General features: G+C 43.9%; 2 protein-coding genes and 1 long non-coding RNA gene across 7 annotated transcripts; 1 reads left to right on the forward strand and 2 right to left on the reverse strand.

Moving 5' to 3' along the window:
- The first annotated feature begins 375 nt into the window (after nucleotides 1–375).
- SPOP (speckle type BTB/POZ protein) lies at nucleotides 376–82,902 on the forward strand. 2 transcript variants are annotated; one of them, XM_027516889.1, is made up of 11 exons: nucleotides 376–569; nucleotides 46,254–46,299; nucleotides 61,389–61,532; nucleotides 62,165–62,286; nucleotides 64,185–64,336; nucleotides 64,460–64,587; nucleotides 72,119–72,296; nucleotides 75,856–75,911; nucleotides 76,406–76,528; nucleotides 80,226–80,368; nucleotides 81,637–82,902. In XM_027516889.1, exons 3-11 carry the CDS (start codon nucleotides 61,455–61,457, stop codon nucleotides 81,779–81,781), a joined length of 1,125 nt encoding a protein of 374 aa, XP_027372690.1. In that variant the 5' UTR covers nucleotides 376–569; nucleotides 46,254–46,299; nucleotides 61,389–61,454; the 3' UTR covers nucleotides 81,782–82,902. The 2 variants fall into 2 exon arrangements, with proteins under 2 accessions (XP_027372690.1, XP_027372692.1); XM_027516891.1 differs by lacking the exon at nucleotides 46,254–46,299 and having other exon boundaries at nucleotides 81,637–81,965.
- A 17,010-nt stretch (nucleotides 82,903–99,912) lies between these two features.
- On the reverse strand, nucleotides 99,913–105,596 carry NXPH3 (neurexophilin 3). Of its 3 annotated transcripts, none has more exons than XM_027518746.1 (2): nucleotides 104,113–104,568; nucleotides 99,913–101,661 (listed from the first exon to the last, which is right to left on the reverse strand). In XM_027518746.1, exons 1-2 carry the CDS (start codon nucleotides 104,164–104,166, stop codon nucleotides 100,957–100,959), a joined length of 759 nt encoding a protein of 252 aa, XP_027374547.1. In that variant the 5' UTR covers nucleotides 104,167–104,568; the 3' UTR covers nucleotides 99,913–100,956. The 3 variants fall into 3 exon arrangements, with proteins under 3 accessions (XP_027374547.1, XP_027374549.1, XP_027374548.1); XM_027518748.1 differs by lacking the exon at nucleotides 104,113–104,568 and adding an exon at nucleotides 105,194–105,596 and having other exon boundaries at nucleotides 99,925–101,661; XM_027518747.1 differs by lacking the exon at nucleotides 104,113–104,568 and adding an exon at nucleotides 101,817–103,088 and having other exon boundaries at nucleotides 99,925–101,661.
- Nucleotides 105,597–116,219: 10,623 nt separating this feature from the next.
- Nucleotides 116,220–124,707, reverse strand: LOC113878292. 2 transcript variants are annotated; one of them, XR_003506968.1, is made up of 4 exons: nucleotides 124,620–124,707; nucleotides 118,785–118,862; nucleotides 117,656–117,758; nucleotides 116,220–116,263 (listed from the first exon to the last, which is right to left on the reverse strand). It is a non-coding gene; the product is annotated as an uncharacterized LOC113878292 (long non-coding RNA). The 2 variants fall into 2 exon arrangements; XR_003506967.1 differs by having other exon boundaries at nucleotides 117,656–118,862.
- Between the last annotated feature and the right edge of the window lie 18,851 nt (nucleotides 124,708–143,558).

Here is a 143,558-nt window from a genome sequence, read left to right on the forward strand (position 1 = left end):
AGAAAAATGAGGTAATATATGTAAACGTCTTTAGTAATCCACAAGCTGCTAGTGAATATAAGGTGCTGTTGTTAAATGTCTTTATTGTTACGCTCACCCGACTCCCAATCTTGGTGAGCCGCTGTTTCGTCCTCGCACCTCCGCGCAGACTGCCGCGCCCTACACGCGACCCTCTGCGAGTTCCCGCCTCTTTTTTCTCAAGCCCCTCCTTCCCTTCAAATCTTCGGGCCCTGGCGACACAAGGGACGCATGCGCAGTAGGGAAGGTAGGCGGAGTCTTGAGGCAGAGGGAGGAGGAGCTGGAGAACCTAAAAAGGGGAGGGGAGTCGGAGTAGAGGATGCGGAGGCCGCGCGGGGTGGGGCCCCGGCGGGTACGCGCTCGCTGCGTCGACGTGCTGACGCCATGACGCCCCGACCGGTGTGTTTCGGTATGTGTGTGTGTGTGTGAGTGTGCGCGCTCCTTGTGTGTGTGTATTTGTGTATCGGCGGTCTCGCAGGTCCCGGATGTTGCGGACAGTATGAGGCGAGCGCAGGGGGACGGGGACCAGCAGCTGTCGCCGCCGCTCTCAGGTGAGTGGGGGGAGGAGAGTCGAGGGAAAGGGTTGTCCTGTCTGAGTGGGGGGGGGGGTGTCTCCCTTAAGAGGTGACTGACCCCCCACTCTCCGCCCCCCCACCACCCCGCGCCGCACATAGACTGTTTTCTGCCCCATTTCCCACATCCCGGATTACATGGCCCGCGAATGCCAGCAGTCGTGCCTTCTCCTAATCCCAAGCATTCAGGAGACACAAACGCGCCCCCTGCCTTCGGCCCCCCCCATGATTTTCCCAGTCCCATCCCCCTTGCCAAATAGTGAGCTGTCGCCTGCGGCGAGATGGGTGACTGCGCATGCTCGAGTGTGAACAAGCTAGGGGTGCTTGGTCGCTGCCCTCGGGGCGCATGCGCATCGCTGTGTTGCAGGGACCTGCGGGATAAAGAGCCACTTGACCGCGCGCCCGCCTTCTTCCTAGGCAGTGGGCTAGACTTGGTGCCAGATAGTGGGCCTGTTGCTTCTCTCCAAAAGGGAGGGTTTAAATTACTTGAGGGAATTTATGACAAAGCACCTTTCGCGTCTTGTGTTGTCATAGGGATTCCCAGGCTCCAAACGCCTCCGAGAGCAAGCATTCCCTACGCTGACCCTTCTTTGGAAACTGCCATTGGAACTTATAGTTCTAGTATTCCTTTTCTTTCCTCGGATTCTTCCATCGTCATGTTGTATCGCTAATGCAAACCTCCTCTAAATTTAGGAGTAGGTGGCAATTGTTCTGGCAAGGGATTTTGGTAGCCTTTCTAAGGAGGACTAGGGCCATAAAAAAGAAAGTAAGGGGGGTTTCCTTTACTTATTCTCACAGAACCAGATGAAGTAAAGAGTATAAGGCTTAGAGTAGTAACTGTACATCAAGACATCTATGTACTCTGATCTCTAGCCCTCCTCGGTGTGACCTATTTGCCTCTTTTTTGGTAAAAGATCTTCTTTAGTGCTTTCGTTTTTAGCTGTACATTATTGGTGTTTTGAATAGCACATGAAAAAAGCAATCTGAAACTACTGGTGAGCGATAACCTAGCCAGTGGAAGTTTTAAGTAACAAGAATGGTGTTTCTTTCACATTTGCAAATAACAAAGAGCAATTTTTAAAATGAACTTTAAGGTGCAGTAATATCTCAGTGATCTAGAACCTGTGTTTTCAGTTGGAAGATTATACATGGTCCCTTGATTTGCTCCTATGTTGCCACTCTTGAATACTCGCTGCCATCAGAACAGGGTGAAGAGATGATAAACTCTTACAAGCAAAAGGTTTGCTGAATAGCATTGAAATGAATAGTTAAATTGTTGGCGGGGGTGGTGGTGCACATTTTCTGTGTTCTTTTAGTTGTCTTTGCCAACGTTGCTTCCTGTCTGGATAACTTAGGAATGGGACATACTATTCAGTTCAGTTCAGTTCAGTGGCTCAGTCGTATCCGACTCTTTGCGACCCCATGAATTGCAGCATGCCAGGCCTCCCTGTCCATCACCAACTCCAGGAGTTCACTGAAACTCATGTCCATTGAGTTGGACATATTATTAGGAAGCCTTATTTTCTCTTTTCTTTCCTTTGTGTTCTTTCTTTGATACTCATCTCTCAAGGCTTTTTGGGGGAGAAGGGGTTGTCATTCTTAACTCTAGGGCCTTAAGTTCTTGGGCTTTAAAGTATATATATATATTTTACTTCCTCATTTTACTGTGGCCTTGGCATGGTTCAGCTGTCTTTCATGCTGTTTTCTGTTGTAATGGTTACAGCTGGAGCCAAGCAATGACATAGGAAGCACAAGAATTTGGGGGGCATATATCTTCTTGTCAGAGAAGGCAATGGCACCCTACTCCAGTACTCTTGCCTGGAAAATCCCATGGATGGAGGAACCTGGTAGGCTGCAGTCCACGGGGTCGCTAAGAGTCGGACACGACTGAGCGACTTCACTTTCTCTTTCCACTTTCATGCTTTGGAGAAGGAAATGGCAACCCATTCCAGTGTTCTTGCCTGGAGAATCCCAGGGATGGGGGAGCCTGGTAGGCTACCATCTGTGGGGTCACACAGAGTCGGACACGACTGAAGTGACTTAGCATGTATCTTCTTGTATCCTTTGAAAGAGCTGGACATTCATCTTTTTTCTTGTGTGAAGACTGAGAAGTATAAGTTATTGTGACCACCTCATGCTTAGGCTGGGGGTGGTTGATGTCCATTTGATACTTTGGGACTTATCCTTTTAGAGCTCTTCATAGTGGTTAGTTTAGTGCTTGGAGATGTTCAATGTTGCCTATGTCCAGACTTCTGTCAGGTAGTTTGGTAAAATCTTTTTTATTTCTTTAATTTTTTAAAATTTTTGGCCATGCATGCAGCATGCAGGATCTTAGTTCCCTGAGCAGGGATTGAACCCGGGCCACCTGCAGTGGAAGCACAGCCTTAACCACTGGACCACCAGGGAAGTCCCCTAGTCTGGTAAAATTTGGAAGTAAAATGGAGGTAAATAAATGTCCTTTTTTCTTCTCAGTAGACTTCTGTCATATAGGGTGCTTTCTTTTTATCTGGTTGAATTTACTGAAGTCTCATAAAAAAGTTGTATGGTGTGAAGACATGAAATGCTTTTAGGTTAAGATAAGTATTAATTAAATAATTCAGATGGGTGCAATGTGTTCAGTTGCTCAGTTCTGTCTAACTCTTTGCTGCCCCATAAACTGTAGCTCCTCTGTCCTTGGAATTTTCCAGGTAAGAACACTGGAGCATGTTGCAGTTTCCTACTCCAGGGGATCTTCCTGACCCAGGGATTGAACCAGCATCTGTTATGTCTTCTGCGTTGGCAGATGAATTCTTTACACTAGCGCCACCTGCTGCTGCTGCTAAGTAGCTTCAGTCGTGTCCAACTCTGCGCGACCCCATAGACGGCAGCCCACTAGGCTCCTCTGTCCCTGGGATTCTCCAGGCAAGAATACTAGAGTGGGTTGCCATGGGAAGCCTTAAATTGGTGTAGAGCCTTGTTTAAAAAAATAACTCTTTAAAATGGGTAACACATGTACACACATACGATACAAAAATCAGAAACTACATAGAGTATGTCCTCCTTTCATCCTTCTAGATACCTCCCTTGAAGGAAATTGTTTCCTGTATCTTGTTTACCTTGCATAGATAAGGCTTTTACATGCATATGCAACTATATATTCTTTGGTGTTTTTGTTTTTATTTGTTGTTTACATAAATGGTAAGATTCTATACCTACTATTCTGCACTTTGCTTTTTTCACTTAGTATATCTTGGCTGTCATTTCATACAGTACATAGAGTACCTCTTCCTTTTTTTTTTTTTTTTAACCTCTTCCGTTTTGAAAGCTGGCAGATATTCCGCTGTATAGATGTGCCATTATCCAGCCAGCGTTTATTGGATAGTTAGGTTGTTTCCAGTGCTACAGTTAATTCCTCATGTGTCCTTTTTATGTACATCGATGTCTGTTGGATTAATTCCAGGTGGAAAGCTATATGGATTTTTAATGTTGTTAAATATTGCTAAATTGCTTTTCATAAAAGTTGTATTAATTTATATTCCTGCCAGCAGTGTGAGTCTGGCTCTTTCCCCACCAGCACTGTACTATCTGATTTTTTAAGTCTTCCTGCAGGAGACTTCCCTGGCAGTCCAATGTGGAAAATCCGTGCTTCCAGTAAGTGGGCATGGGTTTGATCCCTGGTCAGGGAACTAAGATCCTGCGTGCCTCACAATTCAGCCAAAAAAAACAAAACAGTAACAAAAACAATAAAACTTCGTGCACTCTTTTGTGTGAGATTTTAAAGTTCATTATGTACCTTGTTAAGCTTCATTATCCCCAGGAGTTGTGGATAAATATTGTCACTGTTTTGCAGACCAGAGGTAGTGGTGAAAGATATTGTTGGACTGAAGAATAATCTCATGAGAATAAAGTCATATGCCTGGATAATGTGGCTTTTTAAAAGCAATGCTAGGAAGACACGTACAACTTGTATTCTAATTTCTCCCTATCACACTTGCTGATTGTTTCTCCATGGGAAATTCTGTAACCCCATAAGTGATGTTTGATGATCTCCATTTGAGAGCTGTGACTCAAGATTGTTTATACAAGTGAACTGCTACTCTGTTGAGAAATTAAAAGACTAACTCAGTTATTTGAGATGCTTTTCTGAGTGCCTGCACAGAATATTGCTGCTAGTACTCTGAAAGATAGTTGCAGAATGTGTGCTTCACTATGAATTGTGAGCAAATAGAGGAGAGTTCATTTGGGAGGCCTTCCTGGAGGAAAGGAAGTGCATTTTGAGCTGTCTAGGTAAAAAATTGTAAACATACAGAAAAATGGAAAGAATAGTACAGTTGTCATCTTTATACCAATTACTCCCTAGATTCCAACAGTTTTTCATGTTTTACTGTATTTGTTTTATCTGTATATGTGCATGCGTGCATACTCAGTCTCTTCGGTTGTGCCTGACTCTTTGTGGCCCTATGTGTAGCCCACCAGACTTCTCTGTCCGTGGGATTCTCCAGGCAAGAATAATGGAGTGGGTTGCTGTGCCCTCCTTCAGGGGATCTTCCCAACTCAGGGATTGAACCTGGGTCTCCTGCATTGCAGGCAGATTCTTTACTGCTGAGCCACTGGGGGAGCCACTTTATATGTGCATATGTGTTTGCATATAATATATAAATCTTTACATTGTAGACATCATGACACTTTAATACTTTAAATACTTTAGTGCATCTTTTTAAAACAGACATTGTTTTAGTTCATTGATCTTACAATACATTGTCACAGCGGAGGCAATTAACAATACTTTCCCAGTACCATCTAATATCTAGTTCATGTTCAGGTTTTCCCAGTTGTCTCCAACACAACACTTGTTAGCTATTGGTATTTTTTTCTCCAAAAATGTTTCCTTAGTCTCTTTTTAAATCTAAAACACTTTATTTAGGATCGATGCAGTCTTTCCTTTTGAAGAGACCAGGCCATTTGTCTTGTATAATATATCACTTCTAGAGTTTTCTGAGAAACTGGAGATTCCTCTCAGTTTCATGTAATTTGTTCCTTTATCCCTGTATTTCCTTACAAACTGGCAGTGAAGTCTTGGCTAGATTCAGTTAAACATTTTTGGTAATAATACTTCATAGGTGATGCTGTGTACCTCATGTCACATCACAATAAGAGAAACATCATGTCATAATGTCTGACTGTTAATGGTGATGGATTTGTTTGTTCAAGATGATAAATACCGGATCTCTCCATTGTAAAGACTTTGTAATTAGCAGGTAGAGTAGTGACACTTTGACACAATACTCTTATGCTTCTTCAGCAGCCTTTATCACCTACTGATAACAGTCTTTGCCTGAATCAACTATTTCTTTGGCTATTACAAAGTGCTAATTTTCTAATTCTAACATTCCTTTTATATTGATTAGCCTTCCATCATCTGTAAAGGTATCTCTCATCAGTTAGGAATAGATTATAATTTCTTCCCAAAAGTTCAGATAAATTCTTAATTTACTCAGAATCCTTTAGCAATTTTCTGAGTAAGAAGTTGGTATACCTCTAGTGAAATGAATTTTCTTTTTTTTTTTTTTTTTGCTCTGTTTTGGTATCTTTATAAACTCATGGATTTTAATTTTCTCTGTGTTTTACCAATAATCACAGACTTTTTTTTTGGATGCTCAAAATGTCCCATGTTTGACCTTTGGGAGCCTTTTACACTTGGTGTATAAGCTTCTAGCAGAGGAAGTCGCTGAATGACTTTCTTTTTTCTTGTCTCAGATGTCCCCTCACCTTACCTCTGTATGCTTATATATCTATACTACACTTCCTTCCATTTTAATAAACTGTGTTGTTAATCTCCGTATGGAGCTTCTGTCCCCAAATTCTAACAACTAAAGGTGTCTTTTTTTTTAACACAGTGCACCTAGTGTTTGATTCATTTCTGTGTCACTGGCATTGTTGGATTCTGAATCTTAGACCTCACAGCTTTCTTATCTTGAGTACTCTTTGTGAAAAACAGCTAGTATCTCTCAAGAGAGCATTGTTTCCCAACCCCACATCACAAATACAAGGTTAGCTATAGAAGAGACTGGATTTCCCTGTCGGCTCAGACAGTAAAAGAATCCACCTGCAATGCCGGGAAACCCGGGTTTGATCCCTGGGTTAGGAAGATCCCCTGGAGGAGGGCATGGCTACCCACTCCAGTATTCTTGCCTGGAGAATTCCCATGGATAGAGGTGCCTGGCGGGCTACAGTCCATAGGGTGGCAAAGGGTCAGACATGACTAAGTGACTAAGCATAGCACAGCATAGAAGAGACTGTGGAATTTCTTTTCTCATGAGCAAACTTGCTTTTTTTTCCTGAGATGAAAGGTATACAAGATGAAATTTATAAACTGATAATTTGTATATAATATTTTCGAGATGTGGGGTTTTGAGCATTATATACCTTTGTGTGTACATGTATAAGTGTGTGTGTGTCTTTCCTCCCTTTTCCTTATTCACACACATTTCTCCAACACAGTTGGAGTGTTATGTAAGATTATGCTGTAATAACATATATTTTTCATTATCACAAGATTTCATCATGAAAAAGTGACAAATTGTTCATAATTAAGGAAAATTTTCAGATAGGCCATGAGCTCTAATATCTAGCTGTCTTAACACAGGGTCTGGAACAGTACTAAATCCTGTGGATTTCTGTTGTGTGCTGTGGACTCAGAAATGTTGATGCATCCTCAGTGTTCCCTGAAAACCCATCACACTAATAAAAGTTAATACAAGGGAAAGATACAATGGAGCTATATTCTAAACCTGTTTAGGGTCTAAACTAATTCCTCAGTCAGTCAGTTCAGTCACTCAGTCGTGTCCAACTCTTTGCGACCCTATGGACTGCAGCACGCCAGGCCTCTCCCTGTCCATCACCAACTTCCGGAGTTTACTCAAACTCACGTGCATAGAGTCGGTGATGCCATTCCACCATCTCATCCTCTGTCGTCCCCTTCTCCTCCTGCCTTCAATCTTTCCCAGCATCAGGGTCTTTTCCAGTGATTCGGTTCTTCACATCGGGTGGCCAAAGTATTGGAGTTTCAGCTTCAGCATCAGTCCTTCCAGTGAATATTCAGGACTGATTTCCTTTAGGATGGACTGGTTGGATCTCCTTGCAGTCCAAGGGACTCTCAAGAGTCTTCTCCAACACCACAGTTCAAAAGCATCAATTCTTCGGTGCTCAGCTTTCCTTATATTCCAACTCTCACATCCATACTTGACTACTGGAAAAACCATAGCTTTGACTAGACAGACCTTTGTTGACAAAGTCACGTTTCTGCTTTTTAATATGCTTTCTATGTTGGTCATAACTTTTCTTCCAGGGAGCAAGCATCTTTTAATTTCATGGCTGCAGTCACCATCTGTGGTGATTTTGGAGCCCAAAAAATAAAGTTTTCACTGTCACTGTTTGCCCTGTTTCCCCATCTATCTGCCATGAAGTAATGGGACCGGATGCCATGATCTTAGTTTTCTGAATGTTGAGCTTTAAGCCAACTTTTTCACTCTCTTCTTTCACTTTCATCAAGAGGCCCTTTAGTTCTTCACTTTCTGCCATAAGGGTGGTGTCATCTGCATATCTGAGGTTATTGATATTTCTCCCGGCAGTCCTGATTCCAGCTTGTGCTTCATCCAGCCCAGCATTTCTCATGATGTGCTCTGCATTTAAGTTAAATAAGCAGGGTGACAATATACAGCCTTGACATAGTCCTTTCCCTATTTGAAACCAGTCTGTTGTTCCATGTCCAGTTCTAACTGTTGCTTCCTCACCCGCATACAGATTTCTCAAGAGGCAGGTCAGGTGGTCTGGCATGCCCATCTCTTGAAGAATTTTCCACAGTTTACTGTGATCCACACAGTCAAAGGCTTTGGCATAGTCAATAAAGCAGAAGTAGATATTTTTCTGGAACTCTCTTGCTTTTTCACTGATCCAGCGGATGTTGGCAATTTGATCTCTGGTTCCTCTGCCTTTTCTAAATCCAGCTTGAACATCTGGAAGTTCACGGTTCACATATTGCTGAAGCCTGGCTTGGAGAATTTTGAGCATTACTTTACTAGCGTATGAGATGAGTGCAATTGTGCAGTAGTTTGAGCATTCTTTGGCATTGCCTTTCTTTGGGATTGGAATGAAACTGACCTTTTCTAGTCCTGTGGCCACTGCTGAGTTTTCCAAATTTGCTGGCATATTGAGTGCAGCACTTTCACAGCATCCTCGTTCAGGATTTTAAATAGCTCAACTGGAATTCCATCACCTCCACTAGCTTTGTTTGCAGTGATATTTCCTAAGACCCACTTGACTTTGCATTCCAGAATGTCTGGCTCTAGGTTGGTGATCACACCATCACGATTATCTGGGTCGTGAAGATCTTCTTTGTATAGTTCTGTGTATTCTTGCCACCTCTTCTTAATATCTTCTGCTTCTGTTAGGTCCATACCATTTCTGTCCTTTATTGTTCCCATCTTTGCATGAAATGTTCCTGCCTTAGCAGAAAATGATTTATAAGACTCTTAACCATTTAGTGATGTTTTGAGTAACTTACGGATTTCAGGTTACTCAAAGCCTGACAATAACAGTATTCTGATATTTATCTGAAATTCAGTTTTCTTTTTGCCATCTTGTCATATTTACTTTCAGATTTTATAAGCTTATTCTCAACCTGGTTTCATAACAGTACTGGCTCCTTACTAAATTTTGGTTGTGTATTCAGGGAAGCACACCTGTTTCTTGTGTTTGTTTTCAGTTATGGTGAATCATTCCAGTAGCTTCCTTTACTTTTGTTTTTGACAAGCTCCTGTTATAGTAAAAAATGATTTTGAAGCTTAGCCTCTTTAGGAAACACTTGGCCCTTCATTCTTGCAACTATGGTCATGTTTTAATAGAATTGGCAGGAGTTGTACAGTTGCTGTGTGTGGCAAAGTTGGTCATGCAGCTTTGGGAATGCTGGATGCAGACCTCAAAATGGGAGTTATACAGTTGGACAGTAACCCTTACTTGACCGTGAAGACCTTTATTCTTTTTTTTTTTTTAACAATTCAAAAAATTAAAAAAATTTTTTTACTGTGCCGTATGGCGTATGGGATCTTAGTTCCCCAACCAGGGATCAGACCTGCACTCCTTATAGTGGAATCATGAAGACTTAACCACTGGACCACCAGGGCAGTTCCCGAAGAGCTTTATTCTTTAGTGTTGCTTTCTAAGAAGCTGTTGGCGTAAATCTTTGGGCTGAGGCACCAGCTATATCAAAGAAGAGCTTGCAGTAGTTCTCTGAAGGCCTCTAATTCCTCCTAGCAATCTGTTTATTTGTAAGGAAAAAGATATATGTGTAATCATTCACTGTGATTTGAGGTCTACACAGTCCTTTTCTTGGTATTTAAAACAGGTACTACTTTCAATTTCTATGATTTTGACTACTTTAGATACTTCATATGAGTGGAATCATGTAGTACTTGTCCTTTTATATCTGGCTTATTTCACTTAGCATGATATCCATGAGGTTCATCCATGCTGTCAGAATTTCCTTCCTTTTGGAGACTGCATAATACTCCCTTGTTTGTATATAATTACATTTTGTTTATCCATTCATCCACCAGTGGATACTTGGGTAGCCGCCACCTTTTGCTCTTGTGAATAATGCTGCTCTGAACATAGGTGGACAAATATCTCTTTGAGACTCTGGTTTCAATTCTTTTGGGTTTATACCCAGAAGTGGAATTGCTGAATCATATGTTAATTCTATTTTTACATTTTTTGAGGAACCACCACACAGTTTAATGTAGTGGCTGCACCGTCTTACATTCTTACCAGCAATGTACAAGGGTTCCAGTTTTTCTAAGTCTTTGGCAGTACTTGTTATCCTATGCTTTTTTTTAAAAAAATAGCCATCCTAATGGGTATGTTTTAATGTGTTTTTTAGCCTTATCTTTTTTTGAAACTAAGTTTAAACTTTAAAGATTTTTTTTTTCTTTTATGGTGTACGTTTTTTGTGAGGTAATAGTTATATACTGTGTTTTCTTCTACAAGTTTTAAAGTTACACTTTTCACATTTAGGTTTTTAATCCATCTAGAATTTATTTTGATGCTTGGTGTTACATAGAGATCTAATTTTTTTCATTAGGAAAACCCAAAATAGGGTTAATTTTCTTTCCATAAAGATCACCTGGTGGCCACCACCGTGTGTTGAATATTGATGTTTGCCCACTGCAACTTTATGATAACATTTCAGTTCAGTTTAGTTCAGTCATGTCTGACTCTTTGCAACTCCGTGGACTGCAGCATGCCAGGCTTTCCTGTCCATCACCATCACTCCTGGAGCTTGCTCAGACTCATGTCCATTGAGTCCGTGGTGGCATCCTACCATCTCATCCTCTGTCATCTCCTTCTCCTGCCTTCAGTCTTTCCCAGCATCCGGGTCTTTTCCAATGAGTCAGTTCTGAAGCTCAGTCCTTCCAATGAATATTCAGGACTGATTTCCTTTAGGATTGACTGGTTTGATCTCCTTGCAGTCCAAGGGACTCTCAAGAGTCTTCTCCAACACCACAGTTCAAAAGCATCAATTCTTTGGCACTCAGCTTTTTTTATAGTCCAACTCTCACATCCATACATAACTGCTGAGAAAACCATAGCTTTGACTAGACTTACCTTTGTCGTCAAAATAATGTCTGCTTTTTAATATGCTGTCTAGGTTGGTCATAGCTTTTCTTCCAAGGAGCAAGTGTCTTTTAATTTCATGGCTGCAGTCACCATCTGCAGTGATTTTGGAGCCCAAGAAAATAAAGTCTGTCTCTGTTTCCATTGTTTCCCTATCTATTTACCATGAAGTGATGGGATCTGATGCCATGATCTTAGTGATGGCATGAAGTGATGGGACCAGATGCCATGATACCACTTAACGTGTTTCCAAATATATGAGGGTTTGTGTTTGTGTTCTCTGTATTCTGCACCATTGGTCTATTTGCATATTTTGCGCTGATACTACACTGTCTTAATTGTCATAGCTTTATAATAGTTGTTCTGTCTGGTAGGGCAGGTCTCACTACCTTGTTCTTTTTCGGTTCATCAGCCTCTGTGACAAACCCTGTCAGATTGGTGTGGTTTAATGATACCATGCTGCTGCTAAGTCGCTTCAGTCGTGTCCGACTCTGTGCGACCCCATAGACGGCAGCCCACCAGGCTTCCCCGTCCCTGGGATTCTCCAGGCAAGAATACTGGAGTGGGTTGCCATTTCCTTCTCCAGTGCGTGAAAGTGAAAAGTGAAAGGGAAGTCACTCAGTCGTGTCCAACGCTCAGCGACTCCATGGACTGCAGCCTACCAGGCTCCTCCATCCATGGGATTTTCCAGGCAAGAGTACTGGAGTGCGGTGCAATTGCCTTTTCCGAATGACACCATAGGCTGTCTAAATTATATTGACATGATATATAAGGGCCTTCTCCAAGAGAAAGAAAATTATCAAGCCTCTCTTTATATAACAGCTGGTTATTAAGTTTGTCTCTTAGTCTGAATGAACCAATAATTTCCATTCAGTTTTTAATTTTGTTGGAGTGATATTTACTTTGATATAAGAATATTGTCTTCAAATGGAGGGGAGCCTTGTTATAATTTGTTGTCTCATATAAGGACCCAAATTAAATGGTTTTTGTAATGACATTGAGGTTCTGTGGTATTAAGACTCTCTTGATCATAAGAAAAATAAGCCTATTTAAACTAGCTCATATAAAAGATTTATCAAAAGGAAATAGCTGTTATAGAATCCAAGGAAAAGCTGACCAGGGCTTCAGAAAGGGCTGGCACTGAAACAGTTCAGGTATTTTAAGCAGTTAGACTTAATAGATTCTAGTGTTCCACCACATACAGACCTTAAGATCCATGAAGCTTAATTCAGATTCCCGAGCAATATTTGATTTCATCAGTCTAAGGCTTGACTTCCCCCAGACCAGATATCTGCCTCAGGTTCAACTCTGGTTGAGGATACACAAAGCAATTTTGAGGGTGGCTGGAATCAGAGGCAAGTTCTCTTAAGCAGTGGTTCTCAAAACTTTTTGGTCTCAGACTCTTTACACTCCTAAAAATTGAGTTTTGAGTTTTTCTTTGTGTAGTTTATATCTGTTCATAGTTACTAAATTAGAAATTAAACATAAAGCATTTAAAAATATCAACTACTTTAAATATATTAATACAAATAATATATTTTTATGAAAAACAACTAAAAAGTTAGAAGTGGCAGTTTTGGATTTTTGTGAATCTCTTAAATATCCAGCTTAATAGAAGACAGCTAAACTATCATGTCTGCTTCTGTATTTAACCTGATGTGATAGATTGTTTTGATTGAAATATATGAAGAAAATATGTCCAGAGTACTTGTAGTTGGAAAAGGGAGGAGCGTTTTCAGACAGCTGTGCATATTCTCTGATACTACACCAAAACTTGATAATCAGTAGTTTCTTCATAAGTTACATTGCAGTGTGGAATCTGAAGTCATGTTGTATATTAAAATTCATTGGTCTTTCTTGTACTTTAAATAGATCTTTAACTGATACTTGATTTTATGATATCATACATTGGTTGTTTGGAAATGCTGGTTCATTGAGTTAAACATCTTCCAAATGACACATGTCATAATATGATACCAAAAAAACCACATTAGCTAATATTCTCCTTCTTATCAGAAAAAATTTTAAGTATTGGGAATCTATGCAGCTACAATATTTCCAAGATTTTAATTTTTGATTAAAAGCTTTGGTTTTGCCATTAGTTACAAATACTGTCAGTTGTATTTGTATCTTGTATTTGTATTTGTATCTTGAAGTGACAGAATCAATTCATTTTCAAGAAAACATCTGCTAAATATTCATGTCTGAATAACCACAGTTTGCCCTTTGTTCCAAGTAAAAGTAGTATTCCATGAAAAAAGCAGTTAGGTTAGCTCACAAATCAAGAGTCACAAGAGGTTTTCCTGGAGACTGCCAATGTACTTGAGTATCCTATAGAAGTGCTATCTACACACTTCCCATTTCATCATGCAGAATATTTAAAAGACCCATACAAGGGCTCAGATTTAATAAAAGTAATACTGCTTCCTCAGGAATATTTTCAAGTGAAACTGACTTTTTAAGAAGAATAGTCCCTGATGGTAAAAGACACGCATGACTCTAGTACAGTTTGATGCCGTTACCTTTCTTTATACTAAGGCACTGATTTTGTATACCAGTGCAAATGCCAACACAATGAAAAAGGCAAAAATTTCTTAATACTGTGAAAATAGTTTCAACAAACTCACTGAAAGGGACTTTCAGGGATTTATGAACTACACTTTGGGAACCACAGTGGGTAGGATAAAAAAGGTCTATTATTTGAGGTACAGCAAGTGTTTCATGGTAGAATTTTACTGGATTGCTAATACTGTTACTTAACAATATTTAATGTGATGGAGAAATGAAGGGATACTTCAGTTCAGTTCAGTCGCTCAGTTGTTTCCGACTCTGCAGCCCCATGGATTGCAACACGCCAGGCCTCCCTGTCCATCACCAACTCCCGGAGTTTGCTCACTCGTGTCCGTTGAGTCAGTGATGCCATCCAACCATCTCATCCTCTGTCGTCCCCTTCTCCTCCTACATTCAATCTTTCCCAGCATCAGGGTCTTTGCAAATGAGTCAGTTCTTCACATCAGGTGGCCAAAGCATTGGAGTTTCAGCTTCAGCATCAGTCCTTCCAGTGAATATTCAGAACTGATTTCCTTTAGGATGGACTGGTTGGATCTCCTTGCAGTCCAGGGGACTCTCAAGAGTCTTCTCCACACCACAGTTCAAAAGGATCGATTCTTCGGTGCTTAGCTTTCTTTATAGTCCAACTCTCACATCCACACATGACTACTGGAAAAACCATAGCCTTGACTAGATGGACCTTTGTTGCAAAGTAATGGGATACTTGAAAGATTCTAAAAAGTTTCAGATTTTTTGTTGAACAGAAATAGTTTCCTAGTAATTATTGTTTTCAAACAGCAGAATTTAAGGCATTCAGATTTTCAGCTAGTCCTTCAAACATGTCATAATCGTAGCGTAACCAATTTTAATATGGCTTACGGAGTTTCCCTTGTGGCTCAGCTGGTGAGGAATCCACCTGCAATTCGGGAGACCTGGGTTCTATCCCTGGGTTGGGAAGATCCCCTGGAGAAGGGAAAGGCTACCCACTCCAGTATTCTGGCCTGGGGAATTCCGTGGACTACAGCCCATGGGGTGGCAGAGAGTAAGACACAACTGAGTGACTTTCACTTTCAGTTTTTCACTATGGGAGTTTAGTCACATAGTAGCACGTGTAGCTTAACACTTTTTTTTCAAGCAGTTGAATACATTAAAAAATCTGAGCTGCCAAATCTGGTGCTCTGTGACAACCTAGAGTGGTAGGGTGGGATGGGAGGGAAGTTTAAGAAGGAGGGGGCATCCGTATACCCTGTTGCTGATTCGTGTTGATATATGACAGAAACCAACACAATATTGTAAACCAATTATCCTTCAATTAAAAATAAATAAATTTTTAAAAAAATTCTGAGCTGCAAAAATTGCTTTTGGGAAGATCTTGCCTTTCCAGAAAAGGCATAGAAGGGAAGGTTAAGGCTGGGAATCTGTTATTGCAGCTTTAAATCTTTTGGTCATTTAAGAGTCTTGTGAAAGAAAACACCCTTCCCCCCAAATTTAAATATGTTTTATGACAGAGACAGGACTGGTGGTGTTAACTGACTTCAACAGATACCTATTGAGTGACTATAAACAAAAGGTTTGGTAAAAGGTATGTTCTGAAAGGAGTGGGGAATTAAACCAGTATTATATATTCTGTTGTGGTATTATATAAAGTACTGTATAAAGTCGTTCAAGTTTTTCTGTAAGATGTTATGGAAAAACCCGAATGACCTTTTAGGCCAACCCAGTATTTTGGTGTTTAGAAAAGAAAGAGGGACTTCCCTGGCTGCCCAGTGGTTAAGACTTAGTGTTTCCACTACAGGGGGCACGGTCCCCCATGCTGTGTGGTGCAGCCAAAAAAACAAAAGGAAGACACCATTCAGTTGGGAAAGTTAGGGTGGAAAGACTGTCTTTGTAAAGGGTGCATTTGAACTGGGCTTTGAAGGGTAGGTATTTTAAAGGCAGGAATTTTGATAGGCAGAAATAAAAAGTTAGTTCAGGCAGAAGGAATGTCAAGAGCAAAAATGTGGAGGTGGGGAAATGCATTGTTAGTATAGGGTGTGTACTGGAAATAATGAGCAGTGTAGTGTAGCTGAAGGAAAAGACACATGGGAAAATAGGAGATAAGAAAGGAAAGTCAATTGGCTCAGAATATGGGAGGTCTTCCCTGGTGGCTCAGAAGGTAAAGCGTCTGCCTACAATGCGGGAGACCTGGGTTCAATCCCTGGGGCGATAAGATCTCCTGGAGAAGGAAATGGCAACCCACTCCAGTATTCTTGCCTGGAAAATCCCATGGATAGAGAAGCCTGGCAGGCTACAGTCCATGGGGTCGCAAAGAGTCGGATACGACTGAGCGACTTTTGCTTTCTACCAAGACCAGGAAGTTAGGGTTTAATGTGGTAAGTGATGGAGAGACTTTGAAATTTTTTGAAAAAATAATATGATCAGAGTGTGCTTTCAGAAAATTTATTTGGCCTCAATCATTTATTAGTTCATTCATCAAAAAAATTTTAATAGTTGCTCTGTGCCACTTAAGCATGAGAAATGCTATATATAATGGTGAACCAAACAGAAAATCCATATTTGAGAATTTCCACTCTAGGAAAGGAACTTCAATAAATAAAATATAATTACAAATTACTGTAAATGTTATGAAGGAAGGGAGTAAATTACCATGGGGGGTAAATGGGGAAATTAAGTTTAATTGAGGAATCTGGGAAGGCCTTGCTGAGGAGTTAAATTTTTAATCGAGTACTTGCCTTGTGCAAGATGATGTTCTAGGTGCTGGGGATATAGTGAAGGAACAAAACAGATAAAAATCTCTGCTCTCATGAAGTGCATATTCAGGCAGTAAATAAGATAAATAGAATATATGGTTATGTTAGAAGGTGGTAGGTCCCAAGGAGAAAAATAAAGATGGAGAAAGAGATACTGAGTGTTTGGTTGGAGTTGGGTATTGCAAGTTTAGATAGAATGGCCAGGGAATGTCTCATTAAATCACTACAAAGGTAATATTTGAGTAATATCTGTAGAAGTAGAAAGTGGAGGAGTAAATCAGAAACTCCAGGCAGAGGGAGTAGCAAGGGCAAAAGCCAGGAGGAATATATGTGTCCAACATGTGCAAGAAACAAGCAGGGAGGCCAGGGTGACTGGAGTTAGGTGAACAAGGGAGAAAGTGGTCGAAATAAGCTTGGAGAGGGTAGTAGGAGTCTGGGATCTGTAGTCCTTAACTGCATGTTAGAATCACTTGGGGAGCTTTTGAAGTTCTAAAGCCTGGGCTGCACCTTAAAATACCTAAATAAGAATCTTTGCAGGTGGAACTCAGTGGCAGAAGTGATGGAGAGAAGTATTTGAGAAGTATGTCAGAGAATCTATCAAATTTTAGAGTGAATGTGGGGGTTTGGGAGAAGAAAGTGTCAAGGATGATTTCCAGGTTTCTGTCTCAAGTACATAGGTGATTAGAGGTATCACTTACTGAGATGGAAGCAGGGGATAGAAATGGGAGGAGCAGGTGAGGGTTTGGAGGGAAGATCAGAAGTCAGGATCTTCAATTTTAGACCTGTTAAAATTTGAGATGTGAATGAGGCTGAGTATAAATATATTAAATAGGCAGAAATGTGAGTGGAGCTTGAAGTAAAGTCAGGATTTCAGTTAATTATATATAACCTGCTTGCTGATGGTCTTCAAAGTATCTAAACGCATCATAGAGGATACATTTGATGTGGAAGGAACTGCAAGTCTGGAAAGTGGTTACTGTTCCCGCAATCTGAACAAGAAATGGTGCTGATGTGAACTAGGATGGTGGCATTGGGACTAGAAAAGAAGGAGTAGGTTGGAGATTTGGAAACCTCTGAAGCCCCTAGGTAGTGGGGATGGACAGTAGACAAGGAATGAGAGAGCTTTAAGATGTCAAGCCTGGGTAATGGTCTGTTGTTGCCTAGTCACTAAGTTGTGTAGCCCACCAGGGTCCTCTGTCCATGGGATTTTTTAGGCAAGAATACTGGAGCGTGTTGCTGTTTCCTTCTCCAGGGGATCTTCCTGACCCAGGGATTGAACCCATGGCTCTTTTGGCAGACAGATTCTTTACCACTGAGCCACATGGGAAGCCCAGTCTGTTAGCAGATGTAAATAAAGTGTTTGGCTTTGCATGTATTGACATTTAAGAGAGGCTGCTTAGCAGGCAGGCAGTTTAATCTGTTGGAAGGAGCAGGTGAGCTTTGCAACATAGACTTGTGTTTTATTTACATAAAATTAGTTCACCATGGGAGTGTAAAAAATTTTGAAAATACAACATCCACAGTCTTTATCATGACCTGTCAGGCCTTCTGTGATAGGGTCCCTGTCTATTTTTTGTGACGTTTTCCTTTGTGTGCCATGTTCAAGCTGCACAGGCTTTCCTTCTGTTCCTCCAGTATGCTCAGCTAGGTCCTCCTTCAGGGCTTTCGTACTTGTTTTCTCATCGTGAGTCTTCCCTTCCTCTTGGTAAACGTAATAGAAGTTCAGAGAGAAAAATTCAGAAGTTAGCATCTGGAAATTAGAAACAATTCCAAGAGATCCTTGGATGAGAGTGTGAATGACGGCCTGAAATGGAATGGCTGTAAGAGCCATTGAAGTTGAAGTCCAGTCAGCAAAAGACAGCCGACTACCGTCTTGGTCTTCGTGTACTTCAATATTCAAATCTGTTGATCAGAGGTGCTAAATAAGTGGATTTCCCCTCTGCCTCCTTGGTCTGATGATGGGATGATAGTGGTGGTCGTTGTTGACTTGACTTGATGACTCATTGCTGTCCTGTCACCACTTACAGAGATGTCCTCTGAATAGGTGAACACTTCCTTCAGAGAAAGTTGTGGGTAATTATTTCAGAAACTTCTGGCATGAATAAACAACGTGTTATGAAAATAATTATATGTTGACTTCAGTACATTGTTAGGGACTATTTTTCTTCCTAAGCTAGTGTTTTACTTCTTAAGTGATAAAGTGAAGTCACTCAGTCATGTCCAACTCTTTGTGACCCCATGGACTGTAGCCTACGAGGCTCCTCCCTCCATGGGATTCTCCAGGCAAGAGTACTGGAGTGGGTTGCCATTTCCTTCTCCAGGGGATCTTCCCAACTCAGGGATCAAACCCAGGTCTCCTGCATTCCAGGCAGACGCTTTAACCTCTGAGCCACCAGGGAAGCCCTGAGTGATAAAGAGTTGTATGTTATTTCAAATCTACCATCTATTATTTTTCAGAGTGAGAAGATTTGCTTTTTTGATTATTAAATTGTGGAGAGAAAAAGAGAAAAAACTTTAAAATTTTCATGTCATTAAAAATAATCTTTTAAAGTAACTACACAAAAATAGTGTTATATGGGTGCATCATATTTTATGTGGCGAATTCCCTACTAATGAACTTCTTTTTTCTCCAATTTTTGCTTATAAATTATGCTGTGATTATTTATTTATTTTTTTTTTTGGTGATGAATCTTTATACACTGATCAGATTGATTCCTTAGGATGGACTCTTAAAGTGGAAGTGGAATTAACTGTGTTGAAGGTTATATAATATTCCATTTCCCATAATTATTCTTTTAGTATCTTTATGGTTGAAAAGATAAACAGCATTAAAGGACATTTTAGTAAAGGGGAAAAAAATCAATTTTATCTTTTTGCCAACTGTTTTTGTTTTGGTTTTTATGTGCCTGTTTCAAGTTCTCACTACACCTACCAAAAGATAATTGAGGGTAGGGAAAAACACATATAGTTCTGGGCATCCTATATTAATGATCAGGTAAGGAATTCTAAGTAACATTTGTTAACTGCCAAGAAAGTGACAATAAATATGATGGGAATTCAGAGTGAACGGAGGTGATTAGGAAACACTTCAAGGCAAGGTGAAGTCTGACCTGGATCCAGAAGAGTGGTATTCACATACGAGGTAGGAGCGTTCCTAGCCTTCAGAATGGAATCACAAATTTGAGGAACGTGTGTATGAGCTGACAAATAGGCTAGAGAGTAGGTGGTTAGACTAATCGGAAAGGAGGGTTCCTGCTGTGCTGTAGTGAGAGGCTTTATGGGAGTAACGTTCTTTTCCAGAGGACTGCTTTTATTTTTGGTACATCTGAAGTTGTACAGTAGGGAACTTTAAGATAAAGCAGATAATGTGGTCCAATTTAAGCAAAATAAAGTCTCTTTTTACAAGAAATATAGGTTATTTATTTATATAAGTGAATTATTTGAGTAATGAACTTCCTGTAGATCTTAAAAGTTATTATCACACGCAAATTTTTTTGTGACTCTGTGATGATGGATATTAACTAAACTTATTGTGGTGATAATTTCACTATATATGTGTATATCAAATCATTATGTTGTGCAGCTAAAACTAACACAGTGTTAAATGTTATATCAATAAAAAAGTGATACTTAAATATTCACTTTATTATATAGCTTGACAGACATGTTGCAGCTTTTGTGTAGCTCAGTTTCTTCTGTAAAATGAAAGGGTTTAAACAGGGTGATTGCTGAAGTCCTTTCTGGCACTTGAAATTGTTACATAAACTTTCAAGAATACCTTGATTTTATGAAATAAATTGACCTGCAGTTAGATTGATACTCACTTCCACCTCCGTAGGCACAATAATGCACCTACATATCTGTGGGAGCAAAACCCATCAGTTGCACGATTGTCTCATGGCTCCCCAGGTCTAGATTCATTGACTTTTGGAAACTCAGTTGTTCTCACCTTGTATTTCTAAATGACAATTACAGATTTTCATTTGAAAGAATCTGTGGCCTAAGATTGTGCCTCAAGAGGATGCTGTGAGATTGAGAGGAACTATTACATAATAATAGTTTTAAATGATCCTCATGTAAATTATCTATAGGAATTTATCTCATGCTGGCTTTCTTTTATTCTGAATTCACTTCCATGATGTCTTTAATATATGGCCAAGCTGTGTAAATACACTTTATTATTAGTTCAGCCCATATGCAATTTTGGTTATACATCTATAGGAAAAATTACATAATACATTCCAAAGTGAAATGTTTAGGATTTCTGCTTTTTCTGTTTTGACTTATTTACACCACTTTTCACCTCCTTTAGTATAGATACTTGAAAACTTACTAGTAGTTATAAAAAAAATTGTATTTAACTTTTTGGCTGCACTGGGTGTTTGTTGCTCTGCGCAGACTTTCTGTCGTTTCAAAGAGCCGGGGCTACCCTTTGTATGGGCTTCTCATTGTGGCGGAGTACAGGCTCTAGGGTGCTCAGGGCTTCAGTAGTTGCTGCATATGGGCTCCAGAGCACAGGCTCAGTCATTGTGACATAGGGGCCTAGTTGCCCCACAGCATGTGGGATCTTCCTGGACCAGGAATCAAACTGATGTCCCAATGTTGCAAGCCGGATTCTTAACCACTAGACCACCAGTAAAGCCCCTGACTAGTGCTTCTTAAAGCTAAGATTTTCTCTTTAAAGTATACAATCATGTTAAAACTAATCTGTGGTATACTTTAAGTATCTCCTGCATAGCATCACATTCTTTTTACCGAATCATTTTCGACCAGTGTTGCCTTTTAGATGGAACCAAGGTTGTAAGTTTGGCTGTCTAGCTCTTTTGACAAGCCTTATCAGGATGCTATTAACTTGGTGGGGTTTTCAGGATTTAGGATCCAATTCTTAGTTTTTCAAGTGCACTTGTTTTTTTTGGTGCACCAAAGTTGATTGGTCTCAGCGAAAAGTGGCTAGCCAAGCTCACATTGGCTGAGGGATAAACCAGGATGCCTTTTTTAAAATTATGTATTTAGAGTTCCAAAGAATATCAAGGAGAAATAAGAAAGCCTTCCTCAGTGATCAAGGCAAAGAAATAGAGGAAGACAATAGAATGGGAAAGACTGGAGATCTCTTCAAGAAAATTAGAGATACCAAGGGAACATTTCATGCAAAGATGGGCTCAATAAAGGACAGAAATGGTAAGACCTAACAGAAGCAGAAGATACTAAGAAGAAGTGGCAAGAATATACAGAAGAACTATACACAAAAGATCTTCATGACCCAGATAATCACAGTGATGTGATCACTCACCTAGAGCCAGACATCCTGGAATGTGAAGTCAAGTCGGCCTTAGGAAGCATCACTACGAAAAAAGCTAGTGGAAGTGACGGAATTCCAGCTGAGCTATTTCAAATCCTAAAAGGTGATGCTGTGAAAGAGCTGCACTCAATATGCCAGCAAATTTGGAAAACTCAGCAGTGGCCACAGGACTGGAAAAGGTCAGTTTCATTCCAATAGCAAAGAAAGACAATGCCAAAGAATGTTCAAAGTCATCTCACAGCTAGTAAAGTAATGCTCAAACTTCTCCAAGCCAGGCTTCAACAATACATGAACCATGAATTTCCAGATGTTCAAGCTGGATTTAGAAAAGGCACAGGAACCAGAGATCAAATTGCCAACATCCGTTGGGTCATTGAAAAAATAAGAGCGTTCCAGAAAAATATCTACTTCTGCTTTACTAACTATGCCAAAGCCTTTGACTGTGTGGATCAAAACAAACTGTGGAAAATTCTTCAAGAGATGGGAATACCAGACCACCTGACCTGCCTCTTGAGAAACCTGTATGCAGGTCCGGAAGCAACAGTTAGAACCGGCCGTGAAACTACAGACTGGTTCCAAATAGGGAAAGGACTACATCAAGGCTGTATATTGTCACCCTGCTTATTTAACTTATATGCAGAGTACATCATGAGAAACGCTGGGCTGGATGAAGCACAAGCTGGAATCAAGATTGCTGGGAGAAATAGCAATAACCTCAGATATGCAGATGACACCACCCTTATGGCAGAAAGTGAGGAAGAACTAAAGAGCCTCTTGATGAAAGTGAAAGAGGAGAGTGAAAAAGTTGGCTTAAAGCTCAACATTCAGAAAACTAAGACCATGGCATCCTGTCCCATCACTTCATGGCAAATAGATGGGGAAACAGTGTCAGACTTTATTTTCTTGGCCTCCAAAATCACTGCAGATGGTGACTGCAGCCATGAAATTAAAAGACACTTGCTACTTGGAAGAAAAGCTATGATCAACCTAGACAGCATACTAAAAAGCAGAGACATTACTTTGCCAACAAAGGTCCATCTAGTCAAAGCTATGGTTTTTCCAGTAGTCATGTATGGATGTGAGAGTTGGACTACCAAAGAATTGATACTTTTGAACTGTGCAGCCCCTTGGACTGCAAGGAGATGCAATTGGTCCATCCTAAAGGAGATCTGTCCTGAATGTTCATTGGAAGGACTGATGTTGAAGCTGAAACTCCAGTCCTTTGGCCACTTGATGCGAAGAGCTGACTCATTTGAAAAGACCCTGATGCTGGGAAAGATTGAAGGCGGGAGAAAGGGATGACAGATGATGAGATGGTTCGATGCCATCACTGACTTAATGGACATGAATTTGAGTAAACTCCAGGAGTTGGTGATAGACAGGGAAGCCTGGCGTGCTGCAGTCCATGGGGTCGCAAAGAGTCGGTCACGACTGAGCGACTGAACTGAACTGAAGGGTTACTTTCTAGTTGTGGTGTGCAGGTTTCTTACTGCAGTGGCTGCTTGGTTGCAGATCACGGGCTCTAGGCGCTAGGCTTCAGTATTGAGGTACATGGTCTTATTTGCCCTACGGCATGTAGAATCTTCCCAAATCAGGGATTGAACCTATGTCCCCTGCACTCGCAGGCAGATTCTTAACTGCTGGACCACCTGGGAAGGCCCCAGAATGCCATTTTATTAAGGTACATGGTGAAGGTTTTCTTTGGGTACATTGAGGGGAAGTCCTTTCCATCACCTAGAAAACTTGTGTCTGCTCAGTCCTTTCCCCTCCTAGTGTCACAGTATTTTTAAAAATAATAATAATAGCTAACGTTTACTGAGTGCTTAGTATGTGTCAGCTTCTGTTCTAAGCATTTTACTCATTTAGTTGCTGTTGTTTAGTTGCTAAGTTGTGTCCGATTCTTTTGCGACCCCATGAACTGTATGTAGCCCGTTGGGTTCCTCTGTCCATGGGATTTCCCAGACAATACTGGAGAGGGTTGCCATTTCTTTATCCAGGGGATCTTCCCAACCCAGGGATCAAAACCAAGTCATCTGCTTTACAGGTGGATTCTTTACTGTTAAGCCATTGAGGAAGCCTATTTTACTTGTATTTAGCTCATTTAATTTTCACAGTAACCTTATGAGGGAGGTATTCATCTGTATTTTACAGGTGAGGAGTCTGAGGTATTCAGTTCAGTTCCGTCTCTCAGTCGTGTCTGACTCTTTGCGACGCCATGAACCGCAGCATGCCAGGCCTCCCCGTCCATCACCAACTCCCGGAGTCCACCCAAACTCATGTCCATCGAGTCGGTGATGCCATCCCACCATCACATCCACCGTCATCCCCTTCTCCTCCTGCCCTCAGTCTTTCCCAGCATCAGGGTCTTTTCCAGTGAGTCAGCTCTTCACATCAGGTGGCCAAAGTATTGGAGTTTCAGCTTCAGCATCAGTCCTTCCGGTGGACACCCAGGACTGATCACCTTTAGGATGGACTGGTTGGATCTCCTCGCAGTCCAAGGGACTCTCAAGAGTCTTCTCCAACACCATAGTTCAAAAGCATCAATTCTTTGGCGCTCAGCTTTCTTCACAGTCCAACTCTCACATCCATACGTGACCACAGGAAAAACCATAGCCTTGACTAGATGGACCTTTGTTGGCAAAGTAATGTCTCTGCTTTTTAGTATGCTGTCTAGGTTGGTCATAACTTTCCTTCCAAGGAGTAAGCGTCTTTCAATTTCATGGCTACAGTTAGCATCTGCAGTGATTTTGGAGCCCCCGAAAAATAAAGTCTGCCACTGTTTCCGCTGTTCCCCGTCTATCTGCCATGAAGTGATGGGACCGGATGCCATGATCTTAGTTTTCTGAATGTTGAGCTTTAAGCCAACTTTTTCACTCTCCTCTTTCACGTTCATCAAGAGGCTCTCTAGTTCTTCTTCACTTTCTACCATAAGGGTGGTATCATCTACATATCTGAGGTTATTGATATTTCTCCCAGCAATCTTGATTCCAGCTTGTGCTTCCTCCAGCCCAGCGTTTCTCGTGATGTACTCTGCATATAAGTTAAATAAGCAGGATAACAATATACAGCCTTGACATACTCCTTTTCCTTTTTGGAACCAGTCTGTTGTTCCATGTCCAGTTCCAACTGTTGCTTCCTGACCTGCATACAAGTTTCTCAAGAGGCAGGTCAGGTGGTCTGGTATGCCAGTCTCTTTCAGAATTTTCCACAATTTATTGTGATCCACACAGTCAAAGGCTTTGGCATAGTCAATAAAGCAGAAATAGATGTTTTTCTGGAACTCTCTTGCTTTTTCCATGATCCAGTGGATGTTGGCAATTTGATCTCTGGTTCCTCTGTCTTTTCTAAAACCAACTTGAACATCTTGAAGTTCATGGTTCACGTATTACTGAAGCCTGGCTTGGAGAATTTTGAGCATTACTTTACTAGCGTGTGAGATGAGTGCAATTGTGCAGTAGTTTGAGCATTCTTTGGCATTGCCTTTCTTTGGGATTGGAATGAAACTGACCTTTTCCAGTCCTGTGGCCACTGCTGAGTTTTCCAAATTTGCTGGCATATTGAGTGCAGCACTTTCACAGCATCATCTTTCAGGATTTGAAATAGCTCAACTGGAATTCCATCACCTCCACTAGCTTTGTTTGTAGTGATGCTTCCTAAGGCCCACTTGACTTCACATTCCAGGGTGTCTGGCTCTAGGTGAGTGATCACACCATCGTGATTAATCTGGGTCGTGAAGATCTTTTTTCTACAGTTCTGTGTATTCTTGCCACCTCTTCTTAATATCTTCTGCTTCTGTTAGGTCCATATCATTTCTGTCCTTTATCGAGCCCATCTTTGCATGAAATGTTCCCTTGGTATCTCTAATTTTCTTGAAGAGATCTCTAGTCTTTCCCATTCTGTTGTTTTCCTCTATTTCTTTGCATTGACCACTGAGGAAGGCTTTCTTATCTCTCCTTGCTATTCTTTGGAACTCTGCATTCAAATGGGTATATCTTTCCTTTTCTCCTTTGCTTTTCACTTCCCTTCTTTTCACAGCTATTTGTAAGACCTCCTCAGACAGCCATTTTGCTTTTTTGCGTTTCTTTTTCTTGGGGATGGTCTTGATTCCTGTCTCCTGTACAATGTCATGAACCTCCATCCACAGTTCATCAGGCACTGTCTATCAGATCTAGTCCCTTAAATCTATTTCTCACTTCCACTGTGTAGTCATAAGGGATTTGATTTAGGTCATACCTGAATGGTCTGTTGGTTTTCTCCACTTTCTTCCATTTCAGTCTGAATTTGGCAATAAGGAGTTCATGAACGAAGCCATAGTCAGCTCCTGGTCTTGTTTTTGCTGACTGTATAGAGCTTCTCCATCTTTGGCTGCAAAGAATATAATCAGTCTGATTTTGGTGTCAACCATCTGGTGATGTCCATGTGTAGAGTCTTCTCTTGTGTTGTTGGAAGAGGGTGTTTGCCAAGACCAGTGCGTTCTCTTGGCAGAACTCTATTAGCCTTTGCCCTGCTTCATTCTGTACTCCAAGGCCAAATTTGCCTGTTACTCCAGGTGTTTCTTGACTTCTTACTTTTGTATTCCAGTCCCCTATAATGAAAAGGACATCTTTTTTGGGTGTTAGTTCTAGAAGGTCTTGTAGGTCTTCATAGAACTGTTCAACTTCAGCGTCTTCAGAGTTACTGGTCTGGGCATAGACTTGGATTACCGTGATATTGAATGGTTTGCCTTGGAAACGAACAAAGATCATTCTGTCATTTTTGCAATTGCATCCAAGTACTGCATTTCAGACTGTTTTATTGACTATGATGGCTACTCCATTTCTTCTAAGGGATTCTTGCCCACAGTAGTAGATATAATGGTCATCTGAGTTAAATTCACCCATTCCAGTCCATCTTAGTTCACTGATTCCTAGAATGTTGATGTTCACTCTTGTCACCTCCTGTTTGACCACTTCCAATTTGCCTTGATTCATGGACCTAACATTCCAGGTTCCTATGAAATATTGCTCTTTACAGCATCGGACCTTGCTTCTATCACCAGTCCCATTCACAACTGGGTGGTGTTTTTGCTTTGGCTCCATCCCTTCATTCTTTCTGGAGTTATTTCTACACTGATCTCCAGTAGCATATTGGGTACCTACAGACCTGGGGAGTTCCTCTTTCAGTATCCTGTCTTTTTGCCTTTTCATACTGTTCATGGGATTCTCAAGGCAAGAATACTCAAGTGGTTTGCCATTCCCTTCTCCAGTGGACCACATTCTGTCAGACCTGTCCACCATGACCAGTCCGTCTTAGGTGGCCCCATATGGCATGGCTTAGTTTCATTGAGTTAGACAAGGCTGTGGTCCATGTGATCAGATTGGCTAGTTGTCTGTGATTGTAGTTTTAGTCTGTCTTCCCTCTGATCCCCTCTCTCAGTGCCTACCGTCTTACTTGGGTTTCACTTACCTTGGATGTGGGGTCTGTCTTCACTGCTGCTGCAGCAAAGCACAGCCGCCGCCCCTTACCTTGGACGCGGGGTCGCTCCTCTCGACCGCCGCCCCTGAGGTATAGAGAGGCTTTTTTTTAGTAACCTGCCTGAGATCACTAGTAACTACTGTGTTCTAAGCAAAAGATCACTTGGCAAGCATGAAACTTAGCAAAGAGAAGTAAAAATCCTTGAAGCTATTCTATCTGGATCATGATCTATTCACTCATTCCTTTTTCAACATTTACTGAGCACCTATTATTAGCTGGGCACTGCCTAGATACTTGGCCTACTAAGGTGAATGTAACACAGTTAAGTGCCCTCCTGGGACACTTAGTCTAGTGGGAAAGACATATAATAGCAAGAGAGCTACACTTTGAGAGTGAATAGGAAGGAAGCATTTAATTCTACTTGGAAAGATTAGAGTAGCTGTTTACCTCTCCAAAGAAGAAAGAAAGGCATTCTAGGTGAATGCCTACAGGAAACCTTAATGCAGAGATGGTATGGTCAAAACAGCTTACTCAGCAGGAATGAAATAAGAAAATCTTACAATTAAGATAGTATTGCAGTATACTAATGTTCTGAATTAATTAAAATGGTGCTTGTTCCTGGAGATCAAGAGAAACAGACAAGTTTGGGATGTATATCTGAGGTAAAATTGATAAGACATGATGATTAACTAAATTGAAGGGGAGGTGGGGAAGTGAGGGAGAGTAGGAAGCTGAAGCTAGTCTAATGTTTATAGCTTGAGGACTTAGATGAATGGTGGGATCACTGGAAGACAGTCAGATTTTTTGAGGAAGGATGGACCTCTATTTTGGATTTACTTAGTTTGAGATGCCAACCAGATAGCCATGTGATGTCTCATGGCAGGAAGTTGGTTTGGATTGCAGAAGAGCTAGGCAAGAGAGTCTGTGGTAACTATTAAAGCCATAGAAATTAATGAAATGGGGGTGATTGTAGTGATTTTGATTGTCTAGAAGGCAGGGGCAAAAAAAAAGACGGGCCATTATTCTTCTGTTTTCAGTAAATCCTTGTTAAATTTTTAGGTCCTTTTTTGTCTGCTTAAGTAAGTGCTTTAGTAACTCTTATTTGTGGTTATGTTAAAATGCACTCAAAAACTGTTGTTTTTTTATTGTGGTTGTGGTTACACGTCAATTTTGTCAAAAATTTTGTACACAGAAAGGTACATTTTATTGTATTAAAAATTGCTAAATAGGTAAGTGCATCCAGAGTTTATTCCAGAGTTCTGTGGGTACTTTTCTCTTGTGTCCTTTTAATGGAATCTGTTGAGAACTTTTCATAATGCCAGAATCTCATATTAACAGATGTCTCTAATCTTTCTCTCCAATTCTTTGACCTAGCTGACAAATATGAAAATGAGTATATTTAAATGTACCCATCCTTCTCCTACATTGTTTATTGCTCCTTGAACACAGAAGGCAAGAAAGGCTCTAAAGAGTCTACAGATTGTACTTACCCAGCCATTTTCCCCACCAAAAAATTGTGAATGATTTTTCACTATAGATATCTATAGTATTTTTTTAAATTTCTTTTTGGATATTTTCCTCTCCTTTCAGGTATGTGTGGTAGGAATTGAAATAAGGTTATAATTTCATTCTAGAATAAAGAATGAGGATTTGTTGTTGTTGTTGTGTAGTCACTAAGTTGTGTCCGACTCTTTGTGACCCTGTGGATCCCGACTCTTTGCCAGGCCCCTCTCATAAAAATAGTTTGAATTAGCTAAAGTAATGTCAGTTGGGAAACTCAAAGTTTATAGACATGAGATATTTATAGGAGTAATTGGGTTGATTATCAATTATATGGAAGTCCTAAAGACACTGAACGTGTAGTTTCAATTTTTAATAACTTGTTGTGCAGCAATGGAAAACTCAGACACCTCCCTTTCTCCGTTGGACTGTGCCTTGACAATGTTGCCTTGTAGGAAGTACATGCTCGTTAAAAACTTACACAGTGGGGCAAAGAAATAAATTACTACTTACTTTTGGAAGTAATTTGCATTACACTATCTGATTGGATAAACTTTTCTGGCAAGTATGGACAGTAACCAATAAATATGCACTTTGGTTGTCAGATTGTCTACAGCCAATTTTGAGCCATTTTCTTTTACATCACAGTAGTTTGCCATTTAACATAGCAACCCAACTAATGATTGCTTTAGTTTGTTCTCGACAGTATGTGCAAGCTCAGTGTTAAATTGAGTGTCTTTGGGTTTGATTTTTGGTTTCGTTTCAAGTAGTCATTTTTCTCTTCTTGATCCATTGCCACTTAATACCAATCTCAAGTCCAAGAAACAGATTCTTAAGTGTCTTGGAAACAGTAGACTGTATTGAAGGGTGTAATTTCATCTCCACCTGAGACCTGCCTCTTTGATTATGTGATTGTAATATTTGTTTTTTCTGTGGTTTATCATTTTTATTTGAAAACTGTTAAACCTAAAATTTGTATCTACTAATTCGTGGAGTTCATTCTGTTAAATGGGACATTGAACTCCAATAGGTAGACTTTGCTAGCACCTGGAAGACTAATCTTTTTTCAGTTGCAGCCAATCTTAAAGGGCCTATAGGTAAGGGTTTTTTCTTTTTTTGATTGTCGTTGTTAGTGATAGAATTTTGGGACTTCCCACATGATTTTTTTGATAATATCATGGGCAGGATCCTTGCCAAGTAACCCTTATATTTGACTTCATGTCCCATTTAGTTCAACTGCTCCTTCCTTTCCCAGTTGATGCCTTGTTGGATACCTAGATTATCTGCTCTGAACCCAGAGTCTGGAGTTGGGCCCCACTGATAATTTGTGGTGTAGTCAGAGCAAGCGCGAGAAGACTTCTCTCATTTTGAAAGATGCTTCTGGCCCTAGCGTGAGACTTGCTATGTTTGGTGAGTTTTACGTGTAGGTATATGTAAGGTTGGCTTTGATTTGAGTGCTTCCTGTTGATGCTTAAAACTGTGATGCTTTTTTATATTTTAGAGATCCCCTGGTAAAAGAAGAAACTGGTGGCAGTTTTCTTAAGAGATTTAATATTGGGTGTGGTTGATTTACTTGGGTGAGGAAAGGAAAAAATTTGTTAGGAGTAATCTCATAGTGGGTGTTCCTAAATTGTTTTCCCACTTTTCTTATAAAATTAGAGGGAGCTTCTGTTGAAAACAGACATACTGCATTAGATATACCTCATTTTCCTGGTTCTAAAATTAAAAAAAATTTTTTTTCCACATTTCAGCGAAAGACCCAAGTTGTTCCTCCCCCTATGGGATAGCATACTACAACTGCAGATGTAATAAGTATTTAAAATAGCACATTATAGAAAAGTAAACTTTTATATATATCTGTTTTTAGAAACTCATGTGTTCCCCCTGGAGTTCCCTGATGTTTACTTCAGTTCAGTTTCTCAGTTGTATCGGACTCTTTGCAACCCCATGGACTGCAGCACTCCAGGCTTCCCTGTCCATTACCAACTCCCAGAACTTGCTCAAACTCATGTCCATTGAGTTGGTGATACCATCCAACCATCTCATCCTCTGTCATCCCCTTTTCCTGCCTTCAGTCTTCCTTAGCATCAGGGTCTTTTCCAGTTAGTCAGTTCTTCTCATCAGGTGGCCAAACTATTGGAGCTTCAGCTTCAGCATCATTCCTTCCAGTGAACATTTAGGACTGATTTCCTTTAGGATTGACTGGTCTGATCTCCTTGCAGTCCAAGGGACCCTCAAGAGTCTTCTTCAATACCACAGTTCAAAAGGATCATTTCTTCCGCACTCAGCCTTCTCTATAGTTCAACTCTCACATCCATACATGACTGGTGGAAAAACCATAGCCTTGACTAGACGGACCTTTGTTGGCAAAGTCAAATCTCTGCTTTTTAATTTCATGGCTGCAGTCACCATCTGCAGTGATTTTGGAGCCCAGGAAAATAAAGTCTGTTGTTTGCATTGCTTCCCCATCTATATGTCATGAAGTGATGGGACCGGATGCCTTGATCTTAGTTTTTTAAATGTTGAACTTTAAGCCAACTTTTTCACTCTCCTCTTTCACTTTCATCAAGAGTTTCTTTAGTTCTTCTTCTCTTTCTGCCATAAGGGTAGTGTCATCTGCATATCTGAGGTTATTGATATTTCTCCAGACAATCTTGATTCCAGTTTGTTCTTCATCCAGCCCGGCATTTCTCATGATGTACTCTATAAGTTAAATAAGCAGGGTGACAATATACAGCCTTGACATAGTCCTTTCCCTATTTGAAACCAGTCTGTTGTTCCATGGCCAGTTCTAACTGTTCCTTCTTGCCCTGCATACAGATTTCTCAGGAGCCAGGTAAGGTGGTCTGGTATTCCCATTTCTTGAAGGAATGTTCCACAGTTTGTTGTGACCAACATGGTCAAAGGCTTTGGTGTAGTCAATAAAGCAGAAGTAGATGTTTTTCTGAAACTCTCTTGCTTTTTCAGTGATCTAGCAGATGTTGGCAATTTGATAACTGGTTCCTCTGCCTTTTCTAAAACCAACTTGAACATCTGGAAGTTCACGATTCACGTACTGTTGAAGCCTGACTTGGAGAATTTTGAGCATTACTTTGCTAGCATGTGAGAAGAGTGCAATTGTGCAGTAGTTTGAGCATTCTTTGGCATTGCCTTTCTTTGGGATTGGAATGAAACTGACCTTTTCCAGTCCTGTGGCCACTGCTGAGTTTTCCAAATTTGCTGGCGTATTGAGTGCAGCACTTTCACAGCATCATCCTTTAGGATTTAAAATAGCTCAGCTGGAATTCTGTCACTTCCACTAGTTTTGTTCGTAGTGATGCTTCCTAAGGCCCACTTGATTTTGGACTCCAGGATGTCTGACTCTAGGTGAGTGATCACACCATCGTGGTTATCTGGGTCATGAAGATCTTTTTTGTATAGTTCTTCTGTGTGTTCTTGCCACCTCTTCTTAATATCTTCTGCTTCTGTTAGGTCCATACCATTTCTGTCCTTTATTGTGCTCATCTTTGCATGAAATGTTCCCTTGGTATCTCTAATTTTCTTGAAGAGATCTCTAGTCTTTCATATTGTATTATTTTCCTCTATTTCTTTGCACTGATCACTGAGGAAGGCTTTCTTCTCTCTCCTTGCTATTCTCTGGAACTCTGCATTCAAATGGCTATATCTTTCCTTTTCTCCTTTGCCTTTAGCTTCTCTTCTTTTCTCAGCTATTTGTTAAGGCCTCCTCAAATGACCATTTTGCCTTTTTGCATTTCTTTTTCTTGCGGATGGTCTTGATCACAAAACAGATTTCCCAACCTGGGGATCTGGCAAAGGGACTGAGAATCCCCAGGGAATTTTTGACTTTGGAGGCAGTGGGATTTGATTACAGAACTTATACAGGACTGGAGAAACAGACTCTTGGAGGGCACAAACAAAACCTTGTGCGCACCAGGACCCAGGAGAAAGGAGCAGTGACCCCACAAGAGACTGACCCAGACTTTCCTGTGAGTGTGCAGGCATCTCTGGCTGAGGCGTGGGTCGGCAGCAGCCTGCTGCAGGGTCAGGGGCACTGAGTGCAGCAGTGTGTGCTCGGGACCTTTAGAAGGAGGTCGCCATTTTTCTTCATTACCTCCACCATAGGTTGGTCTCAGGTCAAACAATAGGGAACACAGCCCTGCCCATCAACAGAAAATTGGATGTTTACATGGTACTTTGTAAATACTTCTTAGTGAACTAAGATGATAATTTCAAAGTGAATGACACTCATTAACTTAATTAACAGATACTTTATTGAGTATCTACTCCATGCTAGACATTGTACCAATTATTTAATAATTAAAAAAAAAACAGTTAAAAAATACACTAAGAGTTATTTCTGTGTGTTCTGTTAACACTTTTATCAACTCTGAGATCATGTACTATCCCATTTAATTGAGGGATAAACAACTGAGTTAATAGGGATTCTTTGCCAGTGCAAAATAAGGAGCTAAATTGATTCTCAGTGTACTGATAACAATTTTTGGGTGAAAGTAGCTAGATCATATGTGGCGGAATTTAACCATACATGCTGTTAAATCCACTTTTGATCTAAGATAGAACTTAGGTCTCCTTGTGATTCATAGATCTGCAGTCCCAGTTGCTCACCTACTCTTTGTGCTTCCTTGTACTCAAAGATGTGGGAGAATTGAGCAGTCAGTCATGGGGGGTATATACTGGTACAATATTTCGTTGAGCAATTTGGCATTATCTCTCAAAAGAAACAATGCTTAGACTTGAGGTTGCTTGCATTTATATTCAGATACACCTGTGTGCTACATTGCAGTAGCAAAAACCCAGAAACCACACATCAGGGTACGGTGGAATTCTTTGCAACCTTCGGAAAGTTAAGGTACATGTGTGCTTCCAAGGAGAGAGGGAGAAGGAGAAAGAGTGTGTGTGTGTGTTTGCTGGCACATGCTTTCTTTTTTGGTTTTGTGTGTTTTTTACTTGTTTCTGAGGATCCAAAAGAAAACATTGGTGTCTTTAGGCTTAGGAAGAGGATTTGGGTGTCTGGAAGGTAACTTTTACTGTTCAGTTTTAGCTTCCTATAACTTTCAAATTATTTATACTGAATACGTGTTGCTTTTAGTTTTTAAAAAGCATATATGAAGAGAGGCAGATGTAATTTTAAGTTTTTCCAAAGGGTCATAGAACTTTAACTCTGGCAGGGACCTTAGAGAACCTTGGATAATTGCCCTCAATTTAAATATAAGAAAACTTAGATTTAGGAAAGTATCAGCAACACCTACGCTAGAATTCAGATCTCAAGGACTTCAAGAGCTTATGACTATAGTGATGTGTTCTGTTCTTATTCTGACAGTTTATTTAACTGATGTCCATTTCTCATTGTGAAGAATTGATTTTGAAAGACACAGTAAAATGTTGACCTTTGTAAGACAGATCTTAATGTAACTACCTCTGGCAATAAAGGTAAAGTGGTAGTGTTAACTCTTACCTACATTTGTAACTTATCCTTAAAAGAGAATTTATTTATGAGTTCTGTAAGTTTTTAATATTTGAAATGAGTTCAAACCTTCTCTTTTTTATTTGAGTACTAGCTGACTATCTAGATTTTTTAAACGATTTTACTGGGTTTTTGTTCCACCTAATTTTCAGGAGTGAATAGATGGAGAAATACTTTTTGTGTCTTCTAAGTGCCTTGCTGTTTAAAGATCAAGTATACTGAAAAAGATGATAGGGAAATTGTTTAATGGAGGAATTTCATATATTGAAGATGAATTCTCAGTTCTTTAAAATATGAGTTCTTCTTTTAACTATGCTGCTGCTAAGTCGCATCAGTCGTGTCTGACTCTGTGCGACCCCATAGATGGAAGCCCACCAGGCTCCTCCGTCCCTGGGATTCCCCAGGCAAGAACACTGAAGTGAGTTGCCATTTCCTTCTCCAATGCATGAAAGTGAAAAGTGAAAGTGAAGTCGCTCAGTCGTGTCCCACTCTTAGCGACCCCATGGACTGCAGCCTACTGATGCTAAGTCGCATCAGTCGTGTCTGACTCTGTGCAACCCCATAGATGGAAGCCCACCAGGCTCCTCCGTCCATGGGATTTCCCAGGCAAGAGTACTGGAGTGGGGTGCCATTGCCTTCTCCATCTTTTAACTATAAATTGAGTCTTTTAATTTTCTCTTAATTCAGACCAAGCGAAGAAATTGATAGTGCTGAGACTGGTGGTTTAGCTTGAGACTGGACATCCAAACTGCAGTCAATGAATATTTTTTATGGTTGATTGACTTTAGGGTCCAAGCAATGATTTTTTGTTTTGTCACTAAGTTCAAACAATGTTTTGTTACTAAGTCGTGTCCCACCAGGCTCTTCTCTCCATGGGATTCCCTAGGCAAGAATGGTGAAGTGGGTTGTAGCCACTTTAATTGTGTTGTAAGCGCAGACTGACCTGTGGAATTGGTCAGACTGACCTGACAGTTGACTTAAACAGTTGAATTAGGTATGACTGGAAAACAGTCATTTTACTGGATATTCATTACATCCTTTTCTATCTCTAGAATATTTTCCCTAATTCCTTTATTCAGCAGATGTCTATGAAGCACCTTCTATGTGCCAGGCACAATATAGGATTCTCTGGGTGCATGAGTATTCAGGCTGATAGCAAAGAGTATTCAGGCTCCCTTGAATCAAGTAGTATTACAACTTTTCTTGGTTTTTTAGTATCACCCAAAAGGGATTTGTTACAGTTTTTGTTATTATTTATTTCTGCATCTCCAAAAATGCTTTTATGTGTACCTTTTCTTTTATTACTTGTAAGCCAGTTTCTCATCTCAGGAAAAACAGATCTCAGCTCCCAGTCAGTCCCGTTATGATCAGCTGTTTTCCTTAACTGGTAGAAAATAAACTGTGTACTATGATGCCTTCTTAGTGGTCAGAAAAACTAGTAATTTATTTTAGGCAAGATAGAATCCAGGCTTGATATTATAATTTTTAAAAAGAGAAGCCTGCTGCTGCTGTTGCTAAGTCGCTTCAGTCGTGTCCAACTCTGTGCAACCCCATAGGTGGCAGCCCACCAGGCTTTGCCGTCCCTGGGATTCTCCAGGCAAGAACACTGGAGTGGGTTGCCATTTCCTTCTCCAATGCAGGAAAGTGAAAAGTGAAAGTGAAGTCATTCATTCGTGTCCGACTCTTTGTGACCCCATGGACTGCAGCCTCCCAGGCTCCTCTGTCCATGGGATTTTCCAGGCAAGAGTACTGGAGTGGGGTGCCATTGCCTTCTCCAAAGAGAAGCCTGCTGCTGCTAAGTCGCTTCAGTCGTGTCCGACTCTGTGCGACCCCATAGACTGCAGCCCACCAGGCTCCCCTGTCCCTGGGATTCTCCAGGCAAGAACACTGGAGTGGGTTGCCATTTCCTTCTCCAATGCATGAGAGTGAAAAGTGAAAGTGAAGTCGCTCAGTCGTGTCCGACTCCCAGCAACCCCATGGACTGCAGCCTACCAGGCTCCTCTGTCCGTGGGATTTTCCAGGCAAGAGTACTGGAGTGGGGTGCCATTGCCTTCTCCAAGAGAAGCCTAAGTGGATGCAACAAGATGATTTTCAAAGATCAAGGATGGTTTTGTTAAACATTTTTGCAGCCAGAAGAAAAAGAAGGTTTAATTGTTTCTTTTGGACATAAACAAGAGAAAGACAAGGGGACTGCTTCTGACTTTGAACTGGGTGTTATCTTCCCAGAGCTCCCATTGTTTAGGTTCTGGTTTCAGATTTGCAGGACCAGAATGTCAGTATTATAAGTGCATTCAGAAGATGATCAGGCTATATAAACTGTAGACAGTGTAGAGAATTAATTCACAGAAAACAAATCCATGGACAAATAAGGATGGGGCTGTTACTTTGATTGTGGTCACTGAACACCTTTTTTAAAAAGAGATGACTGTTGAGCTAAATGTAAATAACAAGCAAGCAATATGAATATCTAGAAGTGTCTTCCAAGCTGAGGGAAAATAGTGCTAAGGTCTTGAGATGGAAAACAGGCTTGGCTTATTTATAGAAAGAAGGCCAGTGTGTTTGGAGTAAGGGGTAGGTGATGAATTTGGCATAATGGGCCAGTTTCTGTTAGGATCCTATAGGGCTCCAAAATCACTGCAGATGGTGACTGCAGCCATGAAATTAAAAGATGTTTGCTCCTTGGAAGAAAAGCTGTGACCAACCTAGACAGCATATTAAAAAGGAGAGATGTTACTTTGCCAACAAAGGTCCGTCTAGTCAAAGCTGTGGTTTTTCCAGCAGTCATGTATGGATGTGAGAGTTGGACTATAAAGAAAGCTGAGCACCGAAGAATTGATGCTTTTGAACTGTGATGTTGGAGAAGACTCTTCAGAGTCCCTTGGACTGCAAGGAGATCCAGCCAGTCCATGCTAAAGGAAATCAGTCCTGAATATTCATTAGAAGGACTGATGCTCAAGCTGAAACTCCAATACTTTGGCCGCCTGATGTGAAGAACCAACTCATTGGAAAAGACCCTGATGCTGGGAAAGATTGAAGGCAGGAGGAGAAGGGGATGATGGAGGATGAGATGGCTGAATGGCATCACTGACTCAATGGACATGAGTTTGAATAAACTCCAGGAGTTGGTGATGGACAGGGAGGCCTGGCGTGCTGCGGTCCATGGGGTCGCAAAGAGTCAGACATGACTGAGTGATTGAACTGAACTGAACTCAGGGTCAGGTAAATGAGACAGAATTTTATTTTAAGTGTGGATAAATGGAAGTGTGACATGATTTGATTTACTTTAAAAAATGCATGTATTTATTTATATGGCTGTGTCAGGTCTTAGTTGCGGCATGTGGGATCCTCGTTGGATCATTCAGGATTTTCTTTGCTGTGGAAGGACTCTTTAGTTGTAGCGCATGAGCTTAGCTGCTCCACAGCATGTGAGATCTTAGTTCCCCAACCAGGGATCGAACCTATGTCCCCTGCACTGTTAACACTGGTTTACTTTTTTAAAGTTCATTGTGGCTGCTCTGTGGCGAATAGATTGTCCCACAGAAAAAGCTGGAAGATCAATTAGAAACCAGGTAACACTGGTTCCGGTGAGACAAAACTGCACAAAAGTGGATGAACTTTGAAATGGATTAATGTGGAATACATTAGGGAAGCAGTACAGCTGACGAGACTTGTTGATAGATGGGATATGGAAAGACGGGGGTTTTGGCTTGAGCAACCGGACGGAAGATGGTGCCATTTAGTATTGTAGTCACGTTACACTTCTCAAATGAATATAATTAAGGAATGTTAGAAATCGTGCTTTTTAATTCTGTAAGCTTCTGGCAAAGGAGAGAGATCTCCTCTGGAAAAGACAGTGTTTGTTTGTTTTTGGTAAACTCGGAAAACTCTGACATATTAGAACAGTAGAGATTTCATTTAAAAAATTAACGATGATTAGGTGCTAAAATATAGAAAGTTATTTTAAAAGTATTAGGACATAGGATTTTTTTCCCAGGTTCTAGTCTTGAAAGTAGGCCTGAGCCTATCAACGGTTTGCCCAGGTGTTAATAATAATGGTGCTCAGAATTTGTTATAAGAAAAGAACACAATTTTCAACAGAGTTACTGCTTGAAAATGAAATCAGAATTGAAAGGTAGGATATATAGTTAGGTATCTTTTATTGGGGTGTTTATCCAATTCTTCCATGTTGAATAATCCTTGATCTAAGAATCATCTGGTCACAGGAATTAAAGTATTGGATTAGAAGCTGAAAGACTTGGAGTTCTGAACTCAGTCCACTTTCTTAATAGTCATGTAACCATGATAGCTATTTCAAATCCTGAAAGATGATGCTGTGAAAGTGCTGCACTCAATATGCCAGCAAATTGGGAAAACTCAGCAGTGGCCACAGGACTGGAAAAGGTCAGTTTTCATTCCAGTCCCAAAGAATGCTCAAACTACCGCACAATTGCACTCATCTCACACGCTAGTAAAGTAATGCTCAAAATTCTCCAAGCCAGGCTTCAGCAATACATGAACTGTGAACTTCAGGATGTTCAAGCTGGTTTTAGAAAAGGCAGAGGAACCAGGGATCAAATTGCCAACATCCGCTGGATCATCGAAAAAGCAAGAGAGTTCCAGAAAAACATCTATTTCTGCTTTATTGACTATGCCAAAGCCTTTGACTGTGTGGATCACAATAAATTGTGGAAAATTCTGAAAGAGATGGGCATACCAGACCACCTGACTTGCCTCTTGAGAAACCTGTATGCAGGTCAGGAAGCAACATTTAGAACTGGACATGGAACAACAGACTGGTTCCAAATAGGAAAAGGAGTACGTCTAGGCTGTATATTGTCACCCTGCTTATTTAACTTATATGCAGAGTACATCATGAGAAACGCTGGGCTGGAGGAAGCACAAGCTAGAATTAAGATTGCTGGGAGAAATAGCAATAACCTCAGATATGCAGATGACACCACCCTTATGGCAGAAAGTGAAGAAGAACTAAAGGGCCTCTTGATGAAAGTGAAAGAGGAGAGTGAAAAAGTTGGCTTAAAGCTCAACATTCAGAAAACTAAGATCATGGCATCCGGTCCCATCACTTCATGGCAGATAGATGGGGAAATAGTGGAAACAGTGGCTGACTTTATTTTGGGGAGCTCCAAAATCACTGCAGATGGTGATTGCAGCCATGAAATTGAAAGACGCTTACTCCTTAAAAGGAAAAGTTATGACCAACCTAGACAGCATATTCAAAAGCAGAGACATTACTTTGCCAACAAAGGTCCATCTACTCAAAGCTATGGTTTTTCCAGTAGTCATGTATGGATGTGAGAGTTGGACTATAAAGAAAGCTGAGCGCCGAAGAATTGATGCTTTTGAACTGTGGTGTTGGAGAAGACTCTTGAGAGTCCCTTGGTCTGCAGGTAGATCCAGCTAGTCCATCCTAGAGGAGATCAGTCCTGGGTGTTCATTGGAAGGACTGATGTTGAAGCTGAAACTCCAGTACTTTGGCCACCTGATGTGAAGAGCTGACTCACTGGAAAAGACCCTGATGCTAGGAAAGATTGAGGGCGGGAGGAGAAGGGGATGACAGAGGATGAGATGGTTGGATGCCATCATCGACTCGATGGACATGGATTTGGGTGGACTCCAGGAGTTGGTGATGGACAGGGAGGCCTGGCATGCTGCAGTCCATGGGGTCGCAAAGGGTGGAACACGACTGAGCGACTGAACCGAACTGAACCATGATAGATTGTAACCTCTTAACTTCTGTTTCCTTATTTGTATTGTCTTTGTTTGTTTGTTTGTTTGTTTCCTTATTTATAAAATACTTGCCCTGCATGCCTCACAGTTCTGTTAAAAAAATCCCAAAGAAAATCATGAATGTGAAAGTATTTTGAAGACAGTGAAGCACTGACTACTGCTTGTAAGGGAACGGTTATATAGTTTAAAGCACTTAACCACAAAAGGACCTTAGAAGTCCTTTTAAAGACGACAAAAAAGTGCTTGCTTTGGCAGCACAAATACTAAAATTTGAACAATACAGCGATACAGAGAAGAGTAGCATACCCCTCCCCCACAAAAAAGACAAGGAAGGTAGTGGTGGGAGGGTTCAGGTTATATGTTGACTGTGAATCTTGAGGTTATGATTTCCATTAAACTGTAGTAGTACTCAGCTCTATAAACCTATTGTATGTGGCCTTGTCATTCTTAACCAAAATGACTTGTGAAACAGAGAACCACAGATTAATGCGATGAGGATGATATAATGAAAGTTTGGTTTTGCTCTCTTATTTGGTAGTTAGAATTTTATTCCTTGCCATAATGAAAATGAAAGGCAGCAGAATGTGGTTAGTATTTTTTACTTAAAATTTTCCCCCTTTATTTGCTCTTTGGGCTATGGAGTGGGCTTTTGTTTGGTTTACTTGGAGTATCGTTTTCTTAAGAAAGGAGAAGTGTACACCTGCCAGAGGCTTGCTGGCAGCTGAAAGCAGCTGTTGGTCAGCAGGAGAAAAGCTGGGGGAAAAGCAGGTTGGGGAATGGAAAACGTAAAGCAAGAGGGAGGAAAAACAGATTTGAAGGCGTGCTCAAGAAAAAGCATTTAAATCATTTTCCAAAAGGCTCAAGTTTTCTTTTTAAAAATCTGTCTTTGAGTTCAGGTACTATTCTTTGAGGTGATTGAAGAAGGGGTTGGTCTTAGAGGAGAGTGAATGAAAGGGAAAGATGGAGGACAGGTTTTCAGGAGGTTAGAGGTAGATGATGAAGAGGAAGGAGAAGGTGCTCTGTGGAAACGTGAGAACTGACTGAGCATGTCCTGGGTTACTGTATGTTATTCTTACTGAAGTATAAAGTCAGTCCCTTTACTCCCTCTGCTTAAGTAACACTAGTGCTATGTTCCCATTAACTGGGGGCAGTATTTAACCAAGAGCTAAGTTTTTTATTGTTGAGAAGATCTGGACTGAATTCATTGGCTTTTTTGGTTTGGTTCAGACTATGTTATTGTGTATTTAATATATTGCTCTGATGTTGATTTTTTTTTTAAAGCTTTTCTAACCTACTGTTCCCTCTGAATTTATTGTTTTTGAGGGGACGGAAAAAAAGAGGCCTAACAAGAAGTAGAGAGATTGTGACACCTTCAGTTGAAGTCCTCCTGATTGACTTTCTCAGTTTCTTTTTCCCACATCACTCCCAAGAGACAATCTCTAATCTCTGACCATGAATTTCGTGTCCATCCAGTACAGGGTGTGTACGTGAATGTGTAAATTCTATCACAGTCACTTTTTTCATTTATTCTATTTTTTTCAAGATCCACGTGGATCCACATAGATCTAGGTACCTCGTTTTAGCTTTTTACCCTTCTGTATGAATATTTCAGTTTACCAAATCCCCAAACCTCCATGATGGATATTTAAATCGTTTCCATTTTTCTTTTTGCCATTACAGACAAAACTTCACTGAACAACCACCTCATACAGTTTTTTCCTCCTCCTTCCTTGTTATTGCTTTTTTGGTTTGAGTTTTGTCCAAAATATCTTACTTTAATTCTCCCATTTTGCCAGTTTTCTTTTACTAAGACCAGAGGCTCTGAAATGTTCTTTTCCTATGGATTCTCTCTGGACTCGGATAAATATGGCAACCTTTACATTAATGTTTTGCATTTTTATTGTTTCATATCCAGTAGCTGATTTTCGTATACATCAGTGACTACTCACCTTTTCCCTTTCTCCATTATATGTTTTATTACTGTTTAACTTCTAGAATATGTCTCACGCATTAAATGTAGGACTAGTAAAATATGTCTCACCCATTAAATGTAGGACTAGTAGTGAGTGATCTCCAATCCAGTTCATGCAATTCTTGTATTGTCTTATAAATTCAGCATGATCCAAATGTAGCTGATACTTACAAAAGAGTTTTTTGTAGCATTCTTAGCCAAAGTAAACATTTTAAAAGTGTCAGCCTTTACCTTAGAACTATTACAGGTAAATTTTGTTTAGGGATCATATAATTCAGTGACCAGTGTCTTACTTGTATCTTTTTCTGGAATCTTTAATCTACTGTGTGGGTGCGTGCTCAGTCGTGTCCACATGGCCTGTAGCCCGCAGGACTCCTCTGTCCGTGGAATTTCCCAGGCAAGGATACTGGAGTGGGTTGCCAGTTCCTTCTCCATTATCCACTATACTTTAGTCATTATTGTGAGGTTGGGTGTATTTTTAATTTTTATGTTGCATGTTTTTTTACCCCTTTTAAAAGCTGGGTTCCCATTCAGAGCTTTGAGCACTTGGAATGCTAAAGTGTTATAAAGGAAAACTGGTTCTCTTCTCTAATAATACACCCCCCTACCCCTACCACCTGCTGAAGTGTTTTAGTAGGACTTCCTTTCTTGAATATATCAACTTTGTCTTTAAGACACAATATATGTCTTTAAGAATTTATGTGCTAAGTATGTTTAAAAGCAGTTGATAAGACCTTAAAATGGAAATGTTAGTAATAAATATAACTAGAATATCAGGTGCCTGTGTATTTTCTTACAGATTTGTTTATGTCCTTAAGAAATAGTTCAAGTCACAAGTTATTGTGGTTGGAAAGTAACCTTTGGATCTGGGCTTGTTCTGACTTTATTGTAGGTGAAGTGTTCCACGGAAAATATAACCTCTGTATGTTCAGAAGTATCTGTCTGATCACCCAGTAGGCAGTTTTCAGTGAATTATACCTTCCTTATCTTGTAATCACCAAGTTTGAATGGAGTTCTTTACCTGCTCTTTATCACATTAGTCCTATGTTTTATGCTGCAGAGAAATGCTTCTATTTTGAATCTTTCTTTAGAATAAAAATATGTTCTTATGTGGAACACCAGCACCATGAAGTTTTGTTTTTCCTTCCACTCTAGAAACTCTGCTATAAAAAGTTTTAGTTCCTAAGTCAAAAATAATTTTTTCTTTGAACCGTAGTTACCGTCTTGGGATATTTCATCTGGATCCATAATAGAAGACTTTAGTGTTTCTGTAGGCATCAAAATATGATAAAAAGAATCTTCTTCTTGAATTATATTTTGTTTGCATAATTCTTATTTAAAACACCTTTTTCCTTGATTTTATGAAAATATGCTCACTAAAAAAAAAACTTTAAAATAATAGAAAGTATAACTAAAGGAAGCAATCCCTCAGTCTTTATGCCACATCTGGTTGAGTAGTTCCCTTAGTGGTTACGGCGACTTAGTTCTGCACCAGCAGTACAGGAGAGCACTTGTCTCTCTGGGCTTTCCCAGCATTGTCATCATTAAAACATGCCATGCACATTTGTTTTAGGGGAAGATACAATTTAGTTCATATTGACTTTTTATTTACCTATAAGTCAGTAGTGATAAGAGTGGAAATCTGAATCTTTTTAGTAAAACTTTGTTAATCAAATTTGATTTATAGAGAGGGGAAACCTTTTTTTCAAATGTATAACTTACTGTCTAATCTTTCAAGGATAGAAATCTAAAGCGCAGATTAATTCAATCATTTATTAAATAAGTATTTATTTCTGATTTTCCATGTGCCAGACACTGTCTGGGTATAGCAACAAAACAGACATCTGCCTTCTTTTACATCTCAGGTAAAGTATGGTAGATGACTTTATGTGCTGTAGAAAAAAAATGAAGGAAAAATAAGACTGTGGCTGTAGGGGCTGGGGATGACATGTTTAAAGGTGTCAGGGAAGGCCTCACAGAGCTGGTGATTATTAGGGAAAGCCCCACAGTGGTGAGGTTGTGTGCCAAGAGAATATCTGGGGAAGGAGTTATCCAGGTAGGATAAAGGGCAGGTACAAAGCCCTAAGGCAGGAACGAGCGTATTCTGTCTGAGAAACAGCAGCAGAGAAGAGCAATGTGGCTGGAACACAGAGAGCTCCAGAGAACATAATTGGAGATGAGGCGAGAGAGGTAATGAGGTCCAGATTGTGCAGGGCCTTTTCAGTTATTTTAAGGACTTTGGCTTTTACTCAGAGAGAGATGGAAATCATTGGAGGTTTCATCCATGATTAAACTAAAAAGGTAATGGCAAAAAATACTTATGTTCAGAAGTTTTTGTTTTTTCTTATAATTTGGGTATTAACTAGTGGCTCCTCGTGAGCCACAAAGATTTAAACATTTGTGTCAGTACTGAAAATTTCCCAGAAATACAGATCTTAAGTATTACATTTAAATTCAGAGAAAGGAAGTATAATAGGAAAGCCTGTCTATAGATATTCATTCCTGGGTGGCCCTGCTTTATTACTGAGTTCTTATCCTGAATTGTCTTGCAAAAAAAGTCAAGGATGTATTCTGTGGAAGACACTGTATTCACCCTTAGACATTGGAGGAGATATACGCGTACCGTATATACTCTATTTTATGTTAATGCCTTGTATAACCACCGTTTATACCTATAAATACCATTGCTAGCACCCAGAAGAAGCTTGCTGTGTTCTAGATCATAGCCCCTTGTAGATCATAGTCCCTGCCACTGCTCAGAGGTGTCACTGACCTGACATTTGTGGTAGTAGATGATTGTGATTTCACCACGTAGGATTCATTGCAGACCAATATAACTTAGTTTTGTCTGTTTTTGAACTTTATGTAATTAAATGGAATAATACTACATGTCATCTTTTATGTCTTCTTTCATAACCCAACTATATGTTTGTAAAGTTCATCTGTGTTGTTACGTAGAACTGTAATTTAATTGCCATGTATATATATTCCTGTCATGAATATATCACAATTTGTGTATCTGTTCTGTTGATATTTTTGTTAGTAACATTGCTGCTGTGAATGTTCTCATTTATATGTGCTGATGGACATGTGCAGGACTTTCTCCAGGCCATATTTGGGGGTGCAATTGTTGGATCTTTAGTTAGGGGCTTCCCAGGTGGCGCAAGAATAAACTGATTTCCAAAATGGTTGTACTGATTTGTCTTTCTACCCACAGAACAGGGTGAAAGTGTTCCTGTTCCTTCTAGTCCTTATCATTATTGTCGGACTCAAATTTTGCTTGTCCACTAGGCCTAAAAGTGTGCATTCTAATTAACTGAGAAACCAAAACATTAAACACAGTTGGTGTTCAGTAAATATCTGCTAGATAAATTTGACCTGACTCTTGCTATTTTAAATCTTCTAATCACGACTTGTCCTCTTGTAGATTCAGTAGTTTAGTATGGTTTTTGGTGAGGGCTCAAATCCACTGCTGATAGTAACTAGACTTGGTTAACCAAAATAAGAGGAGCTTATTTGTACCAGGGTAGCAGTTAAAGATAACATTTACATTTTCAGGAAAAGATTCTGTTTTTTAGGAATCACCAATGTAGGCAGTATTTCCTTTTCTCATAAAAAGGAAGATAGCACCAGAATTTTCTGCCTAGCTTATGTTCCTAGAAGCCTAGAAACCATTTTTATCCCTATTTTTGTTTTGAATGACTTTGTAGGATATGGTAGATTATTTAGGGTGGTAGTGGTTAGCTAAGATATCTCACCAGTCTTCAACAGCAACCTCAGTGTGGCAGCTGTTTATTAAAACCATAGGATACATAGCTTTGTTTAAATGCATCTTGCTTCAGTGTAATTGACCCACAGAGCACTTTTTATAAAGGGTATGTTACATGAAAACTTGATAGTAATTCTTTAAGCATTTTGTGAAGTTGCTGGCAAAAATGATTGCTCTCCTATTATAAATGTTGACATGGGGCAAGTCACTTATTTCATTATTGCTGTATTCATAGGCCAGTTCATTAGAATAATTAACTTGAATTTTTCTGACTTTAATTTCTAAGTATAAACTTTTTGAGAAATGACTAGAAACTAGAGCACTCAGAACTAGTGATGAGATAACAAGAATGGTAATTTTGACTAGTAAATCCTAGCTAATGTATTACTTGCTTTTGTAAAATTTTCTCTTTTCAGAATAGCCTAAGTAAAGACTTGTATGAGATTCAGAATCTTAAGTCTGATTCATCATCTCTATTTCCCACAGAGATTTCCTGTTAGACAAGACAAATAAGAGTCTTCCTACTGACTTGGTGAGTTTTTACATAGTTTTATTTTAAACATAGTTTATAGTTTTATTTTAAACATAGTTTAAGATAGATCATGAGCACAGAAGTGGAATGAAATGCATAGAAGTATTTATCATGACTTAAAAAAAATACACATCTTGAGTGTAATAAACTCTCTCATTTCAGTGCAAATAGTGTGTAAAGTTGGAAGTCATACAAGGTGAGAATGTAAGTTTTTTGTTTTTTTTAATAATGACCATTACAACCAGTGTTAAACATTTTTCATAACTGGTTTCAAAAGAGGTTTTATTCTAAATATTCTTTCCTGGAGTAAACCAGAGTTATTTATTCAGGTCTTCTCTGGTGACTGCTATATATAGGATAAGGCTTTACACTAATGATGGAGACGAGAAAAGGTGTTTGGATTTAAAATTTTAATTAATGGTTGATAATACATGATCTGGACATTTTTAGAGTAAGATTATTTTTCTCCCTAGAAAAGATCTTCAGAGAAATTTATATTCTAGCTTATAAAAAGAGATACCTTAAAGCAATTCATGGGCTTCATTTTACTCTATATAAAAGGAGTTTGATTTTGAGCAAATTATCTTTGTGTATGTACCTTAGAATTCATCTTTCTATGTGTAACTTAGATATTTCTGCCATTCTAGCTACCATCTTGAAAGTTTTGCTTGTGGCATGAGGTTCTTACCTTAAATGCTTATGTATGTTTTTACACAGTTTTATTGGGTAAAATAGGTGTTATTGCATTTTAATCTTTTAAATTCTGCCAAATCATCAGGAGCCAGGAAATTGTGTTAAGACAGACATTTTAACTTTGACCTGTTTTGTCTGCCTGTGTGGTTTTACTTTTTCCTTGCGTCATGAATTTTGGAATGAACACTTAAAACCGAGAACTTGCTGCTCATCGTTTGTCCCATTTAGTTTAGTTAGAACCTTACCGTTACCATAGAAATTGGCTTATTTTTAAGAACTTTGGAAAGGAGAATTTATTTTTTGCAGGTGGTTTTAGGTAGGGAACATGGATCCAATGTAAACAGTCATCAGATTTCTCTACTTAAGACCACACTTGAAGGAAACGAAAGCATACATATACCTCAGTATCTCCTTTGTAGTTAGAGAGAGGTCTAGATGTCTCTCACTGAAAGTTTCCAGAGAATACTGAATTCCATACTACTAGGTAGTGGTTGTTGTTCAGTCGCTGAGTCGTGTCCACCTCTTTGCAAACTCAGGGACTGTAGCACGCCAGGCGTCCTTGTCCTTCATTAGATCCCGGAGTTTGTTCAAATTCATGTCCATTGAGTTGGTGATGGCTATTTAACCATCATATCCTCTGCCATTCCTTTCTCCTTTTTCTTTCAATCTTCTCAACATCAGAATCTTTTCCAGTGAGTTGGCTCTTTGCATCAGGTGGCCAAAGTATTAGAGTGTCAGCATCAGTCATTCCAATGAATATCCAGAGTTGATTTCCTTTAGTATTGGCTGGTTTGATGTCCTTGCAGTCCAAAGGACTCTCAAGAGTCTTCTCTGGCACCACAGTTCCAAAACATCAGTTCTTTGGTGTTCAGCCTTCTTTATGACCCAGCTCTCACATCTGTACGTGACTAATTAGCTTTGCTTATGTGGACGTTTGTTGGCAAAGTGATGTCTCTGTTTTTTAATACACTATCTGGGTTTGTCATAACTTGCCTCCCAAAGAGCAAGTATCCTTTAATTTCATGACTGCGGTCACCGTCTGCAGTGCTAGATAGTATGTAGTCGTAAATGCTGAAGAGGATTGGTTGCCCTTGTAGTAGACCAAATCCTCTGGAGCAGGTGGGTCTTTTCAGCTTCTGAGTTAATGAAGTTATCCCAAATTGTATACCTCAAGGCCAGTTTAGAATTTCTTCTTTGGTATGCATTGTTTGGCCCCTTCTCTAGCCAGATTGTGTTAACAAGAAATATTTTTAAAAGGTTTGACTAAAACATTGGTGGGCAAAGAGAACTGCTTGTTGAATATGGCTTCTCTAAAGGCCAGAGGACCCTGTGAGGTTATGCAGCCTCTGCCTATTTGTTTCATAAAATGACTCCTTAGTTTTTGAATTCATTACAGATTGGACATGCTTAAATTGTATTAAGGCCAAGCCACTCATCTGTTTGCTGTTTGATTTTATAAGGTTCTTCATAATTGTAGTTGAGAGGAGAAGGTGAAAAACTGTAACTTCTCAAATCTCAAAAAAGCTTTATATAATTATATAATAGTCTCTTAACCAGAAGGTTTTGTCCCTCTTCTTCTTCCTCTTCCTTCTTCTTCTTTTTTTAAAATTCTGTTCCAGCTCTTGTTTTAGAATAAATTTTCTCAACCTAGAGCAGAAGTCTTTGATAACATGTGGGATGTGTTAAAATCTTCATTTTCCCTAAGTTTGCTCTTTGTGGCCCTAGAGATTTTTGCCCAAGCCATTCAGTGGAATCAACACATTATTATTAGTGAAGAGAGAGAAGTTGCTGATTGTTTGGTTCTGCCTATCTAACTTCTTTTCTAAAGGTGTTTTCCTTTGGAACAGAGATCTGCTTTGAAGTGAAATAGCCCCTTTATAGTCAGATTTGTTTGCTGATTTGAATTCATGTCTTTCTATTTTAGCCATCTCCCAAATAATGGATTTTGAAAGTGATGTGTGGAGAAGCTTAATCTGATGAACACTATCTGCCTTTTTTTTTTTTTTTAAAGCAGTTGGAGGAAGTTGGCTTTTTGTTTGTTTGTTTTGTATTTTATCCTAGCAGGGGTTTAGTAGTTAACACCAGCACATCACCTGATGAAAGAACCCAGACTTTGTGAAACTGTGCTTGTTGCACTCATGGTTTATTCTGCAGGATCCTCCATTCAAGTGGAGACAGGAATTGTTTTTTCTTTTACGTTATTATGTAAATGTATTGGGCCTGAATTAAAAAGCAAAACAAAAACCCAAGAAGTCTTTTTAAGTTCTAAGGAGATATAGTCCTACAAGACTGTTGAGTGGCACCTCCCTCTTTCCAGGGCAGACCTCTGCATTTGGAGCAGAGCATGCCCTCCCTGGGGGTCTTCCCAGGTGACGCTAGTGGTAAAGAACCCACTTACCAATTCAGGAGACATTAGAGATGTGAGTTCGATCCCTGGATAGGGAAGATCTCCTGCAGGGCATGGCAACCCACTCCAGTATTCTTACCTGGAGAATCCTGTGGACAGGGGAACCTGATGGGTCCATAGGGTTGAAAAGAGCCTGACATGACTGAAGCAGCTTAGCATGTACCCACGCACATGCTCTCCCTGGACATATATTTCGGGTAGGGGATTATGCTAATAGGTCTATATTAACTTCTCTTATATAATGGATAGTTTTTGGGGAGAGGGAATGATTCCCTAGCCCTTAACTTAAATTGGCAATGAATTTTTCTGCTCTTTAATTTTTTTTTCCTAACCGGAAAAGTTGCATCCAGATTGAGAATTATTCCATATTTTAACCTTTGAGCTGGCTGCTGAGGTCTCCTTGGGGACAAGGACACTTTGTAGTTATTTATAACCTATAGAGAAGGGCAGTAAGACTGTAAAGTCAGTGGGGCAGTCTGTTGTTTATTCCTTTGCTTTCACTGACTTGAGATTCTTTCATATATCTTCTTGTTCATCTTCATTTTGACTTTGGATGAGCCTTACTAGCCAGGCTATTTCTATAAAACTCTTATCTCATAACACATTGAGAAGAAGAAAAAAAATAGCCTTTTTATGTTGAAAATCATACCTAATCCTCACAGTCATTTCAGAGTCCATGCTTGCCTAAGAGATCTGTAAACTGGGAAAACCTAAATGGTACTGACATGCATATGTAATACTATACTTGTTTCTGAGTTTTCCTTATGTATAGTAGTTTCTTCTAAGTTTTCCTTATATGCAACAAATATAAGAACAGTTGAACTCTTAGATAAATATTTGACTATGGTGGAAAATATGTTCTGCATCATAGCCTGGTATAGAAAAAACTTAGCAATGTGTCTGGACATGTTTTAAAGGTGGATGTGTCTATCTCTGTGTCTCTCTCTGTATATTTGTTTCTATACACATGTTTGCACATGCATATATTTAATGTTAATTATCATTTCTCTACATGTCAGTTTTAAGGGAATCAAACCCTGTGTCAGACATGAAAATATAGATCAGTTCTAAGTAAATGCTAATAATCTACCTCATTTTTATCCATATATGGGAATTTTACCATATAGAATTTAACTTGGAATAACTGAGAGTTTTAGCATGAGTTTCTGACAGCTGCTATAATGATACTTGCAGGATTGACTTACACTGGAAGATGTTTGTCTTAACCGTTGTGGGTTCAGGAACTTCCCATTTAGCCCTGCACATTTCTCTTTTTTCTCAACTTTTCTTGGATTTTTTTTTTTTTTAATCAAAGAAGAATGTAGTTTTGGAATGTATTAAATTAGTTCTTTAAAACTGAAGATGAACCGTTAAGTTTTTTTTTGGTAGTGTAATTGTTTTACACTGCTGTGTTGGTTTCTGTAGCACAGTGAAATGAACCCGCTGTATGTATGCGTATGTCCCCTCCCTCTTGGACCTCCCTCCCACGCCCTCCGCCTCACCCCTGTAGATCATCGCTGAGCTGAACTCCTCAGCAGCTTCCCGATAGCTGTTTTACACATGGTAGTGTATATATGTCAGTCCTAATCTCCCGATTCGTCTCACCCTCCTTTTACCTCCCTGTGTCCACGTGTCCATTCTTTATGTCTGTGCCTCTATTCCTGCCCTGGAAATAGGTTCATCGGTACCATTTTTCTGGGTTCCACATATATGCATTAATATATGATATTTTTCTCTTTCTGATTTACTTCACTTTGTATGACAGACTCTGGGTCCATCCACATTTCTACCAGCCACCCAGTTTTGTTCCTTTTTATAGCTGAGTAATATTCCCTTGTACATATGTGCCTCATCTTCTTTATCCGTTCATCTGTAGATGGACATTTAGGTTGTTCCTTGTCCTGAAAGTGAAAGTGTTAGTCATAGCTGACTCTCTGTGACCCCATGGACTGTAGTCCATCAGGCTCCTCTGTCCATGGGATTCTCCAGACAAGGATATGGAGTGGGTTGCCATTCCTTCTCTAGGGGATCTTCCCAACCCAGAGATTGAACCTGGGTCTCCCACATTGCAGGCAGGTTCTTGACCATCTGAGTCACCATGTCCTGGCTGTTGTAAATAGTGTTGCAATGAACACTGGGGTACATGTGTCATTTGGTGGAGTACATGCACATATATATATTTTTTACATGTGTCATTTTAAATTGTGGTTTTCTCAGAGTATATGCCTAGGCTTAGTTGCACTGTGACATGTGGAATCTTAGTTCCCCATCAGGGAGTGAACCCTCATCCCCTACGTTGGAAGGCAGATTCTTAACCACTGGACCACCAGGGATGTCATATTTTGTTTTAAAAGTATGCTTGGATTCCTATAGCTGTTACTCATTCAGCAACTCCTGTTAACTAGAGCTCATTAAAGAAAAATATGATCCCAAAAGACAGTAGTCTAGTTAGTCAGTAGCAATTTAATTGAACAAATATTTATTGACTACCTATTATGATACCATTTTAGGCATAGGGGAATGCTGTTCTCTCATTGTGCTTTAACTTCTTAATGGGAGAGACAGTAGACAAGTGAAAATATAAAAACAAGGCAATTTCAGATAGTGGTACTAAAAAAATGTAAGTTCGTTTACTGAATTTGTGAGTCTTTCTTGTTTTGTAAAGTAAGTTCATTTGTATTATTTCTTTTTAGATTCCACATGTAAGGGGTGTCATAGGATATTTCTCCTCTGTCTGATTAAACGCATGGTTGCCAGGGGGAGGGATAGTTAGGGACTTTGGGAGGGTCATCTACACACTGCTGTATTTAAAATGGATAACCAACAAAACCTGTTGTATAACACATGCACCTCTGCTCAATGTTGTGTGCCAGCCTGGATGGGAAGGGGCTTTGGGGGAGAATGGATACATGTGTATGTATGGTTGAGTCCCTTCGCTGTTCACCTGAAACTACCACAGCGTTGTTAACTGACCATATTCCCAATACAAAATAAAAACTTTGAAGTTAAAAAAAGGAAAAAGAAATGTAAACAGGGTAATGTGATGAAAGAGGCTATAAGTGAGGACTGCTTCTGAACCCGTGGTCAGGGATGACCTGTCTGTGGATACTACATTTGACAGGACACCTAAATGACAAGAAGAAGCCAGCTGTGAAAATATATGAGGAAAGAAAGAGCTTTGGGAAAGAGCCTGATGTGTTCACCAGATAGAACTAAAGGCCTGAGTAACTAAAGCCTGATGACTGAGAAGAGTTAAGTGTTAGGTGAGGTCAAGAGATATACTGAAGCTTTGACCGTCATGACAAAAGGCAGATTTTATTTGGATAACAGTGGAAACCACTCAAGAATTCCTGTCTTGTTTCTCATAAGGATCTGATTTATAAGCTGTCTCATACCTTAGAGGAATTAATTGTAAAGTCTGCTGATTCTCTTTAAGATATTTTTATTCACTATTTGAAAAGGTAATATAGTCACGTAGTTCAAAATTCAGTAAGTACAAAAGGGAACATAATGGAAATTCTCCTTCCCACCCAAGTACCAGTTTCCTTCCTTGGAAGTAGCCAGTGTCCCTAGAGTCTTGTATAGCTTTACAGAGATATTTTATACACACACACTAAGTATTTTTGTGTGTTTAGATAGAAGGAGCTTCCCCATACCTTTTTAAAATAAATAGTATTATTACATTGTCTATACCATAATTTATTTAATTAATCCCCTGCTGATGGACTTTCAGGTTATTTCCTTTTTTTAAGTTGTTGTGATTGCAAATAGTGCCACATTGAAAAACCTTTTATATTTGTCATATTAAATGTATCAGTAGGATAAATTTCTATATGGAACTGTTAGATCAAAGGGTATATGCATTTCTTATTCATTTCGATATATATTTCCCTTCATGGACTTTATAACAGTTTATACTCCAATCGGAAATGTTCTCCTTACCCTGCTGCTAAGTCACTTCAGTCGTGTCCAACTGTGTGACCCCATAGACAGCAGCCCACCAGGCTCTGCCATCCCTGGGATTCTCCAGGCAAGAACACTAGAGTGGGTTGCCATTTCCTTTTCTCCTTACCTTAGGCAATTGTTATCAAACATTTTATGGCTGGGTGAATTAATGTGTGGTTTACTCTGCATTTATCCATTATAAATGAGAGTTGAACTTGTTTTCACATATTTAAGAGCCATTGATATTTATTTGTCTGTAAACCATTGGCTGTTTTTTGCCTATTTTTCTGTTAAGCTGTTGATCTTTTTCTTCTTCCTCTTTAGAGTCACTCAATTCTAAATCCCCATGTTATAGAATTAAAAAAAAAATACAGTGTTACATGTCAGTTATATCTCAGTTTTTTTAAAAAAGCAGTCATCTTTAACTTATAAATTTTAGGAAGAGTGTACCTGACATGAGACATGAGAAACCCCAGGCTTCCTTTGCTGATTGAAATCTCTCTTGATTGCCCCTGGTTTCATTTTAAGAAGTGTCTCTAAATTTTTTTTTTTTAAGTGCATTTAGTATTTTATTAGACTACATTGAGGGCTTCCCTAGTGGCTCAGATGATAAAGAATCCACCTGCAATTCGAGAGACCTGGGCTCGATCCCTGAGTTGGGAAGATTCGCTCTAGGAGGGCATGGCAACCCACTCCAGTATTCTTGCCTGGAGAATCCCGGTGGACAGAGGAGCCTGACTGGCTACAGTCCATAGGGTCGCAAAGAGTCAGACATGACTGAACAACTAAGCAGGGCACCGACTAGACTGAACTGCAAAAAGTTTACTCATAACAGATATTCAAAAGTCTTTCAAACCTTGCAGCAGAGGAAATCAGTATGTCCTGTAATTTATAGGGTAATGAGAAAGAAGATACTACCTCCTGGGCTGTACATGATTAAGGATATGTAACGGAAGAAATACAGACACTCCTTTGAGGTCCCAAAAGTTTCTTAAAAATGAATACACCCAAGTCTTTCTATAGTTTTGTGTGTGTGTGAACAGTCTTTTTGGCATCTTCTGTTTTGGAAAATGCAGACGTCTCTCAAGTTTAAAATAGTTAACGACATTGAGATTTTTTCCTTAGTTGGAAACTGTACCAGGCTTTAAACCATGAAAAAAAAAAGTTACAGGTTTTTAAAAAGTCCCTAAAAAACTATGCTTTGGCAAGAAGCCGTATTCCCAGCCTTCTAGCTTGTGCATGTTTATGTATTAAACCATATGAAATTGCCAATTTTTGACTATCTTTGGCCTACAAAAACAATGATTCAGTCTAGTATCTCCATAATTTTATCCTGTAATTTTAAGACTGATAGATATAAAGATACCATTATGTGATATGCCTGTATTAACTGTTTTTTAAAAAAAATTCTCTGGATGATGTGGATTAGATTGAAGATGGAAGAATGCTTATAAGGAATAAAAGATTTGAAACTGCACAAGCTGTCAGGAGAATGGATATGTGTATATGTATGGGTGATTCCCTTTGCTGTTCACCTGCAGTTATCATTTATTAGCATTGATAATTTCACCTGGAATTCTCAGTTATTAGCATTGTTTGTTAATCAGCTAAACCCCAATTCAAAATAAAAATTTTTTTTTAAAAATCCTTAAGGGTTGAATCCTTTTTCCACTAAAAAGAAAGAAAAAAAGAAAACTACACAAGCTGTCTGTATAACATTTTGCAGAGAATGTCTAGCCTAGCTCTAGCATATACCACAGGTTAAATTATTGGGATGTTTCTCTCTATTGTACAGGGAATTCATCTTCTATCCTGGAATTATCCTGATTACATAAGAATTCAGTTCGAATTACTGATTTATGTTTTCACAATGAAGGGAAAAATAACCAATCTTTTTCATCTTATAGAATGAAGATACACTCAGAAGAGGTGTAGACTCACAGGTCAGGATTTAATGGAGTGAACAGGAAAATAAATGGTAGTATATTACAGATAGGGCTTCCCAGGTGGCGCTGGTGGTAAAGAACACAGCTGTCAATGCAGGAGACATAAGAGAACTTGGGTTGGATCCCTGGGTCGGGAAAATCCCCTCGGAGAAGGAAATGGCAACCCACTCCAGTATTCTTGCCTGGAAAATCCACGGACAGAGGAGCCTGGTAGGGTACAGTCCATAGGATTGCAAAGAGTTGCACACGACTGAAGCAACTTAGCGCACATGTAACAGATACGTTCAGCCTCCGAGTTGTCAGCATACTGGGAAGTTTGCTAAGCTTTGGAAAATAAATTTCTTGTTAGAGAACTTGGAAAGTCTTGTTTTAACTTGTTTGAAGCCAGGAACAGTCTATGTTGATGCTTGTTGTCTCCTAAAAATTCTCAAACCATGACCCTCAAATAGACCTCCTCTTTTCTAAAATTGTTTTTCTGCTGGGCATCTGTGGCAATTGGCATGAAGTGCTGAAGAGTTCATGTACCACCAGACTACTTTGCTGATGAGCATGTGTTTGCACATGGTGCCTACTCTGAGTGAAATTAATTAGACTTGTGCTGTCCTAGTCAGTTTCCCTTCCAGCAGGTTGTGTGGCTAGAGCTCCTTAGAGTCTAAAACTGATTCTCTAGTTCTACTGACTGCTGGGTTGGACATTTTTAAACAATTGGAAGACGGGTGGGTAATATTTAAAAAAAAAACAACAACAAAAAACACACAAAGACTTGTGTACAGAATAAATGAGAAACAAAAAAGATAGGAAACAATGACCAAGACAAGTTGTATTTTATTTTCTGGTTGTGATAATGGACCATAGCTCTGTAGCAAAAGTTAATCCATTAAAATAAGCTGGCTTTTAAACTTGTTTTTTTCTTAGGCCTAGAGAATTCCAAAATTATTAATTTTTAGATAAGTTTGAAGTATTTTTTAAACTTTAACAATAAACTCAAATGAGTATTTTATGATCCATCAATATTGAGCTGAGCCTGCACCTCACACCCACAGAGCCAAGTTTTATGCTCTTAACTAACGTGTAAAATTCACATCTTCATTGCCAGCCTGCCCAAAAGATAGTTTTAATCGGGAATTTTGAAATTCCATTCTGGTTCCTACTGGCAGTAATGGTAACTGGATTTATAAAACTGCCTAAGGTGCGTTTACTACTAGACAAATAAATGGGCTTCCCTGGTGACTCGGATGGTAAAGAATCTACCTGCAATACAGGAGATACCCCGGGTCCATCCCTGGATCCAGGAGGATCCTTTAAAGAAGGGAATGGCTACCCATTCCAATATTCTTGCCTGGAGAATCCCTGGACAGAGGAGCCTGGCAGGCTGTAGCCCATGGGGTGAGAATGTGTTTTCCATCAAATGCAAGCCTATCTTGATCACAGGTCTCTTTTCTTGATATTATCATGAAATCTTGAATCGCATAAACCAGGGAGGCCCAAAGACCATTGCCCTGCTTAGTTTGCTGGCTTAAGTAAAATAGCACATTATGTGTATATGTCTTAACTTCATCTGTGATTACATGGGATATTTTAATTATAAACATATGTAGGATAGTGTTAAAACCAGTAGGGACTCTGGTAATACTAGTGGTATTACTCTGTGAGGGTGCCCTATATTTTACTAATACTGTTCCATGCTTATTACTTAAGTAGCTACTGAATGTGTATGAGTTGAGTGGTTTGGGGGCAGGGGAAAGTTATTCATTTATACCTCTTTCTATGAAGGATTTGAGGCAGTTTCCAGAAATACTTAACATATCAAAGAGTAAACTAAACAGTTTAAGGACTTACAGCAAAATTAGTAACAGTGTTAAGAAAATAATAAAGCTATAGTACAGTAATAATATGAGCTATATAGAATGAGCATGTGAGCCTGTAGTTTCAAGACAGATTTGTCTCAGAGCTTCATTGTAGGCAAGCACAGAGGACAAACACAGACATTTAGAAGATTCATATTGTCTGTCCCTAACTAAAAATAAACCAGGAGTTTGGGAGAGAAATTTCTCCCTTATATATTATAAACTGGACAATGTGGCACCCCACTCCAGTGCTCTTGCCTGGAAAATCCCACGGATGGAGGAGCCTGGTGGGCTGCAGTCCATGGGGTCGCTAAGAGTCTGGCACGACTGAGCGACTTCACTTTCACTTTTCACTTTCATACGTTGGAGAAGGAAATGGCAACCCACTCCAGTGTTCTTGCCTGGAGAATCCCAGGGACGGGGGAGCCTGGTGGGCTGCCGTCTGTGGGATGGCACGGAGTTGGACATGACTGAAGCTACTTAGCAGCAGCAGTAGCAGACAGTGTATGATATAATGAAATAAGTATATCATTTTATACTATTCCTACAATTAATATATTTTAAAGATAAAGTAGAACAGTACAAAGGATATTATACACAACAGTAGCTGTCATCCCAAATTAAATGACATTTGTATCGTCATATTTGCCTTAGGTTGTCATAATTTTAAAAGAAATGTGAGAGATCAACTTGAAATGTCTTGCATTCTTTTCCCAGCTTCATTCTTTCTTGCTCTCTCATCCTGAATCTGCTACATAGCTTGTCATTGATTTTTTTCACTTCTACTGTATGCATTAAAACTGAACATTCAACAAACTAAGATCATGGCATTGGGTCCCATCACTTCATGGCAAATAGATGGTGAAACAATGGAAACAGTGACAGACTTTATTTTCTTGGCCTCCAAAATCACTGCACATGGTGACTGCGGCCATGAAATTAAAAGACACTTGCTCCTTGGAAGGAAAGTTATGACCAACCTAGACAGCATATTAAAAAGCAGAGACATTACTGATAAGGGTCTGTCTAGTCAAGGCTATGGTTTTTCCAGTAGTCACGTATGGGTGTGAGAGTTGGACCATAAAGAAAGCTGAACACTGAAGAATTGGTGCTCTTGAACTGTGGTGTTGAAGAAGACTCTTGAGAGTCCCTTGGACTGCAGGGAGATCCAACCAGTCCATCCTAAAGGAAATCAGTCCTGAATATTCATTGGAAGGATTGATGCTTAAGCTGAAATTCCAATCCTTTGGCCACTTGATGCGAATAACTGACGCATTTGAAAATACCGTGATGCTGGGAAAGATTGAAGGCAGGAGGAGAAGGGGACGACAGAGGATGAGATGGTTGGATGGCATCACTGACTCGATGCACATGAGTTTGAGCAGGCTCCTGGAATTGGTGACAGAGAAGCCTGGTGTGCTGCAGTCCATGGGGTCACAAAGAGTCAACACATGGCTGAGCGACTGAACTGAACTGTATGCAAATATCTGTAAATAATATATAAATCTTAAATTTGTGTAAATAATGTACCGCACAAGACATTCCAAAACTCTTTTTCATTAGTATTGTGTTTGATCTTATCTCCTTGGTGCAGTTCATTGCTTTTAAATCCTGAAATAGTTTTTCATTGTATGGAAATAACCCAATTTAGTTACCTATTTCCCTCCTACTGGATTTTTAGTTGTTTATAACTGCCACATTGAATGACCTTGTCCATGTCTTCTTGTGCCTATGGGCAGTTTCTCTAGGGCAGTGGTTCTCAAAACCAGCACATCAAGGTCACCTGGGAACTTGTTCAGTTCCCTTCAGTCGCTCAGTTGTATCCGACTCTTTGTGACTCCATGGACCACAGCACGCCAGGCCTCCCTGTCCATCACCAACTCCTGGAATTTACCCAAACTTATGTCCATTGAGTCAGTGATGGCATCCAACCATCTCATCCTCTGCCATCCCCTTCTCCTCCTGCCCTCAATCTTTCCCAGCATCAGGGTCTTTTCAAGTAAGTCAGTCCTTCGCATCAGGTGGCCAAAGTATTGGAGTTTGAGCTTCAACATCAGTCCTTCCAATGAACACTCAGGACTGATCTCCTTTAGGATGGACTGGTTGAATTTCCTCGCAGTCCAACTTTCTTCTCCAACACCACAGTTCAAAAGCATCAATTCTTCGGTGCTCAGCTTTCTTTATAATCCAACTCTCACATCCATACATGACTACTGGAAAAACCATAGCCTTGACTAGACGGACCTTTGTTGGCAAAGTAATGTCTCTGCTTTTTAATATGCTTTCTATGTTGGTCATAACTTTCCTTCCAAGGAGCAAGCGTCTTTTAATTTCATGGCTACAGTCACCATCTGCAGTGATTTTGGAGCCCAAAAAAGTAAAGTCTGTCACTGTTTCCACTGTTTCCCCATCTGTTTGCCATGAAGTGATGGGACCGGATGCCATGATCTTAGTTTTCTGAATGTTGAGCTTTAAACCAACTTTTTCACTTTCCACTTTCACTTTCATCAAGAGGCTCTCTAGTTCTTCACTTTCTGCCATAAGGGTGGTGTCATCTGCATATCTGAGGTTATTGATATTTCTCCCAGCAATCTTGATTCCAGCTTGTGCTTCCTCCAGCCCAGCATTTCTCATGATGTACTCTGCATATAAGTTAAATAAGCAGGCTGACAATGCACAGTCTTGACATACTCCTTCCCCTATTTGGAACCAGTCTGTTGTTCCATGTCCAGACTTGTTACAAATAGAAATTCTTGAACCCATTCCAAACCTGATAGGTATACAGTGTTTAAACAAAGAACTATTTTATTTACTTTTTGTGGCTGGTATTTTTATAGGATAGTTGGTCTTTTTCTTATTTATTTTGTAGAAACAATTTATGTATTACTTGTGTTAATACAGCTAACTCTTTGCCATGTATTGTAAGCGCTGTTTGTTTTTGGCTTTGTTCATAGTACTTAAAAATTGTATTCACCACTGTTTTTAATGTCTTTTATGTTTAGAAAGACCCTGAAGGGGAGAATTTTGAGTTGGATTTGGTTTGCTACTGGGACACCCTGTTGAGATGTGTAGCAATTATTTAGGAATGGTCTGAGGCTTATGAGAGAGGTCAGAGTTGGAGATGTGGGAAAAAGACAGAAATTATATAAAGACAGAAATTTGACGCTGTTGTGAATAAAATTACCACAAAAGAGAATGTAGTTTGAGAAAATGATTCAATATTAAACCATGGGAACAACAGTGAAGTAAGAAAATCCAATAAAAGATATTGCAGAATGATCAGAAAACAGAGAAAGCAAGGAGAAGAATCTGGAAAATCAGATACTGGTGAAGTGTAATGAGAGATTGTTAATGCTACATAGAAAGGAACACATCTAAGACGGGTAAATGTTGCCCTTCGAGAGAGCAGCTAACAATAGGTTAAGAAATAGAAGACTGTTCTTTTCTTTTTAAATTTATTTTTAATTGGAGGATAATTGCTTTACAATACTGTGTTGGTTTCTGCCATATATCAACATAAATCAGCCATAGGTATACATAGGTCCCCTCTTTGTGAACCTCCCTCCCAAGGACTATTCTTTTTTTTTTTTTTTTTTTTTAGGACTATTCTTATTAATAAGTTTGCACTGAAGTGTAGAAGATAAGACAGTAGTTGGAAAGATAACAAGGTTATTTTCCTTTAGGAGTATTTGTATTTGTACCCCCAAGGGAAGGAGCCAGTAGTAAACCTGTGTGTGGTGTTCACCATGCTGTCTCCTCTTTAGCAAGTCACTCAGTTGTGTCCGACTCTTTGTGACCCCATGGTCTGTAGCCCACCAGGTTCCTCTGTCCATGGGATTTTCTAGGCAAAAATACTGGAGTGGGTTGCCATTTCCTTCCGTGTTTTCTGTGTCTCCTGCATTGCAGGCATATTTACCTGTTGAGCTATCAAGGAAGCCCCTACTTTAAGTACCCTTTGAGTAAATTCATTTGGTAAGATAATTATCTTATAATTATATAAATTATATATGTTATATAAATAATTAAATTAGTTTTATGCAGAAAATTAAAACAGGATTATATCCTTGTGATGAGGAGATTGCCTTAGGTTAGGTGATGTTCCCTGAAGTTAACATTGAATGCTAAGGAGTCATTTGAATGATAACGGGAAAGCATTCCAGGCTGGAGACAAAGTTTCCAGTCTTTGGAAGGTCAAATGGAAGTAGTAGGATAGTATGCTAATAAAATTCTCTTGCTTCTTCCATCAACCAGGGTGAAGAAACAATAGAAGTTTTTGTCCCCTGACTTCGGAAATCTTGTTTAACCTTCAAACTGGCGATGTCAAGGGTTCCAAGTCCTCCACCTCCGGCAGAAATGTCGAGTGGCCCTGTAGCTGAGAGCTGGTGCTACACACAGGTAGGTACTTCTTGGGAGGATTTTGGTGGACAAAAGGAGTCAGGTTTGTTTTCTATGTTGGCTTTCCTGCTTTCTCTGAGTCATACATGTCAAATAGATAAAGTACATGTCAGCTTTCCATTCCTTGGTTTTCTACGAGGAATCTGAATGGCCTAGGCCGCTGTTTTTCATAGGAGGTTGAAGGAGGGGAATCTTCGAAACTAGATCTACTCTCTACATCTTCCTTGATAGTAATGTGTGACTTTGTTGGGCAACTCAAGGGGATACTAGGTTTGAGATTTGCAACCCCAGGCAGTGGTATCAATATCTAAATCATTAAACACTGCTCTGAGCAGAGGTTCATTTTAGGTGTGGCTTAATCACATGCTTTCCCAGCATTGTCTGTGCTTCTCTCATTTTCCATCCAGTATTTCTCAGAAACTGAAAAGAAAAGCAGTGGAAGCAGTGGATCACTGTGAGATTTCTTAAAATGTAGATGAGGGATGGAAAAGGCTGAGCCTCTATGCTGGCCGAACAGTGCTATCTTCCTATGGGATTATGCACAGGGAGGGAGGGGGAAATTATCTGATCTCCAGCCTGTTTTTCAGGTTGCTCACTTCCTATATAATTACTTCCTGGTTTTCTATCAACAGATCAAGGTAGTGAAGTTCTCCTACATGTGGACCATCAATAACTTTAGCTTTTGCCGGGAGGAAATGGGTGAAGTCATTAAAAGTTCAACCTTTTCATCAGGAGCCAATGATAAACTGAAATGGTGAGGAAGAATACATTTAGCTGTAAAAACTTTTCTAAAAGTTGCCTGTTTTGCTTGGCTTCATGGAAGACTGACTGGAACATAAGATCCTTGATGGCAGGGACTTTGTTTTGTTCTTTATTTATTCCCCAGTATCTGATACATAACAGATGCTCACTGTTACGTTTGTTGAATTAGTTCGGTGAGTGTATCGGGGTCAGCAAGCTCCAATGGCTGTGGAGTAAAGTCAGTGAGTTAAGAGGGCCAGTATTGTAAATAATATCCGTACCTGGTGTGAATGTTGACCACTTTGCAAACTAGTTAGTGTCCTAAAAGAAGTGGTGGCTACGGCTCCCCCTGATGATAGCCACATGTGAATAAGGTCTGAGCATTGCCAGATTCTCTGATTTTTCAAGAAAAACAGAAAATCTAGATTTTATAATGTAATAGCTCTTGATTTTTAGATTGCCTGTTTTTAAACAAAGGAGATTTATTTACTTGTAACTGGAATGCCCAGGCTATAGGATATCTTTTAAGGTAATTTGATCCAAGAGCCAGCCCAGTGGTTAGATTAAGGATCCCAGCACTCTCTGCTCTGCCCTGCTCTCCACACTGTTTGTGGAGAGCATCTCAAGATTAGCTTCCCTTGTGGTTGAAAGTTGATTGGCAGTAGCAGTGGGCATCTTCCACTACCATCCGGCAGTCTTTAAACTTGCTCTGAACTGTGTGGCCAAGAATGTGTCAGATGTGCACTGATTGGTTTAGATCTAGGTTCCCTCAGTTGATCCCTGTGGCAAGGGAAATAGGATCTGGGAGGCTGGGTCAGTCCCTTCCAAACGGTGTCTTCTCTTGAGCAGCAGGCTGTTATGTATACAACCATGTACTCTCTACAAAGACCAGAATACGTGTCTATGAACCACCATTTTAACCTGTTAACCCACTGAAAAGTTCAATGACTTTCCATTCATTTAGTATTTGTTGGCCATGTACCTTAAGTAGTGAATTACTAGGTGCTGAGAGAATTCTTAGGCATTGTATTTAAGCATTCTTAGGCATTGTATTTAAATTCACATCTTCAGCACAATGTGTTGAGGGGTCTATGGCGTATGCACTTCCTAGAGAAGCAGTAAATTGGGCCACCTGTTGAGAGAGTGTCATAATACTGGCAAGGCCTATGGATACATACGGCCTATGTATTATACGTGGTAAAACAGTGTCTGAACCACATGCAGTTCAGCTAATGACATTTACAAGTTAACTGAGTTGAACCTGTTAAATTCTGTCTGAATTTTGTTTAGATCCATTGGTAACAGATTGGCATCACTGACTCTACTTAGAAGTCTGACTTGGAACTCTGCCCCACATAATGGGAGTTTACCTTTGTCTGTGCTTCCTCCATATTGCCTCTTTTATTTTAATCTTAAGAGTATTATTGCCAGATTGATAAAATATCTATAAAAGATAACTTATTTCTCTATAGAGTTCTTTTTCTCTCCCAAATTGGTGTTGAAAGGCTCACTGACTTTTTTCCTCTTGGTTTCACTGCAGTCCCCAAAAAATAAGGGGCTGCTTTTCCTGAGATTGAGGATTAAAATAGATTGAGACTCGATTGAATTTCAAAGTATTTTAGGGGGAAAAAGTGATTTGGAAGATTATGAGGAAAGAGGCGGAGATGCAAGGGATATGTTGTCAGATTCTAAGATGCCCCTTTATTGTTTACTTTTTAAAAGGTGCCTCAGGTTGCGCTAGAAAAGTGTTTTCTAAGTGGTCATTTAACTGAATCAGAACATCCTGCTCTGGGGCCTGGGTTTGTTTTTTAACATCTCCTGTTGATTCTTATGTTCTGGTTGCCTCCTATCACTTCATGAGCCTGCAAACATGGATGCTTTTGACTTTTTTTTAACTTCTGTTTTGGGCAGGTGTTTGCGGGTAAATCCAAAAGGACTAGATGAAGAAAGCAAAGATTACCTGTCACTTTACCTGTTACTCGTCAGCTGTCCAAAGAGTGAAGTTCGAGCAAAATTCAAATTCTCCATCCTGAATGCCAAGGGAGAAGAAACCAAAGCTATGGGTAAATGTTACCTTTGTTTGACTCTGTTTTCACATCCAGCAACTTTATACATTGACAAGTTGTGGATTTGATTTGATCTTTTTTTGAGTAACCCTAAATATAACTTTTTTTTTTTCACTCCAGAGAGTCAACGGGCATATAGGTTTGTGCAGGGGAAAGACTGGGGATTCAAAAAATTCATCCGTAGAGATTTTCTCTTGGATGAGGCCAATGGGCTTCTTCCTGATGACAAGCTTACCCTCTTCTGTGAGGTGAGTCCTTTTACCCTGCTGTGAGAGTAGCAGTTCCCAGACCTGATGGGTATTGGTAGATGTACTGTTATCAAGGATGGAGAGCGAGAAAATCCCCAGTGGAGTGGTGCTGCACGAATATTATTTACACGACTGACTGAAAGCTGTGCCATGTTTTCAAGGTTGTTGGGCAACTCAGTTTTCCACTTGTCATTATTCTGAAAAACAAAGATTGTGTATGTTCTATCTTGGGTCATGATTCTGGCTTTTCATTGCAAAATTTTTCAGAAAGCGTTTGGAAGGACTGTTACTTTACACTGAGGAGAATGACCAGCAACTGGATAAGCATATTTGTTCCTTGAGCTTTCTGGCTCCTCCTTGAATATGAGGTCCACATGTGTTTGATAGAGCACTTTCTTTTTGCTCTTTGAACTAGATGACTTTTATTGGTTGTTGAGTGTCTCTGGTTTGTCTTGCTGAGGGAGTTGTGAAATAGGAAGGTAAGAACCATTTTTTTTTTTTAAGAGTGCAGGTTATGTAAAGCTAAGTCATTGTTAGTGAAGAGGGTTATCTGTAGTCATTTAGGAGACGCCTTCTAAGATTCCCAATGACCTAAAGAGCCTTTTCAGGTTTATAGGAGAAGCCTAGAAATAAAATTCCTTGAGAGTGAGTTGGAAAATGGTTTCTTTAATGAGTGTATACTAATTAGTCGTTTCATGCTGTTATTAATGCATTTATAAATACTAATAAGCTTACAGTGTAAGAAACGGATAAAACCTCTAGTCAGCTGGGATGTTGGTGTTCCTTGTACACTGTGTGGTCAAGGACCTGATTCCTGATCACTATCACCAAGAGAATGTCTCCTGTGCTTTCATGGGGAGGGTGCAGGCAAGTTTCCCAACTAAGAGTGTACTCTGTCAAATAATAGGCCCACAGTGCGACTTAGCATTAACAGTAGCTCCAAAGGCATAGCATGTCACCACCTGCGCGGTGGGGAAGGTGTCCCTTAGGAGTCGTGCCCTGTTGTAGAAGAGGCCTGGCCAGCAGTAGCTGGCTTCTTTTCCAAGTCACAGCTCATTGAATATTTTCATAGAGTTGCTGATGATTAGTGAACCTGGGAGGTATAGTTTATTAAAATACTACACTGAATGCATAAAATATAGTTTGCATAATAGCTACCTTTTCTCCTTTTTAATTGCTAAGTGAAAAGAAATAAGAAAATACTAGAGTGTAGGTGTCTGTAAAAATACATGAAATGTTGCAGTTATTTTTTATAAAATTTTGCAGTTATTTTTTATCTTGGAATTTCAATTCTACGTAAATCCAAGTAGTAGTTACAGATCATACTCAATTGCCCAAGTAGAGAAATGAAAGCAAGAACAATTGGGTGGTTTCGTGTGAGATTGAATGTTATATAAACAAACTATCAAATATTCACCCACCTTAGAGATCCTGTATTTCAGAAAAAATTTAAAATAGTGGATTCTAATTTCTTTTGGAAATGAAAGCCAATCTTTGAACTATTCTCTGAAGGAAATCACCTCTAAATAATGCATCTGGTGTCTTAGGCAGTACCAGAACCTTTATTGCCATATTTTTAAGTCTACAGTGCGTCCAGCGTTTTCTTACATGCTCTCCCCAGCACTTCACCCCGCCCAGATCCATTCCATCTGCTTCAGCCCTTGTATTGACATTCTTGATTTGGAAACCAGTTGACCTGCCCTCACTTGGCAATTTCTCATCCTGTGGTTGAGTCTGAGATGCTCTCTCTTTGCTTCCCCATATGAAATTCTCTTAGGAGAAATTCTGTGGTTAAGTTTAGAAATGCCTTACTGACTTAGAAGGGAAGTGAGATGACACTTTGGAAATGAGGAGATGTTGAACAGGGAAACGTCTGGCTGGGTTCTGCTGATGCCATCGGTTTCTTACCATCGGACCAGGTGTGCCATCTGTTCATCTCACACTTCTCTGTTGGCCACAGGTGCTGAGTGTTGCTTCTCGTTCTTGGGCTTGTGCCTAGTGAGACTCGTTTCTGTTCCAAGACTCTCTGTGGACTTAGTAGCGTTCAGCGTTGCAAGACAGTTGCGTAGGTGTGTGTGTTGGATGTGTGGGTTTTAAAAATGTCTGCAGCTCATCTAAGTTCTTAGTGCATTTCAGAGCTAGATCATCCTTTGGTGAAAATTCTGTCCCTTTGACCTTTGCTCCCTTCTATCAATGGAATATTTATTAAAAACTTTATTTGTTCATATTTATATTTTATTTATTATTGGTTTGGTTATATTTTCTTACAATTTAGAGGCCTTTATGAAGTTGATGTCCACATACAGATTTAAATTATGAGTACTCCACTGTTCTATTCCTTACCCAGTTTTTGGCCCAGGTACTTCTGTCCTGTCCTGATGTCATAAGTGCAGTTGTTTTGTGAATACTTTTGGTCTGTTCCCAGAGGCCACAAGAGGAACTCCTAAGGTGAAAGACTGAGAATCACACATTGGTGTGTTGGGCTATATTTCAGTATAACTGTATAACCGTTAATGAAACTGAAAAATGCCGAATGGGTAGTCTTGTTTGTAATGTGCCACACTGGGTTCACTTTCGGTTCTTACTGATCTTTCTTTCTGACTGTTAGGAAATGGTGATTTTTCCAAGTTGATACTGCTTAGTTAATGCATTCCCTCAATTGTCTTTTATCACAGTCCTTTGAGCTGGGTTAGTTCTTTTCGATTCATTTTATGTTATTGGGGGGAGAAGCAGTGCCTAGGGAGGTTAGGTAATTTTTCCTGACATTGTGCAGCAAATTGGTAGCAGCTCTCCACTTTCCATCTCTCGTCTGCTGTGCTGCACTAAAGTGGACCTGAGCACCATTCACCCTAGGAAACATGGGCTCTACCAAGTTTTCTTTGGTAATGAAAGAATCATGAAAGCTTTACACTTTTAATTTTCTTTTTAATAATTTAGACCACAGAAAATCTACTTGAAATGCTTCACTTCTGTTGATCCTCTTTATTTGTACTGAAAATAGGTAGCTGTTAGCAGTAAAGATCCATGTATTCCATCTTCATTGTATATGCCCCTGATAGGTAGAAGATTCCAGTGCCTGTTTGTAATGTTGTAATTAAAGTTTAAATATTAAATACCATATGAAATATCTAGATACTAGTTAATTATTAAAATGTCTCTTTCTTTAACAAACAATATCTCTTCAAAGCCTGGGAATATATATTTTTGCCAAATTTTAAATATGTTGGTCTATTTTTTCTTTTACTATTTATTAATGGATTATTTGTATATATTAGTTGAAAGAAAATGTTAATAATAATTGATTGTTCTTGACCTACAAAAATGGTGACTTAATGTGTACTGTCATAGGTTATAAAACATGGTAATGTAGTAAATCTACTACCCAACCCAACATTACTCCCAATAACTTAGAACTGACCTATATATGCTTCTCCCCTATCCCTTAGACCTGTTGTCTCCCTACTCAGACAGTGATAATAAATAGCTCTTTTGAATTAATCATTCCATTGTTTATTATTTATATGCCTGAACAATATATTGTTTAGGTTTGCTTGTTTTTATGAAGATGGTCTCAGGATGTATGTAGTCATCTAGGACCTGCTGTTTTCACATTATGTTTCTGAGATTTATTTATATTGTGAATGTCGCTATAGTTCGTTGATTTTAATGCTGTGCGGCATTTTGTTGTGTGTTCACACACCATCTGATCGGTTTGTTTATTCTTTCTCTTACTGACAGACATTTAGACCGTTGCTGGTCTTCTGCTTAGAAGTAGTGCTGCTGCTGTGTTGTTGTTGTTGAGTCACTAAGTTGTGTCCAACTCTTTATGACTCCACGGACTGCAGCACACCAGGCGTTCCTGCCCTTCACTCTCTCCTGGATTTTTTTCAGACTCATGTCTAGTTGGTGATGCCGTCCAGCCATCTCATCCTCTGTCACCCCTTTCTCCTCCTGCCCTCAATCTTTCCCAGCATCAGGGTCTTTTCCAATGAGTTGGCTCTTTGCATCAGGTTGCCAAAGTATTGAAGCTTGAGTTATTGTATCAGTCCTTCCAATGAATATTCAGAGTTGATTTCCTTAAGGATTGAATGGTTTGGTTTCCTTTCTGTCCAAGGGACTCAAGAGTCTTCTCCAGCACCACAGTTTGAAAGCATCAATTCTTTGATGCTTATCCTTCTTTATGGTCCAACTCTCACATCCATACGTGACTATTGGAAGAACCGTAACTTTGATTATATGGACCTTTGTTGGCAAAGTGTCAACTGCTGCTATAAACAGTCTATATACAGTCTGTTTATTTTTTTGATTGTTTTAATTATATGAAAGTTAAAAATGTATTTCCAGTATTTTTTACTTTGACTTTCTATGTTTGGACAAAATATACAAGAAATGACATAATCTTTCATGAAATTTTCTTTTTTAAGGAAAAGAATTGACTTTAAAAGTGAGGCCCTTTTACAACTTGAAATTTAGAGGGTTATAGAGCCTTCCTGAGACATGTTCATGCAGTCATGTCTAAGACGACATTAATGTCACAGTCACGTCATCTTCACAGCTGCAATTCTGAATGAGTCTCCATAGTCAACTTTATAAACATTAAAAAAAAAAAATCTTTAGTTTTTCTCAGAATGGTATCATTTTAGTGTCGTCATTTGCAGAGGAAAACAATCCCTTTCTAAGTTAAAAGTTTGGGCTCTGAAGACTCATTTGTAAATGCCATTTAAAATTTATTTTTAATTAAGCGTATTTAATGTTGGTAAGAGGTGCCAGACATTCAGAGCTCTAGAGACTCCAGGCATCCATATATCTGCAGAACAAGTCTGGCTCAGACAGTAAAGGTACATTCTCCTTCCTGCTGTGTTCCTGTCTGTGTCTAGAAAGAAGAATTACCCCAGTGAGAGGAGTCACTGTCTTTGGGCCCCATGCATTACCAAGTACACATGTAACCACCACAGAGACTACTGATAACCGTAGTTTGAAAATCAGCTTAGCTCTTGCCAGTTCATTTTACCCAGTCTAGTAAACTGCCATCAAGTGTTGATGACGTTGGGCTCCTGTCATACTGGTTTAATTCAAGCTTAGGAGCCCAGTGCCAGATGTATTCTCCGTTCCTTTCCCTGGCCATCCCATAAAATTCCTGCCTTTCCTCATGAGGAAGTTGGATTTAACTGGGCATATCCTTGGTGTTTTGTTTGTTCCTTTTTAAATCAGCAGTATTTTGAAGCTAAAACTGGAAATAGGCTGCTTCTGCTTTTGGTGTTAACATTATATCAAAGAAGTAAGGATGTTAATAAGAGAAAGTTGCTGAACCAGATTAGAGATCTGACACGGGACAATCTCTGTGGGGTGGTTTGTGTTGGGTCCTGGGCTGTTAACATAATACTGTATTCTGGCTCTGATAAATGTGCTACTAATGCTGAGCACATTCATAATTGATTAACTCGGCTGCTTCATTGTTCAGGACCATAACAGCTAGTTTGAAACAGATGAATAAACTTCTTGACCTGAGAGTCAACATCTCACTCTTATGCAGAAGGGGCCACCAGTCATTTGGATGGGGCGTTAACCGTCTCTGGGTTTATGATTGCATTTAAAGGATGACTTGCATCTTGAAGGTTAAAAGAAATTTGAGTCATTTAGGATGTCCCTTAGCTGTCTTTCTCATCTAACTCATAGGAATAGCAAGAGTGGGGAGCTGATTCTCAAGGTTTGTGAATTCTACTTTCTAATATTTCTAACCTAATATGATATAGGAGAGGAAGCATAGCTAGGGTTGTCAGAAGACTGAGATCTGTTGGGTCTCATCTTCAGCTTGGTAATTTACACTTATTTTATAATGTTTTATATGGCTTATAAATTCCTGTGATTTTTTTTTAACTAATTAATTTGACTTTGTGGAGTCTTGGTTGTGACACACAGGATCTTTCGTCGCGGCACATGGTCTCTGTAGTTGTGGCGTGCGGGCCTGGTTGCTCTGTGGCATGTTGGATCTTCGTTCCTTGACCAGGGATTGGACCTACTTTCCCTGCATTGCAAGGTGGATTCTTAACCACTGGACCATCAGGGAAGCCTCAATCCTTGTATTTTGTATTCTAACACATTTATCTGAATTTCATTGACCTATCTAGAAGTAGCAGGGTTTTGGATTCTTTAGACCAAACAGTTAAAACATGGCTGGTGCTGAAGCCAAGTGGCCAGTTGGATTTCTCTGTACACTCGTCATCATTCTGTTGCAAAGCTATAAGAACATGCCTAGCTGGAGCCAATCACCTTATGTGTCATTGTCACAAATGACTGAGTAAGCGTGTAAATAATGTGGGATACCTACCCAGTTATCACTACCCAAGATCTTCCAAGCTCTATCCTGTTCATTAAACTAACGTTGGTGAGGAAATACCAGTTATTTACTATGCCCTGTGTAAGAGATGGACCATAAAGGCTGAGCACCAAAAATTGATGCTTTTGATTTGTGGTAATGGAGAAGACTCTTGAGAATCCTGTGGACTTCATGGAGATCAAACTAGTCAATCCTAAAGGAAATCAACCCTGAATATTCATTGGAAGGACTGATGCTGAAGCACCAATACTTTGGCCACCTGATGCAAAGAGCCCACTCACTGGAAAGGACTCTGATACTGGGAAAGATAGAAGGCAAAAGAAGAAGGGGGCAGCAGAGGATGAGATGGTTAGATAGCATCATTGACGCAACGGACATGAATTTGAGCAAACTTGAGGAGATGGTGGAGGACAGAGGAGCCTGGTTTTCTGCAGTCCATGGGGTCGCAAAGACTCAGACACGACTTAGCGACTGAACAGCAACAAAAATAGAAGCTGTATTTTATGTTTATGTTCTAGACCTAACTGAAATAAGTGAAGTGCTTTTAGGCTTATAAGGTTCTTTTCTCTAGAGAGTTTAATTTAAATGGGAGTTTCTATAGGAGTTCTTTGTATTTAACCTTTTGCTTAGGGAAAACAAGGTAAATATTTAAGGCTTAACATTTGTTTCTGTCTTGTTTTTTCCCTGTGGTGATTTGACCAGGTACTTCCCTGTTGGCTCAGATGGTAAAGAATCCACCTGCAATGCGGGAGACCCGGGTTCATTATCCCTGGGTTGGGAAGATCCCCTGGAGAAGGGAATGGCAAGCCACTCCAGTATTGTCGCCTGGAGAATCCCATGAACAGAAAAGCCTGGCAGGCTACAGTCCATGGAGTTGGAAAGAGTAGGACACGACTGAGCGACCAACACACATTCAGGGCAGGGAAGGCAGAGCTTATGAGACATTTGGAAGAGAGAAGTTTGTGGGGCTCTCTCCTCATTGTCCTGAGATGTTGTAGGATAGTATGATTGTGATAGTTTAGAACTACTTGATCAAGAGGATAAATCCTTGATTAAAAACCAAGAGAATATGACTAAATTTTTATTTAGTTTCTAAATGTACTGCAACAGCAAGGTGAAAGTCATCTCTCTTCCTGCTGAGACGAAAATTCCTGGTACCAAAAGCTTTGGACTGTGTTTTCTTGTCTTTCACAGGTGAGTGTGGTACAAGATTCCGTCAACATTTCTGGCCAGAATACCATGAATATGGTGAAGGTTCCTGAGTGCCGGTTGGCAGATGAGTTAGGAGGACTGTGGGAGAACTCCCGGTTCACAGACTGTTGTTTGTGTGTTGCTGGCCAGGAATTCCAGGCTCACAAAGCTATCTTAGCAGGTTGGTATTTATTCATGGGGAGTTTCATTTTGGTTAAACAGGGAAAAATAGTAGACTGCATAATCACCTTTTGAATAACTTAAACTTTTTGAACTAGTACAGAAAAACTTCAGCTAAACATATTTTTATATTGTGGTGACATTAGTTGTCAAAACCAAAAAGACTTTCCATGAAAGTGCTACCTCGCTTTTCTCTCTGTAGTAGACTTAGACCACCATTTTCAAGGAATGGATGATGATGTGTATTAGATGCCTTTGCACCTCGAGGGAGATGTCCAAACACTGGTTAAGAGCAAGTATTAGCCCCTAGACAGGGACTTAGGATGTAATGGAGAAGATTCTGGACTCAGGACTAAACCACCACATAGCCAGGTCCCCAGCCCTGGAGGTTGTAGCCGTCTCTTCCATACAAACAGTAGAAGAATGAGAATGTTGCCAGTGACATGGAAGATCAGGTCTTGTTCTAATAATAGGCCCTTGGTCTTTAAGACCAGAAAGACTGACTCCCAGGAGGGAACTGATAAAGCAGACTGATGGCCTTTACCTCACAGGGAAGCATAGCTTTCAAACTTATATTCAGGCTAAAATATGTGAGAGGAAATCACATGAACCTTCAGGCAACAGATTTCTTACCAAGACCCCCGGCCTTGTCATTCTAAAATGCATACCTGGCAAAACCTCAGTCTGGCTCAATCTAACCATCCTACTGTGCCCCCTCTCAACTGAATGGTACTGAGAATTGCTAAAGGAAGTCATTAACGCTATGTTAGTGTCTCCACACTCAGCCAGACCCCACATTACTGCCAAGACCTCTTTCTATAGATACTAGTCAGCTCCCTTTCTTTTTCTCAACAATAGACGCTTCAGACCTTTACCACTGTCCTTTAATCTCCATCTCCTGAAAAATGACCTTGCTACTTTTTCCAGGAGAAAATTGAGGCCTGTATCTCTTGGCTCTTGGCTCTCCCCTTACCTGCATTTTCTCTGCATTCTCAGTGGAGGAGAAGTGTCCAAAGCAAACTGTACTTTCTACTGCTGTTCTCTTTCACACGCTGCCTTCTCAGAAGCCTTACTCTGCTGGTTACACCCTTGTTATCTGATATGTTCCTCATCTCTTTATCCTATTGCCTGTTTGCTCTCAGGCTAAATCATGCTCAAGCTTCTCCCTCTAGTTATCCTCTCTCTATTTTCCAGAGCTAAGTTTCTTGAGTTAGCATATTACCTCTCTCGACTCTTTCTTCACACTTATCCTCAGTTCACCTGCATGCCACAAAAGCAGTTTTCCAAAGTTATATTGACCTGCTAGTTCCTAAATTTGAGGAACTCTTCAGTTTATGTATTTTTTGACTCCTGGTTTCTCTTACTGGCTCTCTGGCTACTTCTGTGTGACCTTCCTCTTCACCCACCCTTTAAATATTGTTATTCCCTAAGAGTCTGCCTTAGTTCTCTTTTCACTCTGCTTAATCTCCCTAGGTGATTTAACATCATCTTCTGTCTATCCACTGATCCCTATAGGCATCTCTTGGCTTTGGATCCTTCCAGAAAGCACCAACCCTTAGTCTTCAGCTTCTGTGATGTATTTATATGTACCATATAGTCTATAACCTTTCAGAGATAAGAACAGTGAGAATTGATATTCTTTTGTAGTTAAAATACTGAGGTTCAGAGGGTTAAGATTATATGGTTCAGTTCAGTCGCTCAGTCATGTCCGAATCTTTGCGACCCCATCAATCGCAGCACGCCAGGCCTCCCTGTCCATCACCAACTCCTGGAGTTCACTCAGACTCACGTCCATCGAGTCAGTGATGCCATCCAGCCATCTCATCCTCTGTCATCCCCTATTCCTCCTGCATCAGAGTCTTTTCCAGTGAGTCAACTCTTCACGTGAGGTAGCCAAAGTACTGGAGTTTCAGCTTTAGCATCATTCCTTCCAAAGAACACCCAGGGCTGATCTCCTTCAGAATGGACTGGTTGGATCTCCTTGCAGTCCAAGGGACTCTCAAGAGTCTTCTCCAACACCACAGTTCATAAGCATCAATTCTTACGGCGCTCAGCTTTCTTCACAGTCCAACTCTCGCATCCATACATGACCACTAGAAAAACCATAGCCTTGACTAATGGACCTTTGTTGGCAAAGTAATGTCTCTGCTTTTGAATATGCTATCTAGGTTGGTCATAACTTTCTTTCCAAGGAGTAAGCGTCTTTTAATTTCATGGCTGCAGTCACCATCTGCAGTGATTTTGGAGCCCAAAAAGATAAAGTCTGACACTGTTTCCACTTATATGGTTAGAAAATGGCAAATTTAAAATTAATCTTTTCTGGCATAAATTAGGTCAAAGTTCTGGGTACCTGTTAGCTGAAACTCCAATATTTCATCTGTTCCTTCTCTCTTAGGTAGAGATTGATCGTCTCAACTTTCACCAAAATCCTTGATTTATTAGACAACATGATAAAATTTGAGTTCCTAGTCATTTTACTACTCTCATAGTTGAAATTGCCTTTACTTATTTTTCATAGTGTTCATTAGACTAGAATGGGCATGGTATTTTATATATACACACACATACATACATATATATATATTTATATATGTGTGTGTGTGTGTGTGTGTGTATATATATATATATATAGTACTGTGAGGCACTATATAAATACATACAGAAGCTGAAGACTAAAGGGCTGGTGCTTTTAATAAAGAGGAAGTGTCCAAAGCAGAGATGTCTAGAGGGATCAGTGCACACTGTTTAGAACACTGTTTCTGGACCTTTCTTTGTGATTCCCACCCTTGAGGAAAACACTAAGAGACATTAAGGAATAAGATTTTGTTCTGTTAAGATCTGAAGGGCCATAAATGACTGTGGTACCTGAGATGGTTTTCTCCTTTTTGGGTGATCTCTGTTAATAATGCATGGCTTTAAGGAGCAGCCATAAATAAGTCTGTACTTCATGTAGCTAATGAATGCCTTTTAGTCCTGTTCTTGACCTCCTTGCTATGTGGACTCTGAAAGTGAAGAAAGTAGGTATCACTGTTCCAGACAAAAAACGTAGGTATCAGGACACCCTGCTTAGACCATGAACAACCTTCCATTTGAACCCCCAGATCTACCCAGAGGATATCATTGTCATCTAACATAGGTAATTTGAGTAATCTCCTTGAAATATCATAGTTGGAGTGGAGCTAATAAATTACTTTGAAGGGAGTGATTCTTTTTTTCCTCTATGTATTATTATTTTTTCCCCTATGTATAATTATTCACTCATTGATATAAAAAGAAAGGAATTTTATAGCTCTGGCATAATTAATATAAAAGATCATTTTCGTAGCAGTGGGATAGGAAAGAAAATGGTCTCTTCTCCTGGAGTTCTGTGGCTGTCCAGTGGTTAGACTTGATGCTTTCACTGCTGTGGGCCTGGGTTCAGTCCCTGGTTGGGGAACTAAGATCCCTCAAGCCACTTTGCATGGCCCAAAAAAAAAAAAAGATCTCTCCTTCATAACAGATGAACCAAGAGATTTTGGTGTGATAATCATATCTGTGTCTGTTTTCCTTTCACTTTGCAGCTCGTTCTCCAGTTTTTAGTGCCATGTTTGAACATGAAATGGAGGAAAGCAAAAAGGTATGTAACAGGCTAGAAATACGTCTTTTTAGCTAGGTGGCTAGAATCAGATTATTTCCCAATTTGGAAGCAGATTTATTTTCCTGTTTTTTTTTTTTTATTATTATTATGTGATTAAAATGGAGTACAGTACCCTGAACAGACAATTTCTAAAAGCAGAGAGAGGTGGTCTGGAAACATTCTGGGTAAAGCAGACTCACTGTTCCAAGCAGATCATTCAGATAGTCTTGAGTTGAGGTATTAGGCATGTGTTTTGTAAAGAAACGTGAAAAATCAAAGATATAGTTGTCTTGCTGTGTGTTTGAGAAACCAAAGGTGGTACATAAGATGGCAGAAAAGGCTATTAACAATCAAGTAGAGCAAAGAGAAGTTTCTATTGATGTTAGATTTAATATGATATGAACTCCTCTCTTCCTCAGAACTTAAAATCATGAAGATGGTTAAGGAATTTTGTTCTGTTGGAATGTTTCTTAATTTTAATTTTTTTGGCGTAGAATCGGGTTGAAATCAATGATGTGGAGCCTGAAGTTTTTAAGGAAATGATGTGCTTCATTTACACGGGGAAGGCTCCGAACCTCGACAAAATGGCGGATGATTTGCTGGCAGCTGCTGACAAGGTGGGATAAGAATGGGAAAATAATAACAAGACTGGGAGTTTTGGTGACCTCTTGAGCTTCATGACTGGGCTTTTATGTTGCTTTGTGGGCAGGATGAGCGTTTATCTTAGTTTGGTCAGAACAATCCTGGTTCATACTTGTGTTCCAACAGTTATCGATAGCACCTTTTTATTTTCAAAGGTGTCCTCCTCTTAATGGTAAATTATATGGTCACCCTCACCATGGAAAAGAAGTGAGATTTACCTGTCTTCTCTTGCCCATCTCAAATTTAACTCAGTGATTTGAAAGATTCAGATTAACATTTGGATTTATGATTTGGCTTTGTAGTTTACAGAATGTTCTTGAGTTCATTAACTTTTACTTAAGCTTTGTCAATAAGAATAACTTTTACATAGTGTTCTGGTCATTTGCAGCTTTTCCCTAAGAAGTTATTGAAATACATCATATTCAAAATTGTAAGAGAGATACTTCTACCATAAACATACACTTTGATTGTGAGACACATTTTTGATTTGAGAAATGTTAAAGTGTGAAAATAATAATGTAGATCTTAGCCTTAATGAATTGTAGTGATTACTAAAACAACAGGCAGGTGATTCCCAAGATTGAGGGGGGAAAGGTTAATGAAACTCTTAAGTCAAACTGGGGTTTTTGTGTTGCTGTTTTACAACCAGATTGCTCAGAACCTTTTTGTGTTAGTGCGCACTGTGCGCTTTCTAAAAAAGAATACGGTGAACAAATTTCTCCAATTTCATTAACCCAGAATCACTGTTCTCAAGGATCACTTCCAGGGATTAGTGTTCCCCAAAACACAGTTTGGGAAACTGACTTTCATTGTGTAGATACACCAGACAGAGCAGTGACCTGTTCCTCCAAGGCCCTGTGGTCTGAGGAAATGGGGGGGTTGGGTGGGGGAAACAGTTGCTGTTTATCCTGTGGAAACTTTTCTTCTGCTGGGGAGCAGTTGAGGCGAGAGTGTTAACGGGCGCGAGCCCAGCCAGCAGTAGACTCTGAGAGAGGTGGTTCTCTGCTGCAAGTGCCTCCTTTTCCTGTCCTGCTGCTGCAGCAGCTGCCTGAGGGTCCCAGCTGTCTCTGACCTGAAGGTACTAGAGCCTTCCCAGGATTCACTCAGGGGAGTCATCTCCTTCCTCCTCCCTTTGCACCCCTGAGGAAAATGTATTTACAGTGGTGGTTTTATCTTTACTGATCATCTTTTTGCTGTGTTTATAGAGGATGAGGCATATAAACCCAATCAGTGCCTCCAGTGGAGAGGATTGAATAATAACTGTATTGTTTTATCAACTTGCAAAACTTTCCTAAGTATGATTAGGCATTTGCAAACATCCTGTACCCTTCCAGTCTAGCTCAGTTCTAACCAGAGAAAACTTGGCTTTCAGTGGAAACAGAAAGGAAACATTCGCTATGAGGTCTGGGAAAGTAGAACACATGGCCTGGATGGCTGCTTTTCATAAACTGAGTTTATAATGAGTATGCTTCATTTGCCCTCTAATAGTTTTTTGGCCACACTACTCCATTTGTGGGATTTTAGTTCCCCAATCAGATTTTGAACCCAGGACCTCAGGAAGAGTTCTGGGTGAGGGTATACATAAATGTTTTAGAAATGAACGTCTAGGTTAATACTGGGCACATCCTGAGAGCGTGGAGTCCTAGCCACTGGGCCACCAAGGAATTCCCTGGCCTCTGATTTTCAGTGAAGCAGTCACTTGTGCTTGTACATACCAGGCAGTTAGCCCTCTCATTATAGAGCTCCTATAAAGATGAATAGTATCACAAGGTCCAGTTTTTAGACAGAAGTACTAAGAGTTGTGCATCCTCAGAGCCAGGTTTAAACAGTTGTGTCCCTGGGCTTTCATTCCTGCTCCTCAGCCAGAGAGCCTACTGGGAACCTGCTGTAAGTTTAGAGAGCTTGGGGTCAGCCAGAACTGACATTCCAAGGGTGGTATTTTCAGTGCAGTGTGTAAGAAAAGCAGTTGGATCACAGCAGTGCTTTAAGTTTATGAATGAGAAGTAACTGAAGAGTTCGTTTTTCAAGTTCCTTTCAGAATTTCGCATTAGATAAGATAATCTTTGCTCTAAGCTTATTTTAAAACATTTTTACCTTTACACCTCCTTGTGAGCTTCAGGAAAACAGAATAATAAATTTTCACGGAAGGATCTAAACATCTAGAATTTACCCAAGAGACTAAAACAGCTTCTTCTGAGCTTTTCCAGTCTCCTGGGGACATGTGTAATTAGACCAAAAACAAAACAAAACACGTTGCCCAGGCCTGGGAGACAAAATTTCAACCTCTGGGGTAAGTACTGCCATTAGGCAGGTTTTTCAGAAGCATAATTAAGAAAAAAAAGCTGTCCCCAAGGGACAAAAATGGCTACTTTTGTCTAATTATGCAGTAGGGATCAGAGCTATTCACAGCAAAAGTCCTTTTAAAAGAATATATTGAGAAAAAGGATAAGATGAATATTATTTGCAGCACTGAGTGAAGACTGAATATTTACTCAACTTTTTCTGGTCTTCTAAAACAAAAATGGCAACCTAATTTCTTTCTTGTCTAGTGTCATTCCTGTTTTCCATGGAAACTGTTTTCCAGTTACTCAAATGTAAAAAATTAAAGCTGCACCAAAACCAATAAAACTCTCTTTTTGCTGCAGGAAATCACAGTGCCAGCAGATATGCCTCCTCACCCAGAACTCATAAAAATAAAATTGTCCTGGTTTGATTGTCATGATTCAGCCCAGAGGAGTATTGTGTCATTGAGTTCTGAGGCCCTCAAAATGGGACCTGTACAGAGACTGGATTCCCTCAGACCAAATCATTCTCCTGTGAACTAATTAGTGACAATTTTATTTTGTGCCTCCTTTTTTCCCTGTCTTCCCTCTGCCCTGAAGTTCCTTAGTGTAAGTTCATGATATATTTGAGAGCAAGTAGTACAGTTGGATCAAAACAAATCGAGTAGATCAGATGTGCCCAATATTAACCTGGACCTTCATTTCTAGAACATTTACTTATACCCTTTATTTGAAAAATAGGAAGTTTTTAAGACTGAAACTAAATCCAGGTTCTCTGTTGCTTTGTTCTTCTACCCTCAGAATCTTAACCTCAACCCCAATAAAATAGGGCTCCATTTATCCTTTTCTATTGAAAAGGAGGCCTTTGGTTGACAGGAACAACTGCAGGCAGAGATGCTGGTAAAAGTCACCACAGGGCTCCTTTCACAGCCCGATATCCTGCTGGGCTGGTGGCAGTACTTAAGTAGAAAGGGCTGTGCTGCACCCTAGTCTGGCTCTAAATAAAAGGATTGCAGAAATTTAAAATGTAATGTCCCTGTTGACTTGAAGCAGAGAAATGCCTCATTGTAAAGGTAGGTGGTGATTGTTTAAGAGAGACTTTAATTGTAGTCAGGGTAAAGGAAAACTTGAAGATGTGGGTCTATTGCATAGACCCATATTGCTATTTTTCTAATAGACTTTAGAACTTGAATGGCAGCCCTGCAAGTTATTTTAGCCATCTTCATCTCAGCCTTCAGCGTATGGTTATGTTTTATAATTGCCTTTTCATGGTCTGTGGAGTTTTATTCAGGTATCCAGTTACATGATGGTATGGTTGAAGAAAACTGCTTCAGTAGCAATCAGCCCAGAGCCTTTCCTGTTCTGACAACAGCACGCTTGTGTTTTACAGTACGCCTTGGAGCGTTTAAAGGTCATGTGTGAGGATGCTCTCTGCAGTAATCTCTCCGTAGAGAACGCCGCAGAAATTCTCATCCTGGCTGACCTCCACAGCGCAGATCAGTTGAAAACTCAGGCAGTGGATTTCATCAACTAGTGAGTTGCCATCTTCAAAGTTCTTTCAGGATAGTTGGGTTAGCTAGCGAATGAAAAAGAAAGACTTTGAATTGGTGAGTGAAACAGATGAGTAACTTTAAGCTTTCAGGAGTAAGTAGAGAGTGTCTGTCTTTTCCTTCAGCTTGACAGTGTGAAAAATGGTTTTGCTTTCATCAGTCTAATCTGATTGGTGAGTGAAGTGTTTTACTACCTTGCAGGATGAGAATTGATGAAAAGGAAAACTCGCTGGTCTGAAAGAACCTTTGTCCCCCGAAGCAGTAGCATCTTTACTTCACACTCACCAGCTTATTACAAAAAGACTAGCAGATCTCTGAGAAAACAAGTGGATTTTATGAGTTAGTAAGGGTGTCCAGTGGTCAACTGCAGAATGGGGAAAAGAGAAAACATAATTAGGAGATGAGGTTGTAGAATACTGTTTTGAGAAAGAAGTATCCATTCCAGTACATCTGTTCCTTCTTCCTAAATGACAAGTGACCTGGCCATATTACTTTCTCAGTGGGAAGTAATTCTCAGTGGGATATGTTCTACTGCTTTGCCTGATGAGGGGCAAAAGTTGGGGAAGAAACCCCAAGAAGAGAATCCCCTACAATAGCCGTATTGGAGTAAGACAGGTCTAAAGTTGCAGGGTAGATGAGTAAACATCATTTAACACAGAAAATGCCTTCAAACAAGGAAAGATGTTCTGTAAGGCTAAAGGACTATTTTGAAGGAGTTAGCAATGGAGGCAAAATGTTCCTTATCCTGAGTGCTCACTCTGTACTGGACACTTGCTTGGTGCTTTTTAGACGTTAACCATTCAACGAAGTGTGGGAATTGGCCTCTCTTTCAATAATCACATAAGCCTCAGGCTGTGATCTTTTTTGTGGTTATGGGACTAGTAAATGGCAAAGCCAGATGGAAACTCAGAGCTGTCCGATCCAGAGAACTCCTGCTCTTTATCAGCATCAAGGAATATAAAGAGCCTTGATGATTTAGAGAAAAGCCTGAAGAACATTTCGTCTTTTGTAATTGAGAATATAGTGGCTCAAAGTTCTGTTTTCAGACTTACAAGAGACAAGAGCTGTGACCTGGTCACCTGTCTACCTATTGTCTAACAAGCAAATTCTCTTGCATGTTAAGGGTTCTGTCTGAGTGTGTCTTGCATTGACACCTAGACAGCAAACCCTGGGAAACTGGGCTCTCTAGATGGCTGTTCAGTTCATCCTTCATGTACTCCTTTGGTAACCCATCTCTCACATTTCTCCTAGCCATGCTTCGGATGTCTTGGAGACCTCCGGGTGGAAGTCAATGGTGGTGTCACATCCCCATTTGGTGGCTGAGGCGTACCGCTCTCTGGCTTCAGCACAGTGCCCGTTTCTGGGACCCCCACGCAAACGCCTGAAGCAGTCCTAAGATCCTGCCCGTTGTAAGACTCCGTTTCTTTTCCAGAAGCAGCAGCCGTCATGGCTGCCACTGACCACCAGGCAGACAGCGCAGTCTGTGGAGCTTTTACTCTGTTGTGGGGGGAAAAGACTGCATCGTGGCCCCAGACTTTTAATACAGCACTAAATAAACCTGGGGGAAATGGGGGTGGGGGGAGGGAAGGGCCCAAGACTCGGGGCTGTTCTACCTAATGAAAACCCTGTTGCTGCGTCACTGTGTCCCCTTTGGCCCGGCCAAGGTTGATACTGTGGGGATTCAGTTTAGGCGCTGGCCCTGAGGACATCCCCGCGGTGGTACTTTGGAGAAACCTGTCTGCATCTGACTGAGCAGAACAAATCGTCAGGTGCCTGGAGCAAAAAGAAAACTTAAAAAGGACATGTAGTTTTAAGAGAAGGGAAAAGGAAAGAAGAAAGGATTTTTGCAGAATTTCTCAAAAAATCAGTTTGTGGATTCCAGTAGTATTTATGTTGAAAGAAATTTTAGTCCATCCCGCTGTGCTAAAACTTGGATATTTGTGAAAACTCCTCACTACCATGCAAGTTATCAGAAGAGCTCTCTTGTGGTTAGCACTTACTGTTTGCAAGAACAGAATATGTCCTGTTGCCCTTTGATGAAAAATGGCCAGCAGAGGTGAAAGGGGAAGGAGAGTATTTGATCTAGAAGATGAGTGTTCTGATGTGGTAGCTTTTGGAAAAAATCTTTATTGGTGTTGAAACTGGAAAAAATAGTTTATCCAGAATTCATACTGTCTTGACAAGAACTATGGTTCTCTGTTTTTAGATATTGTGGAAAATGTTTTTTGGCATTTTTCTCTGATTTTATTTCGTCTCCCCCACTCCTTTTTCTAAAAAAAACCACAAATACACACAAAACAATAACAGAGCAAAAAGAAGAGAAAAGAAAAGGAAACTTTATTATTAATGGTGTGTGAAAAACCTCCCAGCCCAAGATTGCTCAGCTGTTTGTACCTGACTTGCCGCCTGCATAGGAGCCAGTCCTGTTCCTTCCAATTCACCCCTCTTCCTGCAGGGGAGAACTTCCAAATGTTAAATTTTTTTTTTCTTTTTGAAAATATAAATAATTACTATTTTGTACTGTGTGGTATCTCTGGTCTTTTGTTTCACTCACCTGGCTTGTCTTTTGGGTCTGAATTCCTTAAGGGATTTTGAAGGCCTAGTTTGATCCTTTAACTTGCAGAGGTTATGCTCAAAATGTCTAAGCAGTAGGGATTCATTGTGTGTCCCTAATCTCAAGTTTCCTTTGTGAGCTTCCAGCATCTGCCAGCCCCTTGTCTTTCCTGAGTATCTCACAGTCCACATCCTAATGAGGGATCAGGCTCCTACTGCCAAGGCAAGTAATAGAAGTGGGCTTTTCTGCACCCTACGTGTTTTAAGACCTAACTCCCAATCTCCCTTAACTAACTATAAAATATCAAGGGGACATGAATATGGAGATTTAATAAAGGGAAATTCTTACCTCTGACTGGTTCTGTCACTGACTGGATGTGTTTTCAGAAAACTTAGTATCTGAATTCCCATTGAGCTCACAGGAATGCCCTAGAGCTCCCCTCTGCTTTCATATGGCAGGGTTGCACAGGACAGAGGGGTACACTGGAGAATCATTAGCCATGGGGCCAATGTGTGTATTATTTGACCTTAGACGGAGACTCAAAGCATTTCACCTTCCATTGTTCTCCAGTGACTTCAGCCTTCGCAGACTTTCCAATTTTCATTTTATCTTGCCCCTCCTGGAATGAAATAGATACGACTGTTATCAGTATATCATTTCCCTAGTGGTTTAGACGGTAAAGCATCTGCCTACAATGCAGGAGACCTGGGTTCGATCCCTGGGTCGGGAAGATCCCCTGGAGAAGGAAATAGCAACTCACTCCAGTACTCTTGCTTGGAAAATCCCATGGACAGAGGAGCCTGGTAGGCTACAGTCCACAGGGTCGCAAAGAGTCGCACACGACTGAACGACATGACTTCACTTCACATTATCAGTATAATCAAAGGCAGGATTTGTTCACTAGAAACCACTCCTCTGCACTTCTTGGTTTCCTCCTAAGCGTCACCTGAGTGAGCAAGTGCCCAGTTCTCCATGTCCTGGCTGCCATTTTCCAGATGAGCACACGGAGCTGGGGGCTGAGGTGTTCCCAGAATCTCCTCTACCCACGTTGTCTCTCAGGTAACTGCACTGGCTCAACACGGCTCAGGTTTCAGCAAACCTTCCTATAACGTATCTCATTTGAACTTCACAACAACTTGATGGGTTTGGTAGGACAAGTGAGAGGTAGCATCTTCCCATTTTATAGATGAGAGAAATTGAAGCCCTGAGGGACATGCCTAAGGTCACACAACTTGAATAAGAGTTGTAATGATACCCTGAAAAGATTACGTAAGTAACTGGGGGAAGTTCCGTATCTGAAATGTGAGGTAAAGCTTCTTCGTGTGGGGATAGCAAGAGCAAAAGCTCTATAAAGGTGCCTCAGCTGGCCTGTTACTCAGAGGATCCAGGAAGACAAACCAGGCTTCAAATTTGCTTTTCTTCATTCACAGAAAGCTGTGGATTGGGGGTTTGTGGTTTCAGGGACTGTGTCTTCAGGAGGGTAGCAATTTGGGCACCAGGCTCCTGGCAAGATAAAAGTCTCTTCTGAGATTTCCCAATATTTATGGGATTTCCACTATGGGCTTTACTGTGGAAACAGCGGTTAGGATTTTGGGTACAGGTGAAGCGGTTCGATGCTTATGCTGTCGTCATTTTTTCTGGACGTGTTTGTTTTTGTTTAAAGATACAGTTGAAGCCATCTGGTTATGACAACATCAGAGCCCCAGCACGCTGTTTGTAAACCTCCCACTGCCACCACCCTCTCCTTTAGCTCCCCAACATCTGAAATTTAATTCAAGTTAACTCCACAATCTGGGGCATGTGCTGTCACTGCAGAGATGTCCGTGCCAGTGGAACAGTTGGAGATTTCAATTCCACTAGGATATGGCTTATTTATCAAAACAATATTTCAAGCACACAGTTTCACAGAACCTTTGGAGTTGCAGTTTCAGGTCCAAATACTATCTGGCATCATTCCCCAACTACCCTCCTTCCTTGTTGTCAGCTCCCTCTAACTGGCCATTCACGAAACATTTTTCTTGTTCTTTAAGCGAAGGTTAAACCTGTATTGATTATTAGGCATCTCAGGCACCTTTATGGCATTTAATAATTTAGGTAAGAGATGTTTTGCTTTTCCTTATCACTTACTTGTCTGCTGGCCTATTTAGATCTTTAAAAGGTTCCTCTCTCTCTTCTTTTTTAGATTCCAGCCAGGGACCTCAAGATTCTTTCTTAGGCCAAAAGATCTTTGGTTTGACCAGCACTCTGCACAGTCATTTACAATTCTGGCTTAAACCTATTGTGGGTTCTCCATATTGTATGAGTCTGTGCAGATGAAAGGAAACGGCTTGTATGTTTATGAGCAAAACAACAAACTGGCAGGGGGTGGGTGGGGAGGGGGGGTGGGGGAGTTGAGCTGCACTTTGAAACTGACTCTTGCTTTGTTCTGGCTGTTCAACTCCTATAAAAGAGCAGCAGCTAAATCCCCCCAACATGACTATATTGGATCCTTTGGGTTATCATTGTCAAAGAAAAATTCTTGGCTGGAACCCAACCTTATTTTCCACAACTAATTATCTTTTTAATCAGCTTGGGCCTGTGTGTTTCCTTTATCCCATGACTTTTCCCTGAACTCTGCCCTACATCATTTAGATTCATTTCTAATGGCTTGCTGACTAATCCAGCATTCAGGTGAGTGTTGTTAGATTGCTCTTTATGAATGTTTATGCACGGAGTGGATGTGTTTCCCCTCTTGATTTCGGAAGTGACTGTGCCACATTGGGACCTTTGACCCAATAGGTGGACACCTCCTGGGGACAGTGAGCATGGAAGCAAATGTAGGATGATCAATATTTGGGAAAATGAGCTGGGAGAATGAGCAGCTTTCACCTCCAGATGAGAGCAGAAACTTGAATGTTGTTGACTGATGGGATCTTTATGCCACTAAGCCATTAGCAAGATAATCACTCCCCCTCTGTAAATCCTGTAATGCTGGACTGGAAAGTGGCGTCTGAAATATTGTTTGGTTCTGATTCCTGCCGCTCTAGGAAAAGAGAATCTTAGACTTGAGGGAATTCAGTACAAGCAACAGAAATGACTAAGGAGTTGAAGGGGATCAACTCTGGGGGAAGAACATTAAGATGAAATGGGCATTACTCAAGTATGGGAATAGCGGAGTTCTGAGCGCTTGCTGTCTTGTCTTGTGCAGCTCCCATTCATCCCAAGGTGATAATGTAACATCCTCAAGGTCATTCAGCCTGGCTTTTGGCCAAGAAGCAACAGAAGGCAAAGGAATAGCTTTGGGGCATAGGCCTGCAGACCAAAGAAAAAGTGAAAAATCTAAGAATTTGCCTAAGTGGACACACCAGCTCATAATGCTCAGTTGAAATGGGGTGAGCTTTAGCCAACTCAAGACCCTAAAAGATGAGCTCTTTACAAACTGCTGGGATAAAAGGGGCCCCCACATAATTCTTCTTCTTTTCATGTGTGAGAAAACATATCCAGAGAAGTGAGATACTGAGGCCACTGACTGAACAAATGATGCCTAAGCATCTAGAAAGTGCCAAACACTGTGCTAGGCTAGGCTTGTGGGCGAGTAGGGTTTTCGCTCCAGTGATCCAGTCTAACAAAGAAGAGGGGAGTGGCCCACAGAAACAAAGCCAGAAAGTCAAAGCACCGAGGACTGAAAAGCTATTGAATTTAACAATAAGGTCAGCGGTTCCCTTAGAGCAGTTTCTGTCAAGTGGTGGAAGCAGAAGCCAAGACTGATGAGAAGGTAAGCAAACGTGGCTTGAGTATAAGCTACTCTTTCTAGAAGTTTCGCAGAAAGGAAGGGAATCTCTCCCACTCACTCTTAAGAACTTACATCTCAATTTAGTCAACACTTTTGTCTAGAAGTAATGGTGTACAGGTTCCATAAAATTACACTTTAGTGGCTGATGGCTTATAACAAAAGTCATGTCTGTAGAATAATTACAGCCCCAAATTGAGAAAACAATTACCTTCAAGCCTTACACTGTTGAGAAAAGTGAAAGTTGCTCAGTTGTGTCCGACTCTTTGTGACCCCGTAGACTATATTGCATGGAATTCTCCAGACCAGAATACTGGTGTGGGTAGCCAGTCCCTTCTTCAGGGGATCTTCCCAACCCAGGGATCGAACCCAGGTTTCATGCTTTGCAGGCGGATTCTTTACCAGCTGAGCCACTAGGGGGAAGTTCAAGAGTACTGGAGTGGATAGCCTATCCCTTCAGGGGATCTTCCCAATCCAGGAATCGAACCAGGGTCTCCTCCATTGCAGGTGGTTTCTCTACCAACTGAGCTATCAGGGAAGCCCACAGTTTTGAAAATGATTTCCTGAAAATAGACTTGTTTCTATACTTTATCCTGTCCATCCTCCAAGTAAAAGTTGGCTTCACATTTATTATAGACCCTTAAAATGTTTCTGTGGGTAGTGGTTTGGTTCAGTGGTGTGCTACTAAAAGTATAATATTTACTTACCCAAAATACAAGCCCTGGTTGGTAGCACTTATCAGTTTCCATGGTGTAAATACTCCCACTGTGGCCATTTCAAGCTTCAAAGTGATACTGCTGGATGCAGACTTGGAAGGGGAAGCGCAGCTCCCTGTTATCAATTAGTGCCACCATACAGATAATAGTAGATGTATATAACCTCAATCCATCAGTTCAGTTCAGTCACTCAGTCGTGTCCAACTCTTTGTGACACCATAAACTGCAGGGTGTCAGGCCTCCCTGTCCATCACCAACTTCCGGAGTCTACCCAAACCCACGTCCATTTAGTTAGTGATGCCATCCAACCATCTCATCCTCTGTCGTCCCCTTCTCCTCCTGCTTTCAGTCTTTCCCAGCATCAGGGTCTTTTGCAGTGAGTCAGTTCTTCATATCAGGTGGTCAAAGTATTGGAGCTTCAGCTTCAGTCCTTCCAATGAATATTCAGGACTGATTTCCTTTAGGATTGATTGGTTTGATCTCCTTGCTGTCCAAGGGACTCTCAAGAGTCTTCTCCAATACCACAGTTCAAAAGCATCAATTTTTTGGCACTCAGCTTTCTTTATAGTCCAACTCTCACATCCATACATGACTACTGGAAAAACCATAGATTTGACTAGACGGACCTTGGTTGGCAAAGTAATGACTCTGCTTTTTAATGTGTTGTCTAGGTTGGTCATAACTTTCCTTCCAAGGAGTAAGTATCTTTTAATTTCATGGCTGCAGTCACCATCTGCAGTGATTTTGGAGCCCCCCAAAATAAAGTCTGCCACTGTTTCCATTGTTTCCCCATCTATTTGCCATGAAGTGATGGGACCTGATGCCATGATCTTAGTTTTCTGACTATTGAGCTTTAAGCCAACTTTTTTACTCTCACTTTCATCAAGAGGCTTTTTAGTTCCTCTTCACTTTCTGCCATAAGGGTGGTGTCATCTACATATCTGAGGTTATTGATATTTCTCCAGGCAATCTTGATTCCAGCTTGTTCTTCCTCCTCAATGCATAGGCAATGGTAAGGTATAAGACAAATAAGATGGATTTTGAGTATTCACTACTTTTGCTGTTAGTTGTATATTAATACAATTTGATTTTTAACTGACCGTTTTAACAACCAGCCCTCAACAATTGGCTCTACAGAGCCAGTGTGAACCAGCTCCCAGCATACCACTGGTGTGATTTCAAGCTTGTCCTGCAACTTCTATGTACTTTATTTCCTGTTATCCTGCAGCACTCTAGAATGCACTAACTAGTTTAATGGTAAAATGAAGTACTGTCTCTTTGGAAATTTATAGATAGATTGACGTTGATACGTGAACCAATAGTCATATTACACATTTTAATCTCTCTGGGTAAATAAATACTTTTATTTCTATCTCTCAGAGGTATTGAAAGTGTTTATCGACACACTAATGGAAAATAGGCGCGCACACACCCCTCAATAAATTATCCAGTGTAATCTTAAGTCATTCCAGGGATGTGGTCTCCACATGGTATCCTTCATGTCTCCATTACCTCTGAACAAAAAGAGGCATTTGAGCGTGGTCAGCATACAATGGATAGTCCCCAGGGCCTTCTACACCCACCAGAATTTAAGAACCTTGCATGGGTTTGGCCTTTTAAAAATTAATTTTTAGAACCCTTTTTGTTTTCTTTGCTAAAAATTTGGTATGTGATGTGCCAGAAGCTACAGTAGTTTCTAGGGATAAACAGTAGGAAACTAACTGCTCCCTGCCCTCATTGGGCCTGACAGTCTAGTGGAGAGAGAAGGCCCTTAATAATCTCACAAATCCATAATACCTATGGGGGGGGCTCTGAAAGAAATGTATAGGCACCTTGAGAGCCTGGAGTAGGCAGTTAATCTCTTCTGGAGGATCCAGGAAGGCTTCCTTACGACAACTTTTGGAAGTAAGAGCTGCAGAATGAAGAGCTGTCAACTTGGTACAGTTGGAGAGTCACATTCCACACACAAGAAGTCACCTGCGTGAAGCCCAGAGTCAGGAGGGAGCATGGTGCTTGCATTCTGGGAACCAGGAAGACTGAGTGGCTGGAATATGGAGAAGTGCGACAGCAAGTTAGAAGCCAGACCTGGGCAGGACCTTCAAAGGTCACATTCAGAGTCTGGGTGTTTATACTAAGAACAGTGGGGGAATCTTGGAAGCACTGTATTAAGGAGGAGGGAATGACAAGATTTTCATTTTAATAGATCTTTGGCTTGAGTGTAGAAAAGTTAACTCTGAGTGGGGATGGGGGAAGGCAAGAAATAGAACTTGAACCACAGAGGTGGCAGAGCTGGAGAAGAGATACTTTCGAGAGAGGTTAGGGGACAGATCTGTCAGAACTTGATGACTGGATAGAGAAAGAACAAAGGTGATTAGGTTACCCAAATAGAGACCAGTGGGAAAATAAGCAGGGAAACCGGATAATCAAGTTCATTTTACTTGTTGATTATGAGATGCTTTGAGAAATTCAAATGGAGGTGTCATGCAGGCTACTGACTTTGTGAGCCTAGGATTCCAAGGAGAGAAGTTTCTGGGAACCGAGGTCTCCTGCATTACAGGCGAATTCTTTACCAGCTGAGCCGCAAGGGAAGCTCCAGAATACTGGAGCGGGTAGCCTATACCTTCTTCAGCGGATCTTCCCAACCCAGGAATCAAACTGGGGTCTCGTGCTTTACAGGCAGATTCTTTACCAACTGAGCTATCAGGGAAGCCCGAGTTTCACATGAGATGCCTTGAGAAATCCAAATAGAGGTATCTTGCCAGCTATTGAATTTACAAGCCTAGGATTCAGAGGAGAGAAGGTTCTGGAATATACTGGTTTAGAGGTGTAGTTGGATCATCAAGGAGTATAGAGTGAAGAGAAAAGGAGGTCCAGGAGTAAACCCTAAGAAGTGCTTATATTTTAGGGCTGGTTAAAAAAAAAAGATAACGCCACAAAGGAGAAGAATTAGCTAGAGATTGAAATGCATGTCAGGGGACAAATACAAAACTGTTAAAAGTGTCAAATCCTATAGAATAAGAATAAAATCGCCCGTTGGAGCTAGCAACATGGAAGTCATTAGTGACTTCCGCCAGGTCCATTTCAGTGAAGGGACCTGACTGGGGCGAGGTGAGGAGTGGTGGGTCATGAGGAGTTGAGAGTACAGGCAAGTCTTCAAGGTATGGCTGTGATGGAAAAAAAAGAAGTTGGGGCAAAACTGAAAGAGGAAAACGAGTAGAGGGAGGAGTTCCATTTTACCTGTTGTGTGGAAGAGAGAAGGCTATTTCAAGTCGCCAGGAGGGATCCAGTAGAGAGGAAGCACTTAAAGCTTTGTGATCCAGCAGAGGAAGGATCACCCGGGCAGGGAAGTCTGAGAGAGCTGAGAGGAGAAGCAGGCTGGTGGGCACAGGTAGGAAGACTAGGGACACCCTCTCTGGGTGGGAGGAGAGTCCTGCAGAAAGGGGGTGTGTCTCATAGTGGGAAGTTGAGCAAGGTCGTATCTGGTGACTTACATGTCATCATGTGTTAAATAGGAGATAAGGTCAGTGGCGGAGAATTCCTGGGAAGGGTGTGGGGGTGTGATTGGACCTAGTTGCTGGGGAGGAGTTGGTGAGAGTCCAGGCAGCACTGGGGGTCCAGCTAGGGTTGGTGTTCAGGAGCCTGGCTCTGATCTCTTGCCACCACTCATGATCTTGGCCAAAGCGCCTGCAAGTGTAAGCCTTAGTTGTTGTTGTTGTTGTTTTTTAATCTGTGAAATGGGTATATTTCATAGAGTTCTTGGGAAATTAATGAGTAACATATATCAAGTCCTTAACATGGGGACTGCCATTCCTGGGCTCCAGGAAGGTAAACTGCTGCTGATGTCGTTGTTATTGCTGGGTACTCTTGTTGGTCCTACCCTAAGCCATATGTAGCCTTTTGAGTCCATTGCTGTTTAGGATTTCTTGAAATGGAATGTCAGTCTGCAGTGCGACCCTGAAACGGGCCCCTTTGAGAGAGTGGGGATCTTCTGAGGGAGAATTACCTGTGGGAAGAGCATCCTGCATGGGCTGGCCAGCCCCACATCCTGCAAGTTCTGAGGCCCTCACCTGCCGTAACGGGGGGAGTCTCAGAAGAGTCTGCCAGCACCAGTCTTTCAGTCACCTGGGCCAGCTCTTCCATTCTTCATTTACAGTCACCACTGTCATTGTTATAATTGCCAAAAGCTAGGAGTGCTTGAAATTGGGCATTCCAGAGAGGAAGATAAGAGGCAGGACAGAAGCACTTCAGCTTGGAGGTGTGAAAACAGGGCTTGGGGGGAGGATGTCAGTAACCTGGGGGCCCTGAAGCCCTGGTCTTGGATGGCTACTGCCTCGTGAGGGCCCAGGGAGTGACGGATGATGCATACCTGCTAATCCAATCCTGCTTTTTTTTTTAAACACAATTTTCCATTTTGGCTTCTTTTCTTTTTTTCCTTCCTTTTCTGCTCTCTGACCTTCCCTCCTCCTGGAGCATGGAAGCTTCTATTATTTCTCCCCTGTTTTCCTAGACATTTCTCTCCCCTGTCTCCAGTACCACTCACTAGAGTGACATCTTGAGCCTGATCCTGTCGCATTAAAAAAAAAAGAAACTCTGCCTACAACGAGCCCTCCAGTGCTGATCTCCGCTGAGATGCAGCAGATGGCAGAGCTTGACTGAGCAGAGCAGGCTCCCTCCTACCCCTGACCTGGGAGCTGCCAAGACTGGTAAATGGGGCATTTATATACCTTTCCACACTCTAGTATCCTCCACCTACCCCTGATTTCCCCAAACAGCATCCTCCTTATTTATTGCAGATGCCACAGGGCAGGGTTTCAGCTGCCTCTTGACCTGTGTCTTCCCTTCTCCTTCTCTCTGTTCCTGTGAAAGACTCCCATGATAGAGTTCAGAGCTATCAGTGAGTCACAAGATTTACTGCCAGGCCCCATGTCTACCCCATGCCCTTGGACCTTCTCGAAGTGTGGAAGAAACGGGTCACACAGGCCCAGTCCTCAGGGACTCACCCTCAGGGGTACAGTCTGAAATGGGCACATTTCACACACCCAGTTCCCAGGAGTACCAGCAAGGGACCAGAGACCATCCAAGTTGCTGAGAAATTGGTCCACTGGGTGGAGGTGATAAAGACAGATGAGATGGGGTGGGGCAAAGTAAGGTAAGAGAGGACACTGTAGGCTGCGTCAGCCCTGGGAGCACGCTTGGCTGACTGCTCTGGGAGTTTAACTCTGCTTCTAAATAAAGACCCTTTGGCCACCTGCATTCCCCAAGCCTTGTGCCTACCAATCAAAGTCCCAGGGGAAATACCTCGGGGCTTCTGGAGTGTGGAAGTGGGATTTGGGGCACAAGGAGCAGTAGGAACGCAACCAAGAGCTCTGCTTCTCAACCAGAATCAGTAGATTCCTTTGTGTGCGTCATCTTTTGTAGACACGACAGACCTCTGACCTTCCCTGTGGATCTTTCTTCCTGCACATTCCTGCCCATGGCCATTCTCCCTCCCTCGTACCCAGGCTTGGCCAGGCTCAAAGAGGGCTACAGGCTAGGACTGTGCTCAGGGCAGCTGTGCCAAACACAGTTCAACTGCTTTACATCTTCCAGCTCACAGCAGCCCTCTGACAGGTAAAGATCACCCCAATTTTACAGATAGGGAAAGGAGGCACAAAGATGTCCAATAACTTGCCAAAATTCTACAATTAGGAAGTGGCAGAGCAAGGACTTGAATCCAGGCAACTTGGTTCCAGCATTGGTGTGCTCAAGTGCTGCCTTCCACAGCCTTCCCTGGACAGAATGAAAAATCAGCCCTCTCCCCCATGGCTGTGAGCCCAGCCAGATGGCAACAGTCCTACATAAACCAGATCGACTGCACCAGAGCTGCTCCTTGACGGAACCTTGTGAGCAGGTGGGGGAAAGAACTGCCATCCAGGCCCAGAGGGCTTAGGGGACCTGAACAAGGTCACATGGCAACCAAGCCAATCACATCCTGACTAGGGAATGGCCTTGCTCTGACCCCAAGGTGGGCGAGCCCAGTCTCCCTGGGGCTGGACAGGCCATCCTTCCTCAGATGGGACCACTCCTCAAGTCACGAAGGGGATCAGGGGTGAGGAAGCCTGGTATCAGGAAAGAGCAGGTACTGGGTTAAGAGATGAAAGACCCTGGCTTTTCCTGTGACGCCCAATGCCCCTCACTGAGTCCCCGGAGCTAACCCAGGTCTCTGAAGACCATTCTAGAAAAGACAGCACACGCTAACGGGACAGGTGGGAGGAGAGGTGTGCCAGCACTGACATGCTGCCTCACCTTCCCTGCATCCCCTCTCCCCCAGCCAGGAGGACCCAGGCTGCTGGAGTGAGAACAGTGCGGCAGCTTGTCCCCCCGTTGTCACTTCCTCTCCCAAGCTGGCAGAGCGAAGGCTGTGATCACGCCTCAGCGCACCGTCCAATGAGGCCCATCAGGGATGACCTCCCAGGGAGAGGATGTGTGCAGGACACTTTTGAGCAGATATGCCTCAAAGGAAGGCCTTCATGCCTCTGGGGAGCCTCCAGGCCAGGTGGACAGGGACACAGCACCTGCCCTCACGAGTCTCCAATCTGATGGGGAGCGACAGTTCCTGTGTCCAGTTTCCCGTTAATCTGGGGCAACACCTACTTTCCTGCTGGGACAGTCCCCAAGTTGGCAGTTACATAGCACTCCAGACTCAACCTGAGTCAAAGGTAGAAGCAGGCTCTTTTGAGAGGACCGTGGATGCCAGGGGATACCAGAGGAAGCAAGGTGGAATGGAGCGTTGAGGCTGGATGCTGGCCGGGAGGAGGAAGATGGGAAGGCCAGAGCCTGGGTACTGGGGAACAAGTTCGATGACAGTGCTCTTGGCTTCAGCTTCAAAAGGAGAACATTTGGGTATGGAGTGGTGGGGACTCATGGCTCCTACTTTTTTCCTTGAGTTTTTTCCTCTTCTTGAGGTTTCTTGCTTCAGTCCTAGCCATTGACATCACACTGACCACAGTAGAATATGTCCCTTAAGGCTCTGGTTCAAGTGTGAACTGAAGCCTCTTCCCCTGATGATCTGGCCCCGTGGAGACCAGCTGGAACTTTCAGAGGCTTTATTAAACAATATTTGTTGAATGAATAAATACTAAGGGAGAACAGAAGGGATTAATGTATTATATCCACAAGGCTTAAAAATAGCCCAACTCACGGAGTCTTGATTTCTGAGTCTGCCCCGCCAAGGCTTGGCAGGCTCCAGCCTGGCCTGGGCCAGTGCCTTCTGCTTTCACAGGGAGAAGCCAGTTGAGGGCCAGCACCAAGTTGGGGGTAGGGGGCTCCTTGCTAGACCCTAAGAAACCACATGGTCCCTCTGCAGCCTACCTAAGTCACCCCCTTTCATCTCCCTTCCCAGGTGGATAATACCTCTTGAGTTCACAGGGGCATTGCTTTTCCTGGGTGGAAGCAGAAGTGCCCCTGTTTCTTAAGCCAGGCCAATTCAGGAGAAATTAGAACCATACCTGCTCCTACCCAGACTGGTTCGGGGAGCTCAAACCTGAGCTTATACAGCCTGTGCTGGTCTCAGTATAAACACAAAACCAACATTGACAGTTTTGGGTTCAGGAGCCTGGTACTCTGTCCCCAAGGGCCTGGTTTGCCTCACTCCCCGCTTGGCAGTCAACTCACCACACCAGAAGCATGGGCTGCACAGGCTGCTTCATAGTTTGTGCCCACCCTTGTGGGAGAAGCGCTGTACAAGCCCAGCTCCCCAGAGTGATGTAAGGGCAGCCCCTACTCTGTCAACAATCCCCCTCCCATTACATGCCCCCTTCTGTATTGGACTTCCAGAGCTGTGTTGTTGCAGGTAATTAAAGGGTTTTAATTAAATTAGGATCCCATCTGGCTGGGACCAGTCAGGCCCTTAATGACGATTGTACGTCACCAACCTCAGAATGTGGACAGGGACTCAGACGCATGGGGACTAAATTTGGGGATGAGGGGCCTTTCAGACAGGGATACAGGATCCTTCTGGGCTTCTCAGGGGCCCCCTGCAATGCGGCAGCAACTTGTTACACCCGCCAAATGGTGGCTGTGCCCCTCAATGCCAGAGAGGGGGCAGAATACCAGAGCTTTCCCAAGTTCCTTCTTGTCCGTGTGTTGATAAAACCTCTTGGAAGGGTGAGAAGATATGTGAGCATTTTCTCATTTCTACAGACGAGATCCTTAGCAGTGAAGCACTCAACCACATCCAGTGAATAAAGTGGGGCTAGACCTAACTGTTAGAAATGGAGACCCAGTAAGATAAAATGTTGATTTTTCTCTTACATAAAAGTCTGAAGGTAGAAGCCTAGGACTGGTATGATATTTCTTTTTAAAAATTATTTATTTATTTGGCTGCGCTGGATCTTCATTGCTGTGCAGGCTTTTCTCTAGTTGTGGTGAGCAGGGGCGCCTCTCTAGCTGCAGTGAGTGGGCTCTAGGCACGCAGGCTTCAGCAGTTGCAGCACATGGGCTCTAGAGCACAGGCTCAGTAGCTTAGTTGCTCTGCTCTGTGGCATGTGGGATCTTCCTGGACCAGGGATCGAACCTGTGTCTCCTGCATTGATGGGCAGAGTCTCTAGCTCTGAGCCATTAGAGAAGCCCCTGATATGATATTTCTATTCCACAAAATTTTCAGGAATCAGCATCTTCTTCCAGCTCATTGGTCTGCCACTTCTAGGGTATGGCTCTTATCCCTCTTAGTCTAAGATGACAGAGTTTCAGCAATCACATATATATTCCAGGCAGCAGGATGAAATAAAGAAGAAGGGGCAAAGCCTTAAGATTTTTGGAAGTTGCCAAATAACTGGCTTACATGTCATGTGCTAGATCTAAGTCACATGGTCACATCTAGGTGCAAGAGAGGCAGTGAAATGAAGTTGTTGTTGTTGTTTTTTCAGGCCTCCAACTGCCCAGGTAAAAATGGAGAATTCTATTACTATTAATATGTAGACAGGGGAAATAGATATTAGTGGTCTCTGCCACATGCATTATGGGTACCCAAGTCTCCTACCTCCAGCCTGGGACCTTTTCACATCTCCACACTAGGAGTAAGCCTGAAGTGAACACAAACCCATATCCAGAAACAAACAGGAGAAAGTAACATTTGTTGAGCAACTCATTTAATCTTCCCAACAATGTCCCAAGGAAGGTAGACCCCTAGATATTCACATAAGGAGGCTCTGGGAGATTGTGTCATTTGTCCAGGGCACCCAGCTAGCAAATTATAGACTCAGAAGTGGGGTCCAGATACATCTTTCTGCAACTGTCATGTTGGCAGTTCATTGGTAGCCTCTGTGGTTCAGGAGGAGCTAGTTTGTTCCCTTGGGACCATCTAGCCAAGTGGCTCTGAGATGAACTGGGAGGCTTTGAATGAGACACCTTGGCTTGGATTGTTATCAGGTCAGCCTTTGAGTTTGGCAGACCAACAGGAAACCAGGCTCCTGTGGAACCAGAACCAAGCGCCCAGCTGAGTGCCAGTCTCCTGTGGCATTGTGCCTTGGAAATTGTGGCAGCTGCCTCTCCAGGACTTTGGTATAATGGGCACTTGGCTCCAACTAGCGGGGCTAGTGGTCCCTCTCCTCACCCATCACCCAGCCCCTGGTTTTCCTGGTGGTACCAGAGGACTCAGAGCCTTTGGAAGTAACATTTCTCTCTCCTATTCCCAACCTTGACATTGGATCACTTCCCAGCACAGAGCAACTGGTTCACTGTGTCTCCCACAACCCCCTACACATACCCCCTTGATAATCCAGAACTTGGTCACTCCACCCCCAAACATACCTTTCCCCAGATTCCCTACCCACCTACCACCTCATTCATCTCTGAGCAATGGGCCTCACCACAGAAGTCTGCCATATGCAAGGTCACCAGCATTCCTGCCAAGGATGGGAAAGAGGGTGACTCAGTTCCTGCTTGCTCATCCCTGGGAAGAGGGTAAGGAGGAAGGGTGGAGAGAGGAGGGAGGGGGGACCCAGGCACCCATTTGCTTTTGCCTTAAGCTTCACCAAAAGGACGACTCACCATCACTGCCAGTTGACATATATTCCCTCTTATTAGCTTCACAGACCACTGGGAAGGTTCACCCCATTAGAGATGGGGATGCTGAGGCCCAGGAGGGGTTGCTTGCCCAGATGTGCACCAGGATGAGGGCAGAGGCCACCTCCAGCTGTTCCAATACTTAAAAAAGAACAAGCTTTCCCTGCTGCATTGATACTGCATTTCTTGCTCTCAGAGAGACTCCAGTCTGATGAGGGAGGCACAAATCCTGGCGTCAGAAGCTCTTCAGTCTGACCTGGGAGGTACAGACCCTGGCCCCAGGGGCTCCCCAGGCTGGTGGGGATTTACAAGTCATGTCCCCAAAAAGCCCCCAGTCTGGAGGGCTTGTCCCAGAGGCTCCACTCAAATGGAGGCGATAAGGCCCCTGCCTTTGGCCAGCTCCCCAGCCAAGTTGAGCAGATTGGAGAGCAGGGCCGCAAGAAGAGCAGGCAGCGGCAGCAGGGTGTAGGCAAAGATAGGCACCTGGAGCTTCTCTCTGGGACAGGAGACCGGTTTGTTCCTGAAGAGTTTGCTCTCCTGTGAGTTTTGAATGGCATGAGTGGTCCAAGCACTTGCTGGGAACTGGGGGTCCATCTCATCTCCTTGGCAGATGCCCTAGGCATTGCTCATCAAGGGGGCAAAGGTTGGCACCTTCATAGCCAGATGCTTAGTGTCCTACCCTTTGTGGGGATTGGGGGAGCGGGGGCAGAAGTATCTGGTGATAGCAAGATCAGTAGGGCGCAAGGACTATTTCAAAAGAATTATGATTCGGGAGGAAATTTGTTAGCAAGATCTTAACTGAGAGGAGCCGCTGGTTACTGGGAAGGTGGAAAAGGAGGGATGAGGCAGCAGAGTGTGCGCACGGGTGAAATGAAGTTATTAAAATGAACCCACCCCCTGTGCAGGCGGAATGTGTGCCAGGCAGGCCAGCCCTCCAGCTGTCGGCAGCATCTGGCTCTCCTCAGGAGAGGAGCTGAAGGGGTTGGGTCAGAGTGCCCCTGGCCCTGCTGACAGTTCAGCCAGGCTAGATGGGGAAGGAGCCCAGCACAGCCACAGGGCTGAGGGAGCTGCTCAGGGTCGGTGTCCATTGTGAATCCACAGGTGGGACAATGCAGCAGAATCCAGCAAGCCCAGACCCCCAAGGGCAAGGCCAGGCCCCTGTCCCCAGGGTGGGAAGGGAGTGGGAGGCATGGAGGAGCTCTCAAATCTCTGCTGAGGAGAGATGCCCTGGGAAGCACAGTGTGGCGGGTGGGTGGGGAAGAGGCTGGGATGGGAGCATGGGCTCCAGTCACTTGCCCTTCCTGGGTCACTTCCTACAACCTGGGGTGACAGCAACGTGGCTTCTATGGCCCCACGAGCTCTGTCTGTGCTGTGAGGGCATAGTCTGTGCTGTGTGCTGCTGGGCAAGGGAGATAGGCTGGGGATGGCCAGAGCACCCTAAGACTCTCCTCACTCTGGCGACCTGGCCGCAAGGGATGCAGGAGGCCTGCGTGCCGCCCTCCCAGGAGAGCAGACCTTGAGTGGCCTCCAGAGAGGGCACCACGATCTTGGCTCCTGCCTTCCCCTCATGGAGCCCCAAAGGGCCCAGCTGACTCCCAGATGAGGTGACCTGCTGTGGGCCGGAGCACAGGGATGGCTGCTTCCAAGCCCCTACGGTCCTCCCTCCCACCCCGGCCTGTTCCTCCCCAAGTGTGTTAGACTGAAAACCCAATACCCCTGATTCTCTGATGGGACCCTTCCCAGGAGACTTCTGCAGGAGGAGCCGCTGGAAATCACAACTAGGATAGAGCCTTGGCAGTGTCTCCTCGTCTCAGGGAGCCAGAGCCAGAAAGGGACTCAGAGGACATGTGTGCGGCCCTCAAAGTGTGGTCCCTGGGCCGGAAGCATCAGTGTCTACCTGGGCATTCGCTACTCGTTAGAAAGGCAAATCCTGAGGCTGCACTCCAGACCTGCTGAATTAGAAACTCTGGGGTAGAACTCAGAAGTCTGTGCTTTAACAACCCTCTTGGTTCAGAAGCCCACCCACATTTGAGAACCTCTGGGCTGGGCAAGCTCCTCATTTTATAAAGAATGAGAAGAGAACCAGAGGACAGTGGACTTACCCAAAGCCACAGAGCAAATATTGACAGAACATTGGTACCCCAGTGGGCCCACCCAAACGGCGACCCGGGAAGGTGACCAGGATCACCCACCCTGTGTGGCCCACCTGCCTGCTAGTTCTTCCTTCCCAGGTGCTTGGCAAACGCCAGGCCCACCCAGCATCTGCCCAGCTTCCGGGGCTAGGCAGGGGCGGGGAGGGAATCCCTGGAGCATCAGCTCCAGCAGCTGTTGGAGCCCCGCAGCTCTGGCCTCAGGAAATGTCCTGCTGTCATCTGAGAGACGCCGGCCAGACCCTGGGCACCCGGGGCCCTCCCCCCACCCCCTGTCCCCAACAACTCAGAGTCCGATATCCAGGAAAGCTTTATTCCCTGCTCAGTGAACAAGAGTCTGCACACACAAGTTGACCATCAGGTGATTTCACAAACCCCACCCCCCACCCCCACCCCCACAGACAGACACTACGGGACACGTCCAGCACACCCACCACAGTGTGGCCTCGCCAGCCCCGAGCGGGCCACGAGGGAGGCAGCATCTTTATCCAGGCGGGCCCTGGGCTGATGGGCGAGGCTGGCTGTGGAAGGGTCACTTGCTGGATAAGGTCACTCCCAGAGGAGCCAGCAGGGGCAGGACGGGGGAGGAACACGTGGCTCACGGGTGGCTTCCACCTGTGGCCTTGGTGCCGGGAGAATCGCAATCGTCCTTGTCTTACGGACAGAGGGGTACTTCAGCTCGAGGGTGGGGTGGGGAGGAATGGCAAGAGAAGCGATTTTGGAAAGGGGAGGCCTGGCTAGGAGCAGGTTCCCTCTCTGCCAAAACATCAAAGACTCCAAGGGTCACCACTTCCGCCTCAAGCCGAGCTCAGACCATAGTCCAGGATGAGGGCTCAGGGCTGCCCCCTGGGTGGGGCTGGAGAGTTCCTGCTGCTGGCTGCCAGGACGCCCCAGCTCAACCATCCTGCATTGCTCACTCGGACCACATTGATGAAATAATCTCCTCATTGCTCTTCTTTCTCAGGATGGCAAGGAGGGAGCCAAGATTTCAGGCTCCTCTCAGTAACTATTGGTCTGTCTGCCCCAGGGGCTTCCTGGACCTGGCATCTTTCTGTCGCTCAGTGGGGAAGCCCTGTGAGGCCACCCAGAGAACCCACTTCTCGGCCAGTGCTCCTGTGTCCTGCTCGCTCCACAGCCTCAGGGTGGGGCCAGCACCTACGACCCCTTCCCCACCACCTGAGACCCGGTTCTGGCCACATTTGGCCTCTCCTCCTCTCCACCCTGGAGCTCCCTGCCTGAGGCCCCTTCCCTTCCCTGCCCAGTATCCAGACAGATGGCTTCCTGTGTGGGCAGGCCTGTCCTTCCAGCCCTGGCCTGCCCTTTGTGGCCTGCCCAGGGTCACCCAGAGGGGTAGTAGGGAGTATCACTGTGGTAGTTGTAATCCGGGCACACCTTCTGGACTAGCCTGTAGTCCGTGCTGTAGAAGGCGATGTAGACGCAGACGACTTTGAAGGGCTGGGAGCAGCTCCAGGTGGCCGAGCTCTGAGCATGGTCTCGGGAGCAGGTCTTGGCTGGGTCGTGGGTGCAGAGCGAAATCCGGCGGCCCCGTTCCACCTTCTCCCACTCCATCCGGCAGTTGAAGATTTTGGAAGCCTTGGCTTCAATGAAGATCTGCTGCTCCTGGTGGAACTCTACAGCTTTACTGGGGGGCACAAGGCTGATGGAGATATTGCCCTGGCCTGTGGCATTGTGTCGGAAGTGGACACTGAAGGTCCCGTTGCCGTGGTCCACGATCTTCCCCGTGACCAGCAGGTTCAGGGCTACCGTCTTGATGTTGGAGTAGAAATCACCCCAGCCAAAGATTTTCTTCACTTTGGCTGATGGCGGGGGGCTGTGGTTTGGGCGACTGGGGGGCTGCCCAAGGACCCCCCATGCCTCCCCAGGTGGAGCCAGCAGTCCTAGGAGAGTAGAGTTGGCCATGTGGCGGGATTTAGGGGACATGTGGCCCCGCTTTCGAGGCATCCGGGGCCGGGTCTGGCTCTCAGAGTCATCATGCTCAGGGTCCTCTGAGCCTGGCGGACCGTCATCCTGGCCGCAGATGACCTGCGGAGGGAGTTGGGAGGAGGGTGAACACCTGGGTCTTCCTTCTGAGGACTCAGGAATTCCGGTCCACCACTCCCTACCACCAGCACCATCTCTCTGCCCCTCCCTTCCACTCTGACTTGGGGCCGAGGGGCCCCGGCACATCGCTCACTTACACTGGGGGTTGGGTGTGCATTCTGGCCTGTGTCATGGTTCCATCTCATGTTCTGACACTCAGGTCACCCCTAGCTCCTCTCGCCACTGTGCTGCCTCTGGCCACTATTCAAAGTCTGGAAGGATGGTGGAGAATTCTCTCCAGGGACCAAGGATGCAGAGGTACACAGCTTCTACTCTTAAGAGAGCTCCAAGTCTGATGGGGGAGGCCCAGCTCCTGATCTCGGGAGAGCTTTCATCAGACCGCAGAAGTACACCCCTCTGTTGACAGAGCAGTTGTCGTCTAGGAGAGATACAGCCTCTGCCTCTGTGATATTCCCAGGCTAACGGGGGCGGTACACTGTCTGCCTTCAAAGAGCCCCAAGTCAGGTAAGGGTGCTCCATCTCTCTGCTGAGAGAGCCCCTCGTTTGACAGGGGAGGTACAGCCCTTGCCTTTGGGAACTTTCTAGTCTGTTGAATGAGACACCATTCCTACACTGGGAGAGTTTCTACCCTCAGAGGCAAAAAAAACCAACAGATGATGGAAAAGAAAACAGAACCCAGTGAAGTTCTCTCTCAAGTACAAATGCGGTTTAGGTTTTAATGGGAGGATTTGAGGGAGACCTGGGTGAGTTCCATAACCAGGATGACCAAACTCCACTGATGATAACATGCCAGGATACGACATACTAGGAAGGAGATCTTATTCCCATTTCATAGATGGGGACACCTGACTCACAGTTTACATCACTTTCTAGTCCTTCATCACTAAGTCCTTCAGGGCCAGTCCTCCTAATCCACCATACTCCCAGGCTCTCGGACCAGATGGGTCCTTCTTCGGGAGTTTTATCCAAACCCTACCCTCATCTGGGATCTCTGGAAAGCTCTGCGGAGGCTCGGTTGCCTCTGTTGCATCCACTCTACTGACAGGCAACATCTGGGGAGGCTTCTTGAAGGAGCTGTGGGGAGGGCCAGCAGGACAGCCTGACAAGCTCAAACACAGGACAGCTCAGGAGGGCACCGGGGAATGGACCAGGTTCCCTGAGGACAGCTGCCTGGCGTGGGTATGCTCAGCTTTTCAAGAAAGGCCCTCTGTGTCTCATAACCAGCACCAGGTGTACCAGCTCACAGCTGGGCAGCATCTGGATTTGCTGGGACCTGGGATAAGGATGTGGAATGCCTGAGGCTGTCATACGCACGGCTACAAAGGGGTTCGGGGTCTTCATATCCCCTGTTCTGGCCTTGGTCATGTCTGTGGTTGTGCGCGGTGTCCCTGCCTGCCAGGACCCAAGGGTGGGGCAGAGGGACAGCAGGAGGGGAGGGCCGCGGGGCTGGGGTCAAGGCAGAAGACGTGCGCGTGTACTTAACCCTGAGGGGGCGGGGGGGGGGCGGGGGGGGGCGGGGGGGCGGGGGGGCGGGGGGGGGGGCGGGGGGGGCGGGGGGGGGGGTCACAGCTAAATGGCTGGAGGATGAAGAGAAGGGCCCTAGGGGGAGATGTGACAAGGGAAGGGTTCTTCCACACAATGGCAAAGGGGATTATTGTTTTGAGAAGACCCAGATGTGGGTCTGAGGCTTCTCCACGACAGGATTGGTAGGTGGCGGTCGGTCGGAGGGGATTCGCGCCCTGAGCTGGGGTCTGGTGTGGATTCCCCGCGTCCTGGGCCGCCAGGAAGGCGCGAGCGAGCGCACGGGGAGCGGGCTTCGGGCGCTCCGCTCAGCTGCCGCGAGCGCCCGGGGCGGGAGCCGCCTGCCCTGGTCCTGTGGGGCTCGGGCTGCGCGCAGCCGGGAGAGGAGAGGAAAACAACAGGCGAGGAGGGAGGGAGCGGGAGGGAAGGCGGGAGCGAGGGACGCGGGGGCCACCCCCCGCCTGGGCCAGCTAGTGCGCTGGGGGCCCCAGAACACGGGGCCCTCCGGGTCCCTCCGCGTCCCCGAGGTCACGGAAGAGCCCATACCCTCTACCCTGGCAGGTCATCAGCTCCACAGCCACCCTCCACCACCCTTCCGCACGGCCCGGGGCCCGGGAAGAGGTCGAGTGACCCTTGGCGACGTCTGCGGGCATTTTCCCTCGTGCCCGTCGCACCTCCCGCCACCAGCGGCCGAGTAGGTGGGCCAGCCCAGCACCCTCTCCCCGCCCCTATTAACCCTTCCCGTACAGTCTCCGGCCTCGGACCCGCCCTCTCCCCCAGCCTCGAGGCTTCTCCTCCATCCCCGGGATGCTGGGGGGAAGGGAGAAAGTTTTCGGGCTCGGAAGCTTCCCGCGCTCTCCCCCAGTCCTCCCGGCCCCCGCCCCTCCGCGCCGCTCCCCGCGGATCACTCACCAGATAGAGGCTGCCCTGCACTAGGAACACGAAGCAGCAGCGAGTCAGTTGCATCTTCCTCCTTTGCTCTCGTGCCCCTTCCTCGCGTCTGTTCCCTTCAGGGTCCCAGGCCCTTCCTCACCCCTGCCCGCTCTTTCAGGCGCGCCGTCCCATGCTCCAGTCCCCCGGCCCCTGGCGGCCCTCCGCGCGGCCAGCCGCCCAGGACCGACCCCGCCCGCTTCGGTCCAGCTGTGCAGTCGCCGCCCCCTCCCCTGGTCCAGCTGCGCGCGGCGCGGCCCCCTCTCGCCGCGACCAGATGTGCGCCCCGACCGCCTCGAAGGGCCCCAGCTGCGCGGTGGCTCCGCGGCTCCAGATATGCCCCCTCGGTTCCAGCGGCGTCGCTCTCGCCCAGATGTGTTGGGGACCCGCGCGCGCGCTCGCCCCAGAGCTAATTCCCCAGGCCAGATGGCCCCTCCCGCCCCGTCGCGGCGCGCCCCCTGGCGGACGCCCCTGGCCGCGCCAAGCCCCGCCGCCGCTACCCGCGCTGCCTCCCGCCAGACTGGAGCGCTCCTGGCGCCCAGGCGGCTCCCGCTTCCTCGTCCCTCCCACCACCGGCGGCGGCGGCGGCGGCGGCAGGTACTGTGAGCCCAGCCGGTACCTCCGGAGTTAACTCCTCCCCTGCCGGCCCGCAACCCGGGGATTTAGGACGCAGGGGGCAGGATTTGGGGGCGGAGTTTACTCCGCGAGGCAGGGTGGTGACCTCGGGGATAGGGACCCTACTAATTCCAACCCTGAGCAGGGCCCCTGTTCCTGGTAAGGAGCACTGAGAATCTGCTGCCCTGCCCTGAACCCCAAGAGACCTGGAATTTGAAAAGATTATTTTTCCCAAACCCCATTACAAGAGAGCCAGAAAAGAAGGTCTTCCTTATTGTAACCTGACTCCACAGCCCAAAGTCCACTTCTGTCTGCAGGACTTGCTTTTGTGCTGGGGGAAGTTCTTCTGGGTGTCTAGCCTGTACTCCTTTGGTTATAATATCAATTCCTATCCTCTTCTGCTTTACTCAGAGGGGCTGGGATAACCCTCCCCACCTCCCCCCAGTACCTCTCAGTCCAGTCGCTGCGACAGGAAACTTGACTGGAGTCTTGGGATGAAAAGGCAGCTAGGGGCCAGGCTGGATATCTGGGGCTGTGGTCAGGGGTAAGCCTCCTGAGAAGCTGAGACGTGAGGTGAGCAAGTCCCCTGGAGGCTGTACCTCCATTCTTCACTCTGTCCTTCCTGTGATCCAGGGAGTCACAGGCTGGGATGTGGGGCTCCTATGCCAGCAGGGTCTCTGTCTCAGGTTTCTGCAAACCTCCAGGGCAAGAAGGAAGAAAAAGACTCTCATTCGAGATTGCAAAGTGGGGCCCATCCCCCATTGCCCCACATCTCCACGTTGTCTTCCTGGAATTGCAGGGCCCCTTTAGTCCTTAGAAAAACCAAAGGTCAAGTCCCAGCACCCAGCACTTCTCAGAGGCTGTGAGGCTGAGGAGGTACCCCAGCATTTGGAGTGGCCCCAGCCTGGGCTCGGCCCATGGGGCAGGGTGGGTGGGCACTCTGCTGTGGCCCTCGAGGCCCAGCTTGGTCTCTGGCTGCAGCCCCCAGCACGCACCCAGCCTCCTCCCCCACCATCTGCCAGGCGGGTGCATGGGGAATGCAGATGAATCTTAATATCAGCCTGGGCCAAGTGCGATGAGGGAGACAGATTCTGCAGAACCCAGACAGCGTCACGGGGCCCCCTGCATTCCCCAGGCACCCTGGGCAGTACAGGAGACAGCAGCCCTTCTCTGGTGGTGCTAGGGGGTGTGCATGTCTAATCAAAGACCACCCCCCACCCCACCAAAGCCAGGGGAAGAAGGAACAGATAAATCTTTGTCTGGCCTCTGAGCCTCTGGTCCGGCTGGAAGGAAGAAGCTGTCGGCCTGAGCGTGGGCAGCTGGTTCCGGCGCTCAGCCAGGCAGAGGCGTAGCTGGGCCCACTCCTTGTCCATCTCCAGAAGGTCCTATCCCCAGGAGAGCAGTGTGACCCAGCAGAAAGAGCACAGATTTTCAGGCCAGACAGTCCTGGATTCCATTCCAGGCCTGGCTGTGTGACCTTGGGCAGGTTGCTTTGGTTCTCTGAAGCCAGTTTCCTGATCTGTTGTTACAAGAACTGAATGAGACAGAATGTGCAAGCAGAGCACAGGCACGATGGCTGGCGGGCAGTCATGGCGTGCAATAAAGGGAAGCTCTTTTCTACTGCCCACACATTTGCTCTGGCTGAGCCTCCTGCCAGGCTTGCCCTCACTGCCCTCTCAGTCCTTCCTGACTCTCTTCCTTCAAGTTTCCACTCCGCATTCATCTATCAACCATTGGCCAAGCCTGTCCTTGGTGCCAGGCACCAGGCCAGGGGTTGGGATACACAGATGAATGGAACTCCATCCCTGCCCTCAAGGATCTCACTGGCTAGTATGGAACTTAGACATGAAAATCAATGATTATAACTCAGTGTGGTGAGTAGAAAGATCCTTCCAGCAGTCAGTATGGATACTCCAAGGAGCGTGTGGGTGTGGGGGGAGAGGGATGGCTTCCTGGAGGAGGTGGTGCCAAAGGACGAATGAATGGTCTAAGATCTGGAGGTTAGAACCGGAAGCAGTTTGCTGTTACTGGAGCTCAGAGGGGAGGGGAGGAAGTTGGAGCAGGAAGCTGGGACCAGCTGACCCAAGGTCTTTCCTGTGGGTCAAGGGGGTTAGGACCTTGAAAACACTTTGAAGGGTTTTAAGGGGTGGGGGGCTGGTAATTATAGTCAGATTTGCATTTTAGAACGTTTTGGAGAATTCACAGGAAAGAGGAAAGACTAGCACTCTGGAGGGAACCAGTTAGGGGATAAATGCAATCTGGGGTGAGAGAGATGGGGAGACTGGAAACATGCTGGGGAGGCAGATCAGGATTGAGTTGTTGCTGAAATAAGGGAGGAAGGGAGACAGGGAGTCAAGTCTGATAACCAAGTCTCTGCCTTGGGCAGTAGGCAGGATGCTCTCTGAGGTGGGCATTACCAGCGGTGGGGAGGCAGATTGGTTCCAGGGGAATGGGGGTTGGCTTTGGTCAAGTCAAGTCTGGGTGCTGTTAGCCAACCAAAGGCAGAACAGAGTCTATCCTGGGGTACTGGGAGTGTGGATGTGCAAGTAGAACAAGGGGCTTGGATGGATTTAAGGGGTGGGCAGAGGGCAGAAGCTGGCAGCCAGGTGCAAGGAGGGTTTGTGGGCTGATCCCAGAAGCAACAGAAGCAATGGGGCTCTCACATGAGTGTGCAAAGCTGAGGCAACTGTACACATGCAGATACCAGGTCCCACTCCAAGGTCTGCAGATGGGAGCTCAGGACCATGCATTTTTGCCCCTTTCCCAGGTAATGGCCTCTGGACTTTGATAAACTGGTGTGTGGGGAATGTCAAGAAAGAGGGAATGAGCAGCAGCTCACCGGAACAGAGCAGCCTGTCATAAAAGAGACTATAGGGTTTGGCAGAGGGTCCTCTGGGAAGTGGACCCAACACTGTTTCTTCCAGCTGCTTCCAGGATGGGAAGACAGACCACAAATTCAGTGAACTCTGCACAGCTGTGCTGGAGGTAACCCCAGATGTGTCTGCCATTCAGGGTCACCTCTCCATATCCCTAACCCTCTCACCCATCACACCCTGCATACAGCAGATGCTCAATGAAGAGGGCAGAACTCAATGTGCCAGTCCTGCCCCCTGGCCCCCAGCCTCCTTGGTGCCTACTTGCACCCTGGATGTGGGTTGGCTGGGCATTTGCTTAGCACTTCTGATGCTTTCACTTGCTTCAGTCTCACCTTTGGAAGAATCCTGTCTGTATCCCTCCTCTCCTCTCTGCCACTCCAGTGCTGCAGTAAAGAAAAAAACACAGGGGTGCCTGATCAGTGCTTATTGAATGAATAGGAAATGGGGCTCCTGATGGTTTGAAAGGCAGAGAATGGATGCCCTTGAGCCAGCTGGAGCGGAGAGGTCGCAGGCGGGAGTAGATCATTGTTGCTAACAATCTCTCCTGTTTACCTGGAAATTTGCAATTTTTGAGTGTTATGATAGACTGCTATTAGAGGAAACCAGGGGAGCCCAGAGGGAAACCCTAATTCTAATGAGGGGGCCAAGGACGAATCCTAGAGAAACTAGTCTTATGATATGTGAATCAGCTGAGGTGGGAGAAGGAAAGAACCTTCCAGGCAGAGGAAGCAACTCATGCAAAGGCCAGAGATGAAAGAAAGGCTGGGAATGGGGTTCTGATGAGGACAAGATGAAAGATTCATTTGTTCCACAAATAGTTATCGGATGTCTACTTTTATGTTGGGTCCTGGGCTGGGTGTGGGGGTACGTACGGCTGTGATTGGGAGATGGCAGTCCTTCAAGTGGAGAATTTGGGCTCTGGGAGAGACAGAGATTAAATACCTAAGCATATGAAGACACAAGCTCTGAGATGTTGGCAAGTGGTGTGAAGGAAGAAGACCAGCCAGTTCTGAGTGAGAGAGGAACTAAGGAGGGGTCCCACTTTCCCTGGAATTGGTCAGGGGGAGCTCTGTGAGATGTGCGGTTTCAGCTGGGATTGGAAGAGTGAGGAGGCCTCACCAGCTATCAAGCTAGGGAGGGGCCTTCCAGGCAGAGGGAACAGCGCATGCTAAGACTGAGAGCCTAGGAAGAGTTTGGTGCTTTGGAGGAGGTGAAAGCAACGAAGGAGGGGGAGTGAGAAGGGGGCAGAGAGATGGGCAGGGCCTGGATGGGCCCAGGGCTTTACAGGGCTGGTGAAAGGTTTGGGTTTTGTCCTATGATTAAGATGTTTTGTATTACAAACTTCTAATTTACAAGTTTTAAACTGGGAGCAGACTTGCACTTTAGAATGATCACTAGAAAGATCACTCTGCCGGCAGGAGATTTAAGAGAGTGGATGACGCTAGGAGCTAGGAGGTGCGGTGGCCTGAGTTAGGGCAGATCCCTTGGGGGTGGACAGGAGGGGGTGGTCCTGAAAGACACTGAAGTAGTGGGATGAAGAGGAGTTGGGCTCTAGGACAGTGGTTGAGGAGTCAGAGATGCCCCCAGTTTTCTAGCCCAGGGACACAGAATGAAGGGCAGGTTTGCGGGAGGATGCAGTGCCCTGCTCTGGACAGGTGGTGGTAAGTGCTTCAGGTGCTCTGGCGCAGTGAAGAGCTGAGTGCAGGGCGAAGGTCCCACTGGAAGGTCCAGACTGGGAAGTGTGCAAACCTCGAGAGTTATCAGAAGTGAGAATGTGAGGGACTCCCAGACAGTGAGGGTACACAGCGGGCTGCCGGGGCCAGTCAGGCAGGGAGGAGTGACCACAGAGCGGGAACAGGGGAGCCAGGAAGCAGACGGGAATACCCCGGCCCCAGAGGCCGGAGTGAAGCTGCCCACTAACATCCCACACTGTGCCTGCCTCTTTGAGGGGTCATTTTGTCTGTGCCCCTGCCTCTCATGGGACTCTCCACCCAGGAGGGCTGTACACCACCCACGTGTGCTCTCTTGAGAGGAAAGGGTAAGAACGTGAGGTCCAGGATCCCTGGATTAGGGCCTGGCCCTGAGACTGGCTGTGTGGGTGATCTTGGGAGAACATCTTGTCTTCTAGGGGGGCTGGCACTGCCTGTCTAGGGAGCTGGCACTGCCCCTCTCTCCGGGTGAGGACTGCGAGGGTGAGAACATCTGGCTCCCAGTGGGCACATAGTACCTTGATCTTTTGTCTGCACTGAGCTGGTGGAAAGAGCTTTGTAAACAGTGAAGCTTGAACATAAGGAGTCTGCCTGTGCTCCTTTCATGGTACAAACCAGAATGTTTGGAGGTGAGAAGCAAGGGGAAGAAAACAGGCCCTGGGCCGCTAGACCGCAGGGCACCTGGCAGGGACCCCACACCTGGCACCAGGTCAGCTGTTCTCCACCTGTCGGCTGGACCCAGGTCGCCGTGGTCAGCGCCAGCTCCCACCGGGAGGACGCGGAGACCGCGCGGGCGTGTCGAGTGGGACGCAAGTGGGGTCAGCGCGCCGCCTGGTGGTCACTTGGGGCGCCTCCTGGGGGCGCTTTGCCGCGCCAGGAAGATGACGCCGCACCGGCCCGCTGTGCTGCTCTCTCTGTCTCTCTCTCGCGCCAGTGCCTGGCGCCCAAGCGCTTGGTGGAAACTCCTGAAGCCAAGGGAGGGCCTGTCCGGCTCGGAGGCGTTGTTGAGCAATCGAGCTCTCGAACCAGATTGCCTGGGTCCCAATCCTGCATTTGCCACTGTGACTTGGGTAAATGCCTTCACCTCTCTGTGCCCAGCCTCTTCATGGGGATAGTTAACAGTATGCACGTATGAGTTTGTTGGGAGCCGCGTCTGGCACATAGAAAGTGCTCAGTAAGTGCCACCTGTCCTTATATTTGCATTCGGTTACTCATTCAACCTCAGGTGTTCACGTCGCTGTCGGATCAGGAGCTTTGCAGGGAGGCCGCTCTGGGGTAGTTACGGTCGCGACTGAGTCAGGGAGAGGGGTCGTCCACCTGGGCACAGAAAGGGAGCCTCGAGTTCTTTATTTGTGAAAGGGTCAGCATAACATCCGTAAGTGAACAATTCCCACTTTCTTTTCACGGAAGAGGCGCAGGGTGGGCGGAAAGGCGGGGCGCCCCCAGGTTCCAACGCTCACACGCACCCTGGCCCTCCAGTTCGTCTCCACTCCAGGTCACAGCGGCCAGAATTCCGGGACACGTGCCCCTCTGGACCCCCGACGGACATTGGGTCCAGAGCACCCAATGGCAGCCCTCTGGAGGTCGAGGCGTCCTTCCTGTAGGGTCCCTGGCACCCCGCATAGAGCTAGCGGGGCCCGCTGCCCACCAGGCATCCAGAGGGCCTGGCTGCGCCTTCCATTTCCAGGCCGATGGTGACGCCTAGCGGTGGAAGGAAGGACTACCGGGACCTCCCTTCCATTTAAGGAACTCCTATCTAAACTCTTGGGCACCCCTAGGTAGGGGTGAGGGGGAGTGGCGGGCAGTGTTGAGGGGGCATTGAGATGGGGAGCAGACACTGTCAGGGTGATCCCAGAGGTGAAGGGTTCTCAGAGCAGCGCTGACCTGGGTTTCTGCTGGGGAGATGGGATCAAAACCTTCCAATTCCTAATCTGATTAAAGATGGGGCAGGGGTGGTCCAGGGGCCCTCAGGAAGGGTCAGGGTTGGAGTGGGAGCCAAATGAGACCCCAGAGAATTCAGGAGGAAGACTTCCATAGTATTCTCTTTCCACCCCATTTGGGGTCATTACTGTTCCTTCCAGTGCCCCAGCCCTTCCCAGATTTCAATGTAGGGTGGTACACTGGGAGATGAGTCTGGGACTGGCCACAGCCTGAAAGGGACCTTGGTCGGGCAACTCCCAGGAAGGGTCAGTGCAGCTGTGAAGAGGCAGCAGGAAGGACACCATGGAGGTGTTTCCTGAGCGCCCACACCTGACTAGGGAGTCTGCTGCCTTTCAGGCTTGGAGGGCGGGGACTGACCTCGGCCCAAAGGCATAACCTACTCACCCTTGAATGTCAGGCCCTGAATGTCAGGCCCTGAATCAGCCAACTCTGGATGTGGGATTTCACAGACTGCCAACTCCAAGGATGCAGAGTCATACTCCTCACACCCTGGACCATGGTCTTGCCTCCTGTGCTCCTTCTTCCTTAAAGGGCCCCACCATCTACCTCGCTAGAATCTTGGTGCCAGCCTTACCCCCAGTCTCTCTTCCTGATGTCCAGTTGTGTCTCCTCCAACCCGCTGGAGGCTTCAGGACTCCATCCCTGCTCACTAGGACCACAGCAGCCTGGAAGGGTCTCTCCCAGTCATTCCTTACTTACCCCGGAGTCGAAGGAAAGATGCAAACCAGATGATCTTCTGTTTCATATCCTTGGAGGACTTCCTACAGCCTCAAACTAGCCAAGGCATATTGAGAACACTCATGAAATGGTACCCAAATTCTCTCGTTTAATCACACAACACCTCCATGGCTTCCTTCCTGCTGTCTCTTCACAGCTGCACTGACCCTTCCTGGGAGTTGCCCGACTAAGGTCCCTTTCAGGCTGTGGCCAGTCCCTAGTGGGGTAGGTTCTGTTATCGCCACATTTTACAGATGGGAAAACAGAGACTTCAGGAGATAAGGTGGCTTCCCCAGAGATCCATAGCTAATACTCTTCAGAGCTGGGATTTGGACCCAGGCAGCCATGGTACCCCACTCCAGCACTCTTGCCTGGAAAATCCCATGGACAGAGGAGCCTGGTGGGCTGCAGTCCATGGGGCCGCTAAGAGTCAGACACGACTGAGCAACTTCACTTTCATTTTTCACTTTTCATGCATTGGAGAAGGAAATGGCAACCCACTCCAGTGTTCTTGCCTGGAGAATCCCAGGGACAGGGGAGCCTGGTGGGCTGCCGTCTATGGGGTCACACAGGGTCAGACACGACTGAAGTGACTTAGCAGCAGCAGCAGCAGCAGCCCATTATTTCACTCAGCACACCAGTGTGTCCTAATGTGAAGTATTTGTTGTGTTGGCTGGGATATTCCCTTTTTTTTCAAATAGTACAGATGAACAATTTTAGTTTTCCTAGAAATGTTTCCATTTAAGGCTTTTTCTTCTATTTTATTTTATTTATAGTAAGGGATACTGGTTTCCCATTTATGGAGGTGATACAAAGTGACTCTTTAAAATGATTTTATTTTAGGGGAAAAGATTAGCTAACTGAAAGCAAAAGTGAAAGTCACTCAGAAGGGTCTTTTTGACCCCATGGATATACAGTCCATGGAATTCTCCAGGCCAGAATACTGGGGTGGATAGCCATTCCCTTCTCCAAAGGATCTTCCCAACCCAGAGATCGAACTCAGGTGTCCTGCATTGCAGGCAGATTCTTTACTGTCTGAGCCACCAGGGAAGCCCGAGAATACTGGAGTGGGTAGCCTATCTGTTCTCCAAGGGATCTTCCAGACCCAGGAATCAAACTGGGGTCTCCTGCTTTGCAGGCAGATTCTTTACCAGTTGAGGTACAAGGGAAGCCCAACTGAAAGCAAAATAGTAATTATATGACAGATCAGGTAGAATGCGGAGATGGGATATGAGAGTCGGCGCACTTGCTGCCACGCCGTGCTTCTCAGGAGAAAAGGCAGACGCGCTGCAGCACACTTGAGAGCACTCTGGCCCTGCTTGTTACCGACGAGGGTTCTTGACCTCCTTAATCAATAGAAATTGACCAGAGGCCAGACAAGAATTTCAAGCTAGGCTTTACTGGGGCCCTGTTGCAGCAAAGGGGAACGAGATCAAGTAATAGGTCCCCCTGCCTGCTTGCTCACCTAGGAAGGGTGAGCTGGTTCCTTACATGCGGTGAGGGTAGGAGTGTGTCCAGGGATCAGACCTGAGGGGTGGCTAGGTGGCTTGCTTATCCTTTTGGTGGTGTGTGCAAGGGGCATACAGAGTACCCTGCTTTTGCCCTTGCTCTGGGCTCTTCAAAAGTGGCAGTTGGGTTTTTTGGCCTTTTTATATCTTGTCCATAATTTGTTCCAACCATGCATGCAGGCAGTTATTTTTTCTCCCTTATAGTCTCTGTATTTTGTCCAGATGCAAGCATTGCAGCAAAGGGTCCCAGGCCCTAGGTCCCAGTCTGTCTCAGACTTCCCATGCCAGCCTACCCCTTGCTTTCTCTTCTCTCCCAGCACCCCCTTTCTGGGGCCTCTGAACCATTTGCATCTCCCCAAACATGTCAAGCTTTGCCTTGCCTTGATGCCTTTGTACATGCCCTTCATGCCACCTGGCAGCTCCTTCCTCCATGACTGCCTGGTGAACACCTGCTCGCCACTGGACCCTTCACCCACCTCACTGTCATTCCCTTCTTGAAGATTTCTGAAATGGAATTGACACCTCTCCCATCAATATTCCCTCAGAGTTACTTGGCCTCACTTTGTTCTCCCTTCTCTTCCCAGACTGTGAATGCCTAGAAGACAGGGGCAGTCTTCTTTGGTCCAGTGCCTAACACTCAGGAGGAGCGCGATGTATGAGTGTATGGTTTGAATGAATGATTTCCATAGGAGGTCAGGTGGGGGGTAAGGGAGATCAAGTGGGGATAAGGGTGATTCCAGCTGGGAGGAGTGGGGCAGGGGGTACAGCTTTTAAGGAGAAGGTGGGTGTGGGTTCTTGAGCTGGATGTTGATGACAGCTTGGAGAACAGTCTCCCGGACCCATATCTAAGGCTCTATACGGCAACTTACATTCTGCTAAAGAGGAACGGCAAGTTGGTGGGAAAGTCTGTATATTTAATAAATGATGCTGCCATATCGATGGTCCATCTGGAAGAAAATAAAGCCACATCCTCCCCTCTCACCTGACACCACCTGCAAAACAGATCCCTGATGGGTGAAAAATCAAAGCTAAAAATATTAGGAGAAAAATTAGAAGAATAATTTTTTAACCTTGCAGGGACAGAAGACCCAGAAGTCTTACAAAAGAGAAAGATTTTTTTTTACAGAAGAACATTTTTCTGGGTGACATATGTTTCCACAAACAGAAAGGCCAACAGCATACTTTAAAAAATACTGTTAGCACAGCCAAAAAAAAAAAATACTGTTGCCACATATGCGTAACAGACAAAGGGCTAATATCCTTACTATGAAAAAAATTATAAGCCAATAAGAAAAAAACAAAAAATAAGAGTGGGCAGAAGTAGAAATAAGCAGTTGACAGAAAACATATGTAAAAAGAGATTTAGCCTCAGAAGGCATCAGGGAAATACAATTTAAAACAACGAGACAGATATTTTAAAAATTTATTTTATTAAAATATAGTTGGTTTACAATGTCGTGTTAATTTCTGGCGTACAGCAAAGTGATTCAGCTGTACGCGTATGTATAATATATAGTCCTTTTCATATTCTTTTTCATTGTGGTTTATCACAGGTATTGACCATAGTTCTCTGGGCTATGCAATGAGGACCTTGTTGCTTATCCATTCTGTATTTAATAGTTTGCATCTGCACATCTCAGACTCCCAATCCGTCTCTCCCCCACCCCCTTGGCAACCACAAGTCTGTTCTCTGTGTCTGTGAGTTTGCTTCTGTTCTGTAGATAAGTTTATTTGCGTCACACTTTAGAGTTTACACACCAGTTCAGTTCAGTCGCTCAGTCGCGTCGGACTCTGCGATCCCATGGACTGCAGCACGCCAGGCTTCCCTGTCCATCACCAACTCCTGGAGCTCGCTCAAACTCATGTCCATCGAGTCGGGGATGCCATCCAACCATCTCATCCTCTCTCATCCCCTTCTCCTCCTGCCTTCAGTCTTTCCCAGCATCAGGGTCTTTTCCATGAGTCAGTCCTTCGCATCAGGTGGCCAAAGTATTCATCCTTCAGCATCAGTCCTTCCAATGAACATTCAGGACTGATTTCCTTTAGGATGGACGGGTTGGATCTCCTTGCAGTCCAAGGGACTCTCAAGAGTCTTCTCCAACACCACAGTTCAAAAGCATCAATTCTTTGGCGCTCAGCCTTCTTTATAGATTTTACACATAAGTGATATCACATGGTATTTGTCTTTGTGACTTAGTGTGATAATCTCTAGGTCCATCCACGTTGCTACAAATGGCATTATTTCATTCCTTTTTATGTCTGATAGTATTCCATCTCCTTTATCCAGTCATCTGTTGATAGACATTTAGGTTGTTCCCATGTCTTGCCTATTGTGAACCGTGCTGCTATGAACATAGGGTGTATGTTTCTCTTTGAGTATAGTTTAGTCAGGATATATGCCCAGGAATGGGATTGCTGGATCATATGGTAGTTCCGTTTATAGTTTTTTGAGGAACATCCATACAGTTTTCCATAGTGGCTACGCCAGTTTACAGTCACACCAATGTAGGAGGGTTTTCTTTACTCCAAATCCTCCCCAGCATTTGTTATTTCTAGATTTTTTAATGATGACCGTTCTGACCAGTGTGAAGTGGCACCTCATTGTAGTTTTGATTTGCATTTCTCTAATAATTAGCAAGATTGAGTATCTTTTCATGTGACTGTTGGCCATCTATATGTCTTCTTTGGAGAAATATCTCTTGAGGTCTTCTGCCCATGTTTTGATTGGGTTGCTCATGTTTTTCGTTATTGTTGCAAGTTGCATGAACTGTTTGTATATTTGGAAATTAAGCCCTTGTCAGTTGCATGAGAACAGTTTTAGATTTACAGAAAAAATTAAACAGATAGTACAGAGAGTTCCCATTGATATCCCTTGTCCCACCGCATACAGTTTCCCCTAATATTAACAACTTATATTAGCATGGATGTGTGTTACAATTAAAGAAACAATAGTAAGATTTCCCTGGTGGTCTAGTGCCTAAGATTCTCTGGTCCCAATGCAGGAGGCCCAGGTTTGATCCCTGGTCAGGAACTAGGTCCGACATGCTGCAACTAAAGATCCCAGTAGTGATATACTATTGTTACACACAAATGTTATTCACTCAGTCATTCTTTGTGCCCCTGTGGACTGTAGCCCACCAGGCTCCTTTGTCCCTGGAATTCTCCAGACAAGAATACTGGAGTGGGAAGCCATTCCCTTCTCCAGGGAATCTTCCCAACCCAAGGATTGAACCCAAGTCTCCTTCTTTGCAGGTGGATTATTTACTGTCTGAATCACCTATAGTGATATATTATTGTCAACTAAAGTCCATACTTCTATTCGGATTTTCCTAGTTTTTACCATGTTTTGTCCCAGGATCCCATTTGGGATACCTCATCGCATTTAGTCTCGGATTGTTCTTATTTTTGATGACGTGACAGTTTGAGGAGTACGGTCAGGTTGTTTTTTTTTTTTTTTTGTAGAATACCCTCTGCTGGAATTTGTCTGATCTTTTTCTCATAGACTGGGCCTATGCATTTGGGGGAGGTTGACTACGGAAGTGAAGTGGCATTCTCATCACATCATGTTAAGGATATGTATGTAATTGTTTAGTCGCTAAGTTGTGTCCAACTCTTTTGAGACCGTATGGACTCTTACCTGCCAGGCTCCCTTGTCCATGGGATTTCCCAGGCAAGAATACTGGAGTGGATTGCCATTTCCTTTTCCAGGGAATTTTCCCAATCCAGGGATTGAACCCATGTCTCCTGCATTGACAGGTAGATTCTTTACCACTGAGCCACCAGGTAAGCCCATGTATATCATAGGGAAGAACAAATTTGACTCCATATTGGATCTCTTTCTTTTACTTTATACTTCTGTATTCTATTGTTTTTTCTACAAGTTAATCCCTGAAAGGATGTTACCTATATCTTAAAATATACATAATGGCTCATCTCTGGGAACCCTGCCTCCCAGGCCTGAGCATGAAGCTAATATACCTTGTTTAGTAATCAGGTAGTATCCTGACCAGGTCTATCTGTGAATGGCTGAAGGAAAGAAGAAATGAACACATTCTCTCCAGGGTCTGGCTAGAACCAGGAATTATTTGGAGCAGCTTATTCCTGTTTTTACCTCCTCACCTTCCCTTCTCTGTTCTATAAAAGGGACTAGCATCCATACCTGGGCCAGACAGTTCTTTGGGACACTGGTCCACCACCTTGGTCTGCTGGCTTTCCAGATGAAGTTGCTGTTACTTGCCCCAGCAACTCATTGACATACTGGCCTGTTGGCAGTAAACAGACTGAGCAACAATGTCAACAATGACCGTCGATGTTGACCTGGATTACCTGGTTGCGGTTGTCTTTGTCAGGCTTTTTCTCTGTAGTTATCCCTCACTCCCTAGCCTGCCTCTTCCATGCTCTACTCTTTAAAAGGATGTCGTTACGTACAGCCCACAGTTAAGTAGGGAGGGATGAAATGCCCCTCTTTTAGGATGAACTGACTGCATCATTTACCTGGAATTCTTCTTTCCCCTTTTATTAACTTATTCAATCATTTATTAAAATCACTGTGGACTCGTGTATATTTATTTCATACTTTGGGTTGTAATCCAATACTACTTTATTATTTCTGTTGTTCAAATCCCTGTGACGTATTTTTTACCCTTTGGATTGAAAAAATTAAAAGACTGATGAACAACCAGGGCTGTGGCACCTGTGGGGTGCTGGCTGCTCAGAGTGTGAACTGCTGTCCTTTTGGAACTGGAATTGCATTTTCTGACTAAAGCCCTGGAAGGAAAAAGAGACGAGCAAATGTATATCGTCTAAGCCCATTTTATATAAAAAAGAAGGAATATCTGAAAAAAGAAATCTCTCTCTCTCCCTCTGTCTCCTGACAGCCATACTGGCTCAGCCTCATTCCATTCTTCCAAGGGGTCTCTGTGCAACCCCTTCCTATGCTCAGTGGCTTTTTGGTGCCCTTAGAATAACATTCAAACAGTGGTCTACAGCGCCCTCTATTGGGCATCAACTCAAACGTCCCTCCTTCAAGAGCCCTTCCCTGGCAGTTCCACCCAAACCAGCCTGGTCCCTGCCCCAGAACCCATCACTCCCAGCCCATCACCCCACCATTCCCCCCAGTCCCCACCCAGAGATTGCATCACTATCTGAAATGTTCACTCTCTATTGTCTGCCCCCTCACTAGAATGTAAGCCCCATGAGGGCAATGGGCATGGTGGTGGTTGTCTTGTTTTCCCGTAGCCCAGGCTTAGCACAGGGCTCAGCACAGAGTGGGTTTCAATTCTTCCTACCTGCTTAGTGAACAGCCTTAGAACAATAAGGCGAGACAGTGCTCCTTCAGCCACGTTAGTGATCTCAGGGGTGTGGGGCTGGAAAGGGAAGGAGGAGTTTATCAAGTTTTTCTTTAGATACCTCTGGTTTGTTTAGCTGTTACAAAGAACATGTAGTATGGTGGTTTGTAATTAAAAAGAAAATCAAATAAAGTTAATTAAAAAAAGAGAAAAGAAAGAAATTAAAGTTTTCATTTCCTGGGGGGAAAAATAAGAAAAAAACAGAAGGTTTTACATGAGAAGTTGGTTGTGAGAGAGCATGGGTAGTCTCCTGAGATGAGCTGCTGAAGAGGACTGGAGAATATGGTGGCAGAGGGACAAGACAAGGAGGTTCTAGAATTCTTATAAGAGGGGACTGGGTAGAAGGGGTGGGAGGAAGAGGCAGAGATAGGAGATCTGGAGTTGTCTGTAGGTTGTGCTGGGGTGGTTGGTGGGGAGCCTGACCAGTGGGGGCGACTAGGTCACTCCATGACACCACCACTGGGATTTAGCCAGCCTCATAATCCAGTCCCTGGCCCCAGCCACTTTTAGGGGTCAATCATCTCCCCTCTCTTGGCTTCAGTTTTCCCAGCAACAAAATAGGGATTGATGCAGGAGTCACTAAAGTTTTCCCAGCTCAGATGACCACTTCAGTGGGCACTGACTCCTGGGGCCCTAGGAAACTTGAATTGGGTCAGAGTCCTTGACAGTCCCTTGGACAGCAAGGAGATCAAACTCCTTTAGGTCAGTCTTAAAGGAAATCAACCCTGAATATTCATTGGAAGGACTGATGCTGAAGCTGAAGCACCAATACATTGGCCACTGACTCATTGGAAAAGACCCTGATGCTGGGAAAGACTGAGGAGTGACAGGAGAAGGGAGTGACAGAGGATGAGATGATTGGATGGTATCACTGACTCGGTGGACATGAGTTTGAGAAAACTCAGGGAGATAGTGAAGGATAGGGAAGCCTGGTGTGCAGTACTCCATGGGGTTGCAAAGAGTCGGACAAGGTTTAGCGACTGGACAAGAGTCTGCAAGCAATCTCCCCTCTCATCATCGGAGCGCTCAAGATGGCCACATCCTCTGGCCAACAGAGGGCGCTGCGGCATCGCCGTACCCGGAGCGGTTTGCTGAAGCTGAGGTTTTGGGTGTGCCCCGCGGATCACTGCGTCCCTATCAACCAGATCTTCCTCTCTACAGCCCTGGTCACACTAGTATCCACAGAACTCGAGTATCTGGTTCTCTGAGCCTGGACCCCACGCTATTATCAGTTGCTGAGTCCAGATGAAACACAGGCCTATGGGCCACACAGTAAGGGGCGTGGACTTACTCAAATAAGCTATATTAGGAAGTCAGGCTGGACATTTTATCTGTCTGCCCAGAACTGTCACATCCTGACCCATGATTAAGACTCTGCCAAATCCAGATTAAAATCTAAATTCTGATACTTGCTCGTTGTGTGACCTTGGCAAGGAAGCCCCTAAATGTTCTAAGTCCACTTTCCACTTCTAAAGTGGAAAGCCAGTATCTCCAACACCACAAGATTGTTGTAGGAGTTAAATCAGGTATGTAGTAATAACTATAATAGTGAATACTGAGTAGTGCCAGGAAACTCTTCTAAGTGTATTGCATGAATTGATTTGTTTAATCCTCACTATAAGCAGATGAAAAGCTATGAAAAACCTAGACAATGTATTAAAAAGCAGAGACATCACTTTACTGACAAAGGCCTATCTAGTCAAAGCTATGGTTTTTCCGGTAGCCATCTACGGATGTGAGAGTTGGACCATAAAGAAGGCCGGGTGCAGAAGAATTAATGCTTTCAAACTGTGGTGCTGGAGAAGACTCTTGAGAGTCCCTTGGACAGCAAAGAGATCAAAGCAGTCAATCCTAAGGGAAGTCAACCCTGAATATTCATTGGAAAGACTGTTGCTGAAGCTGAAGCTCCGATACTTTGGCCACCTGATGCAAAGAGCCAACTCTTTGGAAAAGACCCTGTTGCTAGAAAGATTGAGAGCAAGAGGAGAAGTGAGTGACAGAGAATGAGATGGGTGGATGGCATCACTGACTCAATGGACATGAGTGAGCAAACTCAGGGACACAGTGAAAGACAGAGAAGCCTGGAGTGCTACAGTGCATGGGGTTGCAAAGAGTCAGATATGACTTAGTGACTGAACAAGAACAATAGCAGATAAGGTCTGTCCTATTATTATCCCCATTTTGTAGATGGAGACATAACCCTTGCTGTAAAGGAAATTCTAGTCCAGTGGGGAGACAGAGAAGTGAACAAAAATCCTTTGAGCCAAATTAGTCTGTACTGTTCAATGAAATGAGAATTTAAGCCATAAATATTTAAGCTCTAACGGGGTCCTCATAATCCCCCCATGAGCCTATTTTACAGATGAGGAAACTGAGGCCCGAGAGGCTGCAGCACTCACCCAAAGATGCACAGCAGAAATGGTAGAAGCAGTATTGTCTGATTATGGTGTCTATGCTCTTCCCCGAAAATAAACACAAATATAATTTAAACCCAGACACTCACCATGTAATTATGTTTTTCTGAAAAGCCCCCTGCCCTTCCTTACAAATAAAGCCTCCGAACCCCTAAACATCCTCTACACAGATATTCAGGGCCAACTGTGTCTTTCTACCCACTGCTCTGCCTCTGGATTTACAGAGTGAGGAGCGAGATTACTTCTGCCTGGTAAGACTGGAGAAGGATTCACCGAAGAGGTGACGCTCAAGGTGGGACTTGAAGGATGTATAGAAGTGTGCCGAGAGAACAGGGAAGGAAGCCCACCCAGGAAGAGGGCATGAATGAAGGTGTTGGGTGTTCACGTTGGAGGAGGCAGGGAGGTGTTCTTGGTAGGGAGTAGGGTGAATAAAGTCAGAAGGCAGGGCCACCCAAGGAAGCTGTTTGGGGACCAATAAGGGCAGGAGGCCTGGGGTTGGGGGACCAGAAATGGTACAGAAAACGCAGGATGAAACCATATTTCGGGGAAGACAAAACTCTGACTAAAGGGTTGCTACATTGACTGTGTATCCTAGGGACCTGCTGGTGGTAAAACCACTACCAATAGCCACCTGAGCTGCGCTGTCTCCTCCCAGCCAGTCACACAGCAGGACCCTTGCCAGTCCTGCCCATCTCAGGGGCTGGGTGGGATCTGTTGCTTAGGGCACCTCACTGGCAGCCCACCCTGGCACAGAGACTGTGTGTAACCCACCCAACTCCTATGTGAAGCTGAGTTGTGTTTGCTTGTGCCCTGAGGCTGTGTGTAGACAAATGTGTGTGAGTTTTGAGTGCGTGTGAAGACGGAAGTATGCAGTTGCACATGTGAGTGTGTATTCAGTGTATATTCCATGGGCCAAGGGTGAGGGTGCACAGGGCTGGGGCCCAGGACTCCGCATTTCTGCATTTGGCGGAGGCTGCTGTACTCTTGCGCCTGCGTGCAAGTGCAGCTGAGTGGAGGGAGAGTTCCGTGCGTGTGACTGCGCTTTGATGTCCTTTTAGTCACTAAGTTGTGTCTGACTCTTTGCGACCCCATGGACAATAGCCCACTAAGCTCTACTGTCCATGGGATTTCCTAGGCAAGAATACTGGAGTGGGTTGCCATTTCCTTCTCCAGGAGATCTTCCCGACCTAGGGATCAAACCTGCATCTCCTGCATTGGCAGGTGGATTATTTGCAGGGACGCTCATGTGACTGTCCTTTAGGAGGCACCTGGGTTGTGGGAGATGGAGAGAAGCTAGCGCCTAGAAACGGCTCAGCATCCTGTGAGATCCAAATTCTAGGGTTGCTTAGAAATGGCCAAACCAGGAGGCATGTGCAAATCAGATGAAAGTGATATGCAAATAAGGCGCCTTTTTCCTCTTCTGGGCTGGTGCCCCAGGAATCCTCCCAGAGCCCCGGGGCAGAGAAAGTGGGGATCTGAGGGTGCTGGGAGCAGAACTTCTTGTTACCTTGGTCTCTCGAGACCAGCTCGTGGATTAAGGCTCAGAACCCCATGAGATTCCATGGCCACTGGAGGCTTTTAGGTGTCATCCTGCCTAATTCCCAGATGTGGGTGTAGCAGGGAGGGAGGCGGGCGAGAGGAGCTAGGGGAGCTGGGTGGGAGCACCCAGGCCCACCGAGGAGAATGGATGTCACAGCGACAGCTGGCTCAGTCTGCATTCGCTGGTCAGGCACAGTTGTTGGGGCGCCAAGGCGAGGGATCAAGGGGAGACAGAAGGCCTGGCAGTGGGCGGGCAGGGCCCCTTGGGGCTTCCCCAGGTGCGGGTGCTCAGAGCACAGACTGATGGAGCTGGGGAGGCCTACACTGGTCTCTGCCGACCCCTCCCTGTGTGCAGGGGCCTTGAGGTCCAGGAAGCAGGGGCAGATTTCCCAGCATGACCTCATGGGGCAGACACTGGCCCAGTCTCCCTGCTCCCCTTGTGGGCTGCATCCTGGCTCACCCACACGTGTTGCACCAGCAGTGCACACACCTGCACCACACACCCTCACTGATGCCTCGTGCATCTTCTGCGTGCAGCACACTCACCAGCATGGAGGACCGAGAGCCCAGCACGCCCCTCTCCCAGGCCTGAACATCTGCCCATAGTGTGCACTCTCCCACCCAGCCTTTGTCCCTTACACCCAAGGGCTTGTCTGCAGACGGCCAGGGCAGGGGGACTCACGGGTGCTTCCTCAGCCCCACCAGCTCCCCAAAGCACTGCTGCCACTGCCGGGCATGCTGCCAGCTCTTCCCTGATCTAGTTTCAGATTCACATGCAGTTCAGGCTCCAGCTGCCCCTAGAGGAGGGGTGAGGGGTTCGCCTGCCTCCCAGGTCATTTGTCCCTATGACAGGTCTCTTCCCTGGGGGAGAGCCTACTGCCCCTCCACTGGGCTCCTGAGGGCAGAGGCTGTGTCTCCTCCTCAGACAGACTGCCCGCCCTGCCCGGAGCCAGCACTGGGCTCCGCACAATCTTAATGGTGTGGGGTGACTGGACAAACAACCTCAGTCTATGATTAAGCCAAAGGTCAAAAGTCAGATCTCATGAGGGCCAGGATCGGACATCCAGCATGACCAGGACAGAGTCCTGCTATCCCAGAGACAAGGGCAGAGGTATCTCCCAACACTGCTTTGCTCACAGGTCCCTCCTGCTGCCCAGGCAGCTGTAGCCCCGGACAGCAGTGACCCCAGTCTTGTCCAGGGGCTCAAGCTCCTTCCCAGGAAGGCTTCCTCAGTGTCAGCTTCAAACCTCCCCCACGCTCCACAGCGTTTCCTCTCATTGGGCTTCCTGGGGCTCTCACAGGAGGTCTCCTAATCTTACAGTTTTCCAAGATGTATTGTCCCTGTTGGAATTTTTTAAAATTAAAAAAAAAAAAGTGAAGCCCAGAGGGATTGCAGCGACTACCCCAGGCCCGTCACCTCATGGGTCAACAGGCTGATAGAAAGGAAGGGCCTGCCCGAGGCCCCCGGGAATTGAGGACAGAGGCTCTGTCTCCTGGCTCTAGACCCTCCCCGTTCTGGCAGCCTCTCACGCGTCTTCTTCCACCCTGGTCCTGCGCTCAAGCCCCTCCTGAGGATGAGTGTAGGCCTTTGGCTTCAGCCCAGCGCCCACCTGGCCCCGTTTAGCAGTCTCCCTTGACATGGGCTGCTGAGTGAGCTTACAGTTGGGGGAGAGTAGGTAGGTAAGGGTGGAGCTGGGGGAGGGCAGCGAGCCCCTGCGGAGACCCCCTGTGGGGAGCTGACCCTCCCCTGGCCTGGTCACACCCCGAGGGGCCCTGCTCAGATAGAGGGGTGGCCCTGCTGCCTCGGGAGCTGTGGACTCACCGGCAAGTGGTGGGTGGCTGGAGAGCGTTGCAGGAGGACATGACCCGCTCCCTCTGCACCAGGCCTCCTGGGAGGTGTGGGGAGCGGCCAGGCGCCTGGCTGCCAGACCACAGCCCCAGTGCCAACAGGAAGCAGAGTCTCTCTCAGCGAGCCTCCAGCCTCACGGAGAAAACAGTGCCCCGACCTGAGGCAGCTCCAGGGTGAAGGGGAGACACAGCCCCTGCCCTCAGGGAGCTCAAGTTTAAAGCAGACAGCCCATCCCGCTTCCCTTTGGTAATTCAGAAGCCCGCACTCCCAGTGCAGTTTGTGTACAAGCTGTTTCCCCCGCCAGCATCAGGCCCACACCTAGCTTGTTCCCGGCTGTCTCTGGCCCCCAGCAGACGTGTTGAGATGTGTTGGACTGAACAGGGCAGGGACAGTCACAGTCCAGCTCAGGGAAACCCAGGTCTTCTCCCCTCTGCAGGTCCAGTCAGTTGCCAGGAGCTACTGGTTTCTCTCCAAAAATCACAGGCTTAGCCCATCTGGACTTCCTGCCACTCCCAGGCCAGCCTTTCCAATCTCTTCTCCTCACTGCAGTCAGAGTGGTCCTTCCAAGACCCACATCTGAACAATCACTTCTGGGCCTAAACCTTCCATGGCTCCGCACTTCCAGCTCCTCGTCTGGCATTCACAGCCTTTCACTCCTGGTCTCACAGGGCTTCTGTACCTCGTCCCAGTCTTACACGTTCCCTCCAATACCCCCAAGCCTCTCTTCTCCCTCTGCCCACCCTAGGATGAAGGATGTCTGCTCTGCGCTCCTGTAGCCTTCTGTCTCTCTGAGTATTTGTCTTGGGTGCAGGGCCTGGCACCTGCTTACCTTTAAGTCTCCATATGCTCGCCAGGGCTCAGACTCAGAGAGATGGACAAACAGCCGCTGTCTAACACCCAGCCTTCCCCACTCTGCTTCCTACCCATCCATCCAGACCCTTGCTCACCCTGCTCTGAGTACCTTCCTATCACCTATCACAGTTGGGGTTGATCTCGTTTGCGGACTGCCAGCCTCGGCCCCTGGCAAGTGAGCTGGAGATGGCTGAGACTCCATCTCTGCCTGGAGTGTGCTGGTCCTGCTGTCTGAGCACCAGCCAGCAGCCCTGGCTAAGTGGGTACTTTTCATGAACTGCCTCTTTTTCCTGGGAGCCCTGGGCAGGCAGCTCCAACACTCTGGCCCATCTGACACACAGGTCAGCAGAGACCTCGGCAACTTGTCTAGGGACATAGTGTCAGTGGCTGGGGGGTTGAGATGGGGGTGCAGGCTCCATCTGCTGCCCTGCGCCTCGTCCAGAACAAGGCAACACCCTCAGGACACCAAGGGTCCGGAGCCGCCTCCAGACCCTGCCTCTGTCCCTTGTGCTCCTGCTCTTCCCGGACACGTCTCCTGTTCCTCTGCCTGGAGATCAGGGCCAGTGGGGGAGGGCAGTCAGCAGCTGCCGGAGCAGATGGACAGCAGTGGCCAAGTCAGAGACAGGGAGCAAGGTCAGACAGCAGAAACAACTTCCAGACCCTGGCCTCTTGGGGACAAGACCCGTGTCTTGTTTCTGTGAAAATGAATGAATCTTCCCCCCGGGGAGCAGGGAAGGATTCCCTTTGTCCAGCCAGAAGAGGCTGCTGTGATGGTGGAGGGGCGGAGACATCTGGCTGGAGGCAGGGGAAAGGCAGAGATGAAGAGTACCCGGGGCTCCATGGAGCCCCGCTGGGCAGGAAAGAGTTAAGCCCACCCCCTGGCCAGCCTGCTCACTCAGGCCTCTGCGCGGTGTATGCTTTGGCTCAGGGAGCCGGCTCTGTTTGTCTGAGGTGTCCCTTCTTTGCCCTCCTTCCCAGGGCTATTGGCAGGCCCTCGGCCCCACAGGCCACCAGCTGTGCAGTTCTCAGGGCTGTGTCTGGGGCGATGGGGCGTGAGAACAGCTGGGGCTGGGGGTGCAGAGCATCGAGGCGGTGGGGCAGGGCCCTGGGCCTGCCGTGGTCACACAGAGGGGCTCTCACCTCCTGGGGACACCCCGCTGTGGGCTCTGTGCCGAGGGAGGAGGGCTTTTCCTTCCCTGCATGTGAAGGTAGAGCGTGAGCTGGGCACACTGGAGGGGCACGTGCTGGTGGCCTTCGCCATCAGAGAGGGCGAGAACTGGGGACAGGGCAGCTGCTTTCAGGCTGAATCCGGGCCCACTCTTTTCTCTGCTGGGGTGTGATGACCCAGCCACCTTCACCCCTCCGTGGCCTCCTCGGACTCACCAGACTAGGTTGGGGCGCAGATCTTTGCTCATACGATACCCTTTTCTCTCTTCTGAGTTCATATTCCAGATGGAATTGATGATTTGGTTGGTGTCTGTGTCTCTGAAATCCCTGCTCTGCTGCTTCAATATTGTGTTCACAGCACCAAACCGTGAGTGTCTGGCTCGGAGTGGGGGCTTAATTTAGAAAGGGGCGCAGGCCTCCCAGGATGTGGTCACGGCAGGATATTGTGTCTTTCCCCGGCTCATGGAAGTTCAGGTTCACGGCTCCCCATTGCCACCTCAGCCTGCCGTCCTCAGCCCTCCTGCATCTGCTTTCTAGTCTGATCTGTCCAGCCAAAGCCCTGTGGTAGAGACTTCCCTGGTGGTCCAGTGGTTAAGATTCTCTGCTTCCAATGCAGGGGGCAACAGGTTTGATCCCTGGTCAGGGAACTGAGATCCCATGCTGCCTCAGTGTGGTCAAATAAACAAATAAAGCCCCTGTTGTCAACAGGCACACCGTTCCCCAAATTCACCTCCCTCAGCCTGTCCCTCAGCCAGAGCAGTCCTTTCCCCTCCACTCCCAACCTTGGTTGCCTTCAAAATCCCACCAGTCAGCTCAGACCATCCCTCCTCTTGGAAGCTTCCTAAAGTGACTTCTTTATGGGGTTGGCCTCATCCTTGAGGATGTGAGTTCCAGTGATGGGTCTCAGCCTTGCCACCTCCCTCTGCCCCTCCCCATGCCTGACCTTGTGCACATCTCAGCCCTTTGCTGAGAGGAAATCAAGAAAAGAAGAATCCACATGGGTCCCTGCCCAGGTTATTGGCTCTCTCGATGCCACAGTCCAGAGACGGCAGAGCTCTGCAACAGTCACGTTACAAAGACCCTCAGTGGCTGGTGTGGCAGAGGCAGGGCTAAAGGGGATACTCAGTGAGTCAAACCTTCATATAATCCCCTCCCTTGCTCATGATCAGAACCCGTGACTTGCTTCTAGTTGGTGGAATTTGAAAAAGATAAAGGACTTTTGCAGCTATAGTTAGGTTCCAAATCAGAGGATGAGTCATCAAAAGGGAGCTGATTCTGGGTGGGCCTGGCTTAATCAGATAAAAGCTCCTCAAAGGGAGAGTGAGGTCAGAGAGATCCTCTTGTTGACCTTGAAGAAGGAAACTGTCCTGTCGTGAGAGGGCTGGGAGAGGGCCACGTGGCAATGAAGTGTGGGCACCTTCTGGGAGCTGAGAGTAGCCCACGGCTGGCAGCCAGGAAGAAAATCGGGACATCAGTCCTGTAGCCTCAGGAACTGAATTCTGCCAACAATCACGTGAGCTCAGAAGAGGCCAAACTCAGGGAGGAATGCAGCCTGACGGACAACTTGACTACAGCCTGTGAGACCCAAACAGAGCATCCAATTAAGCTGGGCCCAGATTCTGACTCATGGGGACCATGAGATAATAAATGTGCATTGTTGTCAGTTGCTGAATTTGTGATAATTTGTTACTCAGTAACTAGTCTGGGAGTTCCAAAGAATAGCAGGACGAGATAAGAAAGCCTTCCTCAGCAATCAATGCAAAGGTATAGAGGAAAACAACAGAATGGGAAAGACTAGAGATCTCTTCAAGAAAATTAGAGATACCAAGGGAACATTTCATGCAAAGATGGGCTCGATAAAGGACAGAAATGGTATGGACCTAACAGAAGCAGAAGATATTAAGAAGAGGTGGCAAGAATACACAGAAAAACTGTACAAAAAAGATCTTCATGACCCAGATAATCACGATGATGTGATCACTGACCTAGAGCCAGACATCCTAGAATGTGAAGTCAAGTGGGCCTTAGAAAGCATCACTACGAACAAAGCTAGTGGAGGTGATGGTATTCCAGTTGAGCTATTTCAAATCCTGAAAGATGATGCTGTGAAAGTGCTGCACTCAATATGCCAGCAAATTGGGAAAACTCAGCAGTGGCCACAGGACTGGAAAAGGTCAGTTTTCATTCCAATCCCAAAGAAAGGCAATGCCAAAGAATGCTCAAACTACCACACAATTGCACTCATCTCACACGCTAGTAAAGTAATGCTCAAAATTCTCCAAGCCAGGCTTCAGCAATACGTGAACCATGAACTTCCTGATGCTCAAGCTGGTTTTAGAAAAGGCAGAGGAACGAGAGATCAAATTGCCAACATCCCCTGGATCATTGAAAAAGCAAGAGAGTTCCAGAAAAACATCTATTTCTGCTTTATTGACTATGCCAAAGCCTTTGACTGTGTGGATCACAATAAACTGTGGAAAATTCTGAAAGAGATGGGCATACCAGACCACCTGACCTGCCTCTTGAGAAATTTGTATGCAGGTCAGGAAGCAACAGTTAGAACTGGACATGGAACAACAGACTGGTTCCAAATAGGGAAAGGAGTATGTCAAGGCTATATATTGTCACCCTGCTTATTTAACTTATATGCAGAGTACATCATGAGAAACGCTGGACTGGAAGAAGCACAAGCTGGAATCAAGATTGCTGGGAGAAATATCAATAACCTCAGATATGTAGATGACACCACCCTTATGGCAGAAAGTGAAGAGGAACTAAAAAGCCTCTTGATGAACGTGAAAGAGGAGAGTGAAAAAGTTGGCTTAAAGCTCAACATTCAGAAAACGAAGATCATGGCATCCGGTCCTATCCCTTCATGGGAAATAGATGGGGAAACAGTGGAAACAGTGTCAGACTTTATTTTGGGGGGGCTCCAAAGTCACTGCAGATGGTGACTGCAGCCATGAAATTAAAAGACGCTTACTCCTTGGAAGGAAAGGTATGACCAACCTAGATAGCATATTCAAAAGCAGAGACATTACTTTGCCAACAAAGGTCTGTCTAGTCAAGGCTATGGTTTTTCCTGTGGTCATGTATGGATGTGAGAGTTGGACTGTGAAGAAAGCTGAGCACCAAAGAATTGATGCTTTTGAACTGTGGTGTTGGTGAAGACTCTTGAGAGTCCCTTGGACTGCAAGGAGATCCAACCAGTCCATTCTGAAGGAGATCAGCCCTGGGATTTCTTTGGAAGGAATGATGCTAAAGCTGAAACTCCATTACTTTGGCTACCTCATGCGAAGAGTTGACTCATTGGAAAAGACTCTGATGCTGGGAGGGATTGGGGGCAGGAGAGAAGGGGACGACAGAGGATGAGATGGCTGGATGGCATCACTGACTCGATGGACGTGAGTCTGGGTGAACTCCGGGAGTTGGTGATGGACAGGGAGGCCTGGTGTGCTGCAATTCATGGGGTCGCAAAGAGTCAGACACAACTGAGCGACTGAACTGAACTGAACTAGTTTGGGTGGGCTTGAGAACAACCAGCCTCAGGCAGAATGCTAGGGGGAGGGTCAAGGGGAGTGAGAAAACTGGAGGAGAGGGGACTGAATTCAGGCCTTCACACCCCACCTGCCACTGGGTTTACCCTGCCCAATCTCTACCCATCTCCACCTCCAGACCTGGCCTGGCTGAATTGGGTGCTTAGACCAGTAAGTCTATGTGGAATCCAACTGGTCCCAGAAGCGGTCTTGCAGAGGGGCAGGGGTATACGGTTTGAGGGTCCTAGTCTCTCTGGGTCTCCTTCAATTCAGACCAAAGTTACAATAAGGTTAACTATATCCCCAACACACCCCCAACCTTAACACCAACTGCAAGGCCCCAGATTACCATAGAGTCAAGTGAAACCCAGATCCTCCCCCATCACCCCCCTACAGAGCACCGGCGCCCACCTGTGGCCCCGACGCCCCAGGGAGACAGCTGCTGCTCCCTCGGCTTTTCTTCTGTTGTTGGGACCAGGCAGACTTGGGGGGAAGAGTTCACAGCCTTCATGGTAGGTCGGCAGCTGGGGCTCCAGATGTGGGGGAGCCCCAAGCCTGGGGTTAGAGTTACACTCAAGTGGCTAGGCTGCTTTCCCAGGAGGATGGTGATGTCGGGGGTGTCTGGGATTTGAGAGTCTGGGTTTGGGGGTGGAGGCGCTGCTTCCTACTCCTTCTAACCCCAGCTCTGCTCCTAGGCCCCCTCTGGATGTGGGTAACTTCAAATCAGCTAAAAGTAGGGTTTAGTGAGTGGGCCTCAGTCCCCACCCGACAGGCGTGCAAACCACTACCCCCTTTGGGTCCTTCTTGCCTCTGAAGAGAACTGACCCAGATGTCCCCAGACTGTGCCGGAAGCCTTCAGCCACAGCAGCTGTGAGAGGAGGCTGAGCCCCTCTGCAAGCCCTTCCCTTTGTCCACAGTGAATGCATCAGGATTTGGTTTCTCTGCTCACACTCCCTCCCAACCCCCTGGCCCAGGGCTCCCATCCATCCTGTCTCAGGGCGGGCCTTGCTGGGGTACAGACAAAGAAGCCATCTCAGGTTCCCTTGTTGGGACGCCTGCCCTTTGATCTGCCCTTCCTCCTGCCCCAGGGATCCCGAGGTGTCCTGGAGAAAGCACCATCCGGGGCCAGCACCAAGATAAGATCTGGGATGAGAGGGAGCCCAGGGCTCAACAGACTTTAAAGGGGTGCCGACAGCTGCCCCCTTCCTAGTGCACCTCTGTCTGTCTACCTGGGCTCCTTCCTTCCGTACTTGCCTGTGCTCCCCAAGCCTCATCTACTCTCAACGAAAGATGCCCGTGGCCTCTCAGAATGGAATCCCAAACCACCTGCTGCCACAAACTCACAGGGGACTCAGAGGCCCAGCCCCACTGAACCCTAATCTCCATCCTGGCGGGTGGCAGGGGCCTGGGCTCCTGCACATTCAGCAAGTTGCCAGGTTGACACCCTAGGGCTGCACCTGTCCCACCCCCAGAACCTTCAGGGCACAAGGTGTCCACCCTGAGATACCGCCCCTGCCCCCCAGTCCTTGGCACCACATGGGCACTGGGGGGAGCTCTGAACTCCTGGGAGGCCTCCAAGGGTAAGCCTCTCACATAACAGGGTCTCCCTTCAGTCTTCTGGAGGGAAGAGGCCCTTCCCGACCCAGCAAAGCCCAGCTTTGGGTCTGCCCATTTTTTCTGCTCTTCCTGGGAGCTGCGAGCGTTTGGCAGGGTCCCTTGGCTTGGGCCACATGCAAGCCCTCTCTTTATCTTTTTTGTTGGTCTCTCAGAGCAGGCAGAGTTGCAAGCAGTTGAGTTTGAGCTCCTGGGTCAGACAGAGCCAGAGGCTTTAAAATCCTTTAGCTTCTTCCCAGGATTGAGTAATACGGATTGTGTTTGCCCATCCTCAAAACAACCCCAAACAACCAGACAGAAGATGTAAAGGAAGGTCATCAAGGCAGTGGACATTAGGGGACAAAGGCAGTAATCCCGAGAAATGGAAACCATGTGCTGGGCCTAGAGAGGGTTTCCAGGCCATGCACGAGGAGAGACTGAGGCAGAGCCTGAGGGGCTCGTGGAGAGGAGGAGTGGACACGAGAATCCAAGCAGACCAAGGAGTCTAGAGTCCACAGGAAGGATACCTGAGAGGAGAGACCTGCTCAGAGGCTACCGCTAGATCTACAGAGGGCATCTCTTGAGTGTTACACAGAGAACCAATCAGCATATGCAGTTGAGAAAACTACCAACAGCCGGGAAAGAAATCCGAAAGGATTAGAGAGCAGTGTCCATCTGGGAATAGCACCTGTTTCCACAGCCTGACTGGAAAAACTCATAATTCATGCAGCATTGGGTAGACTATGCAGGAAGGTCTTACTTCAGTGATAGGAATGATTAGCCCGAGCATCACTCTGAATCTGTCTTTGTAAAAGAACAAAGTTGGAGAACTAACATTACCTGATTTCAGAACTTATAAATCTATAGTTCAGTTCAGCCACTCAGTCATGTCTGACTCTTTGCGACCCCATGGATTGCAGCACGCCAGGCTTCCCTGTCCATCACCAGCTCCTGGAGCTTACTCAAACTCATGTCCATTGAGTCGGTGATGCCATCCAACCATCTCATCCTCTGTCGTCCCCTTCTCCTCCCACCTTCAATCATTCCCAGCTACAGGGTCTTTTCAAATGAGTCAGTTCTTCACATCAGGTGGCCAAAGTATTGGAGTTTCAGCGGCAGCACCAGTCCTTCCAATGCACATTCAGGACTGATTTCCTTTAGAATGGACTGGTTGGACCTCCTTGCTGTCCAAGGGACCCTCAAGGGTCTTCTCCAACACCACAGTTCAAAAGCATCAATTCTTTGGCACTCAGCTTTCTTTATAGTCCAGCTCTCACATCCATACATGACTACTGGAAAAACCATAGCTTTGACTAGGCAGACTAATCAAGACAATATAGTATTGGCACAAAGATAGACAAATCGATCAATAGAATAGAATAAGTCCAAAAATAACCAACATATATGGGCAACTGATTCTCAACAAAGGTATAAAGGCAACTTAATTGAGAAAGTGTAGTTTTTTCAACAAATGGTGCTAAAACGATCAGATATTTGTATGTCCAAAACTCCCCACAGCCAAAAAACAAAAATCTTGACTCACATAATATACCATATATAAAATAAACTCAAAATCTGTCATAGACCTGAACATAAAACTTAAAATTATAAAACTTCTAGAAGAAAACATTTTAATTTTATTAATAAAATGTTAATTATTAACATTAATAAAAGATTGTTTATTTTATAATCTTGGGTTAGGCAAAGATTTCTTATATATGACATCAAAACTAGGATACATAAAAGAGTAAGTTAATAAACTGAATTTCATCAAAATAAAAATCTTTTCAGAAGACACCATTAAGAGAATGAAAAGACAGGCCCCAGACTGGGAAAAAGTATTTGCAAAACATATTTCTGATAAAGGACTTGTATCAAAAAAAACCAAAAAAGACTTGCATAAAAAAAAGGGACTTGTATCCAGAATACACAAAGAACTCTTGCTGCTGCTGCTAAGTCGCTTCAGTCGTGTCTGACTCTGTGCGACCCCATAGATGGCAGCCCACCAGGCTCCCCCGTCCCTGGGGTTCTCCAGGCAAGAACACTGGAATGGGTTGCCATTTCCTTCTCCAATGCATGAAAGTGAAAAGTGAAAGTGGCTCAGTCGCTCAGTCGTGTCCGTCTCTTTGTGACCCCATGGACTGTAGCCTACCAGGCTCCTCCGTCCATGGGATTTTCCAGGCAAGAGTACTAGAGTGGGGTGCCATTGCCTTCACTTGACATAAATAAAACCAACCAATTAAAAAGTGGGCAAATGATATGGACAGATACCTCCCCAGAGAAAACACACAGATGGCAAACAGGTATATGAAAACACACTCAACATCATTTGTCATTAAGGAAATTTAAATTTAATTGAAAATTAAAACAAAAATGACATACCTATTAAAATGGTTAACATTTTAAACATTGATAATATCAATTGCTGGCAAGGGTAAGAAACAATTGGCAGTGGGAATGCAAAGTGGTACAGCCACTTTGGAAGACAGATTGGCAGTTTCACACAAAGCTAAATATTTGATCTAATGATAACACGTCTATGTGTTTACCCAGTTGATCTGAAACTTTATGTCCACACGAAGACCTACATACAAACGTTTTTAGCAGCTTTATTGATAATTGCCCCAAATTGGAAGTGATCAAGATGTTTCCATGGGTTAATGGATAGAGAAACCATGCACATCTATCCAGGGGAGTATTATTCAGTGATGAAAGAAAAGTCATGGATGAATTTTAAATGCACATTACTTTACAGCACAAAGAGTAAACCATAATGCATGCAAATTTAGAAATTCATTTGGGGAACTGAGCAATCTCAGGAAAGTGTTACAGAACCAAACTCAAGTCTGCTCACCTATGTGCAGTAAAGTCAGTTTACACTGGGTTGTAGTGAAGGAAACTGTAGTGTTTATTGCAGGGCACTAAGCAAGGAGTCCTGGTAGCTTGTGCTTAAAAGACCTGATGGCTCTCAAGGAAAGGTTTTTAATGACAGGATGAGGGAAGGGGTTGGGAAGTGTGTGATCAACTCAAGAACATTTTTCTGATTGGTTGATGGTGAGGTAATCAGGAGTCAGCATCATCAACCTTCTAGTTACAACCTTCTAGGTCAGGGTCTATGGCTTGTGGTCAGCAAACTTTATCCACCTGGTGAGAGTTTCAGTATCTGCAAAACTGCTCAAAGCATATGATTCAGAATACTGTCTATAGTCCATGAGGAGGAACTAAAGGTCTTTGAGCTTGTTTAATGTTAAAACTTTTATTATTTTGCCTTGTTTGACTGTTTTCCTTTCTTTTGGGTTTTTCTCACATTTTAAATTTATTCTTTGGAACTTGGAGAAGGCCTAGGAGGCTAAAGTTTTTCTATAAACAAGAGCAGGGGAGTCTGAGGACTTCTGTCCTGGGAAGGCCCAAGCTCAGCTACAAAAGAATGCAGATTGTGACAAAATAGTCTGTTAATGAATGTATGAAACAACCTCTCTAGAGGAGATTGTGAATGAGTCCCATCTGTAGGATTAAAGTCAGAAGAAACGGTACATCAGCACGGGATTCTGGCTGGTAAAGTTATTTCCTGCAGGGGCACAGGTTCACAGTTCTATTCTGGTATGTGTATATACTGGAATTGAACAGCTACTAAAATGGATAGTGGATTGTAGAAGCTGGGTTTCTCACTAAGCAGTGATACACGTAAGCAAGGAGAGGAGGCTAGAATGACAGAATGATTTGTGGGTTACAGTTAGAGACATTAGTATAAACTCATGTTCAACTTAACAGATGGTTATATATAGAAATATATATAGGCAAATCTATATACATGGATTTGTATACATATATTTCCTTGCTGTAACAACTGAGACAGCCTAGAAGCAATGACACGCTATTAGAAATAAGCACTTTAGTGCCCAGATCTTGGTTTCTAATATCATTCTCCAATAAACGGAACAAGGGATTCTTAGAAAATTGATTGATTTTAGGCCATGAACAGGCTTCTCTGCTGGCTCAGCAGTAAAGAATCTGCCTGCAATGCAAGAAATGCAGGATCCTGATTCGATCCCTGGGTCGAAAAGATCCCCTGGCAATCCACTGCAGCATTCTTGCCTGGATAATCCCATGGACAAAGGAGCCTGGCAAGCTACAGTCCATGGGGTCACAAAGAGTCAGACACGACTGAAATGACTGAGCACACACGCCTGCAGGACTTGGACAGGAAATATACGAGATGAGCCTGGAGAATCTTGTAGTGCCAAAAGTAAGAAACTACTCAAACAAAACAAAACACATAAAAAGGCAACCTCCCCCACTACATACACAGTCATGAAGATATGTCAAATGAACACAGATCAAACTGAAAGAGATCCCAGTGGCCAAAGCTGGAAAAAACTGCACAACGGAATAAGTGAAGTAGTATTGGATTATAGCTCAAAGTAGAAAATAAATGTCCACGAGTCCATATTGATATAAATAAATTACTGAGTAAGTAAATAGAGGAGAAACAAATCTCATGCAGAGAAGTCTAAATAATATATATCCTACTTGTGAGGTATAGCGTAGTTTCCCATCCTTTAAGTGTGAGCTCCTTCCAAAAAATGCAGTATGGAAAGAGGGGAAAATGAGTATTTTTACAGTAGAAACACCTGACAAACAACCTTGGCTAGGTGATCAGCGTTAACATACCCTTGATATAGTATGATAAAAATGACACCCCAAATCCATAACCCCAGGCTAATCACGAGGAAAACATGAAACAAATCCCAGTGGAGGGACACGCTACAAAATATTTGACCAAGGATAATCTACAAAATCCTCAGACTGTCAAGGTTATTAATACAAGGAAAGTCTGAGAAATTGTTACCGCCTAAGAAGTCTCAGGCTCCCGTGTCCCTGGACCTGGTGGGCTGCCGTCTATGGGGTCGCACAGAGTCGGACACGACTTAAGTGACTTAGCAGCAGCAGCAGCAGCAAGAAGTCTAAGGAGACTAAGTATAGTATCCAAGATGGGATACTGAAACAGAAAAGGGACATTAAATAAAAAGTAAGGAAATCCGGGAATTTCCTAGAAGTCCAGAGATTAAGTCTGCCCTTCCACTGCAGGGATCTCGGGTTCAATCCCTGGTCTGGGAACTAAAGTCCTGCATGCCGTGTGGTGTGGCCAAAATAAAAATAATAATAATTATTAATATAGCAGTGTTGGTTTATTGGCCTTCCTTGGTGGCTCAGCGGTAAAGAATCCGCTTTCAATGCAAAAGACACAAGTTCAATCCCTGGTATGGGAAGATCCCCTGGAGAAGGAAATGGCAACCCACTCCAGTATTCTTGCCTGAGAAATCCCATGGAGAGGAGCTTGGCAGACTACAGTCCACAGCAGTCATACAGGGTTGAACAGGACTTAGCCACTGAACAATAATAACTGGTTTATTACTTGTAACAAATGTATGACATTAATGTACCAGGGAAAACTGGGTGTGGGATATGTGGGAATTCTCTGCGTTATCTTTCTGTAAATGTAACACTATCCTAAAATTAAAAGCTTATTTTTCAAAACACAAGAAAATATTTATAAAGCATATATCTCATAAAGGACTTGTAGCTACAGATATATAAAGAACTCTCAAAACAGTAAGAAAACAAACAACCCAATAGAAAGTGGGCAAAAGATATGAAGAGATTTTTTTTTAAGGAAAATATATGGAGGGCAAATAAGCCCATGAAAAGATGCTCAATAATATTAGTCATTAAGGAAATGCTCAATTAAAACCACAGTGAGATACCACAACATAATAGGTTAATTAATGGCTAAAGTTTAAAAAAAGAAGCTCAAATTATTAAGTAATTATCCTAAAATTAAAATAAATTAACTAATTAAAAAGAAAAGAAACTGATCATACAAAGTCTTGGCAAGGATATGGAAAAAACTAGGACTCTCATACACTGTTGAGGGAATGTAAAATGATACAACCACTTTGGAAAACAGTTTGACAGTTTCTTAAAAGTTAAATATATACCTACCGTATTATCCAATCATTCCACTCTGAAGTGTTGATCTAAGAGAAAAGCAAATGTAAAAAGACAGGCACACATGAAAGTTCATAGAAGTCTTACTTGTAACAGTCAAAATCTGGAGAAAGCGCAAATGTTTCATTCATCAACAACTGAGTGTTCAGTGCTCTGTAATGACGTACATGGGAATAGAATCTAAAAAAGAGTGGATATGTGTATTTGTATAACTGACTCACTTTGCTGTACAGCAGAAACTAACACAATGTTGTAAACCAACTATACTCCAATAAAAATTCATTTTCAAAACAATTGAATGGATAAACAAACTGCAGTACAACTGGATATTCAGTTCAGTTCAGTCGCTCAGTCATGTCCAACTCTGCAACCCCATGGACTGCAGCACTCCAGGCTTCCCTGTCCATCACCAACTCCTAGAGCTTACTCAAACTCATGCCCATTGAATCAGTGATGCCATCCAACCATCTCGTCCTCTGTCGCCCCCTTCTCCTCCTGCCCTCAATCATTCCCAGCATCAGGGTCTTTTCCAGAGTTGGCTCTTCGCATCAGGTGGCCAAAGTATTGGAACTTTAGCTTCAGGATCAGTCCTTCCAATGAATATTCAGGATTCATTTCCTTTAGGATTGACTACTTTGATCTCCTTACTGTCCAAGGGACTCTCAAGAATCTTCTCCAGCACCACAGTTCAAAAGCACTGAAAACACTAACAGACAATCTGAATAGACCTGTATCTATTACCAAAATTTAATCAATAATTAATAACCTTTCAAAACAGAAAGCGCCAGTCCCAGATGGGTTCACCCAGATGGTGAATTTTTTTACTTTTTTACTTTACTTTTCTTAAGGAAGAAATTATACCAGTTTTCTATTAATACAATCTCTTCCAGAAGATAAAAACCGAGGAAATACTTTTCAATTCATTCTACGAGAGTACCATTACCTGAATACCAAAGCCAGACAAAAATAATATAAGATGGTTAAGGATGGGGAACACATGTATACTAATTAAATAATTTTCTATTAAAGAAAAAAAAATAATACAAGAAAAGAAAACTATACACCAATATCTCTCATGAACATAGATGCAAAAATCCTCAACAAAATATTAGCAAATCCAGTCCAACAATGTATTAAAAAAAATTATACACCATGACCAAATGGAATTCATCTTAAATATGCAAAGCTGGTTCAATATTTGAAAATCAATTAATGTAATCCATCACATCTACAAGGGGTCACATCTTGTGACCCTATCAATAGGTATAGAAAAAAGCATTTGACAAAATTCAACATCCGTTCATGATAAAAACTATTAGCAAACTAGGAATAGAAGGAGATTTCCTCAACTTGATAAAGAACATCTACAAAAAATCTATAGCTAACATCATACTAAATGATGAGAAACTAAATGCTTGTTCCTGTTAAGGAGCAAGAAACAAGGCAAGGATGCCCCTTTCTCTCTGACTTTCCATATTGTACTGGGAGTCCTAGCTAATGCAGCAAAACAAAAGAAGGGAAAAAAGGTATTAAGAAGGAAGAAATCAAACTGTGTTTCTTCTTAGATTATATGATCATCTATATAGAAAATCTGAAATAACTGACAAAAAAACTCCTGGAACTGATAAATGATCATCACAAGGTTGCAGGATATAGGGTTAATATACATAAAGCAATCACTTTCCTACATTCAGCCAATGAACAAGAGGAATTTGAAGTTAAAAACACACTATCATTTACCTAGCATCCCCTAGAATGAAATATTTATGTATAAATCAATACATATAAGATCTATATGACAAAAACTACAAAACTCTGATGAAAGATATCAAAGAACTAAATAGAGAGATATTCCATGTATATAGATAGTAAGACTCAATTTTGTCAAGCTCTCAATTATCCCCAGTGTGACCGACAGATTCAGTGCAATCCTAATCAAAATACCACTTAGTTTTTTGTGGATATCAACAAACTGATTCTAAAATCTGAATGGAGGGGCAAAAAACCCTAAAATAGCCAATTTAATTCTGAAGGAGAAAAACAAAGTTGGAAGATCTGACTTTAAGACTTAGTTCAGTTCAGTTGCTCAGTTGTGTCCGACTCTATGCAACCCCATGGACTGCAGCATGCCAGGCTTCCCCATCCATCACCAACTCCTGAAGTCTGCTCAAATTCATGTCCATCGAGTTGGTGATGCCATCCAACCATCTCATTCTCTGTTGTCCCCTTCTCCTGCCCTCAATCTTTCCCAGCATCACGGTCTTTTCCAGTGAGTCAGTCCTTTGCTTCAGGTGGCCAGAATATTGGTGCTTCAACTTCAGCATTAGTCCTTCCAGTGAATATTCAGAATTGACTTGCTTTAGGATTAACTGGCTTGATCTCCTTGCAGTCCAAGGGACTCTTAAGAGTCTTCTCCAACACCACAGGTCAAAAGCAACAGTTCTTCGGCACTCAGCTTTCTTTATGGTCCAACTCTCACATCCATACATGACTACTGGATAAACTATAGCTTTGACTAGAGGACCTTTGTTGGAAAAGTAATATCTCTGCTTTGTAATATGCTGACTAGGTTGGTCATAGCTTTTCTTCCAAGGAGCAAGCATCTTTTAATTTCATGTCTGCAGTCACCATCTGTAGTGATTTTGGAGCCCAAGAAAATAAAGTCTGTCACCGTTTCCATTGTTTCCCCATCTATTTACCATGAAGTGATGGGACCAGATGCCATGATCTTTGGTTTTTGAATACTGAGTTCTAAACCAGCTTTTTCACTCTCCTCTTTCACTTTCATCAAGAGGCTCTTTAGTTCCTCTTTGCTTTCTGCCATAAGATTGGTGTCATCTGAGGTTACTGATATTTCTCCCAGCAATCTGGATTCCAGTTTGTGCTTCATCCAACCCAGCATTTCTCATGATGTACTCTGCATATAAGTTAAATAAGCGGGGTTCCAATATACAGCCAATATACTCCTTTCCTGATTTGGAACCAGGCCGTTGTTCTACAATAATCAAAACACACTGTGGCATTGGCAAAAGATAGATAAATAGATCAAGAAACAGAATAGAGAGTCCAGAAATATAGTCAATTGATCTTTAACAAAGGAGCAAAGGCAACACAACGGAGAAAAGATAGTCTTTTCCACAACTGGACATCCACATGAACAAAAAGCAAGAAAGAAAAAAGAAAGAATCTACACAGATTTCACATTCTTCAAGAAAATTAATTGAAAATGGATCATAGATTTAAATGTAAAACCCCAAAATCTAGAAAATGTATAGAAGATAATACAGCAGAAAACCTAGTTTACCTGGGGCACTGTGATGACTTTTTGGACACAAATACCAAAGGCACAATCTTTGAAAGAAATCACTGATAAGCTGGACTTCTTTAGAGTGAAAGACTTCTGCTCTGTGAAAGATAATGTCAACAGAATCAGAAAACGAGCCACTGCCTGGGAGAAAATATTGGCAAAAGGCATATCTAATAAAGGACTGTTATCCAACATATATAAAGAACTCCAAAGACTCAACAATTAGAAAGCAAACAGCCTGATTACAAAATGGACAAAGTCCTGAACAGACAGCTCACCAAAGAAGAGATGACAAGCAAGCATAGGAAAAGATGTCATCATGTGTCATTAGGGAATTGCACATTAAAACAAACATGAGATACCACAACACACCTACTGGAATGGCCAAAATCCCAAACACTGAGACAACAAATGCTGGGGAGGCTGAGGAGCAGCAGGGACTTTCATTCATTGCTGGTGGGAATGCAAAGTAGTACAGTCACCTTGGAAGGCAGTTTACCAGTTTCTTATAAAATTAAACATACTCTTACCATGTGATCCAGCAATTACCCTCCTTGGTATTTACCCAAACTAACTGAAAACTTAAATCCACACCTGAACCCTGGCTTGGAGAATTTTAAGAATTACTTTACTAGCGTGTGAGATGAGTACAATTGTGCGGTAGTTTGAGCATTCTTTGGCATTGCCTTTCTTTGGGATTGGAATGAAAACTGACCTTTTCCAGTCCTGTGGCCAATGCTGAGTTTTCCCAATTTGCTGGCATATTGAGTGCAGCACTTTCACAGCATCATCTTTCAGGATTTAAAAAAGCTCAACTGGAATGCCATCACCTCCACTAGCTTTGTTCGTAGTGATGCTTTCTAAGGCCCACTGTACAAAAAAAATCTTCACGACCAAGATAATCACAATGGTGTGATCACTCACCTAGAGCCAGACATCCTGGAATGTGAAGTCAAATGGAATATTATTCAACACTAAAAAGAAATGAGTTATCAAGCCATGAAAAGACATGGAGGAAACTTAAATGCATATTGCTAAGTGAAAGAAGCCAATCTGAAAAGGCTACATACTGCATGTCATACATATAACAATCTGGAAAAAGGCAAAATTATGGAGATAGTAAAAGAATAAGTGGTTGCCAGGGACTAGGAGAGAGAGGGGTCAATAGGAGGGGCAAATAGAGAATTTTTAGGGCAGTGGAACGATTCCGTACCATATTATAAGGGTGGATACATGTCATGATGCATTTGTCCAACCCCATAAGATGTATAGCACTAAAGTGAACTCTAATGAACATGGACTTTGGTGATGATGAAGAGTCAATGTAGGTTCACCAGTGTAACTAATGCACCACCGTGGTCTGGGATGTAGACAGTGGAGGAAGATATGTGTTGGGGTGATAGAGGGTACATGGGAATTGTCAATACTCTTTGGTACTTTTCACTCACCTTTGCTGTGAACCTAAAGTTGCCCAGAAACTTGAGCAAATCAGAAGGAGAGAGAAAGTGCTAAGGTAATAGACTCAGAAGCCATTTAGAGTAGGGATGTGAGCCAGAAAGACAGCAAAGCCTAGGCAGAGTGAAGGGCCCAGAAGGGAACCCAGAAGCTTTGACCCTGGGGCAGTGGGGGGAGGAGTCAGTGGAGAGGTAGCTATGTCCCGGCAGCTTAGGGAGGACCCCGTTGCAGGGGTGACCAGGCCCTCAGAGCACAGGGGCAGGGGCAGGGAGTCTGGGAGGGTGAGGCCTGGAGCACTCAGGGGGTCCCACAAGGAGGGAGGCCAGCTAGGGGCGGGAAGGGTGTGGGGAGAGGGAGGTCAGCAGGGTTGGTTGAGGGTGAGAGGCAGGAGGGGGTGACTTCTTTCTCCCAGAATCTAGAGTTGGACGGAGAGGGTGCAAGAACAGACTTGAGAAAGTTACAGGGCTCAGAGAAGGTGTGTATAGACTGAGGGGACCGTCTCCAGGAGAACCCAGAGCACACGTGGCCCACGAAGGGGGTTTTTCCGATTTGTTTCCATATATCCTAGAAAAAGTCTTATGCTGCTAAGTCGTGTCCGACTCTATGCGACCCCATAGACGGCAGCCCACCAGGCTCCCCGGTCCCTGGGATTTTCCAGGCAGGAGTACTGGAGTGGGGTGCCATTGCCTTCTCCAGAAAAAGTCTTATACCAACTCTTAAAAACGTTTTTTGGTGAAAATACCCCCAATTCTACCTTCCAACTTGCTCAGTGATTCAGTTTTACCCTGATGTCAAGAAGTTTTTCTAGCAGAGAGGAGGGGCCTTCAAGGAGGCCCTATCCCAAGACCTCTCTTCTGGGAGGCAGTAGCCGAGGGGCGGGGCGGGGGGAGGGCTGGGCGCTGAAGACTCGCAACAGCCGCAAGGGGATGTAACATCGAATCCATCCCAAGTGAATAAAAACATTGTTGGGACACCCCCATTCCACGCCCCGTC

Source organism: Bos indicus x Bos taurus, chromosome 19 (assembly GCF_003369695.1).
Source record: "Bos indicus x Bos taurus breed Angus x Brahman F1 hybrid chromosome 19, Bos_hybrid_MaternalHap_v2.0, whole genome shotgun sequence".
Classification (NCBI taxonomy): domain Eukaryota; kingdom Metazoa; phylum Chordata; class Mammalia; order Artiodactyla; family Bovidae; genus Bos; species Bos indicus x Bos taurus.

Bases quoted from the DNA above. Each gene is read 5' to 3' on its own strand.
- SPOP (XM_027516889.1), top strand. From the start codon at position 61,455: ATGTCAAGGGTTCCAAGTCCTCCACCTCCGGCAGAAATGTCGAGTGGC. The intron at 61,533-62,164 runs GTAGGTACTTCT...TTCTATCAACAG, and splicing joins AGAGCTGGTGCTACACACAG to ATCAAGGTAGTGAAGTTCTC. The intron at 64,588-72,118 runs GTGAGTCCTTTT...TGTCTTTCACAG, and splicing joins AGCTTACCCTCTTCTGTGAG to GTGAGTGTGGTACAAGATTC.
- NXPH3 (XM_027518746.1), bottom strand. From the start codon at position 104,166: ATGCAACTGACTCGCTGCTGCTTCGTGTTCCTAGTGCAGGGCAGCCTC. The intron at 101,662-104,112 runs GTGAGTGATCCG...CTCCCTCCGCAG, and splicing joins TGCAGGGCAGCCTCTATCTG to GTCATCTGCGGCCAGGATGA.